Below are 144179 nucleotides of genomic sequence, written 5' to 3' on the forward strand. Positions count from 1 at the left end.
AGGAGTTTAGCAATAGCCATTTACGCAGTGTTCACTGCGGGGGGGGGGGGGGGGGCGTCTCATACGAAACACACAGTATCTCAAGTAAACATTAAAAATGACGGTGGGAACTCAAGTTAAGGAATACTTTTTAAACCCAGGCAGACAGGCTATTTAAAGACAAACATATAGTAACCGGTAACAGAGTCAGGCAATTATTAGAAACAAGGACTGATTAAAATAGCATGAGCAAATGAAAGATGCAACCTTTGAAGAGATCTATATTGGGAGTTGGATATGTATTAGATCAGAAACACAGAATGCGGGTCAAGGGTGAAACAGAACATTTCAAACTGGACCACACGGTTTGAAATAGGCTATGCAAATTAAATCCAGACAGTGAGGTCTCCATTATTTGAATGTAAGTTTTCAGGAGAACGAACTGAAAATTCTGAAGCTAACACATCTCTGTGTCAGACCTAGAATGCAGGGTCTAGCAGCAGTTCACCAGGGGATCACCAAGTCCTGGAAGAGCCCTGAAAGTCAAGGACAGAGGTCGGCTGAAGAAGTTCCTGAAGAAGTTCCCAGAGTGGTTTAAGTATTACCTGCTTTTAAATAGGATGGGTCTTACACCTAGTGACAGAGTGCGTAGAGATGTCAATTATGGGCCTACCGACGGTGTCATGCAGGGACTCAGCTCCCACTCCCTGCACCAGAACGTAGGATATGTGAGGCCAAAAAGGAACACCCACGGAGCCATAGATAGGGGAGTCATACCACTATATTCTTGATGGTGGCTGATTGAGACACAAAAGCAAACATCCACAAGTACCCCAACGATGGGTCTTCCTGAACCCCAGTCTCGCTGGCGGTCAAGCAAGACACAGGAAGTAGGAGTCACACGATTCGCCATCGACCACCCATGCTCGCTAACTTGCTAGTCACAATCGGCAATTGCTTCTCTGCCAACCAACTAAACTTCTCTGCCAACCAACCAACCCCTTGCTAACTGCATCCGCGTTTGCTAGCTCAGCCATGGCAGTTATATCAGTGGCCAATGGCTAACTGCTCACAATGGATGGCCATCTACTACCCAAGTCAGCACCTTTCCACGTGAGGCTGAGAGCCTGGAAACTGCTCTCTGGGACTCTGTCCCCACACACAGGAAGCAATCATCCACCTGTACTCACCTGCACCAGTCTCACAGGCGGCCAAGTGAGACACAGGAAGCAAACACCCTCCAGTTCCACTAAAAGGTGATACATTCCCAAGCAAACAGCCAAGCAGTCCATCAAATCAGGGATGGAAGGCAATTCCCGATAGTCCACAGTCATTCTCCAGGGCTGTGTGTTGGCCTCACAATGCGTGCCCTCTCCATAGGGCAAGGGCTCCAAGTCCTCCCCAACCTGGGGGTGAGGGACAACCTTGACCTCACCTGCATCCTCCACTGAGGACTCAGCAAGCATTTTCTCCTGGGACTATAAGTCCCGCATCTGGGCCGCCCCAGCAAGCACCCCGCAGCCCACACAGCTACAATGACCTTCACTTTCTCTGGCCTATGCTGGTTGGAGAACCGTCCACATCCTTCCACCCCTCCACAGGGGTCCAACTTCCGAGAACAGTGGCCACCGGGTACCACACACAGTGTGGGGGCCACATGTCCTCTTGCCCAGAGTCAGACACCATTCCTACTTGGCAGGAATCCTGCGCGCCGTGCCCAGTGTCTGCGTGGGTGGAGGCCTCCGTGTAAGATGTCCGCAACCCTTGGAGCCCATGGCAGCAGCAGACCACCAAAAGGAGACTACGCTTGCTTTGGCTGATAGGGTGGTGTGCCGTCCAGAGGCTTATGAGGACCACCAATTCACCGAGGGGTCATGTTTCTTCCAAACAGATCACGTTTCCTGTTCCCAGCGGCATTCCTCATGGGCTTCCCGAGACTGCATGTTCATACGCACAAACTGCTCCACCATCTTTCAGAGAGTTCTGGCAGGCACCGTACCCTGCTCGCTGCACCATGTATCATGCCAGGACTCAGCTCCCGCTCCCCGCAGAAGAATGCAGGATATGGTGAGGCCAAAAAGGAACACCCATGGAGCCATGGATAGGGGGTTCATACCACTATATTCTCGATGGCGGCTGGTTGACATACAAAAGCAAACATCCACCAGTACTCCAACGAGGGGTTTTCCTGCACCCCAGTCTCGCTGATGGCCAGGCGAGACACAGGAAGTAGGATCCACACGATCTGCAATCTGCCATCCATGCTCGCTAACTCCACTTGCTACCGCAATCCACAATCTGCTTCTCTGCCAACCAACCCCTTGCTAACTGCAATCTGCGCTTGCTAGCTCAGCCAAGGCAGTTATATCAGTGGCCAATGGTTATAGCTGATGGCCAATTAGTTACAGCTGATGGCCATCTATTACCCAAGCCAGCACCTTTCCATGTGAGGCTGAGAGCCTGGAAAATGCTCTCTAGGACTTCGTCCCCACAAATAGTTGTGAGATAGAAAAATTATAGGCAGTCAGGAAAATGGCTGCAGTAGAGGGGATTGAAGTGGAGACCATAACAAAGCCAGAAGAAATTACTTTAATAGCTAGCTAATAAATTCAAACTGCAGGACCCGCCAGAGTAATCAACTCGGGTGTAGAGGGGGAGGGCCATTCAGCTTGTAACAAAGCCATTCAAGCTGCAGAGCCCACCAAAACTGATAGCACAGGTGTAGGGTGGAAGGGCCAATCAGCTTGTAGTTAACAATTTCAAACTGCAGAGAAGATGCTCAGTCTAAAGAGATGAGGTAATAGCCTCTTGTCAATTACAGGTGTCAATCAAGTAGCCCCATGCATGGAGAGGAACAGCCCATCACAGATAAAACCCCATGGCTCCTGTGAGCCACGCCCCCTCCTCTCGGGCCTTGTCTTTGCTCTGCTGCTCCATACCCCTTGGAGTGTACTTTCTCTTCTAATAATGGCCTTGAGCCACTGCTTTCTGCTCAGGCCCACTTTTAGCTCTTTGAAGTGTATTTTTTCTTCTAATAAACTGCTTTTTCACTACTTTACCTCAGTATCTCATTCAATTTTTTGCTCGACATGCCAAGAACCTGGATATTGCGCGGAGAAGGGCCCACTCTCCTGTAACAGTTGGTTGAAAGCAAAGCTGGAGGAATAAGAAAAGGCATTGTTCTAAGTACACTAGTTTTCACTAGTGGTGATTATTGAATGTTGCATATCTATTATGTGTATGTGTGTTTCCAAATCTAATGCATTGGGAATCAGCTTTCTTCTTAACTGTAATTCCTAAATTCAAGGTCCTGGAACTGTTGTCACTTGCGGAGCTTTCTAAACACACAGATTGCTATGTCTCAATCCAATCCTAGGGTATTATCCAGGAATCTATATATTTTTAAGATTCCGATATATCTCTGGGTTTGAGAACTACTGTAAAAAATCACCATGCTACTTAGAAAAATATTTGATAGGGAAGAATTCAGATAGAAAGATTAAAAGGCTGAAAATGTGCCAGTATCTGAGTAACATGGAATACATTTCCAGAAAATAAAACATCTGATTTCAAAAGGTGACCTCTAACAAGGGAGAGAAAAAGCAAGCAATATAAAGGGGAGAAAGAGAAAGTCAAAGAGCTTTAAAATCAGAGTACCATTTGATTTACATTCACCTAAGGAGATGGAAAATGATTTCACTTTATCATGTAAGAGTTATCCGTCCACAGCTTTCTGGAACCCTGGTGATGGAGAATGTATAAGCCATGTAATTATATAAGTAAGAATGAAAAATCATTAAAACATTTAAAAAGGTAAGGGAGACAGCTTCTATGGAGGGTGTATGGTACCCTCCATATCTAATTATAATTAATATCTAATTATATGTAATTATAATCAATCAGACAATGAAAAGCAAAGGCAGAATTAAAAAAAAACAAACAACTATTTTATATGGAGACATCACTTCCAAGGCTCTGACGTGTGTGGGGGAAATTCTTGAGTTTAATGATAGTGAACTCAGACACCTGTGGCAGTGGGACGCCTTCATTCAGTAAAAATAAATGCTTGGTTAGATAGGTAATGACATGAGACGTTCATGGAAACGTGTAAGTCAAAAGGGTTGTACTCTTGATTAGCAACACAGATCACAGTCTGAAGCTGTACAGGAAGTAGAATTTGGGAGAAAAGGAGAAACTATAATAGAATAGTTTTGTTTTCAGAACTGTTTTCAAGAGAGAATATTTTCAGCAGGTGGTGTTTGAGTGCATTTAATGATAGTCATTATGAGGACCCCCTAAAACTCTCTGTTCTCCTAATAAAGGCTTTATACTTCTGTAAGCCTTTGAGATAACCTGAGGATATGGGTTCGTAGCGAGTATCAAAAATGCTGCAGCTCACATTTACTAGTTTCAAATTTGATTTCCAAACCTCCATAGGAGATTCTAACATTTTGTTTTCTACCACATTCCTCATCAAGCCACTGCCTAAATTACAAACGAACAACAAAGCACTGTTCTTGATGGAGATATCATTTAGACATGGCTAAAAACCATAGCGGAATGCAGTATTCAGGAAGTGTTCTGGATATTTATTCATAAAGAGCTGAAAAAATTAAAAATCATAATTTGGATGTTCTTTGGGAGAATGACTAATGATTGAGAAAAACCTATGACTAAGTATCAAGTTTTAAAGTAATTTCATAATTAGGAATTGGCAAGGATCACTCAACCCAACAAAAGAATCTCAGAAGAGTCTGATAGGAAGGAATCTGGAGCTAAAAAAATTGTAGAAGAAACTGGAAGGCAAGCTACACAAGTAAGGATGGGTAAATCACAATTAACTACTCCTGCAAAAAGAAAAAAGAAAATTCAGGAAAAGCCTTTAGGGTCTGGTAGCTAGAAGTGTCCATAGGGTGATAAGCATGGGTGATATGGAATCTAGGATTAGGCGATCAGTGAGTGAGTGGAGAAGGAAACCAGCAATCATAGGATGTATTGATGATTCCTCTAATAGAAACTGGAGATTAAAAGACAAAAAGAAGGATCAGAAGAAAAGTTATGGTTGTGTAATGTAAAGGAAAAATAATTAACTGCCAAGGTAACAACAATGGGTGCCAAGTCAGTGAATATGATGAATGCCTGTCTAGCATCTATATGTTACAACAGAGTCACCTTGAGCTGTAGATTTATTTTAATATTTATTTATTAATCTCTGTGTCATGAGTATTACCCTCCCCCCCAATATACACATACAGGTTTTGTTAAAGATAATGAAGGGTTTTGTAAGTTGTTCTGTGAAAGAGGCATTATGATCAGTATTAGAATCAAGGAGGGTCTGTAAGACACCTTGGAGCAGTAAAACAGTGATGGAGCTCACACCTGAACTGACCAGTGCTGTGATGGGGACATGTGCTGTCAGGCCTGGGCCTGCAGGAGTGGGTGTATGATGAGGGGGAGGCGGTGACTCAGAAACCTCTCCTCTGGTGCTGGAACACCCAGTAAGGAAAGAAAGATGATCACATTCCTATGTCCTCTGGTGAAAAGAAGTTAGAATACATTTCTGAGCATTTCCCACAGTACTTTAAAGTATACCTTCCTGAAGGGCAAAAGGACATCTCTATTTTTCGAATAAGTTGCTTTTTTGCCACACACACTGTCTGTTTCTCCCCAGGGCTGGCTCATAGTTTCCGGAGCTCTGATTTCAAGGGGAAGTAAAGATGATATGACAGGAAATAAACCACATTCAAGTAATATAATCACTGGACTCTTGCTCTAAGCCACAAAAATTGGGGCAAATGACCTACTGAAAAGGGAGAGATCACTTTCATGCAACACTCCTCAGTATGAAGGGCACAAATGCTCAAGAAGGCAGAAAAATGTTACAAATGTCTTTTCCATCATTTTCAAGACAGTGACTTAACTTCTAATGCAAGAACTCTTATATGAATCTCAATGTGACTTTGATGAGAAGTTGTATTTTGGCATTCTTTGAGGGAACATGGCATGAAGCTATAGCTATAGTAATTTTTAAGCAATTTTTGGTGTAATTGATTTAATTACATTACTATGCAAATTATCCAAATTTATCACATAATCATTAAACTTAAAGTTTTACTTTGCTTATAACTAATATTTCACTCTAAAAATCAATATATATAATTTCTTCAACTCCAAAAGGATTTGGGATAGAATAGAGATGGTTTAAAAGTGATAAGATGCATATTCATAGGAAAAACAAATGTAGAGTGTAAAGCTATTGTCTATAAGTTTATTTCTCATTTTCCCTTTTGAGATCTGAAACAGATAAACGAGCAAACAAACTAAACTAAACTAAATAATCAGCAACCTGCTTATATTCTTTCAAGATCTTTTAGTAAATTAAAAAAAAAAAATCTACTTTTATTACATCAATTTTCTTTTATTAAATTAAAATATCAATGCATTCAATTTTATTTAAATCAGTGAGAAAATAACTAATATTTCTTTTTTTCAGCTCAAACCTGGTGTTTGGATTTAAACCATGGGTTATAATATTTTTGTTTTTTGAAGCAATGCTTATTTCCATTACTTCTGCATGTGGATTGTTCTGTCGGGTAGAGAGATATCAAGAAAAAGAAAAGTACTTGCAATAAATAACTTCACTAAAAGAGAAAATACTTTAGGACAATTTAGATTTCATACAATCATACTCAGTAAGAAAAATACTACCAAATCTGTGAAACAACAAATTCTATGAAATCTCAAGAAGACTTTGAAAAATTGACCTTTTAAAACATTTTGAAATAGCAAGGAGGAACCAACAGATTATTATTTCCTATATTCTTTAGGAACTCTTTTTGTGCTGTTATCTTCAGGTTATATTTTTTGGGATATTCTTAAGTGTGCTTAAATGTTCATAATTTTACTGTGTAATAAGTCATATACTTTCCATAATCCATTTAGAGCACTATTTTCTCTGACTATATTTATATAAATTATTTAAATTGGGTACATATTTACACTTTGTAAAATCATAGTTTCTTAATTTTATTTAAAAATGCACAATTTTATTTTTAAAATTTATAATCTGCTAATTACACTTAAGAAGTTTAAATATATTTACTATTAAAAGAGGACTGAATCTTAGGTTATGTATATTCTTTAAAAGTAAAATAAAGCAAAATGCATTTATAAATTCAGGATGTTTATCAATAATTCATTTTGGAAGGTAAAATGAATCAGAAGTTTATATTATCTACCAAATTTACATATAGGTAATCTTTAGTAGTTGTGAACCGTTCATATCAATCATGAATGTCTTATACGAATTTGTCGAGATATCTCGTTATTGGTGTTCAAAGGCACTGTAAATTCATGCCTCCCCCACTAAAGAAACATCTTATGGCGAGTCCTATCGGCCATATTTATTGTCAGCAAATATGACCAATTGCAGTTTCTATTTCCCAATCTTACGACATTCGCTCTCATCTCCTACTCCACTATACGCCATGTAAACACAAATATGCACAAACACATAGATACTCTCTACATGCCTATAGCCAGAAAAAGAAAAAAAAAAAATTCCACAATGAAGATGAACGTCATGAAAACAAGGCAACTACCAAAGCATCACACGCATGAAACCAGCTTGAGCGTGGTCACCAGGAAAGGAGGCACAGAAAGAACCAGTGGCAGGGCTGTGTTCCTTGCTGTCTTATCACACTGGGCAGCACATGGCATCTAACAGAGCAGAGGTCAGAGTTGAGGAAGCCCGTTCCAACCCTTGGGCCAGGGGCTTTGTGTTGATGGGACAGAAATCTGCGTCTCTCCCTTGTCAGGACGCAACAGGAATATGGGATGGCGGGACGCTGATTGCAGCTCTGTCCTTGTAGCTTGGTTTCCAAATGTGGGCTGAGCCCCAGTCCCTCCCTGTATATGAGAGGGTTGGGTTTGCAGGCCTTGTGGTTGCAACCGTGGGACATAAAGGCATCGGGGTCACAGGAGCACTCAGTGGGTCAAGCTTCCCTGTCGCACGTGAGGCTTTGGTCTAAGACGGTTTGACCAAGATCTGTGCTGACACGCAGAGCCTTAGCCAGTTTCCACGGAGCTTTGCAGAAGTTAGTTCCTTTCCTGGGACTCCAGTCGACCTGGGGTCTGTGTGGGACAAAAACAAACAAACCAACATATACCTCTCTGCGAAATAGATTTTCAGAAGAAAATACCTGAGAGAGAATGTTTCACCAGCCGAACTGCAATAAAGAAGAAAATAAAAACTGAAGGGTATGATTGCTAAAGAAAGGAAATTATTCTAGATGGAAGCTCAGAAATGCAGAAAGGAATAAAGAAAAATAAAAAAGGGTAAAGAAAGGCAAAGGCATCATGGTGAGAATGGAGGAGAGGGAGGGAGGCTAGGCTCAGAATTATGAACGGTGTGTATGTGCCTGTCCTCTGAATTTTCCCAGGTTTTTTATATATAACTACCTATTTTATGCTCTGAATGATTTTTTAAAAGAACACTTATTTCCATATTAAGATAATTATCAGAATTTTTCAGACCAAGGTACTTCAGTCTGTATAATGCATAAACCTTTTCAGACAATAGGTTGAAAAAAAGATTTAACAGAGGTGGGTCCATGTTTTATTTTACGGGGAGATGTTTGTTGTTTGGTTTGATTTCATGTCTTCTCTAGCAGAATATTTTTACACTATTTATAAACAGGTTGTCTACTTGCAATAGAAAAAAACTAATTAAATATGAAGATGTTACGTGTTTGACAAAAGAGAGGGACCAGGACGATGCTACAGAAGAATGTGCAGAAAGAGTTCAGGGTGGCCAGGTGGCTCAGTTGGTTAGAGTACGAGCTCTGAAAAACAGGGTTGCCGGTTCGATTCCCATATGGGCCAGTGAGTTGCACCCTCCACAACTGGATTGAAGACAATGAGCTGCTTGCTGAGCTGCCGGAGGGGCAACCTGATGACTCGGTTGATTAGAGCGCGAGCTCTCAACAACAAGGTTGCCAGTTCAATTCCCACATGGGATGGTGGGCTGAGCCTCTTGCAACTAAAGATTGAAAACGGCGACTGGACTTGAAGCTGAGCTGTGCCCTCCACAACTAGACTGAAGGACAATGAATTGGAGCAGATGGGCCCTGGAGAAACTCAGTGTTTCCCAATATTCCCCAATAAAATTTATTATAAAAAAAAAAAAAAAAAAAGAGTTCACTATAACAGTTTCTTCCCAGAGGCAGTAGGGCAGAGTTTATGAGCTATATCCACACAGCAGCTGTCACCAGAAGAAACACAATACAGCAGTGAAAACCCCTCCCCCAGGGTGATCCTCTGAAATGATATGGTTTCCTCTGAGATCAACACCTTCTCACACTGGAGAGTTAATCAGTGGGTTGGAAACTGCTACAGCACACCTGAACTTGAGAGAGCACCTGGCTTTTACTGTAGATGACAGCTATACAGGCAGTGGACTAAGGGTCTGAGTAAATGGTGGGGTGTGGAGGAAGGTGACAGAGTGAGACCCGGTGGAGGGCAGTCATGACAACGCTAACTCTTCGCTGGTTAAGAGTACAGAAAATGAGTGCGAGGGCAACTCATCTTAATAGAGCCTCATAAAACAATGAGTAAAGTCACATTAATTGCCAAGAATATAATGCATTTAAAAATGTACAGATGTAAAACGGTATATTTGGTTCAAAGAAAGGGAAAATATCTCATAGCAAGTCCTGAATGTCTGTTGAGTTCTGTGGAATCAGAACCTACAAACCAATGTAAGCCTGAATTAAGAAACGTTTTGCCTTAGTCAAAAAACATTTCAGAGAGCTTTACTTTATATGCACAGGTTATTGAGCGGGAAACAAACTATTTCCCAAACATGGACATTAAAAAACCGAAAAGTCAGTAAAAAGCTCTGGTCTTACGATTTACTGCTCAGTTTATAAAGCATGACCGAGGGAGTACATTGTTTTGTGATTGGTTACTAGAAACTTACGCTCCTTTTAAGGTAGTAGCACTGTGTAGACTTACTTGTTTAGTGGCTGTTTGGCTAGCAAGCTGCGAGTTCACATGGACGTGAAGAAAGCTTAATTTTGTTTAAGACCAGAGTCAACATTTCAGGGAAATCAAGACAGTTCAAGTTTCAGTTATGTGGATATGAATGTTTAGTCTAGACCTCTATTTTGGATCCTGTTTACCACTCCTATAACTGAAAAAGAGGCTAACCACATTCAAAAAGTTTACCTGTGTTAAAAAGAAAACCACAGGCCCAAAATGACGTCACTTGCACTAAAGCCCATGATACCAAACCTACATTAATACATGAACTAGCTGCACTTCTGACCTTCATCAGAAATGTAATCTTAAGCAACCATTCTGGAATTTTCCTGTCAAGGACCAATAGGGGAACCTGTCACTCAGGCCAAAGGAGGAAGAGGCAATCTACATAATAAAACCCTTGCTGTCCTCTCCCCACACCAAAAAGAAGTGAAGTCCTGCCTTAAAATAATCCTTGCTTTTCTTTTGTTAATAACTCCCTTGCTCCACCCATCTTTCTATAAAAATGTTTCGTTTTGTACAAAACCTCGAAGCACCCTTCTTCTTGCTAATGGAAAGATGTCCACTTCATGAATTGTTTAATAAAGCCATTTAAACCTTCAAATTTATTCAGTTGAATTTTGTTTTTTGACACCTGCATGGAGTATTGTTGGTATTTACTGTAATAATAATAATATGCATAAAATCGGAAAACACATTACTTGTATTTATGCACTTCTCCATATATATTATAATTTACATTAATACAAATTAATCAGTCAATTGGTCTCATTTTCTAATGGAGTATCTGCCACGTTTCTTGAGTCTTGCCACTGCTCTCCTTCCATGCAGCTGGGGCCTCACCCAGTTGATGTGGCTCTGGGTCACTGTCCCAAGCTGACCTACAGAGTTGCGAGTTGTAAAATAAGCCTTGTTAACACCAGATACTTGTTTAATAGGGGAGGTGCCTTAACTCTGAGCAATAAAATGAGAGGCCTTCCCTTCCCTTTCATCTTTACTTTATTCAGGTTTTTTCCGTCCTTGTATTCTGTGAACCATCTTAGTATCCTAATAAATTTCATATTTTTTTCACACATAAAAATTTAAAATGAAAAAAAAAACAACAACAATCTATCAACCTTCCCCCCAAATGTTAAAGCATCTGTATGCAGTTCATTGTTTAGACTTGGTTTTACTGATTTATCTGTCCAACTATAGTATGTGATTATATTGGCTTTTGACACTCCTCTTTCGGTACAAGCAACATTGAAATAATTCTAATCATGTATAGATATGAAAAAAAAAAAAATCCAAATAAGGCATATACACTATAGACCACCCTTATTTGGCCAGAATTGAGTGTGTTATTTATTTTGGCAAAATTACCCTGCATGTCAATAAAATTTTGATAGAACTTCATGAGCTTGTATGTGTTAAACCCAAATATGCCAGATTTCTGTCCTTTATTTGCACTATGCCCATCTTATAAGGGAGATTTAGCATATTGATTAGATTGTCCTAGGATACTTAGATTTGATATTCACGCTTATATAAAATATCAGGAATTTTACCTACTATAATTTGGGAATTTGTTTAAACTAAACTTTATTAACCATTTTTATTCTAAATAGGAAATATTGAATTTATAATATAGCAATCACTGTAAGAACATTTTGACTTGCCCAGGACTCAAGTCTGCTGTTCGTGGACCAAAAAGATCCAAGGGTAAATAACATGCTCAATCACAGTATTTAGTTGAATCACGTAGTTACGTTTTCAAACTGCTGCATTATTCAAGAGAAGACCAGATTATGCTATGGAGAATTATGAGTGACATGTTAGATTAAATCGTAATTACATAAATATTCCACCACGGTCAATATAAAGCAGTATTCAGCGCTCATCAGCAAAATATATATATATATTTTTAAATCTGATTAGTCAGAACTGATGACTTAATGAGTTGGCGTTGAGGGCAATTATTGTGTGTCCTGTGTTTGATGGGTATTCCGATGGTCAAAGGTTATCCTAAAACTGCATTGTAAGGAAATAAAGCAGTAAATTCCATTGTGCTTTCAGTAGATTAAAGTGGCAGGTGAAATTATTTTACTCAGATGATTTGTCCTAGGAAATAGGGCTCTATCCTTACCACACTTGCACAAAATAATAAGGTATATTAAAATAGGGTTATTCACTAGCATTAGAGACAGACAGACTACTAATTGGTAATATAGTCATAAAGACTTCGTATTTTCTCATTTACATCAGCAAATTTAAATCTTGCTTCTCTTTCCATGGGTTAATAGTAATCAATACCTGTCTAATTATGATTAATGTGCTCTGATGAAATTCTAAGACATTCCTTTTAACTGTCACGTAATTCACTTTTAGAAAATTCTTCTTTATACGCCGTTAAAATATACATCCTCACAATTCCAAATTTATAGATTTTGCTCTATTCCTTTTGCACGCATGGGCAAAGTGCATCCATTCACGCACCCCAGTTCTTTATTATCTCTTGACATTATTTTCTTGCATAGTACCCATCTGCAGTTCATTTATTAAGTTTCTTTCATGCTTTGCTTTTTAATTCTCTTTATTTGCATCATTTTTTATAAATGGGCTTCAGTTTTCTGACGTTGTTTATTGCTATTATTTTATTCCTTTACATTTATTTTTTTTTCCCCATCCGTCTGTGTGACAGGAAAATACAGAACTTGGTTGTGTTGGTGTAACCTGTCTATAGGGAAAGGCCAATTGTCCTAGGTTGCAGACAACTTATCTAAACCTAATCTTCCCTTAGACGTCACTGCTTTACCACCTTGACAGACTTATTTAACATCTCAAGCATCACATGCATAAAAGCCAGGAGAGGAATGATACATTGATTTAGCAGTCCATATTCCTAAGCGTCCTCCTGACCTGATTCATGCCATCCAACTCGTTGCGCTGTTACTGTCACTCACATCATGGTTATTCTTTCAAAATGTTGGTGCCTTTCAGTCATTCTCTGCACTGGGTTTTGTTGATATTTAGGACATATCATTGTCTAGGTAGACCATCCACATTCCAATTCACCCTACAAATGACTGCAACTCCTTAATCCTTAAAATATTTCCCTGCACTCAAGTTTAACTGGCCATTTATCCACAAAACAGCACTCCAGGTCATGAAATCACTCAAAACCTATTTATTTAAAATATCTAAACTGACTCATCACTAGTCCACAATTTGTAATCCACAATTTCTGTCCATTGGATATTTTGGGGTCTTTGCTAAAAATTCATTTGCCTTCTAACCTTGTCTTTTGACTAATTTCTTGATATTTCTATTTCCTTCCCAATCTCTAAGCAACTTTTGCCTTCTCTTACTTTTTTTTTTCCCTAGATGGTATACTGTGGTGGTCTTAACTTAATTTTCTCTTACCACAGTCTTTTATTCCTTTGTAGTACTATTATTCCAAAACACCAACCCAGCAAAACCATAGCATTGCTTACAATCCTGGGGAGTGCCCTCACCTAATTTCTTTCTTTTTATTGAAATTTCTTTCTGATTACTGAAATCTACTGAGCATAGTAGATTTCATAGTAGATACAACATGTTCATTAATAGCAGTATAATTTCAGGGACTCCAAATTCAGCTAGATTATCTGTACTCTTGCCCATCCTTTAATGTGGCTTTGTCAGCTGGCAGATTCGCTGAGATAACAGGGCAACCAAGCCTGATATTAACGGTAAGTTCCTCTAAGGAGAGATGGAGACTTTAAGACTTAATCACATGGGGGTGAGCAAGAGAGAAAGAGGGACTGCTATTTAAGCAACTAGAGAGAATTCAGCTACTTAAAAAAAAAAAAAAAATTGCAAAAACATGAATGTGGGTGACCCTGAGAGTATAAACCTCAGGGAACTACATGCAAAAGTGGTTTGTACCTATTCATAGACTTTTTCCCCAGATCTTCACAGAATGTTCACAAGAAAAAATTGGAGAAAGACTGAAGACAGAGTCCCTCAATGGTGAAAGTCTAGAAGAAAAGAGTAGACATCATAGTGAGAAAAATAATACATCTCACTGCATTTTTCTTGCCTGTGGACCAAAAGTCTTACCTTTCAAAAGGAAGAGAAACCAACCTTATAACACTGAGGACTAATGAAGAGAATAGGAAAAAAATGATTTCTGCTTCTGGGTGGGGAAAGGACACCATTTGGATGATATACTGTTACAGACACCCAACCATTAGGAGAGAGTCAGGAATATTGAAAAAGTCCCTCCTCCAGGACTCAGGAGGTGGCTAAGCCTGAGTACTGAACCGTGATACCAGGGAGCCTCTTTATCCCATTCCACCAAACGATTAATATTAATAGAAAGCACCGAGAAACAAACAACAACATTCTATGCTCAGAGAGAGACAAGAGCCTGGAGAGAAATCTCTCTGAGCTGTAGGCACAAAGGAGTGGCCGAAGGCTGAGACTGAAGGAGATAACAGGAAAAATCCTGTGATAATAACTCCTCCCTAATAATGAGGTTATGTGAGAAGAATTGGAAGCCTGTGGTTCATTACTGGAAACCATCATAACAACACACTTCAAATCCAGCTCAGCTCCTGATTAGATAGACTCAAATCCCCACTCCGACTCCCTTCAAAGGCATAGCAGAAAAAAAGACATGTTCATTTCCAGGAATAAATACACATGCTCTCTGTGTGTCCATCAACAATTTTCAGAAAGACACAAAAGCAAGGAATAAAATAAAAATGAAAATCTACTGTCAATAGACAAAATTATCAACAGGACATGACTCAGATGTGACCCAGATGCTGGAACGATCAGCCAGGCAATTTAAAATAACTATGACTAATATGTTAAAGGCACTAGTGGGAAAGACAGAAAACTTGTAAGAACATATGGAGAATTTCACCAGTGAGATGGAAAGAGGGAACTGGATAGTAGATGGAAGTGTTAGATTAAAAAAAAAACACACAAAAAACCCACAAAAAAACACAAATTGCTATGAGAAATGAAGAATACCATTGCTAGGCTCATCAGTACCTCCTATTAGACTGAAAGCTTTCAGGTCAATCATTGCTATTATTCATATTCCAGTCTAAGGTGGTCAGCACAGTGTCTGTTTCATGAATAGATTTATTAATTTTTATTTTTTTATATTTATTATAAGATTTTTAAGTGATCTTTTAAAACCAGATTTATTGAGGAAAATTTACGTATCATAAAAGTCATCTATTTCAAGTATACACAAAGCTTTCTTTGTTTGTCAATTTACAGAGCTGTGTAACTAACACCAAAATCAATTTTAGAATATTTCCATTACCCTACAAAGATCTTTCAGATCCATGTGCAGTCAATCCCCTATCATCTATCTGCCTGTCTATCTATCTATCTAGCTACCTAGGTACCTACATATCTTTGTTTTAACAAACTATTTATTTATTCATTAGTCATTTATTTTATTGTGCACATACTATGTAAGGCACTCACTATATCACTCTTGACTTTTTGACTATTGACTTATTTTAATATAATCTCCCTGTTTCTACTCTGGCTCCATATGCAAACATGCACACACACACAGACACACATTTTTTTTCCCTAAATATATTATAGATGGAATCAAACTGAAAGAGTTAATCACAAAACAATGTCTGCACACCTAAGCGTACTATGGAAAGAAGTATAGAGTCTCATGCAGAATAACTCAAATGCCTGCTATTTAGAGAGACAGAGGTAGAAGAAACAGGGAATCTTAGGAAAGAAAAGCTGAACCCATTTGAAGACTGTTTTATATAGATCAGAAATCTTCATAAGCTACTGTAGCAAGGATAAAAAAATAAGCATAAACACAACAAATATTAAAGCAATGAATAGCAGGGCTCAGCATTTAGGTCCTCTGGGTTTATCCTGCTCAAGGACACTACTTGCCTGAAAAGATGGGCATTCAAGTTTACTTTTAGGTGTGACAGATGGAGACAGGCTTAAGGATAAACAAAGCATGTTTGAGAGCATGCTAAGTTTGTAAACCAGCCACAGATGTGCTCTGTTGCGCTGTGCTAAGTCCACCAAAGATAAAACTGGTTGGCAGAGAAATTCTCGTCCACATAGCTTCCAAGTGCTGTCCACGTTCATCCTTACACAGAAGTACATTCCCTGTGAGGGGGCAAATATCAAGGGAAGAAGGTGTTTTCCTGAGTCTGGAATAAAAGCAGAAAGAGGATCACAAAATCTTAGCCTATACCTCAAATAAAAAAGAAACACAAAAATAATCAAATGTGGAAATATTTGCCTTTGCTTAAGAATTTTCAATGTAGAGAAAATTGCTTTGCAGAATCTCCCATGAATTCAGGTTAGTCTTCCTCTTTAATTGTCCAAACTGGCAATAAAAATTCACTTAATGCAGTCCTCAAATCTCAGATCTAAGGAAAACGAGTCTTATATCATCTCTAAAAAGTGAAATAATCTAAAATGAAGCCACATACAATATTTACGAGAAAGTGTAGGTTGAAATGTATTTGCAGTAGTTCAAAATAAATAAAAGAAAACTATGAAGCCCAACTGAATCTGCAAAATAGGAAAGGAGCAAAAGTAGCATTAAAAATAAAGTGCTTCTTTCTAAAAATATACTTATTTCTGAAAAAGAAAAAAAAATTACATGCAGTATTTATAGGAGCTCCAAAGTAAATGAGAAGTGATTTTTATAGTATACGTGATTCAAAATTAAGATGAATGGAGAACAGTTGAAAGAAAAATGAAGCTGTCCATTAAGAAATAATGTAGTAGAATTTATGTCCAAATAAACATTTTTAGTAACATAAGAGACAAGTAACCAAGTAACTAAATTAGGAACACTTCATTTAGTAGAGTGTCACAATTTTCACACAGAGTAAAATGAGAAGATGAGCGAACAACTAAAATCCACCAAATTTTTGAGAAAAAACTAACACACCATGTAATGAGGTGCAAATATCAACAACCGAGACAGCCAACACCTAAAGAAATAGTTGCTAGCGCACACAGATCACTCTTAAGTACTTTGCAACACTTCCCAAGAGCTGTGTAACATCCACAGGAATTATATATAAAATGTCATCGAAAGGTGTGAGTGACAATGTAAACAAATGCAAAGACATGCATGTTTCTGGATGGGAAGACTTGGGATTGTAAAGAGGTCAATTCTGTTTAAATAAACCAAGCAAAATTAGACGACCCAAAAGATTTTACAAGTAACTCAATAAGCTTACACTAAAATTCACTGGAAAGATATAATGAGCATTAATAACTATGAAAGCTTCGTAAAGCAACATTTAAGGGAGAAAATCAAGTTACTTAACTCAGAATACTTATTCACAAAAATATAACAAAAGCATTTGTTCACACAGTTATGTATTTATAAAAACACTGCCAAAATTGGAGATAGAATCTCCCAAGCTGCGAGAGATGGAAAATCCTCTGTTGAAGAAGCGATTAGAGTTTTGTCTGGCAAGGGGCATGGAAGTAAAAGATGCATGTATCTCTGTGAAGAGAATCAATTGCATTTACTGTTATGCAGGTGACTAAACATGGCTGAAACACTTTTAAAGACAATGGTTCATATAATACTTTTGTAAATTATAAAGAGATGACACATTAAGTATACTCTTCTAGAGAAGTCTATTTTATTTTCTAGAATAGAGAGAGTTCAGAGAGCTACATAGGGAACATAATCATAAGCCAACAGTTTATATGTTTAATCTTTCTGCCCTGAAACACACAAGGCATGTTTCCCACATTATTAAGGTCAATTGAGTTTCTGTGTTCCAGGAAGAAGATGGAGGACATTGCTACATAATGAATGAATGAGGAGCTTTTGCTTTCATCATCTATCTTCAGATGTTTTTGTTTTACTTTTAGCAGCTCTATACTCATTTGTTGTCTACAAATGTCCCTCTTCACCCTCTTAACTGGGAATGATTTTACAGTGCTCTATATAGACACCTAGGGTTTCATACTCTAAAGATATTTTTCATTCACGATTTCTGTCTCAATCCTGCTAGGTCACCAGCTACCTAATATGAATTTTAACTCAGTTAATTAACTAGTTTCTTGCCAATCATTCTAAAAATAACCATTCTGAGTTAACATGTTTTAAAGATTGAATGAGATAACATAAGCAGAAATTGCAAACTATAAATAATAAAAAAATAATAATAATAATAATAATAATATTAAATAACATTTATTTTCTGCTTACCACCTACTTTAATTTTCACAATCAAATAAATAATTATTGCTATTTTATAGATAAAGAAACAGATGCTCAGAGATGTTTGCAAACGTGAGTGGGATTGTGTGGTGAAACAAATGCCTACATTTGACACTAAGATCTAATAATTTGGATGTAAAATATTAGCATAAATATTCAGATATTTTAGCCAGTGAGTAAGACATTTTGAGTTAAGCAAAATTTCTTCTTGCCCTCCAAGTTATGTTTCACTGCAGGGAAAAATAAAATAAAAATAAAAAATTCACCTATCCAGAGGGGAAGAAAAAAAAAGAGTGAAAGAAGCTAGGGCAAGGAAAATCATTACTATTTCCATAATGTTAGGAATAATGCTATGTTTAATTGTCACTTGCCTCATATGAACTTACCCCCTTGAATTGATATGTGTTAATTATAAAATTAAAAACTTTAGGGCAATATATTCTATAAATGCTTGACAACCATTAAAATTTTATTGCATCGAGTTCATTAAGCAAAGCCTATCAGACTGAGTTTACTGTCAATTTTAACTTGTTCAAGTGTTTCAATTACACTTCCATTTTGAACTGTAATAAGCTGGCTGATAAATGACAATGGTTAACAACTGCTATTAAAACTACCCAGGGCAGAACTCCATAAATGTAGACAATTAGAGTAACAAACGAGAGTAGCAATAAACTATCATCTTTATATTATTCAGTTGATTTAGTGCAGTATTTTAATTGTTCTATCTGAAAAAAACTTCTACATGATTTCACTGGTTTGGGTCATTGTTTTGGAACCAATTTCAGATCTGTTTTATTTCTAAAGAAGAATAATCAGATTTAAGATTTTGATGTCACAATGTTTCTGGAATCTCAGAACAACTGTCACATGTTTTGTTCATCTAGGGAGTTAGTTTAACAGTACCCTCACTATTTATAATTAATAAAAACAAATGATATTTAGCTAATGGTAACGCAATCATTATGTTCTTTAGTTCTCACTAACAATTCATTTACAAGTACTTATAACTTGCTCAAAAATTGTTCATCATCCTCTACAAAGTTACATTCTCTGAGAATCAATCCAACTGAATCACTAAAATGAATTGAAAGAGTCTGGTGTTTTCTTCAGAGAAATTGCTCACACTTTAATATATGTCAGCTGTGATGAGGAATGATTTAAAATGTAGCCACTTTTGGAAGCTTCATTTTTGAAATAGTGATAAAAATTCAAGAAAAGACTCTTGAAATAGGACAGAACTCTGGGTATCAATAACTATTAAATGGAGAAAATCTGCACATCTATTTTGCTAAGAAAAATTCTTCCATGATACTTAAGTTTTAAACTAAAAGTTTAAAAGTTTTAAAAATATCTTGTTTGTAAAAAATTTCCTTAAAAAGTATATATATATATATATATATATATATATATATATATTAGCTATTATATGTATGTATACACACACACATAACTATTTTGTCATGAACAGTGAGATAACAATATTGAATTCTTTTAAAGAAGGTTTGATACAAAAGAATCTCAGAATAATGGAAGCAAATCTAGAACAAGTTTTAAAAATCTCAACAAATTTATCCAACCATTTAATATCATTGAGAATCTTCGGATAGTTGCTGAAGCTAGAACAATGCTTAAAATTATTCAAAACCTAGTAGTTATTTTGTGGGATGAGGTTATAAACGTTTATGTAGTTTAAATCATATTGTGGTTTTTAATGTTTTAAATAGCTCCTGAGCTTAGTACTTTTGTACCTCGACTCATAAACCATCCACAAATGCTGAAAGCTTTATGGAACTTAAATTGTTTGAGATTTATCATCCTGAGATAAAATCTAAACAACTTTATTTTAAATTGTATACAAACTCATCTATGTGCTTTTTGTTGTTGTTGTTAGTATTGTTTACATGTATTATCCCTGTAACTTCTAAACTCATGCAACAGCATTACTTATATATGTTATACTAATGTTTTTTCCATGTATTTACATTAAGAGACGTGAAAGAAAAACAGAACAAATTATTCCTAACTTAAAAATGAGTAGCATTGGAAAATAGACAAAATAATTAAATATTACGAAGACTATGTATCAGCTAAAATGATACAAAAGACAGCGTACTAAATGATACATTGTTAATTATAGTTTCATTAAAATCAGAAATAAAATTCACTAGAGATTTTCAATATTATCTTGAGGTCCTAGGTAACGCAATAAGGTAAGAAAAGTGAAATGTTCAGCAAAATAAATTTAGCTGCATGTTATGATTATAAATTTAGAAAAGACTGTCACAAACACATAATGATACACTACATATTTTTAATTAGCTGAAGACTAGATGCATATATAGAAACCAATATTTTTGATACTTTAGGGAAACCATTTTGAATTTCAAATTAAAAGTAAATTTTATGCTCAACATCACTAATTATCAGATAAATGCAAATAAAAACCACAATGAGGTATCACCTCACCCCAGTCTGAATGGCTATCATCAACAAGACAAATAGTAACAAGTCTTGGAGAGGCTGTGGAGAACAAGGAACCCTCATACACTGTTGGTGGGAATGCAGACTGGTGCAGCCGTTATGGAAGGCAGTGTGGAGGTTCCTCAAAAAATTACGAATAGGATTACCATATGACCCAGCAATCCCTCTCCTGGGTATCTACCAAAAAAATCTGAAAACATTTATCCATAAAGAAATGTGTGCTCCAAAGTTCATTGCAGCTTTATTTACGATGGCCAAGACATGGAAACAACCAAAATGTCCTTTGATAGATGAATGGATGAAGAAGTTGTGGTATAGATACACAATGGAATACTATGCGGCGGTAAGAAAAGATGAAACAGGACCATTTGTGACAACATGGATGGATCTTGAGATTATTATGCTGAGTGAATAAGTCAGACAGAAAAAGTCAAGAACCACATGATTTCATTGATGTGTGGTATATAAAACTGTAAACATCCTGCAGCCTGGCTCTCACCTCTTTAGGTCGTGTGCTGGAGGAACTCACAGTCTAATTGCTTGCTAGGCTTGGATTTCTTTGTGGGCAAGAGCCATGCATTCTCTCCTCAGCGTCCCTGTGCCTGGAGGAGTTCTGGCACAGATGTGGCATGCTAGCATCTGTTGACTGTCCATCTTTCTGACTGCCCACACAGCCCCCTTACCCTCTGTGGGGATAGTGAGAGGCTCAAACAGAGCTGTCCCCCTGCGACACTCCGAGCTGCGTGCACACACATCTCCTGCAAGCAGTGCATCCATTAGAAGTAGACCTGTGCGGATGGGCTGTGCATCCTCCTGGCTATGGAAAGTTCAGCAGAGGGCAAATGTTCGTGGAGGTGGGATCTAAACAGAGCATGTCCATCCTGAAAGGATGCAGGCAGGGCAGGTTGCGCTCTAGCGGGACTGACCTTGGCAAGAAGAGGCTGACAAAGCCTCAGCCATGCTTGCTTTTAGATATGCAGCTAATTTGGAGTCCAATGCTAACTCAGCGTGATGGGCTCAAGTGTCTGTAGTGCTCCTACGGCCAGCTCAAACCCACCGCACTCACCCAGCAAGGCAGGTTCATCCCCACATACCACACGACCAACTTGGTGAGAACTCCAAGCAGGGATAAGAGTGTTTAATTGTACCAAGCAGATGTCAGTCAGGATCCTTGGCTGGATTTTAACTCTTTCCTTGGAGGGTCAGAGACTGAATCCAAGTACAGAGGCTCCCTGGGGGAGGGACACCAGCATTCACACTGTCCAGGTTTCTCACCAAGAAACTGCTATGGGAGAACCAAAGTCACCTGATGCTGACCCAGTGCAGGGTGGGGTTGTCTCTGCACAAGAAATCAACAGAGGGGCAGGGAAAACAAAGGTATGTAGAATTCTAACATCATTGTATGGAGCAAACAGAAATTATTTTGTTCTCGATTTTGAGAATTAGAGAAGTGGAGATTTGCTTGTATGTGCTGGTAGAAAGAAAATTAAACAGTACAGAAAAATATAAAATAAAATATGTTTCCTCTCCCTTCTTCTACCTCTAGTCCTTCGTCCCAAACAGTAACCACAGTTAACAGAGTATTGTTTATCTGTCCATGGGGGGCGGGGGAGAAATTAATTCACACTTAAATTTACAAATGAGATCACATCATTTATACCTTACTATTTTCACAGAATAATGTATCTTAGATCCTGTTGTCACATACAGATCTTTCTCATTTTTAATATCTATATAGAACTCCATTCTATGAATGTACCATAAATTATCTAGCCGGTCCCTAACTGATGTATTCATGTATATGTGTATGTATGTATGTGTGTGTGTATGTATATATATATATATATATCTATATATCTATATATCTATATCTATATATCTATATATCTATATATATATATATGCATATTTAATTTTTACCATTATAAACAAGGTTATACTTATGCATTCATGTATTTATAAGGAAAAATTCTACAAATGGACTTTTCCGGTCAAAGGATATATGTTCCTTTAAATTTTTGATAGCTATTGCCAAATTGTGCCAACTTACTCTCCAAGCAACATTATGCACAAGTGCCTGTTTCTACATATCTTCATCAGTGCAGAGTATTATTGAATTTTAAATTTTTTTACCAATGTTGTAGACAAAAAATTGTATCAGCTTTGATTTTAATGACTTTGTTATGTGAGTTGAATATTTTTCTATTGTTGAGTGAAATTCACATAACAAAATGAACCATTTTAAAACAAAAAACAAACACAAAACAAACCAACAGAAACAACAAACAAATAAATAAAATAAAACTGAAAACAACAAAAGGACAAGACAAAAAAATGAAGAAACAAAAACTCATAGACACAGACAATAGTTTAGTGGTTGCCAGAGGGTAAGGGGGGAGTGGGGCTCTAGAAGAGGGTAAAGGGGATCGAATATATGGTGATGGAAGGAGAACTGACTCTGGGTGGTGAACACACAATGTGAAATATAGATGATGTATTACAGAATTGTACACCTGAAATCTATGTAACTATAGTAACAATTGCCACCCCCAATTTTTTTTTAAAAAGTACATTTTCATGAAAATGGGAAAATATATATAAACATAGTCCTGAATAAATTAAATAGGAAAAGCACAGATCCTCTATGAAGAAAAAAAAACAAGCCTGTGACTAGGTAAATCTCAGAAGAGAAACAAGAGAAGAGTTTATCAAAATAAATAATACAATACATATACAGATATAGGCTTAGCCCCATTAAATAATACAGAATTAAAATAAAAATGATATTACATTTTTACCTACCAGCTTGGCAAAATTAAAAAACAATAATAATGATAACTACCCTTGACAAAAATATGGAGCAACAAAAAGCAATCAGGAAATTCTACACGGAAAAATTTTCTGAAATAAATAAAACTACTAGACTATAACAATATGAATTGAAGAATATAGATTGCAAATTTCAATGGAAGCCATTTGTAATCCATTCTATTATTTTTATATAATTTACTGAAGTTTAGAAATTGTTGGTCATTTTCCTTTGATGTGGTTGTCAATAATTAAATGATGTCCCTTTCTGAGCCTTGATTTGACATAAAGAACTGCAGCATAGCTTTCAATAGCTTCCTTCTTATTAAGCATCAAGAGGTACGTGGCAGTGTGTGCTTTGCTGCATCAGAACAGCTGGGCTTACTGTCCCAGCATCCCACAGGCCAACACACACACACCAACCTGCACTGTTTTCATGTGTTCTGGTCCTAGAGAGCTTGAGCCATTGACACCCTGGGGGTGCCTGGGCCATTGTCCACTCAAGAGCCACTAGGGACTCACATATCCAATCAATGTTGGCCCATCACCCGCCTACTGATCGTGAACCAACAACACGGGCCTCCATTAAATGATTCATATTCTCAAGTAGGAAAATACTGTCTTATCAGCAGTGTGGTTTATAGTGACAAACCTTCTCTGCATTTGTGCTGAGCGAATAGTCACATTTGAAGAACGTTTTCGAATTTTTATAATCACGCCTGGGTCTCTATCAAATAAGTCATGCTAAGTCAGGAGGATGATTTATCAATGGCCATCATGTCATCCTATGACAATTAGCCTACACTACCAAGTTTATATTAGAACTTCATTTCACTACTTAGTTTTATTGCTTCCTAGATACCAATGGATAGAGAATGTTGAGCAGGTTTCTCCATTCTGATCACCCATTCAATGAAAACAAGACAATGTATATCAGTATAAGGTTTTCTTTTCTTACATTATGAAATACCATCCAAATATCCTTTTGATGGTATCCATTTAGCATCACAATAGTAAGAGATTTGGAGCTGTTCTCTAGACCAGAAGTTCCCATCTAGGCTTCTTAAACATTGACTATGCAAACCACAGGGCAGTTAGGCCAGACTTAAAGTGGACACAAAAAGCCTTGCCATCGACACCAGGATGCTATGAAAATGTTACCATTATCTCTGTATGCCATGAGGCAAAGTGGCCAGGTATTTCCACCTTTGACTTGATCACAGGATACATTACAAAGCTACAAGAAAAAATGTTTCCCTGAATGGCATAGTCTCGTTTTCATGGTACAGTTACTTTTGTTTCTTTTAATGACTAAATTAGTTCCACTGCATTGTGATTTAATCCTTGATTAACAACAAATCAGCAAAAATTAATATTTTAATCATGCAAACCCACCCTATGATGATTAGAGGAAACTTCTAATATCATTAGAAGCCACTTAAGTTCATAACCACATCAAATGATTACAGATAACTCTTAAATCACTGATTTTTCTCTTTGAAAAATAAAAATAACTAGCGCTGGATAATTCAGTTACATTTAGATATTATTACTGGGTGCCTCAATCTTTGCTATTATGCATATAAAGAGGAAGAAATCCTCTTGCCTTCAAAAGCCTGGTAATTGAATTAAGAAAAGACATAAACTCAAGAAATGTAATTATATTACTTTGTTGCTGGGTAAAGTGAACAAAAAAAATAGATATTAAAAATGCAATATTCATTCGGTAAATCTCTAAAGGGAGTTATCTGAAAAGTATATAGTGAAAATAAAATGTACAGACTGTAATTTGGCATCTTTTTTGTAATTTAAATAGGTTTATTCTTTCAGGTACATAACAAATGATTATAGAGGCTAATGAGAACTTAGAAATACCTTTGGAGACTGCTGCCTCCTAAAAGCATTTTCCCTTCTTCCCGCATGCATGGCTAGACCGCATCGCCCAGCCTTTCTGCAGTGAGGCATTTGACTTCCGTAGAACTAGGTCATCAACAGTGGGGTTCCAGACAAAACCCATAGAATTTCTCAAACACCCTTGACCCTACTCTTTCCGTGCTTTGCGCAGGTTAGAATTGCGATGACTCTAGAAGCCTCAGAAATAACCAGTTGAAAATGGCAAGGACAACATGGGCCTGGGTCCCTGAATGACCTGATTGAGAAGACCCTCTCTTAATGACTGGCACCCATCCAGGACTGGTATAGGAGCACGAAATAACCTTGAGCGTTTGGCTTTTGAGGTTCATTTATTATAACTGGTTAGACTACCCTAAATAATACAGATATCCACACACACACCTGATAGTTTAACCCAATTTGGTTAAATTACTAAAGTCAAGAAAATGAATGATGGAAGGTGCAGAGCCAAGCAGATGCTGTAGAGATTACCAGTGGGGGGTGGGAGGTGGGGGCAGTCTTGACTCCAATAGGATCAGGGAAAAGTTAACACTCAGACCAGGGCTACTCCGTGGGGATCAATAAAGCACTTTGGTGTAACTGCCCTTGTACAAGACGCTGTCAGCAGGTGTTAAGGGGTGGGGGTGCAAAAGTCTGTGTCTGGTAATCACTTCCACCACACAATTACAGCCTCTCCACTCCTCTCTTCTTTGGGAATGTTAGGATATATTTAATTATTCTCCTCATCCATGTTTATTGCAGTTCTCAAAAGAAGCTCCCAATGACTCTGTTGCTTTTGCTCAGAACCCATTAGCACCGCTCCCCTCGTGAAAGCCTTTCACTGTGACCCCTAAGACAGCCAATGCTTGTGCAGGCCCTCCCGGGATTGTCCTGTGGTCTGCAGTCTGGGAGGATTTGCTAGCAAGGGGGAGGCGTGGTGAACAGCGAGATGGGGAGGCTGGGGAGTGGACTTGAGGGTCACCAGTTAGCAACTTCCAAAAGTGTATTTAAAAGATCAGGGATAGATATGATATTTGTCTAGAAAAAAATTAAGAGCTATCTAGGAATTATACTATGTGTCCAGGGACATAACTATTAAAGATCTACAAGAGGTATCAAATTTTATGAATTTCAAATAACAATTAAAAAAATGTTTAATCCATTATGCTAAAAATACTGGATTATTTTTTATTCTATTTATACTTTAAAGATGAGTCAAAAAAGAAGCAAATAATACGCAGTAAAAAATGAAAGAAAAACTTTTACAGAGGTATAACTAACTATGCGTGTATATATTCAGAATTGAGTTGTCTGCTTTTACACGTTTTTTTCTTAATGTCTTCTCTATTTTAAACATATACTCACTTTTGTAACTAATTTTATCTCCATATGTTGTATTGCTTTTCTTAAAGAGAGCCCCTGATTTGCATGAGCTTCGGATCCCACAAAACCTAGATCTACCCCTGAATTTATGCCTTTATTTAGGATGTTAAAATTTAGCCATATTAATGCCTTAGGTTTCTTTTTTCTTTTCTTATTTCCAAATATTAATATTACTTTGTGTCCATATTGAAAGAGATGGAAAGCCCCAGTGAAAGAACCTGGAATTAACATTTGAAAAATGAGTCTTTTTTTTTTTTTTTTTCACTTCTTGAGTTTCAAAAGTAATACGGAAAATGTTTGCCCTCAGCATATTTTGAACTTTGGATACACAGATGTCTTTACGTAAAGGGCATTTTGTTTTTCCTCGGGTAAATGTGCATGGTCCAAAATGAATTATTTTATTGACATTATTTCAGTGTCCATAATAAGGAAACCATGATATTTTTACTCTTCTCTGTCTCTCTCTCATTCACAAACTCTCACTAACTAACCATTTACATTTGTCCCCTCTATATGGCCCTGGAGACACACAGTTGTATTTTCCAAATGGTTTTTTTCTTTTTTCTCTGAAGATAAAAAGCCCTCTTTGTGCAGGATATTCAAATCACCATGCCTATTGTTAAAAACAAACACAAAAACAAAAAAAACAGCTTGAAAGTGTTAATAACTCAGAAATGGGACAGTGCAGAAGGGGTGAGTATAGAAAAATATAAGAGATAGAGTGATCTGCCTAGGGCACTGAAACAGGAGCGAGACCAGGAGAACGGCTAAGTACCAGGATCACAGAGTATTTCAAAAGAAAAAAGAAAAATAGCAATACCACTCATCAATGCATTTTTTTTTTAAAAAAATCGAGTAGGATAAGATTTTCTTTGTGTTCATTTTTCCTAAAATACTTTAAGTGTGTAAAAAAAAGTGAAAGGGAGGCAAGAAAAAAATAAAGATTAGAACCACCTACTTGAGTTTCATTGTCTCAGTAAGTACATTCCCATCCAGTGAAATAGAAGAAAAGTTCCATAGTAGAGTAAGAATGCATCTAAGACAAGTTAAATTCTTGCCATTAGTCATAAACATCAGTCTATCCGCACCATCACACACACACACACACAAACACACACACACACACACAACTTATAAAAACAGCATATTATGAAAACATATTGTAATATGCTCAATTTTAAAACAATTGTGGGAAGGTTTGGCATTTGCAGCTCCTGATCAAGGCAGGAGGCTGCAAGCACTTCCTGAGCATTATGTGTTTAACTGTAATGCTGAAGATGGATGGTGCTGGGTGGGATCAACAGACACATTTCTCCTGCACGTGGAGAACACAGAATATGGAATGGCCTGGTACCATATCATCAGCACTGAGTCTGTCCTCCCCACGGCTCATCTGTGCACCCCCAAGACAACACTGGCAGTGGCAGAAATATTTCTTCTTCTTCTTTTTTCTTTTTCTTTTTTTTTTTTTTTGATTCTACACCAGAACAAGAGAGGAGGTCTCAGTGGAGATGATGATGATGATATTTTTATACACTGAGATGAGCTAACATTTCATTTCGTTTGCTCATAATTGACAATAGTATATCTCCTTAAGCCTCAAAAACATGTCTTATTTCTCTTATTTAACATTTTGCAATGATGAACTAGCCCCCCTCTATGACACTGGTACATATTAGTGGGTTGGAAATATAATTTCTGATAGGTCTAAATACTCTAAAACATAAATGCATTTATAAGGGGCATCTGTACACAGATCGCAATTATTATACTAATGGCATTAAAATACTTAATTGATAAAATACACAGTGAAATCATCAAAGCTCATTTAGCTGTTCATTTCAACAAACTCCTATTTCAGAGCTTCACAAAAACACTATGAAAAATATACACGTATAATATTATTGATCATTAGAGCACCTGACTTCCCTTCCCAACCTATTAGTAAACAGTAGCAGAAACCAATGATGAAAAACAGAGATAAACCAACAACAAACAAAAGACTGTTGATGAATCATGATGACAATAAACTTTGAGTAATAAACTTTTTTTCTACAGATCGTATCAAACACACAGACTATTTAAACCGTGACTAGGAAGGAGGATGATCTTTCAAAACAGCCAAGATAAATTAGCAATGTCTTTTTAAAATTAAATACCTTTGGATACTGTTCATTCACTTCAAAGTTCTTTAACCCAGAATCAGTGTACCTCCTGATACAGGAGGCAGAAATCTGTGCATAGGCACCCATGGCTACCATCACTTCTTAATGGAACGTGGAACTCAAAAAAAGTTTAGAGTCAACGATAGTGCTATTCAAAATATGTTAAACGTTGTTGACTTAGGACATTATTCCAAAGCTAATATAAGAGCCACAAAACAAAGCGTTGCACTGCATCATATTCAAACATTTTCTTTCACAAGACTATACTTTCACTTGCCTGATTTCAGATCCCTTTTTTTCACATAAAACATGATGGTGTAACAGAAAGAGCATAAACTCACCAGACAGCCTGGGTTTTGAATTCCTGTTCTGCTTGATGAATGAGAGCATGTCATTTAGGGTCTCAGAACTCTGGTTTCGTCATCTGAGGAAAAGTAAACAATATAGACATTAAAGGTTTTCCATGAGGAACGTATTAGACATTAATGGAGTAGGAATGTACTTGGCCCACAATAAGCACTACATAAAAATGAGTTTTTCTTCATCTCTTCCAACAAGGAAATCCACATTTATATAAAAAAGCACTCCATCACTAAGTATATTAAGTGAACATAAGGAGATAATTAAGAAAATATTTGATGAAATATCCTGAGGAATGGCAATATTTTTAGAATACATTTACATAGTAACACCTTTAACCCCCATAAATTACCAAGTTTAAAAGACACTCATTTCCTTGTATATGTTTAGATGGTTTAGAGTTTGTCTGGCTTCAAAGAATATTATGGTAATACCACAGCAGACTGGCACACAAAGATGGCAATAACGGAGTTTTGTTTTTCTCTCTGTGTCATAGAGGGATGCGAGGTCCATCTGACTGTTCCTCACTTGGCTTCAGAGCTGTAGCAGGAAAGGACAGTTAGAACTAAGAGAGAATGGGAATGTTGATTGAGAAGATACATATTTTTACCAGAAGGCATTGTTTTAATATTATATCTTACCTACAACATTATTTGTAGAATTTGCTTATTCAATCTTATGTACACGGACCATGTAATAAACTAATGAGCTATAACAATGTAGAAGAAAAACAAGATGCAAATTGATCTAACTTTTACAAAGTTCCTGAACTTAAATTTGACAACAGTATGTTGTTGAACTTGGAAGGGGAAAAGAAAAGCCTATACATAGGCAGAACCATTCTCAGACATAGTTCTGAGGTATTGAGAGAATGAAGTCTGAGGCACAGAGAAAAAGAAACAGAGGGAATGTAGCAGCCAAGATATAATTAGGACCAGCTTGGAAAATATTTTTCATACAACTCTTCCACTGTTCTTGATGACTTTGCTTTTGGTCGTAATTTTAAAGATTTTCTTTGAGGTTTTTTTTTTTGTTGTTGGTTTTTTTTGTTTTTTTCCTAAATCATTTTACTTTGGGGAAAAAAAAAAGTCGAAGAAAGAGCAAATGAAATGAAAAATGAGAAACATCCGCCATGCTCTCTGCACTGTAATTTGTTCTGGGATTTCACTTTCTTTAGAAATGACCCTTTAGTCAAGGATTCATTTATTCCTCTCAGCTAACTTTAAGTAATTTTCTGCATTTCATGGAGACAAATCTGAAAATGTAAGCATTTCTTCACACTGACTGTAACATATACCTGATGATTCAGGTTCCCCCTCCACCATTTAAATCTCCTAATAAAAGGAAGATGCTCAAGATAATAAATTAGCATGTGTGAAGCCCAGGTTTATTCTATTAACACTGTATTCCAGTATTGCAAACTAGTTAAATTAGAGGGGGCTATTAAAGAATCTATTATTTTCCAAAATATTATTTGATAAACTTCAAAGTCATTTTCCCATGATGTGGCCCAGGATTTTTAGACGTTGGAGATAGTTTAGAGCAAAAATGGTGTAGAAATAAGGAATAAAACGAACTTTATGCTGTTTGACTGTCTGTATATTCTTTTTCTGGTGGGTGATCTCATATGTATAAGGTTCTGCTTTCATCTTAAAACTGAACTCCAGCTAAGTGTTAAAGAAAGATGAAACAGATATTTGATCTCATTCTTTGATCGCCTAAGATTTGAAACAAGCATGTAAGTGTCAGAGAGAAATGCCACAAGTCATAAATCAGATAAGATGGCAGTGGTAGCAGCAGCATCATTTTGAACTGTTCCAAAGAAGGCCTTCCACAAATGTATATAGATCAAAAAGAATAACAATATATAGTACTTAACCCACAGCCAATACAATATGGCAAAATGACATACCAGGCATATTCACAAACTCTAAACTGTGAGGTGTGCGTGTCTGGCGGGGAGAGATGGGTAGTGTGAAACCACTAATAGCAGCCAGCCCATGCCATTACGGCAACTATGGTAGAGGAAGTGGAGAGCCAACAAATGGATTCATGAACTAGAGAACCAAGAAAACAAATAGTCAAAGCAAGTACCCCAAATTAAGGAGCTCCTACCTCAGCTTGAAATTCCAGCTAGGCATTCTGGGAACAGCAGGTCAAAGTGGGAGAGGATGTCACTCTGCATTTTGCTGGGAGTAAAGGGAAGCTTGGAAAGTTGGAATGGCATGGGTGCCATCTGAGTCCTGTGAATTTTGCATCCTCAGAACCCAAGCTTTCTTCTAAGGTAAAGCCTGAAACCGACAAACCAACCAACCAACCAACCAACCAACCAACCAACCAACCAACCAACAGAGACATTAAGTGCCAAGAAAAGTGATGGCCCATGTAAAAGTGCAGTGAAAAACAAGAGAGACTATCTCAGAAGAGGCAAGTGTGTTTCTTTAACAATTAATGGCTTTCACTGATCCCACATTTCAGTTCAGCATTTCACTATGTTAGAGTTGACATCATGAGAAACCTTTTATCCTTGAGGAAGATTTGTCTGGATAACCTATAATGGAAAAAGTCGCATCTTGCTCCTTGTTTTCTTTCTTTTTTGAACTACGTTTTAGTATGAGATAATTGTAAATTCACATGCAGTTGTAAGAAATCATACAGAGAGATTCCTTGTTCCCGTTATCCAGTTTTTCCCAACGGTGATACCTTGCAAATCTACCTTGCAAATCTAATATCACACAAAGGATACTGACATTAACAGAGTCAAATAAAGAACAGTTCCAGCAACACAAAGGCCTTGTGTGGCCTTTTTATAGTGACATCCACTTGCAATCGACCCTACCTACTGCTTCTTACCTCCTATTTACCAATAATGTGTTCTCCATTCTAATTTTGTTATTTCAAGGATGTTGCATAAATGGCATCATAGAGAATGTAACCTTTGGGGATTACCTTTCTTACTCAGCATAATTAACTACAGATTCTCCAGGTTGTGTGTATCAATAGTTCCTTACTTTTTATGAGGTGCAGTGTACCTTGACGCAGAGGAACTGCAGTGTCTCTAACCATTTGCCCGCTGAAGGACATCTGAGAAGTTTCCAGATTTGGATCTTACAAATAAGGCTGCTATAAATATCTGTTTATCAAAGTCTTATTTTTCACCAATGTCTTCATTTCTCTGGGATAAAAGCACACAGGTACAATTGTTAAGTAATATGATTGTTGCAAGTTTAGTTTTTTGTTGTTGTTGTTTTTTTGTTGTTGTTATGAAACTGACAGACTTTTTTGGAATGATTATACCATTTACACTCCCACCAGCAATGTATGAATCATTTAGTTCCTCTCCTCCTGTGTCAGCATATAGTTTGTCCCTATTTTTCCTTTTTTTTAATTTTAGCCATTCTATTTGATATGTAGCAATATCTTAATACGGTTTTAGTTTCCATTTCCCTAATGGCTAATGGTGGTGTAAATATTTTCCTGTGCTTATTTGATATCTGTGTATTTTATCTGGTGAAATTTCACCACTGACTGGGTGTTTGATGTCATTAAGGAATTAATGTTAATTTTATGTGATATAAGTTATTGGGTAATATAAGAACAAGTATATTTAAGATATGCATGGTAAAATATTTGAGAATAAAATATTATATGTTTGGTTTTACGTCAAATTAACACAGAGAGATGGGGAAAGTTGACAGAAGTATGGACGAAATAAATTGCCATGAGTTGATAATTGCTTAAGCTGAATGATGTGTACATAGGTTTATGATGCAATTCCCTCAACTTTTGAAAATTTCCACAATAAAATACACTCTCTTTAATAAGGGAGATGTAGAGAGATACAGGTGGCTCACCAATATCTAATAATTTAGGGCAGCAAAATATAACTAGTTTTAATTTTTAAAACTTTCCAGCCATTAACTCTTAGTGACAAAATTTCATTGATTCCCATATCAACATCATTTATAAGTAGAGCAATGAACCTGAAGAAAATCTCACTGTGAATATTATATTAATTAATCAATACTAATTCAAATTTCAACAGAAATTAATTAGTTCATAGCCTTTTCACTTTGTGTATGAAGGAATATTGGGACGATATAGAAATTACATATAGAAATTACATAAACTTCTGTAAACAGTATGGTTTCTTAGACGACATATAACTGGACAGCTGTCTTCTTACAGGCTCTTATTATTAAGAAGATTATTCTTAAGTTGTTTATCTATAAGCCATGTGATGTTAATAAACTAGGACCGACCATTGAATATTGTAATGTGAGAATTTCAATGTGAAGCAATGAGAACGTTTCAGTTCTCAGTTGTCTAATAATTTCACACAGTTCAATTTAGTCATTCATAAAATGTCTCCAAGTAGTTTTCATATTTCTTTTCAGAAAGTACAGCTAGACTGAACAATCTATTAGTTCTGGCTAATTTACATGGGTCTGCGATTATTTATTACAAAGAATGCGCTTTCTGAAGTGGGGACACATCTGACATGACTACGCTTCTAAAGCCAGTGTATAAATCAAAATGCATAAAAAATTAAGTAACAATTACCCATACAAATCCCTTAAATCACCATAAATGAAGGATTTCTTAGAAACTCAACAAAATCAGATTTGCCTTTATCTATGTATAAGTATTTGTACTTGTCCAATTTTCTTAAGTGATACATTTTCTGAAATTGAAATTTGGGGGGGAAAGGTGGTGAAGACAATCACTACAGACAAGAAACTTTCTGTTTTTCATTGTTGTAGCTGCTGATGAAACATGTACTTTTCATAATATGAAAGGTTGGACAATTAAGTTCATGAACTTTCTCACCGTGGAAGCTCACAGTGTAGTAACTTACAAAGGTAAGAACAAAATATTCTGTGTTGGCAGAAAATAATTTTTAGAAAGGAGTAAATTTTATCTCTTATATGTGTTTAAGATAACAGCTGTTCCTCTTGCAGAAGTTTAGTAGTTGGCATTTTATAAAAATTAAAACTGGCTGGTTTAACTGTGTAGAAAGGAAATCAATACTCCTTACTTCTTACCTTACAGTTTTAGAAATCAGATGTCTCAGGATTTTCAGTTCACTAGCTAAACAGCAAGAATATTTTTAATTAATGCTCTCTTCTTTTAATTACATTAGCATATGAATGATACTGTGGAAAAAAATTGTTAAAGATACTGCTTCTGCCAAGCTATTTAAAATATTTTATAAGTCAGTCTATAAGATTGTTAGGATTAAATGTAAAAACTGTACATTACACGTACTTGAAAAAACCTAAATTGTATACATAGACAATGATGCAAAATATGAACAGAATTTTGAGATTAGACGCATACAACATGGACCCATATTATGTTTTCAAAATGTTTAAAGTTAATTGAAAGAAGAAACCTAAGCACTTGCTTAGTTTACAATGTGAGGGAGAACAGATTTAACCGTCTCTTTCTATTGTATGATTAAAATACAGACTTCCATCTCCAATATCACCTAGACATTGTCACAATATTAAATGCTACATTGGAATATAAATTTGGCACAAATATAAAAGCTCGTTTAGTACCAGTTTACATGCAAAACAATTATCTGGAATTACGGTTATTGCTGCCATTGAGGAAATACTTCAACATTAGTTTGAAATTCTAAATAAGGCATATGTTGACCTTCTTGGCATTTTCCTATATCATTTAGATGACGAACAATCCTGGAAAAAGTAAAATCTGCAGCTGTCCACATTACCCAGTAGGAGGGGGGAGCTGATTTGCAGGATCCCAGGTAATTTGGAGAATTGTTCAGGCGGGAAGCAGATACCTTAGAACCAAATGAGCAAAGAATGTAGTATCTGATTGGTCAATGAAAGTAGTTCTTGCATAGTTAGTGGCCTTAAGACTTAGAGTTGAGGCCATATACTTTCATTCCTTGCTGTTTGTGTTCAAATCCACACATGTGAACAATCATGACTGAATTCATTCCCAGAATCAAATACAGAGAGGTGGCAGGCTGTGTTTGATCAGTGGTTCCTCACATTGACTGAGCATCAGAATCTTGTCAGCACCCAGACTCTGGGTGGTGAACACACAGTGTGATATACAGATGATGGATTACAGAATTGCACACCTGAAACCTGTATAACTCTACTAACTATTGTCACCCCGATGAACTTTAATTAAAAGAAAAGAAAAAAAGGATCCGGCCAGCAGTTTTCATAGATTTATTTCCAGCTCCTTTTAAACTTCCTGACTCACAATCTCTGGAGGTTGGGCCTGGAACCAATATTAATACAGACAGTAAACAAAACTCTAGAGGATTTGCATGTGTTGTCAAATTTCAGAATCATTGGCTGAAAGTAGACTTTCTGTCACATACAGCACATGCGTGTGGTCACCTTCCCATATAGACTTCTGCCCATGAATGCACAAAAACATGGGTGTCTAGGATGTAGGAATTAGGATTTCCAAACGTCTGATGGGAAATAATGATGAGAAGGAAGGCAAGAGGATTCCATGACCACACTGTGCTCCTTTTTAGCTTAAATAGCTGACTTTTGGAAATATTCTAAAGTACTTCCCAGTAACATTGCCCAACTCAAATAGATTAGAATCATATGTCACTGTCAAATGGGCTACAATAACTATTCTTTGATGTGTAATGTTTTATTCATTATTTTACTACCTCACAGTATTTATAATTCCATTAGCACTGCTAAACTGAGAAATATAATGGGAGGGCTGGAAAACCATTAATTCGTTTGAAAATATTGAAAGGGTTAGGGAAGGTTCAAAATCATTTAAAATTATGGTTGTAAAAAATTGCTCTTATATGAAAAAAATACATGGATATTATTTTAAATTTGTTTCTACCACTCGAGGGTTTCAAATTATTCATGTCATTTTGATCATAAAATTTATTTAAAGGTATTTATTGATAGTTACTCTTTGCATTTAAAATGTGACACTGTTAAAAGGTGAAGGTCATCCCTGTAAAGCAAGGATATTAAATTTTGAGACCAAAAATACCTATATTACTAAAGAAAAGGCTAATAGCTAAATTAATTCTAACTAGAACAGAAAATGCTCATAAATGCTTGACAGAATTCCAACATGAGTAAGTACTCTGAATTAAATGTTAAAGTTATATCCAAAACCCTGCCTTTGAGCTGGTTCATAGTCAATCATATTTATCTGGCATGAATTCACAAGCTGCTCACCTTTTCAGAAGCCGAACAGTCAGTCTGGATATTCAGGCAAGATCAAAAGGTAGGGAAGACTGAATCAAATCTGTTATGTCTGAGGAACGCCTAGGAGCCAGTGTCCAAGATTCAACAAAATCATATAATCCAGAGTTGATGCTGTCAGAAAATCCACTCAGTCCTCACAATTTTTAAAACTTACCATGGTTCATATATCACTCACCAGTCACATGCCATTCCTGTGCTCAGCAGTGACTCACATCCCTCTTTACAGGGAACATGGACATAATCCAATGTGCCTCCCTTCCCTCTTCATAACTAGGTTTCTCTGAGTCTTTTAGGAGTGTGCTTATGTCTTTGTTATTTATTAAATAACCTGTAGTATAATTTATGCTATCTTTGTTAGGTTTGTAATTCACACACTTGTGACTTTATTAAATTTCAGTTTTTTGAAACTGTAGAATGTTTTCCGTTAAAAATTATGTGTTATTAATGTAAAAGTGTAAAATGTTGGGCTACTGAACACTTTCTGTTTTGAGACAGTATTTTGATATTTTCTCTGTTGATTTCAAATGATTTAGCTATTCTGATGGTCTATTTGTGTTCATTTTAGACCCTGCTGGAGGGGATTCAGAAGTCACAAAATCACTGGCTCCACAAAGCTTATATTCTTGTGTGAGAAGGCAGTAAAACAAATACATAAATTGAGAGAGAAGGGAGAAGGTTAATTTTAAATAAGATGATCAGGGAAGGACTCACCCAAAAACTAAATTTGAGCAAAGACCAAGTAGCAGAAGGTTACCATACTTGGTTACTTATCCCTATATTCACTTTTTCCTTCCCCCCCCCCCCCCATGGCTGTACCCAAGGCCACTTTTTCTAATCTCCCTGGTAACTACATGTGACTACTTGTAGTGAAATATCAGTGGAAGTAACGCATGTGATTTCCACCGTACTTCTTTTTCTTAAAGGAAATCCTTTGACCTAGCTCTTCTCCTTCATGTTCATCCACGAGGATGACAATAGCGCCCGAAGAAAATAAAGAGATTAAAATGGAAGGAACACGGTTTCCTCAACAAAGACGTGGAGTGAGGATGCATTTAGAGTTGGGAGAATGTCTATGAGGGGGACAGAAATAGGTACTCATTTAATATAGTTTACTTAAAATCTCTTTATTACTAAACTTAGCGTTTACCCAAATAACACAGATCAGTAAGCGCGGAGGTTGGGAAATGGTAACACCTGGGAGCAGGAGGAATGAGAAGTACAAATTCTCTGGGGCAGCAAGATCCCTGGTGCATTGGAGGATATCAGGGGACCTGTAGAGAGGAAAGGGGAGGACGAGGGGTGAGAGTTGCTGGCAATGAGCTCAGAAAAGAAACAGGGTCCAGCTCATTTTTCTAATTTTAGCATTTGTTCTATAGTAGAAATTACAAAATCTGCAATGCTTGTAAAGTATTTTAAGGAATTTGACTATTAGCATTTTGGGATACTATTAAAGGGATTAGAACACAGGGACATGAGCCAACTTATATTATAGAAGGATGGCTCTGGCCACTCTGTAAAGAGCAGACCTTATGGAGGCAAAGCAGAAGCCGGAAGTCAATAAAAAACAAAAAAAAACCAAAAAAAACCACAATAATATGAAATCATTTGTTAGTTGAATCAGGGAGGTACCTATGACTATGGCCCAAGTGGAAAAGACTGTAAGAAATGTTTAAAATTTGGATATATTTTGAGGTGGAGTCAATAAGATTTTATAATCATTTGGATATGGACTGTGAGGAAAATAAATCACTCAAGGATAACCCTACATATTTTGGCTTGAGGTCCTGGAAGAATAATTTCATATGAAGTGCAAATGGGGTATTTGTATATGGATTTTCCACTATACAATATATTTTTTAAAAAAAATTAATGGAACTTGTTTCTTCTCACATCTGAATAAATGTTCTAGAAATTATAAAACTCAAATATATGGTGATGGAAGGACAACTGATTCTGGGTGGTGAACACACAATGTGATATATATAGATGATGAATTACAGAATTGTACACCTGAAACCTATGTAAAGTTACTAACCATTGTCACCCCAATAAACTTTAATTAAAAAAAAACCCAAAAACTATAAAACTGTGAAACAACTAGCACATATTCAATTTTTCAAAATTGCAACACTGACTTACTGGGAGTAAGGCTGTCTGTTTCATCTTTTCTTTAACTCACAAAGAAGGAGCAGTTGCAACACAGAATGAGTCATGGGTTGAATGAACACACTCTCCAAGCTCTTTCTCAACACTGAGTTTCAAGAAACAAACTTCTCAAAGACTGATACTTCTCAATATCATTTTTGCAATTCTGAATGTTCTAATTCTGAGGTAGACCACGAAGCCTGACTCCTAGCTGTGAGTTTAAGGGAACGGCGGCAGTATTTATTGCCACCTTCTCTGTTCCCTGGACGTTCCCTTCGCAGTTCTTGTGGGACGTGCCTCCAGTAACCATGTCAACCCTTTACAATGAATGAAGGATGGAAGAGGCAAGATCACTAAATAAAATTTTATCACGCATTTCAGCCAGTTCTAAAATTAAACTAAACTCAAACATTATTCAAGTGGGCTAAAATGTTCAATTTCCAAAGCTGTGAGTTACCTTAAACAGGGATATTTATAAGATGTTTTTTATTAAATGCAGTTTCTTTATTAAATAAGGCTCTCCTGACACCAATTGTTGAACTGTAAGTTTGTTCTGATTCCCAGAGGTTTTATGCTCTACTAACATTTATGATTTGTGAGAGGTGCGCCTTTTTTTTGGTAAGTTGTGAGGTGAAGTAGAGTTTGCCATCCCAAAATATGCCTTTTGGAATATTGATTATTTTAAGCTGGTTATTTTTTTAAGAAACAAAAGACTCAACTGAAAAAATTGTGTTTTATCCCTATTACTTTTCCTTCACAGGACTGTTCTTTTCCCCCCTTTATTATCTTGAGCTGAAGACTCACTTCATTTACTGCCAGTTTCAATTAAATAAGAAAATGCTAAATGCATACATAACAAGTATACCTCTTTCATTAACTCTCCCATCCCCTAAAAGCCATAGGAATGTTTCCTATACATTCTTATATCACATTTCTTAAGCCTCGCTTATAGCATTTCCCACATGGCGCGCACACTCTCCTCTCTCTCTTTCCAGAGAGACAGATAGATAGATGATAGATATTTGAATTTTAGATAACTGTTAATAAAACCATTATCTCATACTGCAGTATAAAGCTACCGAAGGCCAAAAAACCATCTTACTCACATGCCTGTGGCCTCAGTCTCTGTCATAAAATACAGGCTCCGTATGATTGGCATGCGATGACATGTGAGGTAATTGCAAGAGTCAGAGGATTTTTAAATCTCCCACTCCACTACTTCCTTCTCCTCTTCCTTGGGTCCCTTCACTAACAATTCCTTGCTTTATATAAGGAAAAGGATGGGCTAATGTTTCCAGTATTCATTTGGATCCAAAATTCTTATAGTCTTTGGTGATAGCCCGTAAACAGGTGGGTGTCTAATCCTGACTTTGTAAAATATGTCAACCATTTCAGGCTGTATTAGAGGTTTGCAATTACTACTGTCAGGTGGCAGAGTTGTTTATTGTTATTGTTTGTTCACAGAGGTGCGATGTATGTATGCATATGTGTATTCCTTTGAATTTTGAGATAACTGGATATTCACACGCAATTGGAACAAATAATCCTGCCTTGCAGAGTATAAAGGGAATATGGATACACTGAAGCCCTGCTCCTCCTGCCTCACCCATCACCAGGCCACCAGCATGAAACCACTGCCTGATTTAGGGAAGGGAGCCTGCTGGCGAGGAGGAGGATGCAGCGGGACCCACTCCAGCCAGGGCAGTCTGGGTTGCCACAGTAGCTGCTCCACCTAACGCAACAAGGACAGCAGTTCTCGCAGAGGCAGCGAGCTTCCAGAACTGCCAGGGGGCACAGGGCCAGGCTTGGTGCTGTGTCATTTAGTCACGGCATCCAGAGACTCACTCTGTGCCATGACATTGGACATTACTTCTCACTGTTCCCTCCATGCTTAGGTCACCTACCATCCCAGATTCCGTGAACTATGCAAAATCCTGATCACAAACCCCATTTCTTCTCCGATTTAGTGAGATCACCCTTAGAACCCTCACTAACCCACTAGCTGGAGGATGTGCTTACAGAAAGCATCCTGAAAGCAACCTGTTCTCACCTGGGCAGGTGATTTCATTGCACTCACTTCATCTTGACTAATTTCAACAGTACTGAAAATGTACACTTTTCTACATGTTAGTACCTATCAAAGCTACCTACCATTCTTGCCTCGGACCTCATTCTGCTAGGAGCTTCAGCATATTAAGATTTCTAGTTATTCTCAGACAAGAAAAACATACTCTGGATGCATGCGCTTAGGTTATTGTCTTTCATATTTTACAACCTCCTGTGGAGAATCATGTAAACCAGTCCCCCAGAACGAATCAAGTGCAGGACAATTACAAGACTGAAGGAGCTTGGAGCCTCCTTGTATGTCTGGGAAGCCATGCTTCCAGAGTCAGCTGGGCGATGGCTCCCTTCCAAACATTAACAGAATGATTTTCTGTCTCTGATTTGCCTTATCACTGTGGTCTGTTCTACATAAGCAGTGAGATTTTCTGACTGTTCTGCTGCCGCTAATAATTCCTCTGACATTATGACTTTTTATTTCTCAGAACACCGGGTAGCTTTGATGCATATGAGTCCATGATGAGCAGTGATGAAATATTTCTTCTCACATTACAATGTACCAAAGCCATGGCTGAAGCCACATCTGCTGGAATGAGACCTACGTGTCTCAACTAGCACAGAATCCAGATCAATGATTGAAACTAGAACCATATCACATTGTACAATTTTAAAATACTATGAGCAATGGAAGGATTTTGCAAGCTTCCTCAGAAGAGAAAAGAAAAAAAGATGAATGAAACATTGAAAGATTGAGAACGGACTCTCTTCCAAATAAATAGTACTGGAAGACAGAACTCCAAGGGCAAATTATTTCCAGCCAGAGTTCTGCAGCAAGCTGATAAAGTTTGGAGCTGACACAAATACTCTGGGAGAGGTTTCTTATCAACAAGGAACTAGAGTATTTAAGAATAATTAATTCATGTGAACAAATTAAGAGGAGATTTTCACAAGTGAAAAGAAATTAGATTCTGAATTAGCAATAGATACATAGAAAGCTAGACATGCAAACATGCTACCACCATAACAAAAGGAGACAAATTAGTTCCAGTCAAAATGCATGATTATGCAGGAAACAAAAGGAAAAGAAAATCAATCAATTGATTTTTATATGGCTCAACAAAATAATAGTTACATAATCATATTAATATAAAAACTGAATGCTGATGTGACATGGAAGGTAGAGTGAGAGAGAACGCTTACGCTGATACAATCCATCCAGTAGGTCAGGGCTGTATCCACTCTGATTGTTCAGGACAATACCTGTAGCTGTGAGGAAGGATTTCCCCATCATCTCTGAATGTACAATCCAGAAAATTGTGGGCACATACAGGCAGGTACAGTGGGCACAGAGGGGTACGAAGTGAAGGAGAGCTAATCCTCATCTTCCAAGCTCGTAAATACACATTGTCTAAATGTGGAACATTAAGATACTTCCAGTTAAAATATGTCCAGAAAAAATGATAAATTACATGGGAAGGGAGACACAAGAAAACTGTTTTTTAATGTAAAAAAATAAATAAATTAAAACACACACACACACATATATATATTTAAAAAAAACACATTTTTTCAAACTCTTTAAAATACATGCTTATATTTCTATTTGTAACATGCCACCTGTGTGTGCGTGTGTGTTTATGTATATATACACATATATATACTATATCATATCTACTCTATATTTATATGTATTACATGTTTATATACATATCACACGTACATAATACATATATGTGTTTGAGTGGAGATTTATGTATGTGAATGTGTATGTATGCACATAAACATGTATATACATTGTTGTGAACTGAATATTTGTATCCCTCACCCCAATAATGCGATGGTACAGGAGGCGGGGCCTTTGGGAGGTGATTGGGTCACGAGGGTAGAGCCCTTGTGAGAGGGATCAGTGCCCTGAGAAGAGGCCTCAGAGAGTCTCTGGCTTTTTCTGCCACGTGTTAACTACATTGTACAATCAGAAAACATAGATGAGACATAGAACTGTGTCCCTATTTAAGCAGAAAATATACACATTGTTAAAAATTATACCAAAAATGTCTAGGAAGACAAATTCTATTAAAAAAAACAAAAACAAAAAACTTGCATAACTTTTTTGAAAAGATATTTTAAAGTGACTTTAAGAACATACTCCTTTTAGGGTAGTTCACAATCATTTTACAATGGTACTGTGATGTACAGACCCTAAACTATACTTCTAAAATCTTAACATTAGAAGGAAGGATGCAAAAGACATCAACCCTCTCTTTTTCATCTATTTGTTCTGAAAGTTATAATTTTCTTACAGCACAAGTATTAACCTGCATCAATTCTGTCTTAATCCGGTCATTGTCCATTTGGCAAATGACGCCATACTCACTGAGCTTCACTGTGACTCTCACTAAAATGCCACTATTCCTATGTGTGTATTTAAGATTTCTGCTGTCACAAATTGAAATCAATAGCAATTTACCCCTTTGGAACCCCAGGTTCTCGTAAGCTTGTGAATCTATATTTAAATCAGAAATATGAACAAATCAATAAAACAATACTGTCAAGCTAGAAGGAAGTGACAGGGCCCTCCAATGCAGTGCCAGACTCAAAGTCAAAGCTTTTCAGAGCTTGATTCATGGGCATCCGTAAAGCTTCTGATCGAAGAGTATAGTGGTATAAACTCTATGAGATTAGAGGGATGCAAAGCAGAGAAGTCTGAATATGTAAGAGTATGCGTTGCCATCTTCACCTGATTCTAAGTCCTTTCTTCACACGATTGTAAAATTTCATATTTGATGAGTACATTTAATATGGAAGCGTTTTCCTTTTTATTTTCCCAAAGCTATGAAAGTTTCTATATTTTCCCAATCCATTCATTCTCCAGGCTCCTGGGTGATGATTTTATACTTTATCTTCTCTATTCAAACAGCTAACACCTCCTCACCTGAGCTTCTTGTCACGTGACCATTTCCTGCTTCACTGACATAATAGGAGCAATGAAAAGAGAACATGTACAGGCTCCTAACACCACAATACCCACCTGCTAGGCTCTCCATGTATCAATTCTGCCTTCAATCCTGTGATTCTGGATGCATTTTCTGCCACTGTCGGCAATTAAGCTTGAACACTACCTAGCGTTCCTTCCCACTTTTCCACGTTTCCAAGTATATAATTCCACCAAATGTCCCCCATTTCTCATGCACCATCAGATTTTCTTAGTCCACGGAATCACTGTCTTCAACAACCAATGTGTTACACGTCCCTGATGTATAAACCAGCTCCGTTGATCCCAGATCTCCCTTAACCAACTTCCCCAATTCTCCACTCCCTTCCACTGCAAAACTTCTAAAAAGGGTGAACTAGACTTACTGTCTCTGATTCCCGTTCCCCCACTTTGTCTTTAATCCGCTTTAACCAGCTCTTGCCCCTACCATTCCACCAAAACTTTCAGAATAAGGTGTTATGACTTCCACCTTGCTAAACCAAAGGGTATTATTTAACCAATTAGTAGCATCTGAAGTCACGGATCCCTCAGTCTTCTCAGAAATTCTCGGTAAACATGTGCTCCAAAATACTGCACTTCTACTGATTTCACTCCTATATCTCCACTGATCCTTCCAAGTGTTCTTTGCTTGTTCTTCTTTTATCCTTACCCACCTGGAATGGCCCAGGTCTATTTATTTTCCACATACACTTACTCTGTTGGTTTTATTTTTCAATCTCATTACTTAAATTTATATCCCAACAGCTCTCAAACTTATATGTAGTGCCTGGCTTTCTCCCTTGAACTCTAGGCTCAAATATGCATCAATGTCTCTCCTTGGATGGTATAATAGGCACCTCAAAATTTTTAAATTTGAATTAATCACCCCAATCCTCTGTCTCTTTAGTTAATAGCATTTCTATACCAGATGTTTAGTCCAAAAGCAAAGGTGATTACATTCTCTATCATCAAATTATAACATAATGCATCTTCTAACACCACCTGCTGCCTTCACCCTGGACCAAGCTGTAGATATGTCTTGTCTGTTTTATTTTAATAGCACTCTAGCTAATATCCCTTCTTTCTTCTTTACTTTCCTGCAGTCTATTCTCTTAACACAGAAGCTACAGAGATCTTTTTAAAGAATGTCAGAGTATGTTGCCTGTCTGCACAAAACCCTCCCATGGTTTCTCATCTCATTAAGAGTAAAAGTCAAGTCTTTGTGATGGCTCATAAAGCCCTACCTATCTGAACCCCATAATCTCTCTGATTCATCTGCTACTGTCACCCCCTTGCTCACTGCCCTCCCACTGCACAGGATTCTCTGCTCTTTTGTGCCTGGATATTTATCTCCCAGATCATCAGCATACCTGCTGTCTCACCTTCTTTAGGTCTTTGTCCACAAGCTGCCATTTCAATAAAATCTAATTTACTGACCTATTTACAATGGAAAAACACAGCCTCTGCACTGCCTATATTCCTTCCTTCTTTATATTTCTTAATAGAAATTATCATCACCTAAAATATATCAGTTACTGATTTACATTATTAGCAACTCCCACACCTCAGTAGAACCTAAGCTCCAGGAGGGCACAGAACACGTATTGGGGTGGATGAATGAAAATCGGTTGGTAAAATGGTGGTGCATTTTCCAGTTGAGAGCACTTCAGAAGGGAGGATATATGGTAAATCTTACATTTTTAAATGAAGACATTAGGGATTATGTTTGAACAATTTGGAAACATAATTGCAAATATTCACATTACCCTGAAAATGGGTCTTACTACAAATAACTGCCTCAAATCTCAGCTCAGTATTCAATGGCATTCAAAAATATATCTCACAACCCCAGTCCCATCTCCATTACTTTCCACAGAGCAGCTATTCCTAATACTAGCCCTGTTAATTCATTTATACTTCCTAAATCACCTCAGTCTCAGTAGGTGTTCTTGGCTTTTACTTCAAAAAGAAAACAGCCATTAAAAGTGAAAACACCCTGGCAGGCTGAAGCTCTGCCTCATAAAGACATCGATTTGTGACAATAAATGGTGGGAGGGGAACATGGACAGCAGACAGAGAGGCAGTTCTGTTAAATGTTTTGTTTCCTTTCTAGTTATACCCAAGGGAAGCACAACACCTGTCATCCTTACCATTTCAACCACAAATGCCTTCCATTGTAGTATCAGTCTTGATTCATGTATATTTATGATATACTTCCAGTCACAGTGCAATATTACTTTACTTATCTGTGTTCATACTGTGCCAGCTTTGGACACTGGGAATTCTTTCGTTGTCTCCTGTTCCCCGCTGATATTACTGTGGGGGGGGGGGGAGGGAGTTAGCATTTTCTTACTTTTTGGTACTACAGTACGCTCCAGATATAGCTTGTATATTCTCCCTGCCCCAGTCCTAGAATCAGTCTTATCTCCGGAGTTCTGCTTCCTACTCTGCGAGAATGGTATGAAAACCAAGATCTGGATGATTTCAGCTGACAGATAAAGGAAATGTATGTGTGTATACTGCCCCATGTATATACTATTATCTAGAAATGCATCTATATGTAACCATCGGTACGTATATTAAGCTAAACATGAGTTCATACGTATATATCCCACTTTAATCCATTACCATAGGCATCATTCCAACTCCTCCCGGGCTTATCCGTTATCTTTTGTTCCAATACTGAGCAACTGGGCTCCCATCATCCTCTATCCATTTACATAATTATTTAATTTCAGAATACACGTATAGTGTTTTAAGAATTGCTGTCTATGCCTCAGTGGGAAACAACTTTGCCACCTAGAGTTACTGTACAACCTGCAGAAATTCACTCTGTGCCTCAGTTCCCTCCTCTGTTGAATGGAATAACAAACATATCTAACAAACATATCTTTAATTGTTAAATATTGAAAAAATAAATAAATGTAAATTACCCCTAATAGAACCTGTCACATATCAAGTGTCCAGTAGTCATTGGCAGGTGTTGTTTTGTTACTATTACATAGTTTTAGGACATTAAGACTTTTTAAAGATGAGTAACTTTATTGTCAAAAAATGTGGAAAATATAAAATGCCTTTCAAAGTTAGTATAAAAGAAAGCAAGAACTTATTTATATAAGAGCATTGCATATTCTAAGAACATGATATACTCTACACGTTAGTTATAAAATTGTGTACATATATACACCATTATATACTGTGTGTATATACAAGTGTGTGTATGTATAAATGTATGTGTGTGTGTATATATATATATATATACACATACCTATCTGTATATCAATATATTTGCAACATTTTCAGAAACTTTAATAATTGATAAAATTGTTATATTTGGAGGGTAATGAATTTATTTTTTAGATATTTGTGTTCATTTTAAATCAATGTACAATCACATGAAATATGCCAAGTGTAGCTATCAGTCAATATTCCATTCTTTTGACTTAGTTTTCCCTCTGCCTTTTAAACTCATTTTATCCATGCTGTAGCTATCTTATAGCATTAAAGATGGGATATTGGAACATTTGCAGGAAGAACACTTTCTCCCCTCTCCTGATATTTCTGTCTAGAAGAGGACCCTTTTGTAAGCCTTTCTAAACTCACGTCTCCACCTTTATTCCTCTCATGGATGTGCCATATGTTACGTGACTGTTTGAACAAAGTCAGTGGTCCTCCTTCTTAAGTGGGTAGAGTTAATTTCTCCGTGTCCCTCAACAGCCTGGGAGGGAGGGATTGTTTGATCTGTTTCTCCATCTCTTTCCACAAGGGACAACATATAACTGGGTACGAATTAACTGTTTTGTAAACTTTCTTCAGGGGCTTGTCTTTACTTGACTTTTCTGGTGGGTAGGGTAGAGCAAGGTCATCGGCCAACCCACATAGGGCTGCCCTTCAGCAGGCATGTCCTGTATAGCTTTGCAGTCGCTTTGCTTGAATGTCCCCATTCTGAATGAGCTAAGCCTTTGCCATGCAGTTGTTAAATATTTTGAATGTCAACTCTGCCCTAAATTACATTCAATATCTCAGCCTTCAGAAGTTAAAAGAGTGATAATTTTCATTCTCCATCTATTGATTATTTAGTTTGTTTGTTTCTAATTTAGCAATTAGTTCATAACTTAGACAGGAGAAAAAAAGTGCTATTTGCCGACTCCATTGAAAACCCCAGGGCTGCCATATTACACTAACCCAGGGATTTCCATTCACACTGTCTTCAATGATAAATGGACCCCCTGAGTGCAAATATGCAACATCTCAACAAATATGTCAAATGAAAAATTACCTGTCCTTTAGTACAAATGAGTATATTGAATTGCTCTTTAGGGATTTAAGATTTATTTCATAAATCCACAACATTTATGGATTCTGAACATTTATGTCAATTCTTTTTGTCCTAAAAGAAATTATGTTAAATAGAAATAAACAACTCAAAGTGCTAAACACACACACACACACACACACACACACACTCAGTCTCTTCACACCACAATTATTCACTTCGAGGCAGCAGGTATAGATACTGGGATATAATAATTAAGGTCTATTGTTCTATCTCCTGAGTTTTGTGGGATCTTGAGTTGCTGGCATTTCAGAACGGAAAGGAAAGAGCTATATCTGGTTTTTTGCTTCTTACTAAGCTTGAATCTGCTCAACACTACAAACACCATCCTCTCATTTGACAAAGGCAAGGCCGGTGGACTTAACAGTTGGCCTTTTCATAATCCCCCTCTTCCCAGTTGTTTGAAACTGGCTTTGCTTGTCTTCTTTGACACCTGTTTTAGTTCACTATAATCTTCACAAAAATATCAGGGGTAATGAAGTTAGCAATCATATAGTATGACTTTTCCCCAGAGAAGACTCTTGCTATAGAAAGCACACGCACACACACGTACAGGGCGCAGTCTCTGTCCTGAATTACTGAACACACGAGCATACCATGGTGCTGTATTAGATGGAGGAAGTACAGAAAGAATTGAGAATTAATTCCCTTTAAGGGAGTATTATCTACTACTGCTTTGTTAATTGTGCATGTCAGTTTTGTAGATCCATATGACCAGAGTAAAAGTAACAGCCTGTAGACCTAAATGAAGGTTTACAAAGAAACGGATGAATAAGAGTGATTTAATACCAATGTGTGAAATTTAGAGAGAGAGAGAGAGAGAGAGAGAGAGAGATCAGGTGGTATATTTAACCAATCAATTCTTCCTAGATTATTCTTCACATTCATTCCTATTTCATTGGTACCAATAAATCAGTAGATGATAGATAGATAGATAGATAGATAGATACATAGATAGATGATGGATAGATGAAACAACAAAACCAACAAGTAAAAACCCTGAAAGAGTCCACAGAGAGGAAATAAACAGAAACCTCTACAATTTTCTTCATTTGTGATGTAAAGGGTTGTAATTATACTCCAGCTAAGAGGCTATAAAAGAAAACTGATCACAAACTTGAATCATGCAGTAAGTAATAACTATTCTTAAGGTTAAGTCAAACCCCTCATCTTCCTGTGGTCAGCTGTGTAGGGCTTCATACTCAGGACCTGAGAACCAGGTTACAGTTAGGAGTCAAACTCTGTAAACTTCACATTCTGAATCAAACAGAAGGTGGGGAATTCAAGTGATCTCTTACCTGCCCAAGGGGAGTACCAAGCTTTCCCCAGGCAGTACCTAGTGTTCCCGGAGTAGTGCTTGCCACCTAGAATGGGAATCACTGGAAGACCTTGCTCTAATGCAGGTTCTGATTCACTTTTTCTAGGAAGAGTCAGGCAACTTCCCTTCAGCAAAATTCAGGGAGATGCTAATGCCAGTTGTCCATGGGAAAGTTTGAGTAGAAGGCTCTGGGAACTTTCAGTCTCACGTGGAAATAAATACAGGTGGGCTCAGTGCCCCTGCAGTTGGAACCTTTGTAGGAGAACCAATGAGGGTCTACTGTCTCCATTCCATGTGTATCCAGAGCAAGATAAACATTTTTACTTAAGGGGTAGTCAAATTCCAACAGTGACATACAGGATTTAAAAATATAACTAAATAACTAAATACAAGTTAAAATTTCCACTAACGTAGTTTTCTAGTTCAAGAAAGAACATGGTCATCATACTTTCAGAAATGTCTCTCAGGATTCTCTTTAGATTTGCATTCTCACCCTCTCTCCCCACTGCTTCCTTTTTCTACATTTCCTTACATTGAAGTCCCTATCTACTCACTCTCTCTGGGTCATGCAAATTCCAAGTGATTAGACTCTTCTTATTCTTTACAGTTTTTCAGTAAGTTTGAAATTATTTTCAAACAAAATGTTTAAAAAAGGTCTCTTGCACTAGGATTGAAAAGAACAAATTTATATAATCACAATCCCAAATGATTTTTGTTGATACAAATTATTCTTCATCTGATTTTGCATTTCTTAAATATGTGTGTGTGTGTGTGTGTGTGTGTGTGTGTGTGTTGAGGTTTACTTTGGGGGACTAAACACAGTTTTCTATATCAAACTGATTTATTCTAGTAACTGATGGCAATATTTCATACATGGAATAACTGATTTAGTTTAGATTTTATTCAGTATTAGTCTTATAGAAATAGTTTTGCCCCGATTTCTTTCTGCCTTGGGACATGTTGATAGTTATTAGTGTTGATGTTTTTGGAAGTAGCTTAATTTCTTAAAGTCATGTTTTGCTCATGTTTGAAAGGTAGTTTTTATGAAATATTATTGTTTTGCCTATCTTTGATCTTTTCAATTCTTGTTACCTTAATATTTTACAGGGCAAATAAAATGATCTCTACATTTATTTCCCTTTCTTTTTCTTATATTACTTTCATTGTGGAAATAAGCCAACTAAAGTTTTTGAAACAGTCACGTCATCCACTGACAGTAATTTTACCTTAAATGCCATCTTAGATTTAATAATATTCTTTTGGGTTTGCATTTAAAATATTCTGGTTTAATAATCCAGTTCTAAAACTGTTCAATTCTACATTTGACATAGTTTGGGTTTTAATTATTATAAAAGCCGAAGCTAGTATTGATGTTTTGTTGGCAATAAAGTTGAATGTAAAATTTTTTTTTTTCCAAAGGAAGCATAAAAATGAATCACATTAGAGGGAGAAATTTGAAACGATTGTTAATAGCTTTATAAACACCTCCAAAATGTTAAAAGAACCCTGAGGAGTGTTTTTTAATAGTTGGGTTGGGAAAGAGAAAAACAGAAGGGATGTTACAATGCAAAAGGGAATTGTTAAATTTGTTTCAATGACAGTCAGGACAAGTACTTCTTGAAAATAAGCAAATCAATCTACAGATGTGCTCCCTGTGCTATGCCACGAAAATGGAGATAGATTAGAAACTAGAATCAATTGTTTACAAGAGAAGCTTGTAATTTTATTCATTTATGTGGGATTTTTTTTTTAAAGGCACTTAAAAATTCAGATCAGCTCTGCTATATAATTTAGTCCCAGTGAAAATAGCATATTTGTTTATTTGCTTGTTTGCTTACATGGCATTGCCTGACAGTTCTAATTGTTCGTTTTCATATCAATGAAAATTATAATGACATTTGTTCTAAGAAATTCATGAAAACAATTACATTATTTTAGTCATATATTAGTAAAATGAGTGATTTGAATTCTTCAGTTTTACATTGGCTTTTTAATTCATTCATCTTTTTTTTCTTCTCTTTTTTTTTTTTTTTGAGGAATGTGAGTCCAAGTTGGAAATGAGTTTACGTTATTATTTTAGTTAATGATAGGTGAAGGATATTAAGTAAATTTATATTGGTTTATAGTCATGGTACTAAATTAAAGTGGGTTTAAATGGTCTTTAGTTATATAGATTTTCCAAAATTATGTTGGAAATTCTAGTTCAAATCCTAGTTTCATGACATGGTTTGTGTAATGACTATATTAGTTAATTTATAATGAATTCTTATACGATAGTTCTTTTAATACATACATCCTCGTAAGAACTTAAAAGGAAGTTATTTCTCTTCATTCGCAATATATATTTCATCTTTTAAAAAAATTCTGTACACGAACTAAAGTGAATATTTTCAGTCCTTCTTATACCCCCCAATTCCCCACAGTTGTGCTTATCAGATTGAGACATAATCTCCTACTCAAATTTCTAATCTCCTGATTATCTTTTTTCATCCTTTGAAGTTTCAGCTTTAATATTTTTTTTTTTTTTTTTTTTTTTTTTGTGTGTGTGTGTAGAAATCTTCTTTTCCTCAAAAAACTAGGTCACTCGCCCCTGCTCTAAGCTCCCACATTACTTTCTAACCTTCCCTCATTTTGCTTATTTGGTTGCCTGAATCTTCCTCTAATCCTAATTCTATGCAGGTAGAGGCTTTAATTCTTCTGCTCATTAATGTCCCCATGGTTTAGTATGATGTCTGGTGCATAGTCATGCCCCACTAAGAACTTTTTGTGCTTTAATGGTAGAATTCCCATTTACATTGAAGAAACAAACACACAAACAAATGAAAAACAAAAGTTCAAGGTGAAAAAGTACGCATGAGAAGTCCCAAAGTCAGTAAGTGGCAGAACTAGGATTCCAAGCAAGGTGTTTTTGTTTTTTTTTCCCAATCCCATGTTGTCTTCGACAACACAGGTTCCCTTGACATGGGTGTCTGAATATGATTAGTGTGTGAACACAGAAGCACCCTCTGTTCTAGTCACTGCAAAGAGATTATTCAAGAGAATATTAGCATCTGATCCATTCAGATGCTAATATCCAGGGCTGAGCCTATACTGCTTATTGGTAATAATGGAAAGGATAAGAAATTCTGAGAGTTCACTCGATGTTGGAATGGATGCGAACCATCTATCAGGAACATTTGAGAATATATATTATGGTTTTCATTTAATAAGTAAAGTGCAATAATAACCAATACATAATATTGAAAGAAAGAATGAGACAAAGTGTGTTAATCCCATATTAAAATACTCTAGCCAAGTATTAAATTATGTTATATTGGACTTGTGCCTTGTAGCTGTTATATCCACTACCCTGTTGCTTTCCAAAGGTGATGTCTGCATTTTGCATCTTGTAACAGATACTGTAAAAATTCCAGATAGCTACCTTTCGCAACGGTAATTTCTTCACCAGACCTCTGTAATAAAATATATATGGAATTTATTCAAGTCTCAGATAATTTATATTTTCCTGTTTCTTTAAGCAGATCTCGACCAAATAATATAGGGTTTGTATTTACAGGCTCAAAACGGTCAAAGGAGAGCTAATTTAAGGAAAACTTTATAATCTTCCTCCATCTAGCTGCTTTACTAAAGACGGATGGCAGTTTTGCCTGATCAACACTGATTTCCACGTAGAATTTTAATACAATGGACTAATAAAATTGATGTGCTGGAGAGACCCTTTGACTCTCTTCCCTTGGAAGCTGGTAAAGATATTGACCAGACCTTCACGTGTTTTGTGGTTTCTTTATTAAAACTCTGAACCTCAATGCCTATGAGTTCTACAGCCTCCCAAAGGTTGTTTTCAGTCACTGTTGATGCTCATGATGATGAGGGTGGTGGTGTTGGCGGTGGTGTTCAAAGCAAATTAAACAAATGCATCCTCTAGCGACTGCATAAAAATCATAAACATTGCAAACCTCTTTGGCTCTGAGTGTGTCTAGTTAAATTTGAGGGCAGAAGGCCACATGAAATTGTATCACTGCCACAGGCACACTTGCCCAGGCTGCCTTCTTCACGTTGGGCTCTACCATGGGGTCTCTTGTTGCAGGGACACAAAAGGAACTTCTTGTCCCCTTATAATTCACCAGAAATGCACTATCCAAACACTTGTTGCCCACTTGGATTGAACAGTGCTCTCAAATCCCAAAGACTCAGGAAAAGTCTTTCAGAAATTCAGTTAAACTCATCATCATGTTCTGCCCTATTCCACTCACATACCTACATTCCATCTGAAACATCTCTCCTTAGTCAATGACTTTTAAGGGGCGAAGGAAAGAGCAGAGGAAGAAAGAGGTGAGAAGAGCAGTGTAGTTTGAAAAATCTTCCCAGACTGAGCTTCTGCTTCACGTAGGGGGTGATGTACGGGTGGTGAGGTAGGGCTGGCGAGCCCCATCCCTTCCCCAATTAAGAATCTTTGTTGTCTTTGTTAATACAGTCCAGTTTAATAAGTCAAAATATGCATATGATCTCAATAGCACCCATTTCTTCCTCGTCTCCACAAAATTTTACAGGTTTTGTTATGCTTAGCAGTTCTTGGGCAAAACATACATTGAGAAACTTTTTTTGCAAAAAAAAATCAAAACACTGAAATCTTCTGTTTTGTATTTTGTGTACCTGAATTCACATACTAAAATATAAAAGTAGTGGGGTCGAAAGTAGAAAAAAACGTTTTCTCAAATCATTACAGATTCATAACTTTTACTGCTTCAAGGAAGAAATTCAGGACAAGGGTATTACGAGGTCCTATATCCTTACAGACTTGAATTTGTTTGTCTATCACCTTCTCCCCTCCAACGTATCTAGTAATAGTGACACTAATTTCCCAGAACAATTATTGTCATTTTTCAGATGGAAGCTTTTTAGGCATGTTTCATAGTTGTTGTTTTTTTTTTTTAATTTTTCTATTAATTCATTACGTCAATAATCCAACTTGATTACTTAAGAATAATGCAGGTATTTTTAGTGCGACATCCTCTTTCTTCCTTCCGCTTATTCACACACACACACACACACACACACACACACACACTTTATTTTTCTAAGGAATAAAGCCTTTGACTTTTGAAATAAAGCACACTCATTATATTATTTTATGTTTCAGAAATTCTATCATAAAGTATAAATACCCTGCTCTATTGCATTTGGCTATTTCTAAGTAAACTAAATTGTAGATTTCATAATTAACGTAAAAATGAATGAGTTGTTAACAAAAAGCACTATTTCGAAGTGGAAATAATTACATAGTCCAACTCTGCAATATTTTGTGAGGAAACTGGCCTAAACCAGAACAGGTGGCTGAGCTTTGTAAACCTAGAGCTATAGTTCAGTCTTTATATCTGCAAACGGAATCTCTCTAGCAATAATTTAGACAAAACAATTAATTAAACTCAGTTGAAATGCTCATTTCTCCTTCTATCTGGTTAGATAATTAGGATTTTGTTTCTTTTCCTATATTAAAAGTTGTGTTCCTTGTATTTCTTTGTGAGAGCAACCTAATTCAAGTACCTCTGGTACATCCTAAAAATATTTCAATATATCGCCATGCATCCAGCGGTGATGTAAGTAAAACAACATATAAACAGGAACTTTTCTAGTCTTTCCTACCCAAATACTTCAAACAGCAATGACTTCTGATCTTGAATGTCCTGATCGGTTCATGTAGCAGTTTTTGTCTCCTCTGCACTTTGGTCTGTGACATGAATGCAAATGGCAGTAGGTGCTAACACTCCCGCTCTATTCTCTTTGGTGTCTCAAGATGATTTGATATACACTGCCATTAGGCTGTCTTTTGAGTCGCCGGTCTGAATGAGGCAACCTGTCAATCATCCTGGCAGAGCTGGCTGGAGGGTCTGATGTGCTGATTTCAAAGAAACAAAAGACTTTGTTTTGATCACTGAAAAGAGGAGATGGGCAACTGCCTTTAGTGTAATCTCATCTTCGCACCTGGCAAGTCCAGATATTACAGAGAATTATTGTGCAACCAAGCAGAGTAAGAAAAAGTGACGTGATTTTGTCGCTTCACATTTTTCCTTAGAGGCCCAGTCAAGTTGGAGGCTGTGATTCAGAAGAATCTGTTAATTCGCCATGCAGTTCCAACGTGGTACTTTCTTTTTTTTTTTTTTAGGACTTTAAACTTGGTTGGCTCCCGAAGACTCACTTTTGTTTTCAACAACTGTGCTTCCTTTATGCGCAGGCACTGTTTCTATGAAATCAGGAGTTAGTTTTACAGATCTTATTTTTAATCCCCATCAACATAGCAGTCAAAGCAGTGCATTAGCAATAGAACTAGACTGAGGGCCTGGAGAATTGGATTGTTATGACTGCCATTAACTGACAGCGGGGTGACCTGGAACAAGTCATTTCTGCTCTCTGGGTCTCCCTTTGCTCATTTGTAAGATGAGAATGGGCAGGGAAACTCATTTGGATGGGTAGGCTTTAACTATAACTCAGCAGAATGGCTTGGGGATCTTGTTAAAACAGTATAGGCTCCCAGGACACCCATGGGGATTCTAATGTCGCAACTCTGAAAGGAGGTGAGAGAATGTGTATGTGTAGTGTGTTTCCAAAGGGATTCTGACGCAAACGTCTACAGACTGGCATTTGGGAACTAGAAGGGCAGTGATCCCTGTGCTTCCTCTAAGTTGTGGGTGACATTCTATCCTGAGGTAGATCGTGCCTGCACGTTAGAATTACCCAGGGCACTTCTGAAGGTAGCAGATACGGAAAGGTTACTGGCTCCCCGGCATTATGTTATAATTGCTCTGGGGTAGAGACTGAGCATAGGTCGCTTCAAAAGCTTCCCCAGGTGACGCCAAGCCACAGCCACGGAGGACACCCACTGCCTCAATGGGTTTTCCTGGAGTTTTGCTGCAATTTGTTGAGGCCCCTGTGTCTGCCACATTGTTCCTACTTTCTAGACAGGTAGTGTTACCTCCTTTGCACCCAGGAGGAAAGTGAGGCTTACAGAAGTTGAATAACTTGCCAAAGTTCAGTTATTGTGAAGAAAAGAGAAGATTTGTAGCTACGACTGTCTGGCCACAGTTCTTTCCATCATGCCACATTATCTTTCATTGGTTTACTGAATGGCTATAATGTATTGATATCAGAATTGGGCTAACTCATCAAATTTGACAGATTTCCAGATTTATTGACGGTAGAATGGTCAAAGAGTTTCCTTAAGGGAAAACTTAAGGACTCGCACCTGGCAAATCTACTACTCTCCATCAGGGGACTCAGTCTTATGAGCTATCTTGGGTCAAATTCAACCAACATAATTATGGAAATAAATCTCAGCACATTTATTCAGATTCCCCTTCTCCTGACCCATAGCCAAATTTAGTACAAGCTCACCATCCTTGGATGTGAAATCAATCTTCGAGCCCCAAAGCAATTAAGAAAGTGCCAGAATTTTTTGGAAAAAACACGATGATTCTGTTTCAGGACACACCTTAGTTAAACATTTTCATTAACTCCAGCTAGGTCAATAAGGTACTTGTAGAAAAGCCAACAATTAGTTTCTCAAAAAATGATAATTTTCTTTCTGTGGAATAAATGTTTCTGATCCGAAGTGTTATAATGTGACCAGGTGGTAAATCCCTCTGAAGTACTTCTTATATTTCCTCAGTGAGTCTTTCTACAAGTGGGGTAAAAAATTTCACATGTAGATAATTGGGATTATTGCCTAAGCTTTATTATACAGTCAATGAAAATATTCTAAGATATTTGTTAAATATACCTCTCAGGATACTTATCCTGGAGGTACTCAGTTGTTTGGTTTTCTGATCAGTGTCAGACACTGGGCTTAGAATATTGCACCTTGAAGATACAAAGGATCAATCTCTCTGGTGATGGGATTATAGGATCCTAACGGAGTTTCCATGTCAGCCTGATGTTAGTCATACATCTTTGACTGAATTTAAGGATATGTTTACTACCTTGTTGGTCTGTGTTTTACTATTTATTAGTTAGAATCTGTCAATATTTGCTTCAGTCTCTATTCCCGGTGTTCTTGCTTTCAGTGTGCTAAATCCTTAACCTCAGTCTACCGTTGTTTCTTCCTTCATCCAGGCTCTGGTGATGCACCAACAGCATGTTTGGTGTCTGTCTTCACTTTGCGTTCAGTTATTCTAACTCCACAGAGATGCAAACAACTAACTGAAACTCTATTCAACATTATTTATAAGAACATGAACACGATGTACATCAGTTACCCAGATTAGATGGGTTATTACACTAATGTATTGGTTCGCCACCAACGATTCCTACGAAAGATTTCCCAAGCCATCTCCAAAACAAGCCTTGGCAGCCATAAAATTGTCTATGTCTAAGGACTATATGACTATACTGATTCTACTCATCACTTCTTGATTCCTATTTTATTGACATTTGCCTTTCATCCCCATCTCACTGTGTTTTCACCAGGCTTAGTTAGCCCCATCATCTTTACTGCATTCTGGCCAACTATCCCCTTGCTTCACAGAGGTGTTTGCTGCCCAAAGAATTGATGCAGAATGCTTGGTGTCCGCCTATCGTGTATCTTAAATTGTATTTGAGGGATTTGGGTTTTATCTGGAGCATATGTTTTGCAAAATGATCTTGTTTATTGACTGGACAGAATATAAACAGAGTAAAGTAAACTTGGGGTTATTTCATTTGTCAAAGTACATCGTCCTTTAAAACACAGATAATGCTCTTTCCTGTGCCTTTGAAGTAAATTAGCTTTTTTTTTATATGTATCTGGCTAATCTAATGGGACACAGAAAAGGAAACACTCTATTATGAATGTATGTTTGTTCAGAGAGGCCGTGTTGTACAGATAAATAACTTTTAAATGTTTATTCTCAAACTTAAGGAAAAAACAGAAGTGGTCATTAGGCTATTTTACTTGATTATAAGCAATCTACACTTTACGCCACACATTATGCTGCACAGTCTGGTACAGGCTGAACAGGACAACTCTAGTTGACAAGTTTTAAGAATTTATGGTGTAGCCTTAAAGCCAATTTCATCAGAATGACACCCTCTCTGAATGAAAAACAAAAATCACGTAGTTGGTTTGACTCTTGTGGCTATGAATTGAGTTGACACTTTTCACGCAGCTGTGTAATTTGGTAAAACAGTGATTCTTTGGGCTTGTGTAATAATGCAGCATACCTAGCAAAGCACAAAATTAAGCAAAAACGTGCTGTTTACATATTCGTCTTTCCACTACAGGAATGAAAATCTGTGACAATTGTCGATTGTTACCTATCTTATTCACTTTAGCATATATGAAATATTCTTTAATTTGGGCTTTAATAAAGAAATTCAAAGGATAGTTAGAATCATACCGTACATTAATACATATGACTATATGTAAACTATATCTATTTTATTAATCAATCAACTTATAAAATTATAGACAAGCTAAGCAAATGCTGTGTGTGCATGTGTGTATATGTGTGTGTATGTGTGTATGTGTGTGTATTTGTGCACGTGTGTGTACGTGTGTACGTACGTGTGTGTGTATGTGTGTGTGTGTATGTGTGTGTGTGTATGTGTGTGTGTGTGTAGTTTGCACATTGGATTTTAGACTTCCGGCCTCCAGAAACATGAGGCATCCATTCTGCTCTTTATCAGCCACCCAGCCTTTGGTGTTTTGTTACAGCAGCCGGAGCAGATTACAGTGCCACAGGGACACAGGCTGACAGCACACACAGCTGATCAGCCAGGGCAGTGCTCCTTTGCAGGAACTCGCGGACAGTCCAGCTGTGCAGTTCTCTGGGACGATTGCCTCAGGCACTGGGTTTGAGCAGCTTCCCGTAGGGAGCTGCAGGACACCAGCTCGCATGCTGGGAAACCAGATTATGGGACGTCAGCCTTAACCGAGCTCACCGGTACCTGTCAGTGTTTAAAGTTCATTTTCTCTTTAAATCATCTCGACAATGATACTGTTCTTATGGTGATTTTTACAGATGTATTAGCCAATACATAAGGAGTTGAAATATTTTTATAAGGTACTTCAGACATTCAAATACAAATGTGAGTCTTGAACCCAGTTCTCTGACACTATGATCCATGTACTAAGCTTCTTAGGTGAATTATAATTGTGGCAGAGACAACGTTTTTACTTTAACAAATACTCAGGGAAAAAAGTATATGAAACATTTGTAATTGGTTTCATTTGGATGGAGAATTCAGTTGCATAAATGTAACTCAATCTTTCTCCCATCTTTTATTTTATAATATGGCTAGATAATTATAGGTATAACTACAGTAATAAAAATAGATATACCCCATATATACCTATAACACATATAAAATATACCTGTTTTGGGGAGAGGTATATAAATTTGGTGATGTACACCCCCCACACTGAATTACCAATTTCTGGAGTAAAAATAATTCCAGGCAAGAGATTATAAAATAATTTGCTACTAGTCTTTTATAAGCTCAATCAATTTGGCAATCGCTGAGATCCTTAGTGTTACACTGAGATGGTGCTTCATGATACAGACAAAACAATTTGCCCCCATTTCTATGACAAACAATTTCTCTCAAATGAGTTTCTCATAGAAGATCTCAATCTCTCTCTCTCTCTCTCTCTCTCTCTCTCTCTCTCTCTCTCTCTCTCTTCCCTCCCTCCTCCCCCCCATAAAATTATGAATGGTAGGGAGAAGGTTTGACAGGGAGGAGGGCAAAATACATTGGAAAACAACTCCTACTTTCCACCTGAAAATCCTCAGTGAGAAAGACTCTCGTGGCTGAGGCCAACAAATGGTTCCATATAAAATACTTTTTTTCTGTTAATTAATTCATGATATTGGTGCTATTTTGTTATTGCTGCATCCATCCTAGGTTATGGCACAGACTTGATATAGCCAAAGTAAAGATTTCAGTCGTAAGGAATTAGGTTTGCCTTGTTTAGTCGTGCTTTCAGAAAGTGTTGTTTGTTTGTTTCATCAACTCTAGGTTGCAGTTTCCACAAATGTCAACTTGGTTGACATCAAAAGAAAGAGGCTACTGCTAAATTACGTTCCAGAGCCACACCTGCTGCCATGACCAGGCTAGGTAGAGAAAGTCTGTTACCTATTTTCTTTCTGTATGTTGGGTTTTACTGATACACTTTCCCAAGAGCATAGTTAGCAGAGGTCAGCTCAATCAACCAAGGAAAAACAGTACCTAATTCTAGTCTTCTCTCTTGTGCTTGTGAGATGAAAAAATACAGCTGTCCACCTACCCATTTACATTATATATCTGACACAAGGGCACACACAATCCAAATCACCCAGTCTGTCATGGTGAGTACACAACTTTCCCTCGCATTCTTCCTGCTCATTGCCTGAAGTTTCCAGGGACATTTACCAATCATTTTGACCTCCTGTTGTCACAAACATTCTTCCTCACTTCAATGCACTCTTTCCAGAGCACATCTGTCTCCTAGACCGAGAACATACAACGTCTGACCCGCTAGCTCACTTATCCCGTTAGATATCCACATAACTAATATGTTAATTCTCGTTATATAATAGATAAAGTGGGCTTAGACTCCCTTAACTTCTTAACCTTTCGACTATTTGCAAGACCACGCATGTAATATGTGTAAGTTCTTTCATTTTCCTGATGTAGAAACTGCTTGCCAGCTACACAGAGCAATCTGAAGCCAGGTGACTGCAGGAGCAGAGCCCAGCTCATTTGCACTCTCAGTATAACAGGTATGGACTCAGCTCCTGGAAATTGACATCTTAGATACCTGTATTTCCAGCTGGAGAATATTCAGTGTTACTGAGAAGTAGTCAGTTACACAGGCGTGCTTCGTTCCATGCATTTGGATGTATTTTAAAGAACAAGCATTCTCTTTTCACACAGATACCATTTTCTTTAGAAATGACTCTGAATGCTGCATTTGTTCCTGTTCATGCTAAATCTCTGCAAAATATATCATCATTCAGCGGAAATCAGCTTTTTTGACAATGCTCTTCCCATTCTGACTGTCGCTGTGACTTAGCTGGGTAATTCCAAACCACAGTCCTTATCTATTTGCTCAGCTTTTCCTTCCTTCTTATCAGCCTTGTCAGAAGAATGAGATTTTTTTTTGCATAAATCTCTTTTCCGTTTTACCTGATTGCGACGTCTACTTCACATTGGAGCCCTGTCAGCTTCCCAGTTGGTGTGTCCTTTCCTGTCAACAGTGGGATTACATGTCATCCAGAACAATAATTTTGCATTTTGTTCAGTTTTCTATTTTGTTCAGTGAGATTATCCAGTATTTCCTGTTTTTTAAAAAATCTTGCATGGCACTGCTGATCTTTTTCAGATGAAATGTGTGATAGCACAAGTACTATTTTTGTTATCAAATGCCGTGTCTATGACTGTAAATGAGTTGCTCGATTTTTTGATATCTCAAAATTACAAACTCCCTTCCTTAATATCTTATATAATGGTTATCTTTTTCAGAGGACATTCACATGCATTATTTTATTTGCTCATCACAACACCCCATGATTTAGGCAGACAGAGCAGACAGTGTTAGAATAACCCTTTATAGTATAGATGTAAAAACTCTGACTCCGAGAGCTTGTAAGTGACAAAGTCACACAGTCCGCCAACAAAAGCCAAAAAAAGATGGGACAATTTTTTAGTAGAAAAATGGTTTCTCTAATATATTGCACTCCACATATATCAGGACCATCATACGCCTTGAATTTCAGTTTTAAGAATCAACTCTGTGTTCATTCATTTTTTCCAACAAATAAAGATTCATTGCCTACCAGGAGCCCAGGTTCTGGTGACATGTAGGTGAACAAAACACACCAAGATCCTATGGTTGTGGTGCTTACAATCTAGAAAAGGATAAAAAAATGAAGTACATCTAATGTTAGCAAATGCGAACAAATGAAAAAGGGTGAACAAAACAGAGAAATGAGAGACAGATGGAGTTAGGGTTATTTGGGGAAATCTCTCTGAAAAAGCCCCTGTAAATGTGGGGTAGATCTAGAAACTGAACACTTCCAGTGTCAAGGTCATCAGCACTGCTAAAGAGCTGATTCTGTTGGTGGGAGTTTATTTTGGAGTATTTGGTAATACTCCAAAGCTTACAAGAATTACATTCCATTTTGCTTACATTTATAAGTCATGTCCTTTGGAAAAATAATAACAAACATAAAAAATAAATCATAATTACTAAAAGTTATAATTTTATTAGCTAAAGATAACTTCGTTAAAAAAACTAAAAATAAATAAATAAATAAAGTAAGCTATAGAAATACAGAGAAATCTGGTGTAGAGGTTTGAGGTGGATACTGGGAGGTAAAACTCCATACAAGTTGTAGATTGCCTTGAATACACTAAGATAAAGCTAACCACCAACCAGGGCAATTTTGTAGTTTTGCAGTGAGAAGAACTACTTTCCCCATGAAATCTGTTAAAAAGTGAATGATTAAACAGTTAAGGACCTTTAAGTCTGATAATTCTTGAATTTAATTCCTATTTGAGCATCTCTTAAAAGTACAAAATACTGGACTAAATTCTTTAAAGAGTTAAAAGCTGTAGAACTGTGCATTGCTACTTATGGCAGAGTTGGAAAGATAAAACATAAGTCAAAGCAAGTTTAAAATAACAATATGTGTACAAACCTATTTAAAATTTGGCTGTCCTACAGTGAATCTATCTTGAATTCAGCTAAAAAATGGAAGGTAAATATCTATAGAAATCTTTCATAGGAAAGCAAATAATATGTTCTAAATAATTATGTATGTGTGTATATATATATATATATATATATATATATATATATATAGAGAGAGAGAGAGAGAGAGAGAGATAGATATATATAGATATATATAATATATATATACACACACACATGCAAACATTTAATAAGTATGGCTATCTGATTATTAAATTCTTTGGAAGTCATTGGTGATAACAAACATTGCTATAAGAAGGCAAACCACCCATAAAAATCTATAATGGAACACAGATAAAATTACATGGTAGACAAATATTTCTCATCAAGTATTACAATTTTAGGCAACCCTGTAATATAACTAGAAAAACTTATATCAATAGTAATTATACTAAGCCAACAACAACAACAAAAAACTAGTCAAATCATCATTTTCTATTTTCAAATTCATAGAAATCTATTATCTATTTTAGAAATACTTCTATCCACAATGGTTAAAATAAGAAAAGAAGTTAAGGCAAACAGGAGGGAATATGCCCAGGTAGCCAGAAAGCTTAGCTTAATGAAATAAATTATTTCCCAAAGGCTTTGAAAAGCAGAACTTTGATTTAATGGCAAAGAATATGAATAACAGTAAAATAATAATATGCCACAAGGTAAAATATAATTAAACCTGTGAATGAAATCGATTAAAAAAAAAAAATTGCTCTAGGAGCTCAGAAAATCATCAGTGTGATGGGAAGTTGACACTTATGAGAGTTTTCGACCAGGTATTAAAGGGTAGAGAAGACTTGGATAAGCAAAAACAAAAGGAAAACTTGATAGGAGGTTAAGAGTGCTGACGTCTTCTCAAAAATTTTAGTAAATGTGTTGTATATTCAGGAGGCAAGAAGTAAAGGAAAGAAGCGAGCACTACGAGTGTTCATGTGGAGAAATGATGCAATACAAGAACAGTGGGGAAGTGTTTCTTAAATGTAAGGTTGACATCCTTTGTAGTTGAACACTTGGGAATGGGAGGTTATTAAATGTTTGCTTAATAGGGAAAGTATATAATAAAAATAGTACTGGAAGAGTTGAATGTGGCACCACTATTTGGGATAGACAGAAATTTAATTGGAATGAAGAGTCGAGGGAAAAGAATTGCAAAGAAAAAGCTATTAAATAAGGATATTAATAACAGTCCAGAAATGAAGTTGGTAGGTTCAGTGGGAATGGAAGGCAAGGAACCATTCTCAACTCACCGGGTGTTCGGAGGTGACCCCACTGAACTCTCAGACAAGGGAAGATAGGTACCTTGTTCAATGTCACAGCCCTTGTCAACGCTGAACCCAGAACTAGAGTCCTGGTTCTCAGCCCAAGGATATTTTTTAAATTATAATACCTATTTAAATTATGTTTCTTTAATTTTTTTCTAAAAAGCATAAGCCTTCAAAAACTGGGCTAGAAGCCAAGAATTTGAGATTTCATTTCCTGATCTACCCAGAATTGTTTTCTTATTGTCACTTAACCTGAATGTGCCTTTTTCCTACACCTCTTAAATTAAGATTCTAAGACATTCTGCCAGATATTTGTTGAAGAGAAACGCTGTTCTGCTAAGAATGGGGCCATGAGAATGTAACTTGCAAATGTAGCCTGTTGTGAAATACACAGAAGTCAGCCAATTTTTTTTCTTATTGTGATGAATTTTGGCATGAATATCAAGAAAGGAGATGTGCATTATTCATAAAAATGGGTTTTTCATACGTATAATTTCAATTTAATCTCTCAGGAAACTTAGGTTACCACAGAGCGAGCAATACCTTTTCATTAAAAAAAAACAAAACTGAGAATATATATATATATATATATATATATATATATATATATATATATATATATATTTAAAAAAACAAAATGGGACTTTCTAGAAACTATTTCTAAACTTCTATCATCTCGTAACACTTCCTGTTTTCTTCCTTTCAGTGCTTCCCTGTGCATTTAATGTGATGCTGAATTAGCTACAAACTTTTTCTGAAAGCTCAACTGACTCCTTCTTCCCCCAGTTCACACATATCTAACCTGCTGTTTGACAATACCAGCACATTTTATTCTATTTAGCAATTAAGAAAAAGTAATTTGGGTATTATTTGTATCAACATAATAATTCTTCCTGAGGTACTACTTTTTCCTCCTTCTGTTTAGTCTCAATTATTTCCAACCTCCTTTCCCGAGGTTCCCTGCTATATGAGATCTCATTTTATGCTTATGTTTTCATTTGATAATACTGTTAGGTTTTATGCCTGGTTTTGTACCCCCGGATTCCCAAAGTCACCGTGCAAAGTGTATGTTCCTTTTATATCCTCAAGACAGTCCTCAAATAAACTGCAACACTGATCATCTAAAAGGGGTCAGCAAGATGGACTTCAATGGCCTTTTCTCTGTTCTTTTAAAGCAGCGGTTTTCCCTCAGGTGCTGTGTTTCTTTAATGGAGTTTTCAATTTACTTTATGCTTCTGTCTCTTTGTGATGTGGAAACAGGGAGTGTGAAATAAACAAAAGCAGAGATTCCTTTTAGAGCAGGACTTGGAGACACCGCTGTTATCGAACCCTGCTACGGTTTTATGTCCTACGCTGTATTATTTTTGCCACATTTGTGTTGGATGCTTAATTATCTTGGAAAGTTTAATACAAGAGAAGTGATGGCTTGACAGGTAGACAGAGCAGAGCAATGGAGAATCTCAGAGCAGGTGGAGTGAGAGAGACAAGCCAGCAAGCAAATGGTGTGACTGGGGAATCTATCAACAGGTAACAGCACCCTGGGCACCTGTCAGGGGGTGGAACATAGATCCACAACTGTCAGAATAGGCTCCTAATACACACAGAGAGGCACACACATGATAATTAATCAAAGATATAAAGAAACCAAAGTAGACAAGAATCCAGTCACAGAAGTAGAATATAAGTGAGAAGGGGCCTTAAGAGTCCACAGGTCTCCTATGTGTGGAATGTGGGTCCCAATGATAAACTACACAATGAAATCAGAGAATAAACGATGTCTGTGGTCAAATTCGAAGATGGAAAACAAAGCGTAGGGAATCACTCTCGAGTTTCTCTGCTGAAAATTTACAACCATTCTCAATTAGTCACTATGTGAAGAAACACTGTGCTTTCCTGGATGAAACGTATTATTCCTTTCAAGCAACATTTCTTCAAAAGTAGCTTGTGATATCTGGAGCGTTAGGATGAGTGCACAAGGATGAACCGATGCAGTCCTGGGTCCTCTTCCCCTTCCTTCAAACAGAGTGTGGCGACGTCTCAAGGGCACATCTTTGGGTTGTCCTGAGTCCCTGTCTGTGGTGTGAAGTCCTGGGCCCTAACAGATCACCTCCTGAGAAACTGTGAGGGTGGCGGCAAACTGGTGTAGGCTGTGCACTTCCCCATAAAGTGTGGGCTTAACATCAAGATACTCCTCCTGAGTGTATGACCTTCACACTGGAGCCTCAAGTTCCAAATCAATAAACTGAAAAGTGTACAATCTGCTCTAAGAAGATTAAATGAAACGATGCAAGAAAAGTGCTTGGAGCACACTAGACCCAACATCAAGTGTGGTTTTCCTTACTCTATGTCAGTATGAAATATACTGAAGGATTAAATACCTGCGCTCTCCCTTCAAATCACAAATGTGACTGCTTTTGAAATGATGGAGTTGCCTGGAAAATCCCCAATAGTAACACTGTCCAGACTGACACTAAATGATGCTCCCACTAAAAGCCCCATCAACAGCACCCCCTGTATGGTACATCTTATGGCTAACAGTCCTTCCTTACTGTTCTCTCAGTGGCAGCGGCTCCTAGAGGTGATAGTAGCTGATCTTGACAAAAGATCCTGTTATCCGCAGAAGCTGTGTCCCTTCCCACTGATTACAATGTCAGCGCAGTCTCCATTCCGACTCATGCATTTATCACAAGTTCAAAATGTTGTTGGGTAATTCCTATTCGCCTGGCACTGTATTAGACTCTGAGGAAACAAAGATAATAAAACAGGCAGACAGTTCTAACTTTACAGCTGAGTGAGGAGGACCCACAGTATCTGCCTATATAGAGACATGACAAAATTGAGTGTTACCTACTTTTTAAAATAATGATCAAGAAGAAAGAAGGATAGGCCTCTGTATCAGCTGTACGCTGTCATTAACGTCACAGGTCACTCTGTCCTCCATCTATGTCATCCTTACCATGTGGTTTTTAATCCTAATTTTCTTAAGATGGCTCCTCCATCTTCAGTTTTAGGTCCACGTTTCATGTTGGAAGAAAAGAAGGATAACAAAGCAAGGAAGCTAATGAGGCTGGCAAAACTTTCTGAAAAATACCCGGCCCATAGATCGAATTCTCATTGGTCAAACGGTGTCACATGGCCACTATGCTGCAAAGGAAGCTGGAAACAGAGTGTTTCATCGTTAACTCAGAGCAAACTTGGTTTTCTTAATAAGACAGAATGCATAGTGACTAAGCAACTAGCAATTCCTGCCACATCCTTTATCACCTTGGTAGAGATAAAGAGCTATGAAAAACAATTGGCTTAATCCAATTAAAAACCTCTCTGTATCAACTAACTCTATATAAAGAGTGGTTACAAGTGCAGATTCTGGAATCTGACTTATGGATTCAAACCCTAGTTCTGCCACTTGCTAGCTCTGTGACTTACATAAGACACTTAACCAGACACTATACCTTAACTTCCTCATTTTTCGGGCTATTAATAGTCTCTGTATCACAGTGTTGATATGGGGATTGGTTAGATGAATATAGATTGGGCATTAAAACACTGAATGGCACTAGTAAGCATTTACTGTATTAGCTGCATTTTATATTAATCAAGCCATCTTTGTGTCTTGCTTTGGATTCCCATGTACATTTCCCTACTGGACAAAAATGAATAGACCACTGATGTGATTAATTCCAGCTGGCTTGGCAGGGATGCCTCCATTGTACTTTAATCCATTTACTGCTCTGGCATATATCTGTTTTGTGTGAATGGAATAACAGTGCATTTGAGGAAACCAAATCAGTCCGTGCTCCATAAAATTTCTGAACCTGCAGAGCTGAAAAACAAGATCCCCTCTGTCGGGTAGAAGCAACCGGTAAGATGTGGCGCCTTAAATGGCCGTGATAATAATGGACACATCACTCCACCCATTCTTTTTATTACCTTATTATTAAAAACACTCATGAGGTCTTAATTACCCTCAGTTTGAAAGGTTCTTTAAGGTCAAAGATACACAATAAGTAAGATGGCAGTGGGGGGACGGGTGGGGGGCAGTTCTGAGAATCTGAGTCTGGTGCCAGCACTGGCCCTCTGTTGGGCAAGCCACAGCCCAGACCTCCATCGTTAGCTTCCTGACAGCACAGAGCAGCCCACAGAAACACCCAGCTGCCAGGCACTTCGCCTGATCAAAATCATAGCTATTTCTTTATTGCATTACATTTGCACACCACTCAAGCTATGTGTCTTCTTAAGCTCACAATATTACTGGCAAGTGAGTTCGGTGCTAGGAGCCAGCCTCCAAAGAGAAATAAAGCCTTATATTTCAAATATAAGGTTTTTTTCCTCTTTGGAGGATGGTCTGAGCTTTTAGATACTTGAGTTACTTAAGGGCCCTTTGTTCTGAAAAATCTCAGTAACTAATTCCTAAGCAAAGATCACTATGTGCAAACCGCTAGTTACGTATCTTACAGAATTCGAGTGTGAACTATTAATTACTGGGGAGGCCCTTCACGCCTTCCTATCCCTCTTTCATAAACGGGAGTCACTGGATTTCTCTCCTGGGGGTACTGGTGCACAGGTGGGGCGGTTCTTCATAATGCAATACCTGGTGTCCACCCTTTCCCTTGCATCAGGTAGCTACTGCTACAAAGTGCAGTAGTGTCAAATAATAAATGTCCATTTCTCAGACACTTGCAGGTTGTCTGCACGTCTCAGGAGGGCCTGCAAAACTGCCTGACAGTCTCACAGGGTCTCTACTCCCCGTGGTCTTGCCTGGGGTGGCTCTGCGCCCTGTGGATCTCACCCTCTTTCTGGAACCAGAGGGCTAGACTCAGCATGTCCTGCTTTTGAAAGTGGCAGAAGGTACTAAAGTAATAAAAACAGACAAATTCTTCAGGCCCAGGCTGTTACGAATTGGCCCATCAAAATCTCTGCTTCACTCTATGGACCAAAGTTCACCTTGTTGAGTCCAAATTCCAAGGATGGGAAAATAAACCTTCCCTCTTTTCAGGACGAGGAAATGCAAAGGTAAATGTCAAAAGCTGGTCCTAAAACAACTCACATTTACAGCAGTAAAAACCCTCTTAATTTGCATAAGACGAAAGTCAAACCCCTAAAGTTGAAGAAACATTGTTCTCCTTGGGAGAGGGCCTGCTGTAAACTAGCTAATACTCCATCATTCTACCTCCACATCCATCACCCTCCACCAAAAACAATTCTGTGTGATTTAATGGAGTAGTATAAATATCTCTTTTCTCTTAGTCAATGCAATCCAAATGAATCTCACCATCAAATTAATCTAATTACAGTTAAGAAAAATATGTTCAAAAGTGCAATTTAAAAAGGTATTACTTGGTATGCAGAGCTGTTATTTTCTGAAGCTTTATTCTGGGGACATTGAATTGATGCAACTGAGTATTAAAGCCTTCCTGTATATTTACCTGGCGTAATGGACTGAATTTCTGTTATTTAAACCTCTCGGTCTGTCTGTGTTATTTTGTTATGGCAGACCTAGCAAGCTAATACACCAGGGGACACCAACCGATAAAATTATAGCGAGAATACATGTTTTCAAGTTTCTCAGGGGAAACAATAGGTGAATGGGTTCTGTAGGATCATGTTTAGCTTAAACTGTAACATTTTTCTCTTACTGTTCCTTAAAAGGTAATGTGATCTTATTTCACCTATTTAAAAATAAGCTCTACAGCAACTCACCCTATTGCAACACTGTCATTAAACTGAAAATTTAAGAAATAAAGTAAAACAAAATACTTTTCAGAGATATGTCAGCAAATATCTAGACAAAAGTTTCATTATTCTGCTCATGAAAGAGTCTCAAAGGGACTATTATTTGCTCTCATATTAAACATAATTTAAGATATTTTGGTTAAATGGTTTCTAAATTAACAGAACTGGCCAACATTAAATTAAAATTGTGGCGATGGATGAATACAGAGAGGTGCATGAACATTTATGCAATACAATAGCTTGCATCATCATATTAATTTTTGAAAGCAGAAATCCTAAAACAGCAAGTTTAATAACTACAATAATGGAGCCATACTTTGTGATAGCTGTACAATGAATCTTTACGTGGGTTCATAATTGATGTCCCTCAAGATCACCCATGATTATTAAGATTACTAAGAAGACACATAATTGTATTTTGCATACTGCTTATGAGAGCAGAAAAACATATAACATATTATTAGAATGGTACCATTCAAATTATTACCATAAATGGGTTTTCTTTTTAAATTAACAAACTCTCAACCTTGTAGAAATATATGTTCTGACTGTTTAGAATTATTTATTTTTAAAGATTTACTATTTGCTCAAGGCTATATTTTATTTGTACCACAACACATATTTTCAGGGATAAAAACAATATTACAAATCATGTTATCATTAAAATAAAATCATGTGCCAAGTTTTAAAGGCACTAATTGTGAAATTTTAAATATAGTGGCTGATAAAAATAAAGCTAGAATATACTACAGGTAAAAATTCTGAAGTGTCATATTCTAAAGAAGCAGGAAAAAGTGGTCTGCAAAAATGTAGTCAACTTATAAAATATCCTATATTTCTAATTCCAAAAGACTGAAATAGTGTTCAAGACATAAATCACGCAATGTCTAACTTGGAAGGTATTTTAGATAAGCCATGTAATCAAAACTCTCCAACATATATCTGGGATCTCACTTTATAAAAACACACACATACTCCATGTCCATACATACATAACTTTTTGGGGAAACAGAATGCATGGAGAGACCTCAGACAACAAAATTCCCTAAAGGAGAACAGAAATAAAATTTATCAACAAAGAATGAAAAAATACAGGAGTTGGAAGACATTTAGTGACCATCTTTTAATTCTGTCATCTAAACAAAGATGCTAATGTTAAGTGATCTAGCCGGGACCACAATCAGGCAGGCTAAACATTAAATTAAAAAAGTAAGACAAAACACAGAAAACATAATTCCATTGCCTAAATTAATACACCTCTCCCATACTGTCTAAAATTGCACCTACCTTTAATGAAATTATATTTTTTTCTCAGTTTATCAAGTTGCCAAATTTCTGAGGGAAAACAGTTATGTTGTTCGGGGTGGAAAGAATGAGAGAAAGAATGAGCAACTGCTGAAGAATGAAGCATGATTGTGGGGAACAGGAAAGGATGATGGTTGGAGTCAGGCCAATTATGGAGGGAAAACCATTTCCCTGTGAATTGGCCTGTATAAGGCGAGAGGACAGAGGAGGCACAAAAGGAAAGTAAGTGCATGATAAAGATAAGCTTTGCTAATTTTAAAACTCAATGTAGGTCTAGACATTTTTTCCCCAACATAAAATTATAATTTTGCCTTCTCCTTGTGCATTTGGTATATTGCTATTTCCTAGAGCTCATTTATCTCATATATATATATATACACACACATACACATATTCCTATATATATTCCTAAATATACACACACACACACACATATATACATACACACACACGAGGTCTGACAATTAAGTTCGTGAACTCATCCTAGAAACAGTGCTATATATCTCATTGCTGAATATCACTATGGCCACCTTTGAAGTACTCCCCTTGGGAAGCTATGCACTGATGCCAGTGCCTAGTCCACCCTTCAAAGCAATTTTGGAACTCTTTTTCTGGAATGGCCATCAGAACTGTTGTCGTATTACCCTCGATGTTCTGAATGTCATCCTTTCAATATTTCCTTTATCTTCTGGTAAAGAAAGAAGTCATTGGGGGCCAGATCAGGGAAGTAGGGAGGGTGTTCCAATACAGTTATTGGTTTACTGGCTAAAAACTCCCTCACAGACAGTGCCGTGTAAGCTGGTGCATTGTCGTGATGCAGGAGCCATGAATTGTTGGCATTAAAGTCGTCTAACGTTTTCACGCAGCCTTTTCAGCACTTCCAAATAGTAAACTTAGTTAACTGTTTGTCCAGTTGGTACAAATTCTTAATGAGTAATCCCTCTGCTACCAAAAAAGGTTAGTAACACTGTTGCAACAAGCTCATGAACTTAATTGTCACACCTCGTACCCAAACCTATTCTCTGTTCTCTCATGAGCCTCCTTCATTTCATTTCTGATTCTGGGGTTCTGGATTAAGGAGAGCCAATATCCATAACCCTGAAATATTTAATAGTAAGTTAGAAAGACAAAACAATAAAAGTGGCAGAAGTTTTTCACTGGCTTCAATGAAAACATGGATAACAATGTAGCCGTAAGTTGAGATCTGCTTAGGCCCACACATTCATCAAAGCACTAAGCACTGATAAAACCGTTTGCAGCACAGAAATACAAGTGAGGAAATGGTGTCCAAAATGTCACAAGGAGCAGGGGCCTCCTGGACCCGTATGCGCAGTCCAGCCCGTCCAGTCTTCTGTCTGCTTTCTTTCTCCATCCAACAGCGTTACGAAAAAGGACTTTGAATAACCCAGACTGGCTTCAAATAAATGTTTTAATGCAGCTTTGGCAAAGCATGCCTACAATAGAAAAAAAATGTTGCTGGATATCTTCCTTTCATCTTTAATTTTAGGCCATTTTTATTAGAGGGGAAAAAAGTTCTTGGTAGCCTAAGATCTCTTTTTAAATTTATTTTGTTAAACATTGTTAATGTTGATTTATTGTTGGTGAAAATTTGATAAGACACAATTGGGAGAGGGAGATAAAGACAAATCAAATTTCAATTAAGGATCTGTGAACTAGACCAGTGTAGAAATCAAAGGTGTGTGTGTGTGTGTGTGTGTGTAAAATGAAAATCAGATCTTTTCACTCCCTGCTTCAGTTCATCCAGTGGCCTCCCACTGCTCCTCGGTTTGCTCTTCCTTAGCCCTAATTGTGGCCACAAAATTCAACAAGAGTTGACCCCTGCCATCTTCATCAGCTTTCTCAACACAAGTCACAGTAGCCTCCCTTCAATTACTCCAAATCACTGTGCTGCTATGGCCTGAGGTCCTCTGGCTGGAATTCTCCTTGCTGGAAGGCAGTTTCTCCCATTTTCATCTAGTTAATTCTTAATCATCCTTCATGAGCATGTCAAACATCACTTCTTCAAGACCTTGAAAAACTTTTGAAGTTCCCCTATCAGAGGTCCTCATCACCACCCTGCATTTCACTGTGGCAGTCACATTTGAATTGATTTCAGTTGAATAATGCATCGTATAATGCTTTGTTAAATGACTGCTCACCCACAAGGACGCATTGCCAGCAGAGCAAGGACGCTGTTTTTCCTGCTCCTATGATTTGACCTCACTCAGTGAGGGCAATCAATAAACGCATGTCAAGTTAATGAGCAAATCAACGGAACAATGAACGGAAAGCAGCAAATTATAGGTCATAAGGATGCATCTGATAAAAACCAACCGTCCTAACACAGGGTAGGGAACACTATTTTCATAGTCATAACGGTGAAGCTGACCTGGTCTTTGAGAAAACTAGAACTCATTGCATGTCTGGGGAAAGGCACTGTGCCAACATTTGCACTAATAACCTTCCAAAGGTATTGTGAATAGATCTTATCACACCCAGAGTAGCATCCTTGTAGAGGAAGAAAAATGTTCCCTTCTTCCCTTCTAGGTTCTTTGGCTGACCTAATCATTAAATTGACATAAAACAGATTAACAGGAGAAAAAGTAATTTCAGACGTATGTGAGCCCCATCCGATATGCGAGTCCAAGGCTGTCAGGCAATTGAGGCGTATGTTTCATGATGAGCTATGGAGAAGGGGGTAGAGGTGTGGGGCTGCAAAGGGGAGGGAGACAACCCACAGGTAGATGAGAAGGGCAAATGGTTGGTAAACAAACTTTTGCCAGGCCATGCAGACCAGTCTTTCTGATATTAAAAGTTCTCTCTGATAATAGGTCTTCCTGGCCCAGACCCCTATCTAAATTCCTTCAGGCAGTAAAGGGAGCTTTAAACTAACTATCCACGTGCTAGCATGGCACATTCTGCTGCCCCACGATATTTAATTTTGAACCTCACAAGTCAAGAAAACATTACACAACTGAAGAAAAGGTCAGGGTGATGATATGGTCACGGAACAATAGCTGGAGTCTTTGGTAGATACCTGAATACTTAGCTGGATATCTGAAGAGCTACAATGATAAGGGGATTTTGATTTACTTTTTATACCTACAGAGGAAAAAAATAGGGGACATTTTTGATTCAAAGGAAGAAGAATATTAAAAAACAAGTAATCAAAATTATCTATTAACTTTGGGGTACTGACTTCCTGTCACAGGAAGGGTAGAAAGGATGTTGGAGGAAATGAGCTCTTAGATTTTTTTTATTTTTTTATTTTTTTATTGGGAAACTGTGTTTCTCCAGGGCCCATCAGCTCCAAGTCATTGTCCTTCAATCTAGTTGTGGAGGGTGCAGCTCAGCTCCAAGTCCAGTGGCCGTTTTCAATTTTTAGTTGCAGGGGGCGCAGCCCACCATCCCATGTGGGAATTTAACTGGCAACCCTGTTGTTGAGAGCTTGCTCTCTAACCAACTGCACCATCTGGCTGTCCCGAGATTATTTTTTATGATTTAAATTAATGTTATTTCAAATTTGTCATTAAAAAAAACCCAAAATGTCTACAAGTTCTGCTTGAAGAACCCTCTGGACATTTTACTATTACATCAACACTATTTTGAACTAAGACAGCCTTACAAATGGAGATTTCCCTTATAAATGTAAATGTATTTTACAAAAGGGTAACTTTGATTCAGTTTTCAGAGCTTTTCCTATGTCTTCTGTTTCTTAAAAATAACCAGTTTGAAATAATCTTCATGCCAAAGAGGCTTATTTTGGGGTGGTGTTTCTGCTCCCCTTCACTATTTTCTGCCTGTGGTTTACAGACTTAACTTAGAGGGGTACCTGGTTTTTCCTGGCATATCTAGCTTTCGGTGACTAGAAAACACTTTGACCTAAAATGCCAGAATTTTAAAGGAGCAGATATGGGAAAACACCAACAAAAATGAGGACAAACTTCTAAAGTATAATTTGTAGAAAGTGCCCAAAGATCAGGCACACATCTGATTAGTTGCTTTGGAATGAGTTCATCCAAAGGGCTTATCCCTCTTAAATGATACCTGTCCTTGGAGAAGGGCTCCTTACAGCAGGTGTAAGATTCTCCACTCTCATAGGGTAAAAGGCTACAGACTTGATACAACTCACTACGCGCATATTCCTGAAGACTCTTTGATATTCTCACAGTCTTATGGTGGCTTCCAAAGAATATTGGTGCTTTCATCAAGTGAAAACGAAGACTGGCTTGAGAACCTTGGCTTTCAACTGGTATATTGTGGAGCCCTAGGATTTCAAATTTACATATCAGTGTGTCAGATGTGTATGAGTGCTTTCTGGGGGAGATGCAATCTCAGCTTTCCTATTCTTTCTTCTATTAGGGATTAATATAGGATTTCATCAGAGAGAGAATCTAGCTTTTCTATATTTGAAAACTACTGCTTTAGAATCAACTATTCTAGGGGATTAAAAAATATAATCACTCTGGCTTTGATCTAACAGTATAACGTACTTGAAAACAGGCATATTTTGTTTTCATTTATTCCATTCTACTGTTTAAGTGTGTTTTTATTTAGTAACCTTTGCTTTAAATTAAATTAATTGAGACTTAAGGTATAGTAAAATTCACTCAAAATATTTAAAAACCTTTTTTTTTCTTTTTGGTTTGGGCATGTGGAATCTACAGATTTCAGTTAAAACATTTAAAGAGTATACATCAATAAGATGTTTATATGGTTGTAGAAAGCAGTTGATAACTCCTGATTTAAAGTTTTTGTATATTAATATTATTGTTGTTGAGACATGAGGTGGCAGAATATGTCACCCAAAACTATGCCAGTTTGGCATAAGGATGACTTTGAGCTAAAGGCACTTATAAACACCAGATGCGAGAAGGGCATTCTAATTTCACCTTTTCTTCCTGAAAACAGGAGATAAACTCTACCATGTGAAGATGCCCTTTCTGTACCAGAAAAATAGAAGAAAAATAAAAGATGGAAAGAAACATTCCTCTACAGGGAGTCAAAGCCAAGAGAATTTTATACAGACTTTGGTAGAATATTTTTTATCTTCCTTTAACCTTCTGGTATATTTATATTAAATACTTCTCCAGATAAAGACAAATGGTGTCTTTTTCCAGATAAAGATAACAATTATCTTTCACAATTGTCTCTCTTTGTTCAACCTAGTACAAATATTTAGGATTTGCCACTTCTTAGGGTCTTCGTTTCCTTATGAGGGCTCCCATGTTAGGTGAAACATAAATAAATTTGTATGCATTTCTCCTGTTTATCTGCCTTGTGTTAGTTTAATTCTCAGGCACAGCGAAAAAACCCTAAGAAGCTAGAGGTAAAAATCGCTGTACTTTTAAAAATCGCTATACTTTATGGTGAACACATTTTAGAACTTGATTATTCACTTTTTTCATGTATTGATGTGAACCTAGTATAATTTGCAGATAAAACTGTTGATCCTAGCTGTAGTCAGACTCTCACTTAACCTTCGCTCAGAGATAGTGGAGCCCTGGATTCTGGAAGGAGGTTTGTTTCAGTTCCTTCCCATAAGAAGATTCTGATCAATGATCTTTTACAGAAACGATCATTGATCAAGAGGGGGAAAGTTCACCTTTATCAATTCCAAATTGGTCTTTTACTGCTTGGTTTCCTTAGTCTTCCTTTGATCAACAAGTTAGCATTCCTATACCTTGTCTCTTGCTGCAGAATGAAATCTCTGCTTCATACCTTTAAAAATCCTGGTTGGAGTGAAAATAAAGTCAAGTAGAAGCAGTGCTTGAGAACTGTGCAAGTTTCCACCTTGGGCCAGCTCATGCAAATGGATTAAAGAGGAATACAGAAAGAAAATAAAACAAGAGCTGAAAGTACGATTCACTTTCCCTCCTTCTGTCCACACTGCAGTAATTCAAAATGGAGCAGAAGTGCAGTGAGCAAAATGAGAAGACGTCAGGGTAAGGAAACATGTCTGTATCCTGGGATGAGAAAAAGCAGTTGGTGCTTCTTGGGCAATTTAACCTGCTTCTGGAATCCTCACTTTACCATGTTTCCCTGAAAATAAGACCGGGTGTTATATTAATCTTCGCTCCAAAAGATGCAGTAGGGCGTATTTTCATGGGATGTCTTATTTTTTCATGTACAACAATCTACAGTTATTCAAATACAGTCACGTCATCTTCTTCTGGAACATCATCATAACATACTAAATGCGTCCATCTGGCTGACGATCTTAACTGGGGCTTGTTTTCGGGGTAGTTCTTATTTTCGGGGAAACATGGTGGTTAGCTTCAATATGGTGTTACTGGTTTCCTGCTGTTATGGATATCCAACAAATGAGGTGATTGACTCCAGTAAAAATTGTATTGTGTATATTAAATGCTTCATCTTTTTGCATTACTTTTGCTGCAGGTCACAATTGTACTTGACAGAGCCCCATCATCTATGAGTATGTTGATGAACAGACATCAGTGTAGGAGTTCAGAAAGTTTAATGAGACAGGCTGAGAGAGAGGCTCTGACACTGAAGTGTCTCTTAGGAAAGGATGGGTAGTAAGAACAGTATAAGAAGCATGGGGTGGGACAGCCAGATGGCTCAGTTAGTTAGAGCACAAGCTCTGAACAACAGGGTTGCCGGTTCGATTCCTACATGGGTCAGTGAGCTGCACCCTCCACAACTAGATTGAAGACAACAAGCTGCCGCTGAGCTGCCGGAGGGGCAGCCGGATGGCTCAGTTGGTTAGAGCGCGTGGTCTTAACAACAAGGTTGCCCGTTCAATTCCTGCATGGGATGGTGGGCTGCGCCCCCTGCAACTAAAGATTGTAAACGGCGACTGGACTTGGAGTTGAGGTGCACCCTCCACAACTAGATTGAAGGACAACGACTTGGAGCTGATTGGCCCTGGAGAAACACACTATTCCCCAATTTAAAAAAAAATAAAGCAGTAAGGGTGATGGATGTAATGATAATAATGGGCATTCAGCCAAATGGGCAAAGAACAGTTTGCAAGAACTATAGCGATTTTCTGTTAGGATTCAGACAAATTACCTTTCGAGTTAAACTATTAATTTATTCCAATTCATCTTGCAACAGAAAAATAAAATACTCAGACAGGAGAACACTCACAAGCCCTGGATGTCTGGTTTCTGAGAGAGCAATTAATGATAGCATAACCCTCGAAGGATGTATTCATTTAGCAATTATTTGATGAACACCTATAATTATCAGGCACTGTTCCAAATGCTGTGGATACTACAGAGAACAAATTAACAATACTTTCTTTCAATGAGGGACTTTATATTCTAGTGGGAAGAAACAGACAATTAACAACATAAATATAAATACATAAAATACATTGTATGTTGCATGGTTGAAGGGAAGCAGACTATACCACCCTAAACATGGCTCTTTGGCATAGGATTACCTGGAGATGGTAATTTTCTAGAAAGAGCAGCCACAGGAAAGGCTCTGAAAACTGAATAGGTTACCTTTCTGCAAGAAACATTTGCATTTATAAGGGCTCCCCATGTGTAAGGCTGTCCCTTTCTTTGTACCAGGAAGAGAAGGGTGACTGAATCTCCAGAAACTGGCATCAAAGGAGAAGTCAGACCTCACCATTGTTTACTGTGCTTTGCCTGATAATCTCCCATCACCGGCTCCCTTCACTCCCAACATTTTTTTTTTCTTTTGTCTTTCACCGGAGATGGTATTTAAGGTGGTGGTTTGGGCCATATTGGAGGGGTTTGCTCAGTTTTCCTGGGTATTCCTTATGTACACAGATTGTATACATGTTATTAACATTCTGATTGCTTTTCTCCTGTTAATCAATCTTTCATTATGGATGGGTGGGGAGCAGGGCGGGGTGAGGTTCAGACAAGAACCTGGAAGTGTAGAGGGAAAAATTGTTTTCCCCCTCCCTAGTAATTATGTGGTGAAAGAAAAAAAAAAAAAAATCAGCAAAAGAGGACAGGAAGTCCAGAAGTATGGCTTACACTTTATAAAATGCCATTAGCAAAGATGTCTCTGAGAAACAACATTTTATTAAAGATATTCAGGAACTGAGAGGGTGACCATGTGGGTCTCTGGGTAAGAGCATTCCAGACAGAGACTAGCGGATGCAAAGGTACTGAGGGAAGAACAACTCGGAATTATTTGCACTATAGCAAGTTCATGGGGGTAAAGAAAAGTCGGCAAATGGAGTCAAAATTGTCCCCATATTACTGATAAAGAATGAGAAATTCAGTGGGTGAATTCGTTTACCCAATTTCACAGAATACTAACAGATACAAGTGGAACTTGGACTTTGGATTTATAACACTGAAATTCAATTTCTTTACAGCTTTGTTCTCCTATTTACACATAATTCAAGAATTGGATTCTTTATTCTCAGCTCCACATGCCAAATAAAATATCAGAGAATTCTACCAACATAGGCATCTTTTTAAGTAATGCCTTCTCTTGCGTGAATCATATGACACATTTCAGATTCAAAAGAACAATAACTTCACGGGGTTTGTGAGGATTGTGGGAAATAGGAGGTTTGTGATTACCCTGCATTTTGTCTCATCTATTTTTCTTACCTCACCACACTGTTTCATAGCTAGATTAAAACTTTATTCCACATGAAGCATAAATTTTGGGCACAGTTTCTCTCTGTGAGATTGCCAGCACTTCTACTATCTTGAAATGATATCTTGAACAATTGAGAAACACAGAACTCTCATTTTCTTTTTCATTTGACCTTTATGTTTAGGATGTCAAGAGGCATTTTGTTGGTCAGTAGAGACATTGAATTCTACCGGACTACCTACCAATGGGCATCCCTTGAGTTTCATCGGCAGCAGAGAATCTGGAGATCCTACAGACAACTGACCAGGATGGCCACTATGCTTCCCTCAGGTTGAGGAAACTGTAGGTATTTACTTTACAAAGGTTATAAAGTCATTGTCTGCCACTTTGAGGTGTAAGTATTTTTTATTGGCTCTTGACAGTTTTGTAACCTGGGGATGTCTTCCTCAAGTATGTGCGATTTATGCCATTAACTGTCATCATCAAGGAAGGCAGAGCCCCTCTCTCCTAGTCTCCGTGGGAGGGTAGGAGCCTGCAGTCCAGGGGCACCTATTAGGAGACACAGATGGCCTCATCACAAAGAAAAATGTATGCAAACTCAGGAATAACTCGATGTGCTTGTCACATCCCATTCTTCAAACTCTGCTGCTCCCACTACCATCTGTCTGATCCACACTTGACACTCTTTTCCGTTTTTTAGGACTCACGATTAACCTGGGTATGCGGGGATAATCCGGGATAATGTTCCTATCTCGGTGTCAGCTGATGAGCCATCTGCATTCCATACACACCCTTAATTCTCTGTGCCATAGAACCTTTCAGAGTCATAGATTCTGGGGATTAGAATGGGGGCATCTTCGGGTAGCTGTTCTTTTTTTGCCTACCACCACGTTCTGTGAAGTATCTTCTCTTCACTTTTCATAATTCTAGATTAGCAAAAAAGTCACAGCTTAATGGCACACATTTTCTGAACTTAGCTGTTTAAATATCCTGTTGCTTAATTATTTGGGGGACATAAGAGAAAAGGTATTAACCCAAAGTGTGCAAATTTGTATATTTGTACATTTGGGAGTATTCAACATTGTATGTATACATGACTCAATTCAGTGAATCCACCACACACATGTCATGTGCAAAGCACAGTACTTGTGATTAAAAATAAGGCAGGAGCAGTCTACTGATTAAAATAACAATCCAGTGAAAATGAAGGATATTAGAAATATACACCAATAACTAATATTTTAAACATCTTTAATTCCTGAATATATTTAAACATAATGTATTCAAAATTCATACTGATTATTTTACCTCATAATGGGGGAAAATATGATGTTTGACTTTTCTATTTTTTTCTCCTCTTATTGCAAAGTTGGGCTGAATACGAGATTGATTTTGCATATTTAAAGAAAAATAACATTGGGTGAGATAACTGTGCTTAAAACCATTTGGGCAATATTTCAATATGATATTTGGCAATTCTCTTCTGGTTAACTGAATAGTCTTTGAGATAATATTCAATCTTATTATTTCTATATGTTTCATGCTTACTGTTTAAGAAATGAGATATTACCATTGTCATATCACATTCATGAAATATGAGAAAAGAATGTAAGTGCACAAAATTTTTCAAAGTAAATTTAAAAAAACACAAAACTATATGAACACCAAGGAAGTGTTAGAGTTCGTCAAAGTTTCTAAGACTAGAAGATGCTGGGAGTGTTTGGTTAGAAAATTTCTCATTATTCTAGAACAGGTGAAGGCAGAGATATGCTATGCCTCACATGACGAAATAGAGGCCATTTTTGCCTGACCGGTTTCATCGTTGCATAGTCTTAATGCTACATAATCTGACTTGTTTTGCACTGACTATTTCTAAGGTTTTCTGGAAATTGGGATCAGAGAATTTTAGAGCAAATGGAGACTCTCAGGATTACATTATGACTTTCCTTGTAATTTTTGTTTTCCAAATGAAGAGAGTAAAGTCAAGTGGTACCTGGACTTTAAGGCTGTGTCAAGTATTTCTCCAGATAGAGAGAACTACCTATCTTGCAGCCAGTCACAGATAGTTTTCTATTCAGTTCTCATGAACATCAAATGCTATTTTGACACAAGTGCTACATTGACAAAATAGAAACAAATGTTATTTTGACTATAATTTGGCTTCTAAAAAGCTCCCAACTTCACTTAGATCTTACCAATGAAATTTTTAAAAATATAATTTAAAGCAGCTATTTCAGTATCATATTTTATAGTTTTTGGTTATAATTATGCAGTTTTTAAACATTAAAAGCATTGACAATACTATTATAATGATCCCATCATCAAGGGTACTTACTGTTAATAGTTCGATGTATAGTCCTCCAGATATTTTCTTTGTAGATACTAAAAAAGGAAAACAATATCAAATCACATTAAAACCATAGCTCTCCAAATTTATAACCAATTGTCTTCTGCCCAGCAATATTTCCTTTTCAGAACACCTATATGAAAATGTATCCCGTTATTCATCTTTCATTAATACTCTGTTGCACTGAGATCCCTTATATTCCTATTATTAATGCAGACTTTCTTCCCTCTCCAGGAACACATTTTAACTTACAGTTTCTCCATGATTCTTATTTCACTGGCGAAGCTCTATTTGTATGCATTGGTTAATCTATCTCCTTATTTTTAGCAACAATTCTGGTACATAGAAGCTCAATAAATGTTTGTTGAATGAAATATGGAACACAAAATCACCATGTCTTTTGGTTGGCCCTGGATTTTATAAATCTGAGTCTAGCGTTGCTATTATTGAGAAGGTTGAGAGATTTCCCATTTTATCAAATTCTTAAGCATAATTCTAAAACATTTCATACTCCTTTTACTTTACCCCTAGCCTAGAAAGTCAACCAATGCTACAAATCTAAAGACAAATGCTTGAAGTTTTAGTTTAAAACTTCTGGACTTGAGTACATTATAAAACTAATGGGAGAAAATAAATACATAATTGGATTTATAGTCAGGCCTGAGATTCCAAAAATAAATCTCGTCAGAGTCAAAACAGTCTGTGAAAGATTTTCTGTAACCACAGTTGTAATTAGCATTTTGTTACAAGGAACCAATCTGGGATTTAAATGCACTTAAAAAAAAAAAAAAAGGAAGATTGGCTATCGCTGAATTGACTATAAGTACGTTTGGCATGAGCTGGCAATCCTAGGCCTGGATTGGAACTAATAAATAGCAGATCAATTAAGGAAAGAATAAAAGTTTAAACATAGTAGTTTGTCACAACTTATTCAATTCTAAACAACTGTCTTCAACATTACACAAAATCAACTTTGTAAACCCAAGTTCATATATAGAGATTAAAGAATTGTTTCCAAGAGTCAGAAACAGAATAAGAAATACAAGTCTCCAGAAAAATAATTTGACAAATAGCTTTAAAGGACAATATAATAACCTTATAAGTGTAACTCTTCTAAGATTTATATTGTGTATTCTCTCAGATTGATTCCTTCAAACTCTGTGTATTTACTCACACATTGTGATACAGTTTTTGGTGTAAACAAATCATGAGTATGGAAGGACCTAGGAGGAAGGAACAGGAAAAAATGAGAATATGCGAGAGAGAGAGAGAGAGAGAGAGAGAGAGAGAGAGAGAGAGAGAGAGAGAGAGAGACTGATTTAATGTTTCAACAGTCCAAATATGTGAGTCATTTGGATTGCTTGCAAATCGTGCTACATCCAACAAAAGCAAAGACTGTAGCTTAGAGGCATTTTCCCTTCTCCATTTTGTCTGGAATTATTAAAATGCAAGGTCATGTACCTATCCAAAATACTACATTCTGATATCAATTGATTGAAATATAAGGTAAGATAATATGATTAATAGCTAAAATAAAAATCACAGGCAGAAGTCTCAGCTAGTTCATTTTGAGTTCTTCAACTATTGTCAAAGAAGAAAGAAAAAAATAGCAAAATTATCTCATTTGGCCTCCCTCTTAAATTGGCTGCCAGTCTACAAAATACTCCCTTCTGACTTAGACTGTTTCTTACCACTTTTTCAAGTTTCTGTTGATAGTTAGCAGATAGACCAGTAGAAGCTCTGTTTTCTACTAGAAACAGAACTATTAAAGCACTTAAAAATTCCAGGCTGAGGATTGTCTCCAATAAATCAACAGGACATGTGCTCCCCAATTAAAAGAAATGGACATTACTTCAGAATGAAAACAACAATAATTACAAGGGAAGTTATATTTTGCTCTCTATATTAAATAAGACAGAATGGCTGGTAAATACAATAATGCTGTCGATGGTCTGGATTCTTCTGTTTATTTTATAGAAGCTTTATCACAGTAATGTAAATAAAAATTTCAATTCCAACTTCTCCTGGGGATCCAAACATCTTCACAGAGAAAGAACAGCTGTCCCAAGTACTAAATGACTTGCAGTTAGCTACACGTCAGTGCTCCATAAACCCCCATAGAAGAAAACAAGTTTGTGAATGCTTCCTGAGAAAGATACTTTGAACAATGCATGAATATGCATTTCTCTTCCATCATACCTCTGGTTGGCTCTTCTGGGGTGGTTCCTTTAGCAATCCATCATTACATCCATTCCATCTGGCTCCCAGCCACTGATTTATCTAAAGTTGTTTATACTGTCATCTCTAAACACACACACACACACACAGAGAGAGAGAGAGAGAGAGAGAGAGAGAGAGAGAGAGAGAGAGAGAACCTATAATTTTACTAATAAATAAATAGCAATAATCAGTGAGATGCCAAAGCAATATACATTCAGGCCTCTCTCTCTCTCTCTCTCTCTCTCTCTCTCTCTGTGTATATATATATATATATATATATATATATATATATATATATATGTTAGTTCGATGTATAGTCCTCCCTCCCTCCCTCCCTTCTTTCCTCGCTCCCCCACTCTCTCTCCAAAGCTCTCAAAATGAATTATATTTATGCTAAGGATTTACTAAGAAATAAATTCACTTTTCTTGGGAATTATTTCTCATCAAAAATTATTCATAGAAGAGTTTTGAAGGTTATGAGAGTATAGTTTAATACTAGGGAATTTACCAGAGGCTTTCAAAAAATTATATTGGATTTTTTTTTAAACCTCTGAGGTAGATGGTTTAGCCATCTTTATAGAAATATTTTACGGAAGAAAGAGATAATTTTAAAATTCACCTAGAATCCAAAGACTTTTTGTCACTGCTTTTGAAAATTTTGACTTCCTCTCCTTTCCTTACTAGAGGAAAAAAAAAAAAAACAAGTAAAAATAATGTTTATGACTTTTCCAGAATTTTAGAGTAGTTTCTTCCATAGCTGAGATCATTCCCCAGTTGTATTTCCATTCAGAAAAACCACAAACATTTTTATGTCTTTTTCCACATATGAATTTTCATGGAAAACAGCGTCAAAACAAAAAGCTCATACGCAAGCTGTTTTGAGATTGCCATGAGCTAAATTTCATGGTGTTTAGAGAAAGTGTTCAAAACCGCTCTTTGAATTGGCCTAAAGGACAAACATTTAATTAATTAGTAATAACCTGTAAGGAGAGGAGTGTAGAAATAAGTCCCTTCTCCACCAGGTAAATTGCAACTCAGACACCTCACATAACTACACACACACACACACACACACACACACACACGCCTGCCCAATGCCCACTTTTGACTCTTGAATCAGGAGACAGGTCACTTATATGATGGCATGGGGGCAGGCAGTGACAAGGGCAGTCTGTGTTCCTGTTACACTGTACTTCCACCTCCTTCAAGGGCTTCTATTCCACCCTAATGCTGTCACTAAGATAAAAATCACCTTGTGACTTGTTCATGTTCCAACTGTACCACTCTGTTCTAAGATTTTGCCAAATTATCGCAATCAACTTTCCTGGATACGAGGTCTGACAATTAGGTTCGCAAACTCATCCTAGAAAAAATGCTACACACCTCACTCCTGAATATCACTATGGTCACCTCGAAGTGCTCCCCTTGGGAAGCTATGCACCGATGCCAGCGCCTAGTCCACCCTTCAAAGCAATTTTGGAACTCTTTCTGGAATGGCCATCAGAGCTGTTGTCGTATTACCCTTGATGTCCTGAATGTCATCCAAATATCTTCTTTTCAGTATTTCCTTTATTTTCAGGTAAAGAAAGAAGTCATTGGGGGGCAGATCAGGTGAGGAGGGAGCGTGTTCCAATACAGTTATTTGTTTACTGGCTAAAAACTCCCTCACAGGCAGTGCCATATGCCCTGACGCAAGAGCCATCAATTGTTGGGGAAAAGTTCAGGTCATCTAATTATTTCACACAGCCTTTCAGCACTTCCAAATAGTAAACTTGGTTAACTGCCTTGTTAGTACAAATTCATAATGAATAATATTTCTGATATCAAAAATAGTTAGCAACATTGTTGCAACAAATTCATGAACTTAGTTGTCCGACCTCGTATGTCACTGGAGACCTGGTTGGTCTCGTGGCTAAAGATATCAATGTTTTTTTATCCTAAATATTTAAAAACCCACAGTCAAAACCATTTATATAGTATATGCTTACTACTGATTTTTCACATTTTTTATACCTTGTAATAAAACCATTTTTTTTTTTTTTGGAAATGCAAAATAAAAAATTTTGCGCATTCCTCAGCAAGTTAATGGAAGCTCAACTGTGGTCAGATAGAACGAAGATTGATACAGTAGCTGGTTAACGCACATCCCACAGATTACAGCAGTGGAAAGGGGGGTCCCAACTCACATCTGTTTTCACAAAAAGGTGTGGCTATGATGGCCCTGTGTAATTCTGAATATTACTTTATGACACCATTCACTTTGTATTATAAATAATGGATTAAGTGTATTACCCTTTATACATGTTATACATTCTGGGAAGTTCCAGAACTCAAGGATTGCTGTCATTCCAAGGTATTCAAAAAGTAACATCCATTCCTGTCACATCAGAATGTAACTGGGACAGTGCTCTGTGTGCAAACTAGACAATTGAGAACATCTGAATTGTACTCTCGGCTGAAAGTGCCCAGGTAAGCTTCATTATCACTTGGAAAGACTTATGTCAGTGGTTAGAACCTCACACTCAGGGGGGTTAGGGATGGTTGCTCAGTCCATATTGAAACTTAACTGAATATAGAGATAATCATAAGTCAGGTGCTTATTGCATCACAGATTCATGAATGAGAAACCACTGAGAGAACCATGAGCTAGAGAGGATGGCTTATCTGCTGAAATTTGACTTTCACAAAATACTCAGAGTGCAATGGGGTGAAATTAACAAAGGAAGTGTAGGAGGCAAACAGGTATACGTTTTGCTCTCTGCTAAGTCTGTGCAAGATGGGCACTGAAAATTTGTTTTACAGGTATCTTGCACAAAGATTTTCAATGTCAAAACGAATTATAAGATAACTCAGTTTCTAAGAATAGACTAATCCAGGTATTTTCTTTCAATAAAAGGAAGGCTATCTTTATCAGAAAAATCTTGGTAACTTTGAGCTGGGCAGAAGCCACAGGCTCATCCAACTTAACACCATTATTCTTCATGTAGGAAAGCTGAGGCCAAGAAAGTAAATGACTCGCTTTATGCAGCAGAGAAAGTAGTATTAGAACCAAACTTAGAACCTAGGATGTTAACTTTTATGCTGAACCACCCTGTGTCTTAGGTCAATGATTGTCGAAATATACTAAGAAAGATGATAACTTTCACTCAATGTATTAAGGGTTTAAAGGTTCTTTGGTAAATTTGGACTAAAGAGGCTTTGAAAGTGTCAGAGACTGAATTGTGTACCCCAAAATTCATATGTTGAAGCCCTTCCCCTTCCCCGCCCCCCCCCCCCCATGTGATGGTATTAAGAGGTGAGGCCTCTGGGAGGTAATTAGGTTTAGATGAAGTTATGAGGGTGGAGGCCTCACAATGGGATTAATGCCCTTATAAGAAGAGGAGACACCAGAGTGGCCTCTGTCTGTTGTGTGAGGACACAGCAAGATGGCAGCGCCTGCAAGCCAGGAAAAGGATCCTCACTGAGAACCCCACTGTGCTGGCGCCCTAATCTGGAACTTCAAGCCTCCAGAACTGAGAAATAAATGCCTAATGTTTAAGCTTGCTTCCAGACCAAGAAGACTAAGATAAGGAGAGTTCCCAGAAAAGCCTGTGGTGGTCTAAAAGCAGCAGAAAAAGAGTCCTGCAAGTCTCTAGGAAGGAGCATTCTCTCCCCTCGCGTCCCAGGAGGCCCCATTCTGAAGGACACTGTAACGTCAGGCTATGCTCTGATGACACTGACTGGTTTGATGCCCTGAGGCATTTGTCCTTGGCGTGGCTCTATGTCCTGGTGAATACTGCAAAGCTGTTGAACACCAATAAATTTCTGTCTTGAGAAGGCAAATCACACTCATGACACCATCGAGTTTAAGCACTTTCAATAAGAAAATATTTTCAACATAATTTTGCTGATTCAAGTACCTAACTCAAAAAAAATAAAAATAAAAATCAAGTCCTTCTTATGTAACTTGGATTTGAAAATACTATACTTTTTAAATTATTTATGGGAAACATATTCTCCTGACATAGTAATAGAAGACTATTCCAGATTTATGCATTATAACCTTTAGTTCAGTACCATTGGGACTTAGAGAGAGTGAGAAAAAAAAGAGGTTTGAATAGATATTAGTTAAATCTTGAGCATACCAGAAACAATTTTAAAGCTGTCTTCTATTTGGCTTTCTTATTTTAGATCTTGATATATTTACATATCACAAATGTTTCTGGAGCAAGTGCTTTGCATGAAACACTGCAGTAGGCAAAGGTGATTTAAAGCAGATTTGAAATAAAGGTAGGGATAATTAAATGTAATAATAGATATGGAACTGAATGCAGAAACAAGCACCTACATAAATGATTCTAATTCAAAGGACGGTGTCACATATGTTATATAATAGATATAAAATAATTAATGTGAGAATAAATGGGAAGGTGAGACTACTTTTACAGAATGCTTGGTTAGAGGAAATATTAAGAAATGTGGAGATTCTGACAACCAGAAAAAATAGAGGTTAAGTCATTATAGAGAAAAAGGCAACATGAGCAAAAGCCCAAAAAAGACCAGATATGTTTTTGGAATGTGTAAAAATGTGTGTCTGCTGAATACAGAAACAGACGTAAGGTTGGAAAATTAAATGGGTACTTACATGTCTATAAAGTTATTTTTCTAAGCTGAACAGTGTGGACCCTATTCTTAGCTGCTAGGAGGAGAGAAATTTGATCAGATTGTTGATTTAAACAAATTTATTTTGTGAGAAAAAGGATAAATTGAGTTTTAGGAATAACAGTGGCAAAGAATAATTTTATTAATCCATTTAGTCAGTTTTAAACAATTATTTATTCAGTGTTAACTACATGTCAGGGAATGTTCTAGATCCTGAAAATAGGGCAATGAACAAAGAGAGAAATATCCTCAGAGACCCTAGTGGAGAGAGTCAGAATAATACTACTAAAAGAGATAAATTATACAATAGTAATTTATACAATAACTTACAATAACATATTAGTATAGTAAATAAGAAAAGAATCATAATAAAAGGGATACATTACATTAGGATGTTATAATTACTGTGGTAAAAAGTAAATTAAGAAGGAAAATGAAGTTTGGGGATGGAGTGGGCAAATATAGGGTATGTGAAAAAAAAGTGACGTCAGACACAAATGATTTCGCTGAGCAAAAGAAAGGATGGAATTGTCAGGAACATAAACTGAAAAGCCTACAATTACTGCAGTTGAGTACAAAACCAGAACCTAGTTTTGGCCATATTATATATTATGCATTTATTAAAAATCCAAGTTGAACTGTTGAATAAGCAGTCTGAGTAAAGAATCTAGACTTCATAGGAAAAGGACAAGCTGGAGATTTAAATTCAGGATTCATTAACTTAATTAGTCATTTAAAGACATGGGACCAGAAGAGATCACCAGGAGAGTAAGGTAGATAGTAGTGAGAGAAGATTCCAGGGCTGTGCCTTGGTATACTCAAAGACTAATGTGGTCAGGGAGATGAAGACAAAAGCAGCAAGGAGATGGGGAAGTAATGAGACCCAGTGAAAAGGAATACCAAGTGAGTTGGTATCCTGTAAGCGTAGTGAAAAACATGTCTCCAGGAGGAAAGAGAGATTCAGTGTATCCAATGCTGCTGATAGGTCAAGTACGAGGACAGCTGAGAATTCTGAGGGTCATGGAGAATGGGACTCCAAGGTCCCTCTAAGGCTGTCTGTGATGGGAGAATGGTGGACCCTTTATCTTAAAATGATGGAGGAAAAGACCTGGGGAAGGTGATGAGTTAAGTTTGAAGACAACTTACTTTGTAGTGCCCTTCACACTTATAAAAAGTTGTGTCAATTTTTACAAATATAGATTTGGGAATTTGACAGAGATTAAGATGAATATTATAGACTTAACAGTTAGGCTCATAAAAAATGATTTCTGAAAGCTTGAACGTGGATTTTTTAAATTTTTATTATTATTATTTTTTTTACAAATAAGAAGTTACAATATCAGGTAAAATAAAAAACCTTGAGGAATTTCTATACTTTACTTATATCCAACATCTAGCATAAAGTCTGGCAAACAATAAATGTTGATAGAATGAAACAAATGAAAAGTGAGTAGATCCATAGAGGAAGAACGTGACAGAAGAAAGGGTTGTAGCGTCTCGTTCTTCAAGGTATTTGTTGGTTAAACGAGGTAAACAAATAAGGAAATACAACTATAACAGAATGAAAACATTTTTATTAGTGTCTTTTTAGAAAGAGGAGTGAAGATATTTTTAATAAGGCTGGCTATCTACATTTTCCTTGATTTCATTCACTCCTGTATTTTTGGAGACCTTTAGGAAATATATTATAAGCATAGTTCTATGAATAAAATAAGTCATTAAAAATATAGAAAAATGTTAATAGAAGAATTTTATAAATAAAAGTACCACTGTATGTGATTTTAAAACATTAAAATAATGCAGAGATTATGCTATGAACCCTGTAAATGGAATGTTAGACAGTGTTATCTATCATTACCTTATGCAATCACAAGAAAATAGACTGTAAAGGGATATTATGACACTACTATATATTACACAATACATTCATATATTTATAATTATATTCAAAATATATGTGTCTGTGATCTAAAAACATGAGCTGGTTGTTAGATCAGAAGTGATGAAGTATGATTTTTCATGATGGTAACTTCTAACAACTCTTCAAAATAGGCTTAACCCTTTACAAATTTTAGCCACTTACTATTCTACCACCGTACAGAATTCATGTCAACATTCCACCGAAAGCCCAGTTCTGACACCAGTGATTGAAAAAGCTTTAATTATACCACTCTAAGCCTGGGTGGTTCTATAACCATAGCTGCAGAAGAATATAGTCTTTCAACCTGCAAAAACTTACTTAAAACTTCACAGAGACCAATGAGGCTTTTGTGTAAGGAGTTCCAATTGGCAAATTTGATTTTATTTTTAAGCAAAAGAGTCTTTGGTTCACTATACCTCACATTTTCCCACTGCATTATTCCCATGCTAATAAATAATTGAAATATAGTTACCACAGCTTTTCCCTAAGACTACAGATGAACTTTAAGAGTCTCCAGAAAAAGACATGGCCTAAAAACCTTTATGAAGTCATTTATGGCTTTAAAAACTGGAGGGTTACCTTTAAGAAGGGAAGACTCTCCTATCCAAGGTTCTCTGAGGATCTAAATTTTATCACCAAATTATTGTCTGAGAACCTACCAGGTAGACTGAAGAATCAGCAGCATCTTTTGAACGCTCTTCAATGTTTTCTGAAGTGTATTGTTTTTCAACATCATTTCCCCCATTTATCCTATGTATTACCTGATTTTTTAAATCTTAGCAGCACAGACAAGTGAAATGTACTTTAATATAAGTCTTTGACTAGAAAGGATGAAAAGGCAAAAAAATGACAAAGGATACTTCTTTGGTGTATTTTTTATATTTATGAAGGTGGAAAAAAAATAGTGAAGGTAACACAGATTAGCCTTCAATCCTAGTCTCTGACAGGAAGTGTTTTTCACTAAAACTCAAACAAGGAGATGACACAAAAATGGGGTGCAGAGAACACTAATGGTTTTCTTAATCTTCCCCATTGATGCAGGAAGGCCTAATTAACCCACTCTCAACGAGTACTGGTTAGCAATATTCCAAACAGGCCTTGAAACAATAAAAGTCATCAAAGTACAAGTGAATGTTTAAGCAACTATTTTTAAAAATGTCAACAAATGCAGAATGTTATCACTAAAATGCAGTTGTAATCAAGCCCGATAAAGCCTATCTGTGAATTCCTATGGTTTCTCAAGCCTGGAAGCAAAGAGTTTGAACTGTGGCAAAGTTGAAAAATAGCTCTTTATTTGAGTTCCATTAGACCTAGTTGAAATGAGTCATTTAAAAGGCATATATTCATCAACCTCCAGTGATTGGTTTACTTTAGAGATGAACTCTGCAGTTCCTAAAGCACCTGGTTTCAGAACCAAAGTAAATTTTGAGTGAATGGGAGTCAATAGAACCCCCCTCCCCAAATAAAACAAGATGAAAATTTATTTGTGATCTAGAGCTAATAGGCCACTAAACTAGTCAGGAGTCATGAGGGCAAAAAGCCAGAAACGTGTCAAGAGACGGAAGTCTCAACCATCACATTTTTCAAAATCGCTTTACTGTAATGCTTCAGAAGCAATGCTGGCAATCGAGTTTCATCGATTTCCCTTTCCTTGGTCTCCTTTGGGGAGGTGTTAATAAGCTGGTAGTGGCGGTGAAAACAGAGGAAGTGCTAATTGTCCATGGAAGAGCCATGTGTGGGCAAAGTCTAACATGAAAGGTGAAAAGATTACTTCTCAAGATAGCTAAATGTTCCTAAATAGTTAGGAGTTTACTTAATTACACAATGAACCCCAGCTGTTAGCACTGCAATGAAAAGAGAAAGAATTATGATAACAGTATTATTATAGTAGACTGGCCATTTTAAGACAGAAAAAAATGCCAATTCAATGTCCTTACTGATAATTAAGTGTTGTAACAATAGCACTTATTATTATTATAATTGCTAGTACTTACTACTATGAGCCAGACACCGGGCTAAAGACATTTCATTTCATTATCAGAACAGCTCTGAAATTAGGGACTATCAGGATCCCATTTCATAGGCTTCATTTGATACAGCTGTACAAATTTCAAGTGAAGTAGCAGAATTAAGCTTTAAGTTTGCACCAAAGTTAAACACGTAGAGAAGACTTTATTCAAGGCTATTGCAATAGGGGAGAGAGGTCAATCCTAAGTCTAAATTCAATTCTACTAAAACCCAAGGGCTGGAGGGTTTTTAAGAGCTGGGGTGAGGAAAGTACCTGTAGGGCAGTGTGTTTGCTAATTGGCTTTTCCCAAAAGCAAAGTGAACTTTTTTATTTCTTCATGACAAAGGGTCATTTGACAACTTGGAGCAAGAAGCACTCTGAAGTTCAGCTCTTCAAAGGATGGCTCCCAGGTCCTTGAGAAAGACATTCCTGGGTTGAAAACTGACAGGAGGCTTTTAAACAGATTTCCATCTCAAAGGGGCAGAGAAAGGATTTACCATGATAAGTTTTCTAAAGTCAGTGCTCTAAGACATGGAGGTCAGAGGTCTAGAGTTGGAAAAAAGCTTGTCTCAAGTTTAGTCCAGCTGAGGGGAATGTTAAGGCTGTCTTAGACAGTGATCTGAGCCAAATAACTCCCTCCTCTCTGCTCCCTAACTCCGAATATATAAGAATTCACAGCAGAGAAAAGGCAAACAGTGAAGAAAAGATATTTTAAAATGCCTTGCTTATGTCTTTGCTTTTCATTAAGTTTCAGTTTCTCCATTCCTAAAATGAGATTTCTCTAGATTTGTGGATTGCAAGTTACACCTCTTGAGACTCCATTGCGGGGGGGGGGGGGGGGTGAGGGATGGGTAAGGAACCAGAAGATGCCCAAGACTGGTGTGGAAGCTGGGTGATAGGCAGGGAAACGCGCAGGGTCCTAGTCTTGCCTCAAGGAGGACAGCTCTGTTTACCAGTTTTACAAACTGGACTGCTGCTTCAGGGTTCATTTGAAAAATAAACACAGCAACAGAAGCTTTCTTGCAAGATAAAGTATGATAACCTCTAGACAAGACAATGTTTCATATGCCTTCTATGACTATAACCCATAATGATTCTCTAGAGCACCACAGATTCCAGAACATCCAAAGATCAAAAAGAAAAGTCAGCACGGTATAGAAACTGCCCTGTATGAGGGTATAGTTCCTGCAGCCACACATGGCCCACGGAGACATAGTCCACTTCCAATCACACATGTAACATGAAAGCACTAGATCCAGGATGCCTACCCTGCCTCCCACCGCTACACACACACATGTGTGCGACCATCCATATACACCAGGGTGTGCCAACCATTATCTGAAAATAAGGCCCTGATCCATAGGAGATGTCTTCTGTCTACACGGTGTTTTAAACACATTTTCCCAATATATGAGATGCAACATAACCTTCTACAGTGGCAGTAGCTGATGAGCAAGGTGGAAATGATGTCTGCCAGATCCTGACAGAATAAAACTCTGATTTATAAAGTAAGAAGAAGGGTGGTACAGTTCATGAAGGATTCAAATTTAATTTATTTATACTCCAAACTTTTATTTGTTGTGGCTTTTAAAATAATATATAAAACCCTCTACAATCATGAATGTCGTTTAACTCAGCATCCCCTCTTCCTTTCAACATTCCTCAGAACTAAGAATCTGTGGGACATATATAAGTACCCTCCAACGAGTGCACTAGGTGTTTTTCTCACAGGGCTCTGGAAGTCCCCAATTTTGAAATCTCCTCATCAAGTCAGATTTGAGGCGAACATCTTTTCTCATAAGAAGCATGATTAGACTTGGTTAAAGCTCTAGAGGAGGCCGCCGATGACCGCGTTTGAGCCTGTGGGGTTCAGAACACATTTCCTACGGCAGGCGAAGAAATCCCAGTGACTGTGGAGTCTTTCATGGTCTGCAGCAAGCACTTCAGCAAGTGGGAAATGAAAAAGATGAAGTTATAGAAGAAAGGCCCAATTCCAGGCGAGGAGCTGGGCTGAAATCTAGGAGGTTGTAAACATGTAGTACCACTGGGAATGAGACCTTCACCTTGGCCACTCATGGTTCCCATTGTCAATCAGTTGCTGCTTGGGGGGGGATACCTGTTGGCTGTTTTTTCCTGGCCCACAACTGCTGCTTTAAAAACTGGAATACTCTGCTACCTCACTGGAAGAGAACGATTTCATGTCTTTTCCTTACTTGCAGCTAGTAACAACAGGAAAGAGCTGTAAAAAAGCTTTTTAAAAACCTTGCATTTGTACAGGTCTTTACCGTGTATAGACTATTATGCTGTCCTTCCCCTCCACCAAAAGGGGGAGTCCTTTCCAGCAAGGAAATTTACGTGTAGATAATAAAATAGTTTTACAAATTAATTGTGTGCCAGTAAACTCACTGTTGTCGAGGAAACACAAAGAAACAAACAAAACTGATTTGCAGCATTTGATGATTTCCATGCTGTGAATATTCCCACTTGGGACAAATTTATCAATGTGATATCACTGAATGCAGAATAGGGAGGGATATGCTACAAACCCACACTGATATTCCATTGGTTTTGATTATATGTATCAGGTGGAAATCCAAATTTATTTATCTTTGGCAGTGCAATTCAGGACCATGATCCTTTGAGAAAAAGTGGTTAGTTAGTACGTGGGAATTTAATCTTTGGACTTTAGCCAGTCTTGTAGAATTAAGAACAGAGGGAGTTTATGTTCAAATACGGTACATTTTTAAGTTGTTGGCTTTTTATTGTAGAAATGCCTTTAATATTTTGATGATATTGGCCATATGGCTGGCTATGATTAGGAAAGAGAATAGTGAGTGAAATTTCAGCATGAAGACGGAGCAGCCTTGGAGTTAATGTGCATTTTGTGTATTTAATGTGCTTTAGAGACTTTTGTGAGCAAAATCTAATCATCCTCCCATTATCTTAGAAAGATTGGTTTTAATGGATCTGCCTCATGAAAGATAGACGCAGGACTGTTTTGATCCACCACCAATTTCTTATCTTGAGAGACAAAGTCATCTTCTGGAAGATGTTAGATCAATAGATGTTAGATCAAGACATGATTGCTGGGGTATTTGTTTCCTCAGGGGCTGCTCCCCCAGTTTTAGGTCTTTAAGTTGAGGTACCACCACGAGCGTAGTGCCACTACCCATCAGAGTTACACTTCTCTCTTTTGCGGGCAATCTCACTTCGCCCGCAAGTGAGAAGAGGATGGGATTTGTCTGATGGGAGGGCTTGGCTCTGCCCCTTCTGCCCAACTGCAGAGATGGCCCACTTCTGTCTGTTGTCTAGGGGACCTGGCAAGTGTTGTGGAGCTGGGTCTGCCCTCTGTGCAAGCCTGTAGTCTGGGTGTCCCTTTCTACTCAAAGGAGACGGAACAAGCTCTTTTAGTTCACTCTTAAGACCTTTCCTCCAACATAGCTTTTTATTTTCTTTCCTAATAAGAAAGCTGATCGCCATCCTGAAATTCTCTCATGGTTCTGAACTACACTTAGGGAGAGAGAGAGAGAATTGATACTCCAAAATCCAACAGTCCACTTTTTCCTTTCCCTTGCTTTGAAGGATTATGTCTCTGCTGTGCACTTACTTTATTTTAGTGGATTGGGGTGGGGGTGGGGTGGGGAGGAAACATAATAGCTTGTGTTTACTCTTCAATATTTAATATGCTATTCTTGTCATTGAGTATTTAAATACTTATGAAATAAACACATTAAGCAAAACTAGACTTTGATTAAGCCTTGATAAATAAGCGCTCATGAAGTTGTAGCTGTATATGTGTACTGTTAAAAACGTTACTCTATTAACTCCATGTCTCAAATGGCGGTGCAGAAATGGCTTCGCTGTAATCAGTTTAGGTGTTCCTGTTAAAAATTCCTATTTCTAGGTAGAAAGCAGGAATAATTACTTTCATTCAAGTGCTCTAGGTGATTTTTGTGTAACACCGATTTTAACAGGGGGAAAAAAAAGTCCATTAAATGACAGGAAAATAAAAAAACAAATGGAGGGGTGGGTCCTTTCATAGTGTATAATGTATACATATATCAAATCATTACACTGTATACTTTAATTATCTCACAATTATGTTTGTTAATTATATCTCAATAAAGCTGAAAAACTAGAAGAAGTAAGATGTGGCCTAGAAATTAATCACAGAATGGTAAAGGCAAAGAGTAATTGTACAGGACTTCTTAACAAAATTGGAGTTCTAGCTCTGGAGAAACAGATTGGCAAACTGACCCCTCCCCTCCATCCTTTCTAGTGCTCAAACAGGAGGCTGCCTCCGAATCACCTGGGGGGCTTCTTCAGACACACAGCACTTGCCCAAACCCACAGTGTCTGAGAATTTTCGTTCCTAACACGCTTCCAGGTGGTAAATCCGTGGTTAGGGAGGTACGGTCTCAGGAATTCGCCCCTGGAACTGACTGCCATCGACCCAGCGCTTGTACCACTCTGCCACCCAAATCCTAGCTTTTACTGGTCCAAAGATATGAAAATTCGAGAACGTAAGCAGTTCGAGGAATAATGAAGATGAGAAGAAAGACATTTCAGTGAGCAGCCCCTGGGCCATCTAGCTGGAGTGCTTGTTTTCCATTTACACATATATCCAACGTGTTTCAAACATTGCAGTATGAAACTAACAGGCCCGGTTTCAGTGTCATTATTTATGTGATATATATTTTCTCTCCAGAGTGTTTTCACACACCTTAACTCATCTAATTCTCCAAGAATACTGTGAAGTTAATAAACAAATTTTAATTATTCTCATTTCACAAAATAAAAAAAAATAAATAAATAAAAGGGAAATGAGTCTAATGCTTTTCTAAGTTCACTCAGCTAAAAAGTTCCAGAGAGGGAACCATTACCCAAGTTTTCTCACGCCTAATTCAGTGTTCTGTCTCCTACATCACTGTGCTTTTTAAATAAGACGCACATCAGAAATGAGAGGCTGTGTATATGTGTAACTCAATGACGCCAGCATAGAAAAGCGGTGCTCCTTTGTGGAGGAATTAGGTTGAGGAGAGCGAGACGCTCATCTCAGACATGGAATTTTATAGCATGCCAGGAAACACAGCGATCAAGAAAACACTAATTTAATGTTTTTAAAGTCAAAAATTAATGAAAAAATCAATAAGAAGTAAAATATAAAAAGATTTTAAATTAAAGAGGTCATTTGTTTATTTTACAACTGGCATTCTGGTGCAATGGCAAGAATCATTTCATCTTACGTTATGTTCGAGGGGAAAATATGAAATCAGCCCGTGGTCCCTGAGCACAGTCAGGCAGGGCTATGAGCAGCAGCGATGGTGTGTGTACAGACTGGAAAACGTGGGTCCTTATATATAGTTGTGCCTGTTGATTGCAGGTCTTACATGATCCTTTGCTACTGTGTTTAAATTATGGGAGGATACTTTGATAAATGTATATGGGACACACATTTTTCCTTTCCAGTCCTGTTACAATGTGTCTTGACAAGGTGGTGCTTAGAAGGTTAATTCTTGATTCAAGAACATGCAGAGTTTCCATTTAGGTCTCAACAAGAAGAAGAAGGATGAAACAATGAATTTCTCTCTAATGTGAAAGAAAGACTTCAGTTGCATACCCACTACAATAATGTCAGTCTCAGGGTAAAGTAATGGCTTCCAAAGCTGATTTGGTGTCTCAGCTCAGCAGTGGCAGTTTGGCCATTCGGCTTCATCATTCTAGAAGCTCAGTGAAGAAAATGAGTGGCTAAGGTGGGCCCTGTCAGGCATCAGGGATGTGAGACCTAAAATTATCTTAAAATATGCTAATTTTACTCAGGAAATTGGTAACAGTCCAACATTTCACGTCTGTAGATTTAAAATCCTTGTTTCTGCAAGTGGTTTGTTTATTCCTTATGGAGTTTCCTTGTAGACATTTTTTCTATTTTAACATAAATGATTTTGACAGAAGTGCCTGCATAAGGTTTATTAATTCTCTGAACACCTCTCCACTCCCCTTCAACTATTCAACTTTGTATATAATCAAAGTAATTACAACTGTCATTATTAGTGTCACTTTAATGAGCAAAATAATTTTCTGGGGTGATATTTAATAATGCAGCTTTCCAGCCTCCACCCCCGGATATTAATTCAGTCGGCCTAGGATAAAGACCAATCATTTGCATTTTTAACAAGCACTGTGATGATGGTAATATAGATGGTGGCCCATAGGTCAAGCTCCCTGGAGAGCAGACTCTGCCTCAAAGATTTGTTTGCACAAAATGTGTTTGGAAATGTTCTCAGGATTAGTTACTGTGGTGAAGGGCTGAGTGAGCAGAGAGAGCAGATGCACAATGGCCTCAGTCATCCTATGAGAGAGGCTCTGGAGCTGTGATGGCTCTTCAGAGATGCTGGAATTGGTATAAGAGGCTGGGATTTTCACCCCCTGCCCCCGACCAGCAGTCATTGTATACTGACTGCCAGGGGGAAGGAGGCTGGACGCTGTACAAGGCTGGGTGGCTCTTTTCTTGAGAGTCAGGCAACTGAGAGGGGGCTAGACAAAGACTAACATCCAGGCTGTGCCATCACACTGCCCAGCCAGGGGTCAGCTGGGGCCAAGTGGCAAGTGGCAGCCAAGGGACTGTGGTCAGAAGTGATGCATTCACTTCTAAGCTAGATTGTTTAAGAGCAGATGTGTGACCCTTTAGCTATCTCTTCTGACCGCCATACAAGGAGGCTACATATTCCAGACGGTGCTCTTACAGTGTGGTGTGGTCCCTGTGATCTGGGGTACCCGAGTGCCTATGTGCAACTGATCCCCTGAGCCAACCTGCGATAGACATGTAACATGAACTAGAAAAATTAAGTGGTTTTCAGCTACTGGGATTTCAACTTAGTTTTGCACTGCAGCATTATCTAGACTAACCTTACTAAATTAACAGCCAAATTTCAGTTATACAGTAAGTTGCATTGGATCAGTATCATCTACTGATATCTACAGTTAGACCGAAACTACACCTTAAGGCTCTTACCAAGTTCAGAGTTGGTAGAAATAATATCTTGGGAAAGCAGATAACAATTCCCAGATGGTCAAGGGGGATTTGTCACCTGTCTTATCTGATTGGATCTCACTTTAATTGTGTGCTTCCCTCTGCCACCTACTATAAAAAAGATGACGTATTCCCTTCTCTTATATTCAAGACATGGTAAAAAGAAACCATACCATTGTATTTACCAAAAGGGTAAGTACAGCTTAAAAAAACAGAATTGTCTCTGGTGCCAAAAGGGAAGGACATTTTCCAACGCTCCGTTTATTTGCTTAGAGAATTTTCTTTAGAAAATGTGTAATGGTAAATTCTTTCTCTGTCCTTTGCAGATACGTGGAACCTTTTTCAAAAAGCCTCTTGTCTGTTTTATAACCCAGGAGTGTTTTTTCTGAGGGGCCTTGGAGCCATCTCTTTGAAATGTAAACATCAAGGAAGACACAGCCCCATTCTCAGGTCTCTGTGGGTTTCAACCTAGGCACCTGGCTCTAAGTCTTAACAACCTGCTTGCCAGGGAGGTAGGGAACATTTTATTTTTCCTTTGGATAAAGGCCATTACGTAACAGAGGAGGCCACCCCGATGGCCAGGTGAACCTAGGATGGGCTCTGTGAGCTGAGTGGTGCTGTCCATTTCCTCCTACGTGAGGGTAACATAATTTATCTTGAGAACATGTATGTAATGGGTTGTAGCTGTCTGGCTACAGGGTGAAATTTCTGTCTTCACAATCTCCTTATCATATTTCCTATGGTGTATATCACATTCTGCTTTAATGGTTATTCAATAATAACACTGTGTAATTTGTTTGTACCTTTGTGGAGAAGATTCATTGGGTTGGCCAATTTTTTTTTTTTTTTTTTTTTATGTATCTCCCCCGAAACCTGTACTATTAATTGCTATAGGACCAGAACATGGCTGCTGATCAATTATTCTAAAATGAATTCATCATTGTTTTGTACTTCCGCCAAAGTTTAGCTGGCATAGCCAGCAGTCCCATAAATCAAGTGACCACATTCGCTCACACAGGGCTCGAGGGTGCACCTGGGTTGCCCTGAGAAATTTCTCAGACTATCGGATTGGCTTCAATTTAAATAGTCAATGAGTGCTTCAATGAGATGATTTTATGGTCACAACAGATAATATCATCCTACCTCACATTTTTTTCAGATGAATTATGTTGTGTTTGGATTACGGAATACAGAAATTGAAGACCTTGACCCACGGTACTAGGGTTAGTGCCGTCTCATAGTCATGCCAGAGAGAGAAAAATCTTAGGATCACCGGTACGCATTTGCCGCACTTCCTTGTAAAGGTAAGGTGGCTCTCTATTCGGGCTTAAGTTTCCAAAATTATGTAGAAGCTTCGTTATCAGTCTGTTCTGATCATCTTCTATTTCCCACATCCGTGAACGAGCAATCCCAAACCCCACATAATACGAGATAGGCAAACATACAACATTTCCCACCAGATGGATGGGATTGCAATGGAGTATTAGTCACACACGCTCAACCCAGGTGAGGGGGCTTGTACCTGCCTTCCACATGGGGTTGCACTCAGGAGCAGAATAACAACAGATGCTGGGTACTTAGGCTTTGTAGTAACAAGAAGATGAGGTGACTTTGGTTCCCTCTGGAGGATAAAATTGGTTGTTCTAAATAACTTTGTGGCAGGCAGGGAAGTGAAATGCATTTGGTTGAGGACCAGGTGAGGTGTAGCTGGTCCGGTTGCTGGGGAAACTAACCAAGTGGGGAGACTTTCCTATTGAGTGGGGAGCAGACCTGGTGAGAGCAGGGGACTTATAGCTAAGTCTTTGTGCCTCTGTGAGGCTCAAAGATGTAAAGACAGCCCTTAAAATTTTAGATTTTATAATACACAGTCCTAAATAGAAAGCTTGGATTGGTCCTTAATAAGAAATTAAGTTATTTGATTATCTGGTATATCTCAAAGAATGTAAATGAAATCATGGTTATGACACATACTATTAACCAGAATTTTTTAAAAATGTTCTGTTACTTATCATATGCATTAGTTAAGGCAGTCAAATAACTAGAGGCACGTACCTTGCTTATGTATGTATGTAGCTACGAACATACATACAAAATGAATACATGTTAAAACACCACAGGGAGCATAGTGATGTGATGTTAGTGCCATTTAATTCTATTTGGGGTTTTAAATAAATTGTGAGTGCCAGATTATTGGTTAAAGATTTTTGAGAATTTAGCTGGGTCAATCAAATCCTGATTTTTTTTCAAAATGTTTGCAAAGTTTCAGTATTATTGCAAAATGATTACAGTGAAAATATATCAAGGAAGACTAATCAGAGAAATTAATATAGGAGAAGCACATCTCAAATTTAACTGGCTTTAAAGCCACTCATGTATTTATTATTATATATAAAACGGGTTTATGTTCAAAAGATCACTATTTTGGTTTTGATAGCATTTTTAGGTGTAAGAATTACTAGAAAAAAATCATTTTGTTATGCCAACAGAAATTTTTGTTTAAATACAAAATATATTATAAAATGTATTAATTTTGAAAAATAAATGTGGAGTAATAGTGCAACTTCTATTGGTAATTTAAACTTAATGAAAATGTAGTAAGTGTTTTGCATTCAAAAATTTTGGCAACTTTTTAGAGTGAGAGGTAAATAAATACATGTTGGTTTCATGAAACAAAATTTCACTAAAATTCCACTAAAAAATATGAAAACAAATTAAATCATTTACCTTTTTGATAGACACTTCCTTCTCTGTACCAGGAGTCATGGGAGCACATGTCCTGCAATACGCAAAGCATAAATTGAGTTAACCAAGCAGACTCCTATTTAGAAAACAATATGCCAAATTTATAGCAAAACCTTAAGTTCAATTAGTGGAAGAATTAAATTTGTTTTTTTCTGGCTAATAAAAAAAAAAATAAAACCTACTTGGGTGATTTAATGGAAAAAAAATGGAAGTATGAATACGAAACCATAAAAGGAAATAATGCTATATAAAGTGAGTAAAAATCTTGGTCATAGCAGCGAAATTCCAGTGTGATGATGTATTCATTTTGGCACATCCTAACATCGTTTTTACATATGTCAAGTATATAGTCTCCTTGCTTGTGATTTTAAGAGCTACAAAAGGATTTGGAATCCAAACAAACTGAATTAGGAAATCCAGTGTAATTGGTATTTTATGAGTAATTAAGAGCTTAAATAAAATATAAAAAAGTATATTAATATGAATAACAATAAAAACCAGTCATTGTAAAAGGTCATAGATTGATGAATTAAATACAAATAAGAATGAGGGAAAAATCAAACTGAATATGGATAATGCAGCGATATGCACTGGGTTAAACAGCAGTCCTCTGACTGGGGTCATTTTACTCATATCCATCCCAGCTTGTGAGCAGCCTGTGGGTGATAATGAAAAAAGACCAATTCACCTGGTATAATCAACATGAACAGTATGTGGGTGACAAAAGATTCAGGCAGGATAGTCCCAAGTCCCTCTGATGTGATTCTGGGAGTGTTTTTCACCAAGAACTAAAGAGAAAGTTGAATTAGAATAGGAAGAGAAAAATGTATTCAATTTTGTAGAGATAACTTTTGAAAGTTATCACATATGTAAACACTCTTTAAAAAAAAAATATATATATATATATATATATAGAGAGAGAGAGAGAGAGAGAGAGAGAGAGAGAGAGAAACTAACAAAGAAGCAGAAACTGTTCAGAAGTGCAATTCATTGTAGCATAAAATTTCTTCTAACTCAGTAACAGTATCAGCATCTGATTATTTTCAGAAATTGAAAATAGGATTCCGACACAGATTTTTAATGGCACATTTCCTCCCAGGATCCTCTGTAATTTGAAGTCGAGTAAGGGAATTGCTATTATCAATGGCAATTCACCTTTTTATATGAGAAAACACTTACCACCATAGCTCTTTTGTTATAATACTAGGCTTTGCAAAGACATGATGTTGTAAAATGCAGTTTACCATGAGAGCACCAATTGCAAATCCAGCTCTTATCTGATAGTATTACTTAGCCAAGATCTTCTAGTTAGATTGCACACACACACACACACACACACACACACACAGATACTATACACACATATGAAACCTCCTGTACATATAGAAGTATGTGATTCCATATCTATATATAGATATATAATATGCATATATTCCAAATGATTGCATTTTATACATAGACTTCATTTTCTCTCTACTCATGTATTCCAAATGATTACACACACTCAAATGTCATATATGGCCCAAATGACCTTAACATCACCTCAGCTGGAAAGCAACTGTAGGCTCTTACATTCTCTCCCACTGTTCTCACTTGGTAAATAGGCTCAAGACCCCAGGGACTGTTTCTTAGACGACACCTTCATCTGAGATGCCAACAGCCTAATTGGAACTTATTTTTACCAGATAATTAGCTGGTAGGTTATTTTTCTCTTCCAGGCTGTCATTTTTTTGAAATCAAAGGGTGTCTCTTTCATTTTCATGTCCCATGTGACCAGCAAAGTACTAGGTACACATGAAGGGAATGCAGATTTTAATTGATAGAAAGAAGGGAGGGAGAGAGAAAGGGGCGGGGGAAGATGGAAGCAGGATAGAAAGCTTCAGATGATCTTTTTCTATTGTCCAATGTCCATGAGATATAAATCTGCACTAATCCCTGGACTGGGATGAAATTGAACCTTGAGGAAGAGCAACAGAACTCCGAGAAGTTTCCAAAAATTGCAGAATTTAGCTCAGTCTCTCGTGACACAGGGGCAGAGGAAAGAAAACATAATATCAGGGCCAATAAGATCCCTCGTTGATTAAAAAGAACCTAAGCCAGCTAGGAAGAGAGGGCCTGCCAGGATCCAGCGCTGCTCTACAATCTGCACCTTGCTATTCCTCATACGAATTGTTTGAGTTCCCATCTCTCTTTATGCATATTTCTCTCCCCACCGGCACTGTAGGTTTGGAGAATTGATTGTGCAAAGATGTAACACAAGCTCCAAACAAATTCTCATCAATTTTTCTAGTTCCATATGAGGGAAAATGTCCTCTCTGAAAACAAAACAAAACAAGAAACAAAACAAAACAGAAATAGCCTGCAAGTTCGAAATCAAGGTGGCAATGTGGGTCAGTGTAGGTAAGACGTGCATAAGAGACAAATTTGGTGAAGCCATTTTAATAAAATAGTAGATTCAACTCAGGGACATCAGACCTCATGGTTATGAGAGCCATGGGGTGGCCGCCCTGACAGGAGAGATTTCATTCACCATGGAATGTGGTCCTGTGCTTCATCCAAGCAAAGGGCTGAGGTCAAAAATCTTAGGTCCTTGTTTGATGTGACTTTCTTCCAGGACCAATGATCAGAGAACCTAATAAAGAGATTGTGGAACAGTGAACTTCCATGTTTTGCCTTTTGTATAAAAGCCAGTGCAAATTGGTTTTCTTTGCATCTCATTAAAGCATTTGGTATGCTCAGAGTAGTGTAGTTACAAGGAGGTTAATTCAGTTTCTCACTGAATATTGACTGATTATATGCACAATAAATGTTGCTGGGAATTCTAAGGAATACATAAATAAAAACAGATATATAAATTGTACTTTCTTCAAACTCTCAGGATATAATATATCAACATAAAGAACTGTAATACATTTATGAAGAAAGTATACAGAAAGAGATACCAATTATAACAAAAACTAGATCAACGACCTATGAGTCAGGATTAAAGCACTAGGGAATCCAAAGAAGGAGTCTGGAGTTTCCAGTTTAGAAATGTAAATTCAAGTCCATGTTAAATATGACATTTGAGTTAGAGAGAAGGAAGAGTTTGTGTTACAGCTTAATAAAAAATAATAAAAAAAGATATCCCAGACAAAAAGAACAGCAGGAGAAAAAGCTCCCAGACAGAAAAATTTCACTTTCAATAAAAAATAGCTTGTAGTTTTGTATGACTAGTGTCTACAATATAATGGCAAATAATGAGAACACCATTTAAATCAATTGTTGCGTTTAGAGCATGCAAGAACGACTAATATATGTGGACACCATTCTATAGGTGATGGGGAGACATTAAATATTGCTGAACAAGGAAGTGGTGTAATAAGTGTTGGTCTTCAGGAAATTAATCTGGCAGCCAGCTCTGGAAGGAAGACTCAGAACAGGGAAAGATGAGAGGTAGAGAAAACGGAGGCTACTGCAGCTTCCCAAAGTTTCTGGAAGGAAGAAGTTACCAGACGAATAGAGATGTTTTGGATGCAGAACCAATGATATCTTACAGGTGAACGTAGGTGGGACTAAAAGGGAAAATAGTCAAAATGATGACTAACAAATGACTCAACTGCTGCCCCGAAGTATTTTTTTTTTTTTTTTTTTTTTTTACAAGTAACAGAATCTGTCAAAGAAGTGTGATGTTCCTATGTTCCTGAGAGATAAAAGAGATGTATGATGCTGCTGAGAACTTTGACACAGGGTTATATTTGACACAAGGGTCATACTTATTTTTTTGAAATTAATTATTGCTTTTGAACGAGGAATTAAGAGCCCTGCTTGCAACGTTTCTGTCATTTGGCTTTCTGACACTAGAAAAACAGATATCAGCTTTCATAAATTTCCCTAAGATTGGAGGGACTGGTTTGGGAAAAGAAAGCTTGATTTCCCTTCTTTATGTAGAAATTCTAAACCTCAAAAATTTACCAAAAGGTCTCCTGGACAAAGATACGATCCAGTTTTATTAGTTGTGTTTTCCATGTTTGGGGCTGTCAATTCAGCAGATGAACGATGGGTGAAGATCCAGTCTACGTAATAGTGAGCGTTAACCTTGGGAAAGCAGGTGAGAATATCACGCCTCCTTTTTTATCCACAATTCTTTTATCTCCCATATATTACTGTCCAACTGCCCACCAACACCACGTGCTCTCAGGCAGTCACGCGACACCCAGGTCCCTTCCCTACAGGTCTCTCCTAGGAACTGTATTCCCCTAATTATCTGGACTTTCCCTAAGTACACATCTCCATCTATCTCAAGTTCCTTCAGGCATTGGGAGCCTGGCTTCCTGCCCAATGAGAGGTAGTTATAAGGAAAGCCAATCAATTCTAACTACTTACGATTAAAACCAATAAGAGAGGGAAAGAAAGAATATGTCCTAAAATGTTGAGACTAGTTATTGCTGGAGTGAGGGAGGAGGGTGCGGAGTGTGTGTGTGTGTATGTGTGTGTGTGTGTGTGTGTGTGTGTGTGTGCACATGCTATGGGAGCTATAGAAGAATTCAAAGGCATAAACTTAAAAAAGCATGTCGTGCAGGGCGGCCTGCGGGGTCTCTGCTCCCGCTCCCCATACAAGAATGCAGGACATGGTGAGGCCAAAAAGGAACACCCACGGAGCCATAGGTAGGGGAGTCATACCACTATATTCTCTCTGGCGGAACTATACTCTCACTGGAGGCTGGATCCACACTGTCCGCAAACCGCCATCCACACTTGCCAGCCCAGCCGCCATCTTCTTGCTAGCCCCCATCCTTCTCCTCTGCTAGTGTAGCCACAGCAGTTATATTAGTGGCCAATGGCTCACTGGTTACAGCTGACGGCCAACTAGCCACAGCTGATGGCCATGCAATCACAGTTGATGGCCATTTACTACCTGAGCCAGCACCTGTCTATGTGAGGCTGAGAGCCTGGAAACTGCTTTTTGGGGTTTGGCCCCACAAGCAAATAAACTAGTTTAAAAACTTATAAGAGCAGTTTAGAGCAGTTGAAGGGGATGCAAGCAGTATCCACACGATTCAGCGGTCAAGTTAACAGGTTTTAGAGTCTACAGCCTGCAAACCCTAGTGTCGTGCAGGGTGTCATGTGGAGTCTCTGCTCCTGCTCCCTGCACAAGAACGCAGGATATGGCTAAGCCAAAAAGGAACACCCACGGAGCCATAGGTAAGAGAGTCATACTATTATATTCTCGCTGGCGGCTGGGTTGGAGACACAGGAAGCAGGAGCCACACTGTTCGCAACCCTCACTGTGTCGCCGCTTGTAGGCCCAGCCACCATCTTCTTGCTAGCCCCCATTTTCTGCTAGTGTAGCCTCAGCATTAGTATTAGTGTAGCCATACCATTAGCTATTAGTAGCTAATGGCTCACTGGTTACAGCTGATGGCCATGTAATCACAGTTGATGGCCATCCAATCACAATCGATGGCCATTTACTACCTGAGCCAGCACCTTTCTATGTGAGGCCGAGAGCCTGGAAACTGCTTTCTGGGTCTCTGTCCCCACACTCCACCCCTACAGGCTCTCGCCTCACAATCTATGCAACAAGCATCTTCCGCGAGGGGCCCTATGCGAGGAGCCTGGAGGTGAATGCAATATCCTGGACATAGCCAGGCTTTCTGGGCACAGCCAGGGTTTCTCAGGGCACCACCAGTGCTTCTGGGCACAGCCAGACTTCCTGGGCTTCTTAGGGTACCACCAGTCTCCCCGGACACAGCCAGGGTTTCTCAGGGCACCACCAGTCCTTCTGGGCACAGCCAGGCTTCCTGGGCTTCTTAGGGTACCACCAGTCCCCCCGGGCACAGCCAGGGCCTCTCAGGGCACTACCATTCTCTCTGGGCTCAACCAGACTTCCTGGACTCAGCCAGGGCTCTCAGGACACTGCCACTCTCTCTGGGCACAGCCAGACTTCCTAGGCTCAGCCAGGGCTCTCAGGGCACTGCCACACTCTCTGGGCATAGCCCAACTTCCTGGACACAGCGAGGGCTCTCAGGGCACTGCCACTCTCTCTGGGACTCTCAGGGTACCGTGCTGGAACAACAGTGGCTCACAGTCAAGGTGCTTACATATTCTCAATGATGGCCGGTCAAGACACAAAAGCAAACATTCTCCAGTTCCACTCCATGGTGGTACGTTCCCAAACAGTCAAGTGGTCCATTAAATTAAGGATGGAACCCATTCCCCATAGTCCACAGTCATTCGCCAGGTCTGTGTGTTAGTCTCACAATGTGTGCCCTCTCCACAGGGCGACAGCTCCAAGTCCTCCCCAATCTGGAGGTGAGGGCCTCAGCAAGCAATTCCCAGCCCACAGTGTCACAACGACCTTCTCTTTCTCCGGCCTATGCTGGTTGGGGAACCGACCACGTCTTCCCACCCCTCCACGCAGGTCCAGCTCTCCGGCAGCTGCTCCTCCTGGTCTTCGTGAGACTGAGTGTTCATACGCACAAACTGCTCCACCGCCCTTTGGGGAGCTTTGGCCAGCACCGTACCCTGCTCGCTGCGCCATTTGTCGTGCAGGGCGTCATGCGGGGTCTCTGCTCCCGCTCCCTGCACAAGAACGCAGGACATGGTGAGGCCAAAAAGGAACACCCACGGAGCCATAGGTAGGTGAGTTGTACTATTATATTCTCGCTGGCGGCTGGGTTGGAGACACAGGAAGCAGGAGCCACACTGTTCGCAACCCTCACTGCGCCGCCACTTGCAGGCCCAGCCACCATCTTCCTGCTAGCCCCCATTTTCTGCTAGTGTAGCCACAGCAGTTATATTAGTGGCCAATGGCTCACTGGTTACAGCTGATGGCCATGTAATCACAGTTGATGGCCATTTACTACCTGAGCCAGCACCTTTCTATGTGAGGCCGAGAGCCTGGAAACTGCTTTCTGGGACTCTGTCCCCCACCTAGTCTAGTCCTTACTGTGAAGCATGGCAAGTTACTTAAACTAAACAGTCCTGTTTCTTTATCTACAAAACAGGTAAGATAACAGTATTAACTCACACTTTTATTTGGGAGGAGGATCAAATGACAATACATTCATTTTTCTCTTGAAGACCCAGGCTGGCACTTCTTAAGCCCTTAGCACTTAGCTTTATCATGGCGGACTGCACTGATATCGCTTTTTCTGTCTCTCCTTCCTTCTTCCTGTCTTCATCTCATGGTGGAGGACTGGTTTTGAGTCTTATGCTCTCATAAATTCTGTATCTACATGTTGGTGAGGTACCTAATGTTGGTGAGGTAGTCAGGACTGTCCCAGTCTTGTGGTAAAATTTTCCACTATTGAACACAGCAAAAATAATTAGCCCCTGAGGGATTTCTTTTCTACAACTAAATCATTTGGCTGAGTGTTATGATATTATTTTTCTTTAGAAAACAATTGAGTTAGAGAGAAGAAAGATGCTCATTTGAAATAACCATGATATAAGAATACCTTTTCTACAATTTATATTTTAAAATCAAATAATCTACATTTATCCTTGTCACCACCCAGTACTTTCCGGTATTCACATTTAATATGCATACATTTATAATATTCTGGATAAAATTTTCCACTCTACAGTTAACCTAAATACGATGCCATGCATACCTTATCCATTTTTCTGTGTGTTGGGTGCTGTGGGAACTACAAGAAAAACCTAAAGTTGGATGTTCCTTCTTCTCATCCATCCCTCTACCACCTGCCTCTCTATTTACAGAAGCCCTGCTTCCTGCCAAACATCTAACCAATTAAACAAACAAACAAACAAACAAAAACTTTGTTATGACCTTTCTCATCTTTTCCAGTACATATGCACACACATAAACAAATGTAAAGACTTGTGTATAAGGTTATTTTTTGTCGTTGTTTTGTAACTGTGAGAGTGTACCATACGTACCTGTTGCTATCTCTCATTTTCTCACTTAATACATTATGGAGTATCCCCACCCCCCGGTGTCAGCTGGTTTAGTTCTAATGCATTTCATTTGTAATGACTGTCTAATCTTCCATTGTCTGAATGAGCCACCTTTATTAAACAAATTTATTAATAGGCCCGCATCATTGTCAATTTTCTAACCTCTGTGAATAATGCTGTGCTAAACATTCTTACAGGTGCATCCACATGACCTGAACTTCTCTTCTTATGGAAGTGTTAATCTGAGAGGGAATCTGGGTAAAATAATATGATCGCTCCAGGGAAATGTATTTACATTTATAAAAAGAGTTATATGGAAAAAAATATTTTGGATGAACTGGTAGAGGTACACGGTAAAGGAGGACACAATTGTAAAGTAACTAGTAGTCAGTGTCAGGAGAACATGTGAGAAAAAGCCAAGAGAGAAACTTACCCTTAAGCGATTCTAGCTTGGTCAGAACTGTGATGAGATACTCAACTTGAAGACGTGTGTGTAGGGAGGCAGGGATGCCCCCTTTCTCTCTTGGTTCTTATGGCTGGTTGAATAATTAAAGTGACATAAAGCAGATTAACAGGAGAAACTCAAATGTAATACTTACGCCTGGGGATCTCACATAAGCATGACAATTCCAAAGACAGTAACACAAAATGGGGCATATATGTCACTCTGGAGCAAGATGGAGGTAAGGGTCTGGGTCTTTAAAGGAAAGCAAGGCAATTTACAGAGAAATGAAAAGAGTTCGTGTTTAGGAAACAAATGTTTGCCATACCATCTAGAGACAATGACCACTGAGAGAACTTGGAGCAAAGGGGCCTTGCAGTTTCTTTCTGATAGAAAATTTCCTTCCCGTCTATCACACCAAGTTCAACTATACTATGGTTATCAATGGTAAGAGCTCACTTTTGGTCTCTACCATTGCATTTATACTTTAACTGAATGGTGGCCTGTGTCATTTCCGGCAGTATCTTGGTCCTCATTGACTTTGCCCTTCTGCCTGAGAAGTCAGTAAAGCCGAAGAACATGTCACTGAATCAGGCCATGTGAGGGAACCATTCCAGGGTTCTGGGTATTAGGACACGGCTATCTTTGGGGGCCATTACTCAGCCAACCTCAGGGCCCAACAGACAGCTCTAAGTATGAGACTGGAAGGAGAGACTCACAAACAGAAGCTATTTGCTAATACAGATAAAAACAACATGTAGCTCCATAAAGAGCGGGAGAAAGTTAAGTTTCCAGCCTATAGAAGAAACTACAGAAGAACATCCATGCCCTGGTGCCATTAAGTAGACATAATATATTACATTTAAATCCTATTTATTTATTTATTTATTTTTTGTTGAAATCTTTCTTTTTTTTTTTTTAATTAAAGTTTATTGGGGTGACAATTGTTAGTAAAGTTACATAGATTTCAGGTATGAAATTCTTTAATACATCATCTATAAATCCCATTGTGTGTTCATCACCCAGAGTCGTTCTCCTTCCATCGCCATATATTTGATCCCCTTTACCCTCATCTACCACCCCTCTCCCCCCTTACCATCAGGTAACCACTAAACTATTGTGTGTGTCTATGAGTTTTTGTTTCTCATTTGTTTGTCTTGTTCTTTTGTTGTTTTTTGTTCACATACCACGTATCAGTGAAATCATATGGTTCTCTGCTTTTTCATTTATAACAGACCACTTAATGTGTGACTTTTAGGGAATCGCTGTTATGCACAACAGATTCCAAGGCTGGAGTTCTACCTTCTTCCTTCCAATCACCTCTCTGATCTAACTGATAAATAGTTCTTGAACTACGGTATGACAAGCTGCAAAATACTGTGAAGCAGACAGTTATGTGACCCCAATCAGAATGGACGCAAAGGTATAATCTTAATCACATGAAATGTAAATCATCCCCAATGGATGGGCATCCATTGCCTGAAGAGTCACAAAGGAAGTAGTTTAGTAGTATTGTCTGGCTTTCCTGCCCACCCCTATCACAAGGAATGACATTCATCCAGCTGGGAACTGGGGAGCATTCTTTCACATCCCCCCACCCCGCATTAGTCTTTCCTAATATCTACTCTAACACCAAGTCCTGTAAAATTTTCTTCCTGATGATTTCTAGAATTTATCTGCATACATTCATGTAAACGCCCCTGTTCTAGTTAAATTATCATCATTTCGCACCTAGACAGTGAAAAACACTCGCATGTCCATTCTAGCTCAGCCAGGCTGAGCTTCTGCAAGTTCAAGTCTCAAGGCGTGGCTTCCTACTTTCTTCTTTCTTAAAGACCCAAATATTAAACGTATCCTACCAGGTCCTCAAGGATCTGGTCCCGACTACATTAGTGGCATCATGACGTGTGAAATCGTCCTTAATTTTGTGCTCTAACCACACAAGGCATGTCAAAGCCCTTGACCTTGTGCCCTTCAATGCCTCTTCCTGGAATGACTTTCCTCCCTTTCTCTAGTTAACTCCGGTTCTTCTTTAAGAACTTAGCTTAATTGTCACTCCTCAGGAATATCACTCCTTTGTCCTTGACCTCCCCAGAGCAGGTTTCGTAGTCGCAAAGTACCATTCATCTCTCATTCATAGCATTATTGATGATTGCATTTAAATAATCTATTATGTAATTAATAGTTTAATTTATTATACAGATATTATGCTGTAAGGTGTATGATACAAAACCTATCGCCATTTTATTTCAGAATTTTGTCTTTAGTGCTGCACACATGTTTGACGAAGAGTAAATATTTTTTGAAAGATCAAATAGCTCAAAGGATAATTAAAACTATTCTAAGTAGAGGGAGAGATAAATAAGTAAGACATCTCTAGTCTGAACAACAATTGTCATTTGAGGCTTAAGTGTGAAGAGTCAAATAAACCTAGTTAAGAATAACGAAAGGAGAACTGTTGCTCATGGAGAGACACATACAATGGGAATAGTGTGATCTGAAGGATACAGTGGGAGAAAAGTCAGGGAGCATAGATTTTACTTACATTCATCAACGTATAAGTTACAAATCTGAGACTCCAGCTTGGAAAATAACAGTCGGCTTCAGAGATTTCTCTAGCCAATAACTTTTTAACATAGCTAATTCAGGTGGAATACAAAAGGATCCAAACTAGAAAAAAAGATTAAATTTCTTGTACAATCTTTCATTTAGGGTAAGAGAATTGAGAAAGAAAAAACAAAAAATGATTAGACTGAAGGAAAGTGGCCACGTAGTGGCAGAGGTGGGATCAGATACAGCTTAAATGCAGTAGTAACACCTCTTTTAAATCTTTGAGCATCTTGTAAGATGTGATAGAGTTATAAAATTAATGGTTTATAAACCTATTATTGAGTTAAATGAAACATCTACTAGTGCAGTTAAAGCAGTTATTTCCTGATCTCTTCTGAGCTTATTCACCAAAGGAACAGTTGAATGCATTTCTAATCAAGTACAAATTCAAATGATCATTAGGTCCATTTAAAAAAAAAAAAAAAAAAAGTAGTGGGCTTTCCAAATGTACCATTATTGTTTCACTTAGGTTTCAGGCAGGAACATACTACCAAGACTTGCTGCTGAGTGTCTTTTGCTTATATTTTTTAATTATCATATTTAAAGATATAAATTCAAATATGTTTAAATATCCCAGAGAGTTGTACCTTTGGAAAAAAATGAGTTTCTCTAAATCTTAGTTGGGTAGATTGATGGGAGAATTAAAGATAAACTTCATTTTTTTCTAATTTACTCTTTTTTCTAATAGATTTCCAGAGGCATAAAGTGGAGAAAGTATTGAATCGCAGTCAGTTTTTATACCCATTCTGCAATGCATGTAGAAAACTGTTTAAGAACACTTGTAATAAAGATGTTTCTGAAAGCACTTTTTAAAAAGTCAATTGTCAATGATTATTTTTGAGGCTGCCTATTGTTATCTATAAAGGAATCACTGAAAAAAAAAATAAAGGAAAGGAAGAAAGAAAGAAACAAGAAAGAAGATACCTACCAATATTTAAACTGTAAGTAGCATAAATTATGAAGTATTAAACTATCAAAAGGCAAAGTGAATATAGTAATAGTGTTCCCTTATTAAAATTTATAGCCTTAAGACAAACACTATAATTTTATCATTTGAACTATAATCTCAATTTGTGATCACAGATTTTTATGATAATATTTATAATAATCACCATTCCCTTTCGTAGTGTTTATACAAAAATATTGACCTAAATAATTTTATAGTGAAGGAATTACGGTATTTTTCTTTACATGGTTCTAAGATATTGAATACAGAAATAAAATGTAAAAAAAAAAGTAAAAATAATTTAGAAGAGAAGCAAATACATGAAATTAGAAAATTAAGAAAATCACCTTGTATATCTTATATTCAATCTAATAAAAAACAAAGGTTGGCTATTTAACACGTGAAGTTATTATTAATTGTATAAACTTATATATTATAAATTGCATGAATATTATAAATAAAATATATATGTGTTATAATAAAATATAATTTTATTAATAATAAAGCCAGCCTATTTTACATGAAAAATGTGCCTATCAAAGTTTATACATAGACCCCTATTTAGTAAAACAAAAAAACACCAAAATTCTGTTAAACGGAAAAGCTGTATCCCTAGAGGAGAAACTACAATTCAACAATGATTAAAAAGAATAAATCATTTGTATAAGATATTCATTCAACATAATGTTCACTTTCAAAAAACAGAGACACTCCAATAAAACTGTCAAATGAAGCAGGCCTGGAAGGGCTGTGACTTTCAACTCTATATAGTTCATGTGCTCATAATTACTTAATAGCAAGATCTGTGTTGAATATAATGAATGTAGGTGCTAAAATGGGTTTCATTTTATAGAATTTTGAAATCATAAACTTGGTTCCACAGCACTTAATTTTATCCTTACTTAAGGCTAGTGATGGCTCTCTCTCTCTCTCTCTCTCTCTCTCTCTCTCTCTCTCTCTCTCTCTCCCTCTTTTTCTCCCTTTCTCTCTAAGTCTTTGTGGCCTCAAGTTGGATGGTGGTTTCTTGGAAACTATACCAAAAGGAAGAAGCAAGGAAAAAAACAGTAGATAATTTTGCTTCATCAAAATAAAAACAATAAATTATTCTAAGAATATCATCAAAAAGTGTAAAGACAGCACACAGAATAAGAGAAAGTATTTCCAATCACATACCTGATAAGGGACTTGCATTAGAATATACAAAGAACTCTTACAATAGAAAGACAAATATTAGGTTGATGCAAAAGTAATTGCGGTTTTTGCAATTTTTTTTTTTTTTTTAACCTTTGAAAGCGCAATTACTTTTACACCAACCTAATAGAAAGACAAATACTCGGCAACACAAAGACAAGTAACCCAATTAAAACATGGGCAAAGCATTTGAAGAGACAGTTGTCCAAAGAAGTTATACAAATAATGACCATATACATTGTACAAGCTCAATGTCCAATAAGCACATGGAAAGATGCTCAGCATCATCAGTCATTGGGGAAATGCAAAGTAAAACCACTTCACACCCACTAGGATGGCTAACATCCAAAAGACCGTCAATAACATGCGTTAGCAAGAGTATGGAGAAATTGGAATCCTCATACATTGCTGAAGAGAATATAAAATAGTGCAGAGGTTTTTGAAAAACAACAACTGTCATTTCCTTAAAATTGTAAACTAGAATTTCCAGCAGATCCAGCAGTTCTATTCCTAGCTATAGACCCAAGAGAATTGAAAACCATGTCACACTGAAGTTTATACACTACTGCTCAGAGTAGTACTATCCACAAGAGCCCAAACTGTCCATCAACTAAGGAATAGACAAACAGAATTTGGTTTATCCATACCATGGAGTATTATTCAGCCACAAAAGTAAATGAGACATTGATACATTCTATAATGTGGATAAACATTGAAAATATTATGCTAAATAAAAGAACTTAGTTAAAAAAAAGAGCACATATTCTACAAAACAGGCAAATCTATAGCGATCGCTTTTCTAAAGCCGGTTGATTGGGCATGGGGCACAAGGAGTGACAACTAATGGGTACAGGCTTCCTTTCAGGGTGTTGATATGATAGTGATGGTGGCACAACACCGTGAATGTAAAACTACTGAAAACCACTGAACTGGATACTTTAAATGGTGAATGTTAAGGTATATGAATTGTATCTTAACAAAGCTGTTAGAAAGGGGGCATTTGACATTTCAGGTAAACAAAACAATGATCTTTTGAGTTCCCTCCATCAAAAAAGTATTGCTCATGCTTCAGTGACCTAAAATAGCTCACATTATATTTTGAAAATTGCAAAAGCAGATTAAAACAAAATATTTGATTTTCACCAGTACACATTGCATACGAAGCTAGACATAACCAGGATGGATTTGTTCAAACGCTTACCTGTGATGTTGCTATGAAAATCAACCAAATTGACCCCGGGGGGGGGGGGAATGTTTGCTTATGTCTGACTCATCATATTGCTATGCACTGTCATTGAATCAGACACCTATCCCTATTGCGATTTCTAACCCCTCTCTTCATTTTCTTCATGGTTAAATTGCATGATTTGTGTTGTTCTGCTTCAGGAAGAACCATCTGTTGTGTAATTATTACCACAGGGGCTAACTATTATCTTAAGGTGCAGAAATTCAGCATTGCAGGTAAAACGAATGCATACTTTATTATGCCTATATACCTAATTGAAAACTCCAATGTATCCAGCTAGAACCATATTTGATCAAGAACTCTGTGTTTAAGAGATAGCATTTTTCTCTCAAACGTACGAACAAAATAACTTTGAAACTTCAACACTTACTGAGCCAAATTTAAAAAATGAAGGATTTCTTGGCTTTGAAACAATTGCACTCAACTCAAGAGAAATTAAAGGCAGAAAAATAATGTCTATGTAAAAACAGGAAATATGTGACTTTGAAGCTCTGTTACTATTTGGAACATAGAAGAGGGCCATTATAATAATATGTGACAATGCCAATCAGAACATAGACAGTGATCCTTGCCATAATGTTATTATTATGTTTTTCTTTCTGAACAACTGCATAAGCTGGAGGGAAGAAAAAATAATAAAAATGATAGTTAACTACTGAGGACATTTTCTGCTATCGCAGATCCTACTTTTTGTCCCTAGACACAGATTTCTGTTTCTATTAGGCAAATTGTATGTCAATAGAAATTGCGGGAACTCAGATAGATACATGAGCTTTTATTTACAAAATATAAAATGAAAACAGAGCATACTCATTTTCATCTGATACACTGTTTTTAAATATTCCTGCTCCCCCAATAACCTGGTTTCCAAAATGCCAAAGTTCTGTACAATTATGCTGGCTCTAATTTCTTTTCTTATGGGTTACTAAAACATATACTAAATACAATTATTTCAAAGTTTTATGCTATGACATGTAATATACTCAACAGAAATACCTCCCTGGTCTGATCTGGTTATGCTCCTGAATCCTGGGAGCTACTGTCAGGCTGGACATATCTGGTTCAGATATACTATGTTTCCCCCAAAATAAGACCTACTTGGACAATCAGCTCTAGTGCATCTTTTGGAGCAAAAATTAATATAAGACCCAGTCTTATTTTACTATAATATAAGACTGGGTTTTATGTAATATAAGATAAGATAGGATACGAAAAGATAAGATAAAATAAGACTGGGTTTTATATCATATAAGATATAAGACCGGGTCTATCATATCATATCATATCATATCATATCATATCATATCATATCATATCATATCATATCATATCATATCTACCAGGTCTTATATTAATTTTTGCTCCAAACGACACATTGGAGCTAGGTCTTATTTTCAGGGAAACACAGTATACCTTTAGCTTTCCTTGAAGGAACTCTAATCTCAGAATTCATGTAGACAATAACAGTTTTAAGTGAAAAACAATACGATGTAGAGCATCGTATTATGCTCTACATATGACCGTACATACATCATATGTCGTCAAGGAAATGCAAATTGCAACAAGGTACCAATAACACACCTATAGAATGGCCCAAAATGGATCGCGGACGCCACCAAATGCAGACTCGGACATGGAGCAGCAGGAACTCTCACTGCTGGTAGGGATGCAACATGGTGCAGCTACTTTGGAGTTCGGCTGTTTCCTACAAACTAAGCCTACTATTACCATGTGATCCAGGAATTGCACTCCTTGGTATTTACCCAAAGGAGCTGAAAAGTTATGTCCACACAAAAACCTGCACATGGATGTTTACAACAGCTTTGTTCATAATTGCCAAAACTTGGAAGCCACCAAGATGTCCTTCGTAGGTGAACTCATGAATAAACTGTAGTCCATCCAGATTGTGGAATATTATTCAGCACTACAAAGAAATGAGCTGTCAAGCCATGAAAAGACATGGAGGAAACTTAAATGCATATTACTAAGTGAAAGAAGCCAATCTGAAAAGGCGACCCACTGTATCATTCCTAGATGACGTTCTGGAAAAGGCAAATCTACACACAGAGAGAAAGAAGGTCAGCAGTTGTTGGGGTGGGGTTGGAAGAAGAATGAAGAGGTGAAGCACAGATGACTTCTAAGTTGGTGAAACTGATCTGGATGATGCTATAATGATGAATACACGTCATTACACATTTATCCAAACACACAGAATGCACAACACCAAGAGTGAGCCCTAAGGTAAACTATAGATTCTGAGTGATAATGATATGTCTGTGCAGCTTTCTCAGAAGTAAAAACTGCACAGCTCTGGTCAGAAATGTTGATCATGGAAAAGGCTGTGTATGGAGCAGCAGGTAGATGGGAAACCACTGTACCTTCCTCTCAATTTTGCAGTGAATCTTAAACTGTTCCAAAAATATTGTCCTTAAAATATACAGTTGATCTTAAGTACATTTATTTACAAATTATGAAATACTAGTAACTTCTATTGTGCTTTTGTTACTGCTTTTCAATTGAACATCAAGACTAAACTTGTAATCACTAATCATCAGAGAAATGCAAATTAAAACCAAGATGACATATCACCTCATACCTATCAGAATGGCCATCATCAATAAATCAACAAACAAGTGTTGGTGAGGGTTTGGAGAAAAGGGAACTCTCGGGCACTGTTGGTGGGATTACAAATTAGTGCAGTCACTATGGAAAACTGTTTGGAGATTCCTCAAAAAATTAAAAATACCACTACTGTATGACCCGGCAATTCTACTTCTGGGTGTTTATCCAAAAAAATCCAAAGCACTAATTTGAAAAGATATATGCAACCCTGTGTTCACTATAGTGCTATTTACAGTAGCCAAGATATGGAAGCAACCCAGGTGCCCAGCAATAGACAACTGGATAAAGAAGAGGTGGTACATATATACAATGCAACATTACTCAGCTATAAAAAAAGAAAGAGGTATTTCCATTTGTGACAACATGGATGAACCTAGAGGGTATTATGTGGAGTGAAATAAGTCAGACTAAGAAGGACAAATACCATATGATCTCACTTATATATGGAATCTAAAGCACAAAATGAATGAACAAACAAAACAGAAATAGACTCATAGACACAGAAAGTGATAGTTGCCTGAGGGGAGGGGGATAGGGGCTGGATAAAAAAGGTGAAGGGACTAAGAAATACAAATTGGTAGTTAACCAAATAGTCACAGGGATGTAAAACACAGCATAGAGAATATAGTCAATAATATTGCAACAATTATGTATAGTGCCAGGTGGGTACTAGTGTTACTGGGGGGAATCACTGCATAAATCATAGAAATGTCTAACCACTAAACTGTACACCTGAAACTAATATAAAATAATGCTGAATGTCAATTGTAAGACTGCCTGGGAGTGTGTTAGAACTGGAGCATCTCCCCTCCCACCCTAGGACTTCTGAATCCGAAACTATGGTCCAAGGCTGAGCAATCTGCTGTAAAAAGCCCTGCAGGCGATTCTGATTTATAGTAAGGTGTGTGGACCACAAGTCTAGCTTATCCTGACTTCTCTCATCATTCACATCCACTTGGAGCCCCTTTATGGACACTTTTCACAAGAATGGTAATTTCCCTGTGTCAGGAATTAGGTGGCCATCTGTTACACTTGACCAGCCAGCAATTTTTTGAACCTCCCCTCAATATTTTGATCGTTTCATACATTGTGTCTCCCACCCTCCCAAAGTAGATATCCAAATACTAAATTTCCACATTTCCCAGGTTCCATCAATTAGATGCACTCCCATGAAAAGTGTGAGTGGTGTGGAGGGGCCTCATGAAGTGAGGACCACAGGTAGGTGGACGGATGGGGCTTAGGGCAAGCACAGTGGGGTGATGTCCCATTCTTGGGGAGCCGCAGCAGAGCTTCAGATGTTCAGTCTGTAGCCTTGTCAATGCCAAGTGTTTTGACTAGAACAGTCCCACTACGTGGCTAGGCGTAGCTCCTGGCTCCATCGTCGGGACTGAGCGGCACCAAGCCTGTGTCTGGTTCTTTGTCCTTCCTGGACATTCTGGAAATCCCCCAATTTCCTTTCATAAAAACTTCCCTTTCGTTTTTGCCAGAGTAGATCCTGCTGTTTCCAACTAAGAATGCCAAATGGAAAGGATACTTGTTATTAGTTACTGAAACCCCTCAGTGTCTTTGCTGCACGACAGACGCGCTTTGTGGCGGCATCAGCTGCATGTTTGTCCTTTGCACGCCTCTGCTTAAACGTGGTGTAGGTGGGATCCTCACCCTGCCAGCAACTGTGGCCAGTGACTCACGGCCAAGGAACTCTGTCTGTACTTGGAGTGGGCTTCCAGTTTCTTTCTGCTCTGCCTCTTCCCGGCAGCCTGTGTGCTCCCTGAGTGTCTCCGTTTGTTTCTTGGCATTGCTTATTTGTCCTCACTTCAGTTCCCTCAGAAGTGTCCTGCAGTGGTATTTCCTTGCTAGGGTGATTTTATGTTTTCTGGTTTTTCATCAGGAACAGCTTCCAAAAATGGGCCTGACCTTGACTCTGCACCGAGCATAAGTCCATGCCCTCTCAGTTACTTCCTACATTTCCAACTGGCTCATGCCCCCACTCCATGCTTTCCTAAAGGGATGGGGGATTTATTAGTTAATCATTTTACATCCTGTTTGTGTTGGGGAACAATTTCAAAACTGAGACGTCTTCACTGAATCATTGGAAATATGTGGCGTTTGATAGGATGCATTGTGAGGCAAATTTTAGAAATGTTGAATTTTGTGTTAGAAAATAATTGGTGAATCACCTCTTTGACACTTATTTTGAGATCACGAGGAAGAAAATAAACCAACGTTCAAACATCAAAAAGTAACAGGATGATAGATAGGACAAGATCACAGAGGTGGCTGAGAAAGACAGGAGAATTTATATGACTTAATTTAATACAACAGAGCCATTTTAGTAAGTGTTGGAAGATACATTTATATTTCAAAGGCTTAATGCACGGGTGGGGAAAATAGAGGCAGTGGATATAGAGCACTAAGATTACAATATTTTTGTGAACAATAGAAGTAAAATGGTGACTAATAAGATATGTAAACAAAGTGCAAGACCTCATGTTCTTGTTGACCCATCTCTTCGGGTTATCCTATCACGTACGTCAGTTAAGCTACTGTGATAAACATATAAACTATTCATTGATCCTAAGGGGTACAAAAGGGGTCTAACATTCATGGAATGCACACGCTGTGCCAAGATTACTGCTAAGCACCTCTGCTTGGGTTTTACCCTACATAATTACCTTAAGTGTTTTTTGATGGCTCCATTTATTTTCACGGTGGAGAAAACTATGGCTGAAGGAAGTAAAATAACTCATACAGGGTCATCTAGGGTCCTTTTCTTCCCAAATGCACTATGATATACCAAGATGTTTGCATCTTTTAAATACCTCGGTTTTACTTTATTTTTCCCTGTGAGGCTTTAGATATTTTTTTCACTTTTAAATAATAGCAGCACTGCCAGTTAAGTGACAGATTTCAGATTACAAAATTGTGTTTTCTTTATCTTTTCTCTAGTTCCCCTGATCCTGTGTTTTTTTTTTGTTTTGTTTTTCCCCAATGTTTCTAAAAACTTTAGTAATAAAGTACCAGGAGGGAGGAGGGAGCAAATTAAACATTTGTATTTAATCACAGACCTTTATCTGTTATTCCCCACGATATTTTTCAACACACAATCTGACATGATTGCAAACATGCATATGGACACTGGCAACTTTTTCTAAAATTCTTTACACTAACCACCATCCATGCCTTCTCCTTACTGTCATTGATAAAGCCTAGTAGAATCTTTACATATGGACTTTTATTTGATTTACATTTTTACAGCATTTATATTCTTTACCCTTTTAGAGGATAAAAATTGCCAGTCCACTCATCAAATATTGCCTGTTCAGCTTGGCCAGCATAGTGTTTGAAAAATAATAGAATTTTGTGGAGTTAGGTATTCTTATCACTTAGAACATTGAATTATTTGTCTCACCCCTGAAAGTATGTGATGTTTGTAAAGTACTTTATCAACATTAAGTGAATGAAAGATGTGTGAGTAAGTAAGTGAAGCTTATTCACTTTCTGCCTCAAAATAATATATATATATATATATATATATATATATATATTTTTTTTTTTTTTTTTTTTTTTTTCCCTTTATCTATACATTTCTATGGTTGATATATATATTCTTTCCTTAAGAATGATTTTTCAGTTTGGGACTGTATTTTCTAAATCTCTCTGGGAGCAATTATAGATTTTATCAATGGACTTTCATTTGGTAGACTATATTATTGTGCTTGTAAATGATGAAAACCTACTACTAATTTCAGTGTTTACATTTACTATCTCTGCATCCTTGTTCCTCATGTATAATACCTAGATTCAATCCCAAAACACAATGGATAACTCAGCACTTTGTGTGAGCTTGGTAATGTAACACTATTCTGACATATTGTAATTATTTGTTTATATTTCTCTTTCTTGAATGTACTGTGACTTTTTCATGACATACTCATTTTGGAAATCTCTTACTCTACTGATAAGAAATCTCCTACACTGTTTGCAACATCTTAGCCATGCAACAAGTATTTGTTAAATCAACTCTGCCGCACTCTTTGCCACCGCATTAGCCGTCTGCACGGACTATAGCTTTGTTTGAACTGCTCTGATTAGAATATACATTGCTATAAACAGTTTCCCAGAATACAAAAGCATCCAGTCAATTTGGTTGGGGAAACAAAGCAACTACAAATTGACACTGTTGATGCAAAACTGCCAATGCGGTCTTCACTTTTTTTTTCTCCTTTCAAATGGATGTCCTGGCACTACATAAAAAAGAAGTAAATACTTCTATGTAAATCAGATGGCAGTTTGTCTCCTTGTCCCTTTCTTCTTTATTTAATCTCACTCAGCAAATTGATTTTGCTTACTCAGAAATGGATCTGCTATAAAAAGATTATCAACTTACCAATGATTCTGGAACCTCATAAATCGTCATAATTAGCATGACCTCCCTTTATAATTCAATTAGCTCCAAAGGAACAATTTCCCATAACAGGTTTGCCTCTTTGATCCCTGACAGCATGAACCGGGCAAGGCTACAGATGGTATCATGCGCGAGTCCAGTGCTTTGTTCAGAAGCACACCGGCTGAATCCGGGGGTACCAAGGGTCTGAGTCCTTCCTTCCTTTGCTGCTGTGCTCACTCCAGTATCTAACTGTGAGGTGGTGTTTACATCACGTGTAGACTGGTTCTCTTTAACCCTAACAATTGCTTAGTTAAAAGTCCACTGCTGCTATTATTCTTGAACGTTTCTGTTTTTCATAATCTCTTCTTCTACTTTACATTCCAAGGGCAGCCTATGGTTTAGAATTATAGTTTAGAATTTTTGAATTCTACAAAGATGATAGGATCAGCAAGTGAAACAGCAGTCATTTCTGCAGTACAAAATAAGGGTTAGCTGATATGTTTTAGGGTCAAGAACCAGCTAGCGTGGTAGGGCTACCATATGACATCAGGCACGGAAGAAGCTTGCACCTCCAGGCCCTTTCCAAGGGGGCCGTAGAGAAGTTGTGATTTTGATGGCAGAAGTCTGCTCACTGGCTCACAGCTGACTGGCCAGTTAATAGGACTTTCATGAGAACACTGGCAACAGGGGTCTCCATGTAAAATGACTCAGTGAAATCCAGTGGTTGGGGAGTTCAAGGCATTAGGTTGGTGCAAAAATAATTGTGCCTTTTGCAGTTGTTTTTAACCTTTTAAACTGCAATTACTTATGCACCAACCTAATGACTGAACTGTTAGAGAGGCACTGAGTTAGTTGCTAATGTTAAGAGCCACAGAGACAGACTCCTTGGATAATAATGGGAGAAAATCAGTAAATGGAGGTCAGAAGCGTCAATGCTTCTTAAGTGAAGATATTCATGGTATCTTGAACAAAATTCCAGTGTCCTATGGGGCTCATAAAGTACTTTCTGTATTTCACTATATATGCTACAACGAAGTCTGATTATTTGAGGTAACTTGAAGATGTCAACAATTTTTGTAAAATAAAAGATTCTAGATGACAGTGATATAAAACTATTTTTAAATATCCTCATATTATTTAATGATAGATCACATACAAAATATTCATAGGATTTTTAATTTTATTTTTGATTACGAAAAACATAATATTTGCATAATTCATATTTTATAAATTTAATTTTACACTGTTTTTCGCTTCTTTTAAAAAAAAATTTTGGGGAAGGGGCACAGGACTTTATTGGGGAACAGTGTGTACTTCCAGGCCTTTATTTTCCAAGTCAAGTTGTTGTCCTTTCAATCTTAGTTGTGGAGGGTGCAGCTCAGCTCCAGGTCCAGTTGCCGTTGCTAGTTGCAGGGGGCACAGCCCACCATCCCTTGCGGGAGTCAAACCGGCAACCTTGTTGTTGAGAGGATGCGCTCCAACCAACTGAGCCATCTGGGAGCTCAGCTATTTTTCTCTTAACTTTATTATCTGTGCCAAGGTTTGAAGGCAATAGTCATATAATGCTAACCAAATAGTGGAATTATATAGAAGCATTTTTTAAAAACAAAATTGATTCACACAAATCTGTTTTCTGTTAGCTTCCAAATAACTGGTATGGTTGCAGAAAAAGATGATTATCTTAAAAGCAAAGAATTTTGTTTAATTAAAAAAAATATGTATGAATGCAGTTTTCCTCAAGGTTCTCTGACTAATTATTTGTTTCTCATTCACTTGACTTTTTAAATCTATTTAATTTCACTGATATCTAAAACTCTTAGATCTTCAAAAGGGCAAAGTGATGTAATTAAATCAACAGTAAAGGTCATGTGATTCACTTAAATTATAGATTAACAAGTTTTGTATATGGAAAAAGAATGTATGTGGGAAAATGAGGAAATTATTTTTTTTAATCTTTGCTGCAGTCTTTTGATTATATAATACAAAGGTTTTAAAACTTTAAACAGTAAAATAAACTGGAATAAAATATTGGAAACTATTGAACTACAGTGGGTTTCATGCTTTAAAAATAATACATACTTAAGAAGCAAAAATGAGTCCAAATTAAATGCACATTGAATAATACCATTCATAGCACAAGTATGAAATGCAAAGATAATGGCATCTGAAAAAATTAATAGAAATTAGGTTAAATAAATGAATGGGGGAAAAGTGATCATTCAGAGCCATTTATAAATCCTCTAAGATTTCTTCTTAAATTATATACTTAAGAAGTTTCTAATTCCTGATTTTAAATTACTTTATAAGACAGAAGAACAGTTTAAAGGTAGGAGAATAATAATATAAATTCAGTTCAAGAAATGCCTTGCTTCTCATGAGATGAAGGGACTCTGTATCTAACAGCTTAGTTAAAAAGAAAGGGTTCCCTATGGGCAGCTGGATGGCTCAGGGAGTTAGCACAAGAGCTCTGAACAACCGGGTTGCCGGTTCCAGTCCCACATGGGCCAGGGAGCTGCGCCCTGTGTAACTAGATTGAAGACAATGAGCTGCTGCTGAGCCCCCTAGAGGGGCGGCCGGATGGCTCAGTTGGTTAGAGCACAAGCTCTCAACAACAAGGTTGTTGGTTCAATTCCCACATGGCATGGTGGGCTGTGCCCCCTGCAACTAAAGATTGAAAACTGCAACTGGACTTGGAGCTGAGCTCCGCCTACCACAACTAGATTGAAGGACAACGACTTGACTTGGAGCTGATGGGCCCTGGAAAAACACACTGTTTCCCAATATTCCCCAAATAAAAAAAAAGGAGAAAAAAAAAAAAGGAAAACAAAATGAAAGGGTTCTCTGTTATTGTGAAGATCTTCCTTTGGCAACTGTCCTTTTCTCCTCCACTAAATATAAGTCTATTTATAATTCACCTAAAAGAGACTATAAACAAGACATATGTGAAAAATAATTTCGGCTTCACAGATGACCTTTCGCTCCTTCCTCTTGACCTCACCAGGCAGACTCTCATTAGCATGAGCTCTAAACCAGGGTCCAGACTGCCTCTCTAACATGAGATGCTAGGTCCTGGCAGGTCTAATGATAAATTACTGTAGTGCAAGGCAACTTCCTTTTTATAGGTAGGACAACTTTGGGGTCTCCACATCTTTCTGTTAAAATGGTATTCCTATCCCTTTAGGTAGTGTACTAATTAATGACAGAAGAGTAATAGTAAATCTTTGTGCATGCAGTGTACATGCTAAATCACATTAAGGATGGTGTTAAAATTGATTTTAAGGGAAACAATACAAGCTAATCTACATGAGGGTGAAATTCCTTTTTTAAAGTAGCATTAATTACAGAACATAAGCAGTTAATAAACCTAAGTGTTATCTATTCTTTAGAAAAAACAGTTGAATTAATGTTTGGATGTTCTAATATTTTTCTAATATTTGCAGCATTCTTTATCAAGGAATCTTTTACATAAGGATTATTTCTCCCTGTTTAATGGAATAGAAAACCTAATATTTAATCTACTTTCAATGTACTATTTAATATAAAATTTATTAAATATACTTGATAAACCAGTAACTGGATTTAAGTTTAACCTGTGGCCCAACACTTAGCATCTAAATTAAATGGTCCCAACTTTGTCACTCTGTTCCTGTTTCTAGACAAGAGGTGTGTTTTAAAAAGACAGAAAACGTCATGTTTTAACATTATTCATCACTTAAGTGTCTCCTCCTTTTTGTTTAGTTCTGAGATACTATTACTGAGTATGCACGTGATTTATTGGTATAACTTCACATAAAATCTAGACTTGACTCTAGGATTATTTCTCCTGTTTTTGAAAAACACCTTTCCCTGTGAAATCATGCTATTCAACACTGTCACATTCTGCCCCTCCTTATTGTCTCACAGGAATTCCTCATCATCTGTAGACTATTCTAACCCATTTCCTGCAAACATCAGTACGGAGGAAACGTCCATGGCCTCCTAGCTTCTTGAGTTTCTCGTTCCATGAGCTGATCAACACCTGTGGTCATGCTCGGATCTCCTCATTACACAAAATTGCTAATTTCTACCTTCTTCTCTGGTTTTCCTGATGCTCCTCTTGTTTTGCCATAGCCTATTCTCCCCATGGGGGTCAGAGAGATTCTTCTGAAACGTAGTTGAGATCTTTCCAGGTCCTGCTCAAAATAGTCTCTTAGCTTCCCATCCCACCAGTGAGTCCTGAGCAGGGGCCACAAGCCATGCACTGACTGCTGCTCGGTTATTTCTTCAGGTCCCCAGGCCCACATGCCCCCGATGCCCTGGCTGCCTTGCTGTTCTGTCTCTCAGCGCTCCCGTCTCCAGGCCCAAGCACTAGCTGACCCATGGCCTCAAACTCTCTTGTCTTGTTCCGTCACTTCATTGGGTCATTGCTCACCTATCACCCCTCACAGTGGTCTCTAAATTAGCATGGCAGTTTTATTTTCTTCTTTGCATTTCTGACTACATGACATTATATGCCTATATGTATTTATTGTACTACTCGAAGGTACAATGAGCTTCCACGGGAGCAGGGGTTTTGTTTGGTTCAGTGGCCTAGCAGCGGCACTGAATCTAGCTAGCTGGAATGAACAGAAAATGTGAATGCAAAACAAAACAAAACAAAATTGAAACAACTAAGAGGAACAAAAAGAATCTTGCTTCCTGAAAATACCTCTTCTTCTTCCAGCTCACTTGCACTGCTGTTTCTCCTCTAAGGCCAGTTGTCAGCCACATTTGAACGTTCACCATATTCATAGGCAGCTAGATTAATGGAACCTCATTTCAGGAGCACCACAGCAAATACCACAGTCTCCTTTATTCTGTCCATGGCCAAATCTGATGTCGGATGGACTTTACAAACTGCTTTCTGCATGATGGAACCCACACAATTCACAGATAATAAGACAATCATTATTTGACATATTCAGGGGATAGAAGTGACAGAACTTGCTGAAAGCTAAATTATGGGGGATGGAGAGGCAAAAGATGACTGACATTCTAACCTGTGACTAAATGTATGTGACACTCCCTAAACTATAAGTAACGAAGATGATCAGGGGTTCTGCGTTCTCCCCAGGGAACTGGGAGACACAAAAACATGAAACTCTTTCTGTGTTCTCTCTCCTGATCTGGCTCTGGCCTCACCGTACCTCACTGAAGGTAATCTGGTTAAAAAGCAGGCATCCTGACTCCTGCCTCGGGAGACCCTGGACAGACACATCCTGTCCAGCTGCTCCCGGCTGTTCATCCCCAGAAATTGTGTGAGAAAATAAACGTGTGTTGGTTCTCGGCTGCCAAGTTTTGGGATAGTTTGTTGTGAAGCCAATGGATAACTAATATGCAAGCTAACGTTCTTCAAAATTGGCATGATATTTGGGCTCTTCTCCCGTCTGTTAAACCAGGTTCCATTTTTCTGAAGGTTAATTTTCTCCAATCTCTTTGGAACACACACACACACACACACACACACACACACATATATCTATATCTATCTATATAGATATAGATATATCTATATGTATCTATACATATCTATCTATCTATCTGTAGAATATATATAGAACATATATATATATATATATATATATATTCGTTCCCGGACAGACACATATATCTGGTAACATAATTATGCTTCTAATTCAGTTTAAATTTTATAAATGATATATCTTTGGAAATGATTCAAACATACATGTGCTTCACATATTTTTGCATAAGCAACACATTTTACCATAGTTTGATTCCACCACAGTTCAATTCAATAAGAGTTAACTGAGTGAAAAGTGGCTGGCTGGAACTGCTGAGAATACAAGAAAAAGAAATACATGCAATGTCTGATCTCAAGGGCATAAGAGTTTAATTAGGTAGTTCTTCATACTTTAGTTGGTAAACTTAACAAAAGTGCAAATTCTCATGCATTCTCTTTCAAAAAGGACCTCTGGTGGACATAGACACCTATGTTTTTAAAAGGTTTCTGAAAGAATTTTGGTGCAAATGTACACTAGATAGTCCCTTGAAGAAAAAACTCTATTTTAAGATGCACATAGGATAGATATTTAGGAGTTAATTATTTTTTTAATCAGAAGAAGCACATCTAAAATATGTATCATTGGATTTGCTTAAATATATATTATATCATCAAAGACACAATAGTAAGACTGTAGATCTGCATTGAAAAAAATAAATAAAAGTAAAAACCTGGGATCTGGTCCCAGCTGTTGGTCTGTCTCTCTCTCACAAATTAGTTTACTTCACTGGGCCTCAGATGCTTTGCATGTAAAATAAGGGAAATGGATGAGATGTTTCCTTAAAATATTCTCAGTCTTTAAAATTAGACAAATTCAGAAAGCAAGTTGCTAGACACCACTGTAGTATTTTTTGTCACACTTTCCCAAGATAAGTTTCTGTCCTGAATTTCTTGTCCTCAGTGTTTTAGAAGCCAAACTGAGTTAATCACATATCATTCACATGATGGTTAAAAGCACTACATGAGAGGAAATATGTAAAATTGCTTTGAAACTATAAATGAGCCTTCATGGAGGATCCCCTCAGGTCTTCACCAGGGCTTTCTCTGCCTCTTCTCACTTAAAGTCCACAACTGCCCTATGCAGTTGCTAATCCTGCAATCCCAGTTTTACACATGAGGACATCTATATTTGCAAAAGTTATGTAAACAGCCCGATGTCTCAGAGCAACTTACAGTATAGCCTCAGAGCTTGGGTTCAAACTCAGGACCATCTCATGCCAAAGTCTGGGCAGAACCATAGCCTGTAAAAGCTGATATACACTAGGTGATCGTTAAGTCACACCATGACAGGGAGAGAATCACTCTCCTTCTACTCTGGCATTTTCTAACCCGCACTGGGGATAGCAGTCACTTGATGTACCTGCCAAGAACACAGAAACCCTGATTGCACCCCAGCCTGACTCTGCACTTCCAGCTGACGGAATTATTAAGTGCCTTTGGTGATTCTTATCATCAAGCATTCCTGGTAAACATGGTTCCGTCCAAGACTTTTCTATTTATTGTGTTGAAAAGGATTATTAACGAAAGAGAGGATTTTCATCGTGCATTTTGGGTTTGACCAAATCCTCTGACAGAAAGCTTTGGCCTGGGGTTGAGGCATCTGCCAACAGCACAGCCTGCTTTTTCACACAGAACCTTCTCAATGGTCTGCTTTGCATCCAGCTGTGGGGAGAACAGCTCAGTCTCATCCCCCAGGGTCCCCAGATAAATAGCTAAACCACTACATTTGTTGTTTTTGAATTCCTTCATTGTCTATAGGAAGTCTCTGGCTAGCTGTGCTGGAAAGTCTGGAAACAGGTCAGCAAGAGCAGTTCCGGGATTCTTTTCTGTAGCCGTCAGCCAGCTTCTCTGTGCCTGGCTGGGCTCCAGGTACTATCACAGAAGGGGTGCAGCTCTTGAAAAACACCAGCATCCAAGATTTCTGACAATGTGTAGGTTTTCACCGACCTTTCCCAGGTCCTGAGTCATTACCAATCACCCATCCTCATCAATTTAAATGTGCTTTTCAAAATAATGGTCAGCAAGATACAGAGGCTCTTTTAAAGACATTTAAATCTCATAAAGTAACGATTAAAATACAGAACACAATTGAAGCAATAATTCATACCTATTATGTCTTTTCTGTCCATAACATTAGATAAGCTCCATTTGGCTAGGATTTATATATATATTATTCCTATAAAATTTTCCCAAACAGGTGCCTGACACGTGTATTATTGAGCATTGGTGAATATTGAACAAATAAAAGAAATAAAGTTTAACACATTTCTGCAGATACAAATATGATTGCTTGAATATATCATCAGTCTTTGTCTATTCCAGATTGAGAGGGATTGTAGCAGTAGATACCTTAACAGAAAGAATGCTTTTCTCTCCAGCATTAAAAAGGAAGTTGAATTCTTGGGGCAGAGTTGGGGGAACGGAAAATCAGAACATTAATTTTCAGTGCATCCTGCTTCTAAATCAGAAGTGAAAACCTTGCCGTTTATGATTTGCCTCCATCTCACAGATGTATGTTATTTAGACTTTGCAGTGTTTTCAAAAAAATTAAGACATTTAAAAAAATTTGGATCATTTCTTACACACACACACACACACACACACACACACACACACACAGATTGCTGGCTTTTCTCGAAAAATCAAGGAAACTACCTGGCTACATGGGGCCCTAAATTCCACAGGACAACAACCAACTGGCTGACTTCCCCCACACACGGTACCTCCTGACACAGTGTGGTACCACGGTTAGTGTGTAGTTTGTTTAGAGGGTTGCAACAGAAAGTCATTTGCACATCACACACACGTGATATGTGTCATTAGCATTAGCTATTATCATTAGCATTAGTACATTAATATCAGCATCAACATGACAATTACCTACCAACTCTGCATAGATCTGTGGCTGAGGACCCCGGAAATGAATGTTGTAGCACCTTTCTCCCTCCTTGGCTAGTTTCTTCTACAATATCAGCCAACAGACTTTCTGCAACAAAGCAGGTGCTCTCTACCTGTGTTATTCACTACTATAGCTATTACTCAGAAGTGGCTACTGAACACTGGAAATGTGGATAGTGCAATTAGGGAATTGAATTTTAATTTTATTGAACTTTAGTGAATTTTAATTGAACGAGCCACATGTGTCCCGTGGCTACTGCACTGGACAGCACAGCTCTATAACTTCACTCAAGCACACCTTTTCCTCCCCTCCCCATCAAACTCGCTTTCTGGCTCTGAAACAAATGTATGTTCTATTGCGAGTAGCTGGCAATATGTTAAAAAGGTTACCTCTCCAAAGGTAATTTGCCAATTTGGCATGATCAAAATGACATTTAAAAGTATGAATTCCTTTCATCCCCTTCCCCACCCTACCCCTATAATTCTAGGGTGGCGCCTCAGATCTCACGTCATGTATTTTTAACAAGGACTTCTGGGTGATCCTTACAATCAGGTAAATTTAATAAATTCTACCAAAGGAATGATTTTCAAAGAGGGGAAGGAACAAAGAGTCAGCATGTGCCGTGCAATGCTGGGCATTTCTAAACAACATATGCCAACCGCCCACCCTACCTTCCACTATCCTGCCCCCACTCAGCAAACATACCTCAAACACCAATCGTCACATCCACTGCTTCTTATACGCCTCTCAGTGGGAGCACAGCCCTCTGGTGGGTCATTGCAGAGTCAACACTTTTCAGGTGTGAGCCAGCTCTGTTCTCTTATGATGACTGATACCCTAACCCACAAATGTCAGCCTCCGTAGCAATGTTTGACTAGACTCTGAACTGCTTTCTCTGTGTGAGTCATGGCGGGACTCTGAACGTGCTATGCAATCATCTTTGCTCTCTTGAGACTTTGAACATGGAGTCCGAAAAGGGTCATTTATTTGTGTCTAATGGTAGAATCAAGGTGATATAAACTGGTGCTGAGGCTTTGCCATGCTCAGTCATATTTCCATGACAGATCTAGTAAAGCTGATCCTCAGAAAAAGAGAATAAGGAAGTAAAAGGCAGACGCAGGGAGAGCAGTATCCTGGGCTAGGATCAGTAGAGGAAGGAATCTAACTTCCAGTGAAGACATCTACTGAGGAATGTGCTGTAGGCTGGACCTTACTAGGTGACAGCGCTGAGCGGAGGTGGCTGATGAACATATACCAACCCCATCTGTCACATCTGCTCCACAGCTACACTCTCCCTGTTTTCTGGGGAATTCATAAATCACTGCAAGTTGGTCCCTCAAGGACCCAGGATAAATGCCTCTGCTACCTTCCACTTCATCGATTTGCTGCAAAAATGTGCAATACAAGTCCCACTGTTCCCAGCTTGTCTTAATTTTTCTCTCCTCTCTGTCTTACAAATCCTATTTACCCCACTCTCTCGCGTGTGAATGAACAATTAGCGTGTCAAATAATGAAACTAGCTGCTAAAGAGCTATCTGCATGTCTCTGGGTTATTCTGCAACACTTGCCACTAGTCAGTCCCCGGGCTCCTGCCAGCCTGACGATGTTTGTCACAGCGGCCAAATGGCCAAACGGCTCCTCAGAGACATACCCCCAGGTGTGCAGAGAAGAAGAATGAGAATCTTTGTCTTAGAACAGTGACTGTCAACTGTGCTGTGCGCCTCAAGGTGGAAGCTTTAAAAAGTGCAGATCACTGGGTCACACCCTTGGAGAGTCTCCATCCATAGGGCGGGGGCAGACTTGACAAACTAGCGTTTTTAATGGGATTTCTGAAACTGGTGGCCCAAAAATACTGCCGTAGAGGGAAACAATTCAGATAATAATAAAGGTGGTTAGGGTGTGCATGTGAGTCTGTGAGTGCGTGTGTGTGTGTGTGTGTGTGTGTGTGTGTGATGGGGCATGCTTTTTTTTAAACATCAGAATGGTATTTCTGATAATCCTAAGGTTACTTCTTCCCTTACTGTTTTGTAGTAATTGATTTACTGCCACTTGTGCCAGGTAGCCCAGCCGAGGCTTTTACATGAGGAGAAATAGCTGGGTTTAGGCATGTCTTCGGCCAAGCGAAAAGACCGAAGATGTTATCATGCACACATGATAAACAACAGAAAGCCAAGTGTGAACAAATGAAGTAAGGGCTGGCTCTGGAACAAACTGCAAAGAGGTGATCGAAAGCCCAGGAGATAATTCAGAACTTGATTGGAATAATTACCAACATTTTGCACATAACCAACGTTTAGAACCAGTGGGCTCTGACGGGGTTTCTCACACTCAGCAGTATTGACATCCTGGGCTGGATAAGTCTCTGGTTGGGGGTAGGGGTGCGGTTGTCCTATGCACTGTAGGATGTTTAGCAGCGTCCCTGGCCTCTACCCACTACATGCCACCAGTTCCCTCATCCCCTAGTTGTGACAATCAAAAATTTCTCCAGTCACTGCCAACAGTCCCGTGAGGGGCAAAATGGCCCCAGGGTTGAGAATCAGTGGTATAAGGTGGGAGTGAGGGGGCGGAACAAGAGCCCCATCATGTGTTCCCCTCATCAGTTTCACTTTGTCTAAAATTTTCCTTCATGGTAAAAGCAAAATGATATAAGCAGATGTGGTAGCAATAAACCTTCCCATTTATGAAGACAAGGTTTTAGTGCACTTCTGGGGAAACTTCTTTCTTTAGAACTTGGCTTTGGTATTTTAAAATTTTTATAAATCCAGTTACTGTCGAACAGGCTCTTGTACAGCTGGATAAACAAACTCAAGAAAGACTCTCAGCCACGTCTTCATTAGCACCTCTGTGGACAAAACCCCTGCCATTTTGAGATGTGGTGTATTCCAAACAAAGGCAGAAAGAGTACTTCACGATTCCACTGCCAGCTTTAACTCTGTGCTTTTGTCTCTATTATTGGTATGGCTTATTACTGCTGCCCATTGTGCAATAAAATTGGCAGTTTAAGTTTGGTGTTTGTTTCCGTACAATCACAGCTGCTATCTCCCCACACTCTGAGGCAAACACTAATTCTAATGGTGCTCATGGATCTCTGTAACATACATCTCACCTGGGTAATTGGTTCATGAAATCTGCATCTGAGCACTCACAGCCAAAACCAGACCAAGGCAGGATTATGCGAAGGGAGGAGTAACAGTCACCCCCAGATGCAAACACCTGCCCGCTGCACAAGCCCCCATACTGGACACCTATGCGTGGTCAGGAGTTGAACGCACAGCAATCAGCTGTTGGATGTCTTTGGCCAGAATGACAGATCATGGATAGATAAGGTTTCAGTCGAGAGACTTTATGTAGTATCTTAGCTTGTTTTATTCCTTGCATTTTACCTCTCTGTAAGGTGATGTAATAATGTTTACCTCATGTTCTAAGGCACAGAACTTGAAACGACCTATCTTAAGACATAAAACCCTTGCAGAAATCCTCCTTAAAATGCAGGCTAACATTCCAGTCTTTGGTGTCCCTTTAATTAAGTCACCCCAAGATATAGCTCCCACCACCGACTGAGCAGTGACGAACTTCACGGCGTGGTTGGGAGAAAATGACCTTCTGATTCTGCTCTTTAGATCAGAACGCCTTTTTCCTCTTGTGCCATAAAATAAGGGTGACGATTCAGGTTACCATTCAGCAGACACTCAACAAGAAGTGCCAGGTTCTGGGCTAGGTGTTGAAGAATTAAGGGGGAAAGAAAAGAAAAGAAATGAAGGAAGGAAGGAAGGAAAGAAAGAAGGATGGAAAGATGGAAGGAAGGAAAGAGGAAGGCAGAAAGGAAGACAGGCTCCTGCCTTGAGAATCTAGAAAGCATCATCTCTGTTCTCAGTGGCATGGCTGGTGGTTTGGTTGAAAGATGTTCAAATAAAGAAAACAGATTTCTATAAGTGCTTTGGAATCACAAGTAAAATCTCGTGTAGATTTAAGATCTTTTTATATAGTGGGAAATCCCCAAAGCGATAGACTATACTGTTTCTTCCCTTATATTAAAATAAGATACTGCTCCAGGATTCTGAATTCAGCAGCTGTTGGTATATGTGTCTCTTGCCACACTCATAAAGGTTTTTAATGCACAATAACATAACATACAGCTCATCCCTTCTATGGTTGGATGCATTATTTATATCTAACTAACTTTGTACCGTCTTCGTGTGTGGAAGGAGCCGTAATTGGAGCTATCTTTTTTTAGTTCATAGGAAACAAGACTCTTCATTTCTCATAGTGCCATTTACCCTCCACCCTTTCTGACAATAATTAGAATCGTTCAGCTGTGGCTCCTGTTTTATTTCAATGCACTCACAACTGGGAGACGATGCTATTCATTGTGAATTAGCCTGAAAGCTTACCTGAACATGTTGAGAGGTGAGCTGTATCCCACAGCTTCGGGGCAGACACATGGGGCTTAACTGCAGGCCACAATGTCTGTACCTGCATTCATTCACCTGTAAAGTGAACATAATCACATTGATGTTAATAAATTTGTAAAAAAGGCCTTGCTTGGAAGTTAAAATATTCGCCTAGCAGATGTCAGTGCTCACAATACTCTCCATGACTCACCTTCCTCTGTGCCGAAGCACTTGGGATCCACAGAATAAAAGAATCCCACCCACACATTTTGTTCTCAGTAATGGGTCTGCCTGCATATTTACTCACGGTTTACCCACGCTAATTCCTAGGCACTTTCCAAAGCTCTTCTTTGCAGAAAATTATAGGAATCTTTGCAGTTGGGCTCCTCTTTCCCCTAACTCCACTCTCTCCCATAAATGACACTGGAAGCCATGGGTCATCTTCCTCCATCATGGGCCACACAGGGGGACAATCCAGACAACTGCAGGAAGTTCTGTCTCTGGAGTTCAGAGGAGGACCCTTGTTTCAGAGTGAACCTCAATGGAGGTGATAATGCTCTGTGTAAGTCCAACTGTTAGAGGTTCAACTCATTTCAAACACAGATACAGCACTTACAATAGGCTGAGTAACTGCTCCTGGTGAGAAGGAGCTTTGAACAGGGCACAGGTGTGAGCCAAGGGAAATAGTAAGCACAAAACAAATGATCTAAGGGTTGGACATAGATACACATCAGAGTGCTGGAGTAATTTGTTCTGGCTAGGGAAACCTAGGAGGTATTTACAGGGGAATTTAAGCGTCTGAGATAAGAGTAGGATAATTAAGAGAATTTCAATAGTCAGAAAAATTTCAGATTGTAAGTGGGGGTGGTTGGGCAAAAGATGCTATGCAGTAAAGAATGGGATAAGCATAGTTACGAAAATGCCAAAGAAAACCTGGCCTTTTGGTTTGGGGTGGGATTCCCGAGGGGACAAAATATAGGAGTGAGGAGGAGGTAGGGGCCACTTTTCGCTTCCAAGGTGAATTATTTTAAATGAATTCTGTTAGCATTGGTCTACTGTTTGGTTTTACTGGGAAGTGACCTAAGCAAGACGCTCATTTTTACCATTAAATGGGTATTTTTATCATACCCCACATTTGTTCATTTTACGAAAATGGGACGTAGCAGGACATTGAAGGCATCACCAGTCTCCACCTGAGGGATGGACTTGTTCGTTTGCATCGCTTCATATTTCACTGTATTCCTTCCAATTATTTGTGATAGTTGAGGTCAGAGCTTGGGCTGGCTCATGCGGACGTGTAACCTATCAGTGAGTTCAATAGGCTGCGTACAACAGCATTCACAGCTGTTCTAGGATTTCCAAACCCTGGGAGTGCAACATGTGTCACGGTACCGGAGGCACACTGTTTTCTCGCCGTGGGTCTTTACTGAAGTCCACTTTCCATTTTTTTTCTTTTTTCTTTTTTTAATAAGACAGAGATTCCTTCCGCTGTTTGTCCCATACCTTCCCATATTTATTCCGCCAGAGAAAGTGCTTCTATCCATAAAGCTGATAAGCCTTTTTTCTGTTTTCACCTGATCTCCAGCATCCGTGCTCCTGAATTCATTCTCATATCACTCTGGCATACTGATGTTGCTTTTCTAAACGACAGGCACCTCAGCCAGACTGCCTCTCATTCCTTCCCTCCGCAGCCCTTGCGTTTCCTTAAGGGTGATCCCTGACTTCCCACAGCCTCATCCCGCCGCTTTTCCCATTTGTCATCAAGCCCAGCACCCCTTCCATCCTCCTCCCACCTCCGTTCTGTCACAGCGGTCCTCCCCACCATCACCAAAAGGGAAAGAGCAGACCTTGGCCCGCGGGCGAGGTCTTCAGACACTCCCACTCCCAAATGTCCCCCTCCTGTCCCAGAGCGCGCGACCGCCGCTGCAGCCCGGAGCCAGCGCGCCCGACACCCGCGTGGTGAGGCTCGGGGATTGCGGGGCTCCGCCCGGCCCCGCCCCTTTCTGGTTCCCGCCCCGCCCCCTGCCCGGCTGCCCCCGTCAGCCTGTCTCTCTGCCCCCGCCCCCCGCCCCGATGCCCCGCCCCGGCCCCGCCCCCGCCTCGTTCCCGCTCCTCCCCCGGCCCGCGTCCCCGTGTCTCGCTCTCCTCCGGCAGCGCGGCCGGAGCTGGCACCGAGGAACGGCGGCGGCGGCATCGCGGCTTGGGGACGCCGGCGCTCCGCTGGACACGGCGTCCCTGAGAGCGCCTGCCGCGCGCGGATCGGCCTCCCGCGGGCCCGGGCGGCCGGGGAACGTCCGGCGTCCCCCCGGGGCGGGCGTGTCCGTGCTGCGCGGGGCGGGGGCCGAGCGCGGGGCCGCAGCCTGTTGGAGCTTGTGGGGCTCCGGGCTGGGGGAGCGGGTCACCGTGCGGGCGCCCGCCGGCCCGGCTTCCTGTGCAGAGGACTTTTCTCGAACTCTCCGCCTCTGCATCACTGGGGCCCAACGCTGCCAGGAGACCCTGTCCGGATCTGTCGAAGGTAAGTGGACGTGGCCATGTAGGGGTCTCTTGTCCCCAAACCACAGCCAGAGTTCGGGGGTGGGGACTGGAGCATGGGGGCGGCATGTTCGTAGGAAGCGCACTGAAAAAATGCAACAGGCGGGGCGGATCAGGAAACTCCTAGCGTTACTGTTCCCACAGAGAGGAGACTTGTCCAAGACTGAAACTTGGGCAGGTTCTGCAAATCCGAAGACGGGCAGAGGCGAAGCTGCTCCGTAAGTCTGGGTCTGAGCTCCCTCTGGTGGCTCCTTGTAAGGATGGGGAAGGAGGCTACAGGTGAGAGATGGGAGCCCAACTGCCTTTCGTTGCTCCCACACATTGTCGTGATTTCTCCTTTGACGAAAGTGACTGGTCTTAGCTCCCTCTTGCAAAGATTCCATGAAAGCTAAATGCTTCAGCCGGAATCAGAAAAGGTCCTTTCAACTTTGCTGTTTGTCCCCGAGCCCTTTGTGACCAAAAGAACGAGAATGATAGCAGGACTCATCTCTGTGTTAAGGGTATTTGAATAAAAATATTTTCAGTGACGAAAGCAATAAATAAATACTGTTGGGAAAGTTAGATCTTGTAGCTGCTTGTCATCTGCCACTATTCATTGTTAGCCTAATGTGTGTACATTTAAAAGTATAAAGAAAAAAAAGAATCACTTGAGCTAACTTAGATTATACATAATAGATTTTATTGTGATTCTGAAATGTCTGTCAAGTAGGACATTTAATTCATCAGTTTATATCCACTCCCAGCATACCTGTAGCCTCAGAGAATTTCTTTTTTTCCTCCCTGCCAGAAAGGAGTGTCATGAGAAAGGAACAGAAAAGAGACGTCGTTCTTGGTGAAAGGGGAGTTTGCTTTCCCAGTTGGTGGTTACTTCATGACCGGAAGAGAAGCACCTAGGTGGCTGAAGAGATTAGATTTTTCTAGCTGTGCAGATGAAGCTGATAAAAGAAGACATGGACGTGCTTTCTCTGGGTCATAGTAGGCTGATGAGTAAGAAAGGCTGAAAAAGACAGATTTGGAATGAGGGCAGGAATTTTGAGTTTTTTGAAACTAAGGAGGACTGTGCCCACTGTTGAGGCTGTTTTTCTCCCAAAATGGAAGAAGAAAAAATTCTGAAAGCAAGAAGTGTAAAAAGTTGAGAGGAATAACAACCGAGCCCACTCCAAGAATTTTAGTCCTCGTCACCTTCTCTGGGCAAACACACACAAGGGCATCAGACATGTTTGGTGATCACACTGCAGGGGATGGTGTCCTGTGCGAGGAATGACTTCTTCATTTGGATTTTGGAGTGCTTTTTCTTTTCTGTACAATGTGTGTGTTGACTCTTCCTGTTAGATAGATTTATGCAAAGGAAATAAATCCTGAATTCATAGTATATTTGACTCACTATAGCAGTGTTCGCTGTGTGATATGGAAAAACTAGACTTTTTAACATTCCTTGAAGTTTTATTGGAAGCAAAACTGTGCCAGGGAAATAGATACACAGTGTAAGTTTTCTCTTTTTGGCAACTGCACTTGCTTTGAATGAGCCGAATGTCAGCTGGATTTCACAGCATAAGCGATTTATAGTCTTTGTTTTATCAAGGCCTTAAATGTATGTTTTATACAAAGCAGCTGGGAAACACATTGAACACTCTGTTTGACATGAATGCATAAGGAAAGGAAATCCCCGATGGATCATGGCGTTAATGTTTACAGGACATTTCTTATTTTTAGCATTAGTGATGTTTGCTTTCTCTACTTTTGAGGAATCTGTAAGCAATTACTCTGACTGGGCAGTTTTCACAGATGATCTAGATCAATTTAAGACGCAGAAGGTGCAAGATTTCAGACCCAGCCAAAAGCTGAAGAAAAGTATGCTTCATCCAAGTTTATATTTTGATGCCGGAGAAATCCAAGCAATGAGACAAAAGTCTCGCACAAGCCATTTGCATCTTTTTAGAGCGATCAGAAGTGCAGTGACAGTGATGCTGTCCAACCCGACATACTACCTACCTCCACCCAAGCATGCTGATTTTGCTGCCAAGTGGAATGAAATTTACGGGAACAATCTGCCTCCTTTAGCACTGTACTGTTTGTTATGCCCAGAAGACAAAGTTGCCTTTGAATTTGCCTTGGAATATATGGACCGGATGGTTGGCTACAAAGACTGGCTAGTTGAGAACGCTCCAGGGGATGAGGTCCCAGTTGGCCATTCCTTAACAGGTTTTGCCACTGCCTTTGACTTTTTGTATAACTTATTAGATGATGCTCGAAGACAAAAATACCTGGAAAAAATATGGGTGATTACTGAGGAAATGTATGAGTATTCCAAGGTCCGCTCATGGGGCAAACAGCTTCTCCATAACCACCAAGCTACTAATATGATAGCATTACTCACTGGGGCCTTGGTGACGGGGGTGGAGAGAGGATCTGAAGTAAATTTATGGAAACAGGTCGTGGTAGATGTGATGGAAAAGACGATGTTTCTGTTGAATCATATTGTCGATGGCTCTTTGGATGAAGGTGTGGCCTATGGAAGCTACACAGCTAAATCAGTCACACAGTATGTTTTTCTGGCCCAGCGCCATTTTAATATCAACAACTTGGATAATAACTGGTTAAAAATGCACTTTTGGTTCTATTACGCTACCCTTTTACCAGGCTTTCAAAGAACTGTGGGGATAGCAGATTCCAACTATAATTGGTTTTATGGTCCAGAGAGCCAGTTGGTTTTTTTGGATAAGTTCATCTTAAAGAATGGAGCGGGAAATTGGTTAGCTCAGCAAATTAGAAGGCACCGACCTAAAGACGGCCCGATGGTCCCCTCCACTGCCCAGAGGTGGAGTACTCTTCACACTGAATTCATCTGGTATGATCCCCAGCTCACCCCACAGCCTCCTTCTGAATATGGTACTGCAAAAATGCACATGTTCCCTAACTGGGGTGTTGTCACTTACGGGGCTGGGTTACCAAATACACAGACCAACACCTTTGTGTCCTTTAAATCTGGGAAGCTAGGGGGTCGAGCTGTGTATGACATAGTTCATTTTCAGCCATACTCCTGGATCGATGGGTGGAGAAGCTTTAACCCAGGACATGAACATCCAGACCAGAACTCATTCACTTTTGCCCCCAACGGGCAAGTATTTGTGTCCGAAGCTCTCTATGGACCCAAGCTGAGCCACCTGAACAACGTACTGGTGTTTGCCCCATCGCCCACAAGCCAGTGTAACAAGCCCTGGGAAGGTCAGCTGGGAGAATGTGCACAGTGGCTCAAGTGGACCAGTGAGGAGGTTGGTGACGCAGCAGGGGAAATCATTACTGCCTCTCAGCATGGGGAAATGATATTTGTGAGTGGGGAGGCAGCCTCTGCCTACTCTTCAGCCATGAAGCTGAAAAGCGTGTATCGCGCGCTGCTTCTCTTAAACTCGCAGACTTTGTTAGTGGTTGATCACATTGAGAGGCAAGACGATTCCCCAATAAAATCTGTCAGTGCCTTCTTTCACAACCTGGATATTGATTTTAAGTACATCCCATACAGGTTTATGAACAGGTATAATGGTGCCATGATGGACGTGTGGGATGCACACTACAAAATGTTTTGGTTTGATCACCGTGGCAGCAGCCCCGCTGCTAGTATACAGGAAGCAGAGCAAGCCGCTGAGTTTAAGAAGCGGTGGACTCAATTTGTGAATGTTACGTTTCCGATGGAGTCCACACTCACAAGGATCGCGTATGTCTTTTATGGGCCGTATGTCAATGTTTCCAGCTGCAGATTTACTGATGATTCCAACTCTGGACTTCAGATTTCACTCAATGTCAATAATACTGAACACGTTGTTTCCATTGTCACTGACTATCATAACCTGAACACGAGATTCAACTACCTGGGATTTGGTGGCTTTGCCCATGTGGCAGGTCAGGGCCAAATAACCCGATTTGGTTTGGGCACTCAAGCAATAGCAAAGCCCATGAGACGTGATAGAGTTATTTTTCCCTTTGGATTTAAATTTAATATAGCGATTGGGTTGATTTTGTGCATTAGCTTGTTGATTTTAACTTTTCAGTGGCGGTTTTACCTTTCTTTTAGAAAGCTGATGCGATGGATCCTAATACTTGTTATTGCCTTGTGGTTTATTGAGCTGCTGGATGTATGGAGCACTTGTACTCAGCCCATCTGTGCGAAATGGGCAAGGATGGAGGCTGAGCCAAGTGCTGAGTCTTTGTCTCCCCAAGGGCACCGCGTCGATCTTCCCGATGTCGTCATTACCTCACTTCCTGGTTCAGGAGCTGAAATTCTCAAACAACTTTTTTTCAACAGTAGTGATTTTCTCTACATCAGGGTTCCCACAGCCTACATGGATATCCCTGACACTGAACTTGAAATCGACTCGTTTGTAGACGCCTGTGAATGGAAGGCAGCTGATATCCGTAGTGTGCGTTTCCGTTTGCTGCGAGGCTGGTTGCAGTCTTTGGTCCACGACACAAAGCTGCATTTGCAAAACATTCATCTGCATGAACCCAGTCGGGGCAGACTGGCCCAATATTTTACAGTGAATAAGGACAAAAAAAGAAAATTGAAAAGGAGAGAGTCTTTGCCAGAACAAAGAAGTA

General features: G+C 38.3%; 1 protein-coding gene and 1 long non-coding RNA gene across 5 annotated transcripts in view; one reads left to right on the top strand and one right to left on the bottom strand.

The window, feature by feature from the left end:
• Nucleotides 1-6125: 6125 nt before the first annotated feature.
• Nucleotides 6126-84620, bottom strand: LOC141573128 (uncharacterized). Of its 3 annotated transcripts, XR_012498711.1 has the most exons (8): nt 84514-84620; nt 82303-82349; nt 66923-67112; nt 62201-62272; nt 61551-61611; nt 41988-42195; nt 29325-29407; nt 6126-8112 (listed from the first exon to the last, which is right to left on the bottom strand). It is a non-coding gene; the product is annotated as an uncharacterized LOC141573128 (long non-coding RNA). The 3 variants fall into 3 exon arrangements; XR_012498710.1 differs by lacking the exons at nt 82303-82349; nt 84514-84620 and adding an exon at nt 71394-71483; XR_012498712.1 differs by lacking the exons at nt 66923-67112; nt 82303-82349; nt 84514-84620 and adding an exon at nt 71394-71470.
• A 54810-nt stretch (nt 84621-139430) lies between these two features.
• Nucleotides 139431-144179, top strand: part of DSEL (dermatan sulfate epimerase like) — a 20685-nt gene continuing 15936 nt past the window's right edge. For both annotated transcript variants that reach the window (XR_012498713.1, XM_019729340.2), the window contains exons 1-2: nt 139431-139569; nt 140374-144179. The exon at nt 140374-144179 is cut by the window's right edge. Coding sequence is in view for 1 of the 2 variants with exons in the window: in XM_019729340.2 (XP_019584899.2) it covers nt 141263-144179 (2917 nt within the window). In the remaining variant the exon portion in view is untranslated. The remainder of the gene's footprint in view (nt 139570-140373) is intronic.

Source organism: Rhinolophus sinicus, linkage group LG09 (assembly GCF_036562045.2).
Source record: "Rhinolophus sinicus isolate RSC01 linkage group LG09, ASM3656204v1, whole genome shotgun sequence".
NCBI classification, from domain to species: Eukaryota; Metazoa; Chordata; class Mammalia; order Chiroptera; family Rhinolophidae; genus Rhinolophus; species Rhinolophus sinicus.